Here is a 144,179-nt window from a genome sequence, read left to right as displayed (position 1 = left end):
AAAATACCATTTACAGCCAATACAGGCAATTACCATAGGAAATATATGGTTTTAAAGCTTTTTAACAGTTATAGCGCCAATCTCCATGAAACTTTGCATGCTTCTTCACCATGGTATGCCACATATGCTCATCAATTTTTGTGAAGTTCTGACTTTTTCTTCAGTATTTATAGGCTTTTGACTGCATTTTCCTAAGAACCATTTCCTAAATGACCCTGTTATAGCCAACCAAATGCACATTTTCAACTTTTTCTCGATGATTATTGATTCTCAGACTCCAGAGAACATTTCTGCACCAGTTTGGTTCCGATCAGGCAAAAAACCAGGGACTAGTTTGCAAAAGTAGGTTTTGGACAAAATTGGCCATAAAAATTTTCCAAAACAAATCGAGAATCCAATATATACTTCTTGTCCGTCTTAAGCCAAGGATCGCAGTGGTTTACAAAGCTTGATTCTAGGTCAAACGGTTGAGGAGTTATGGTCATTTTAGTACTTTTGGTTGCTGTAGGGCCACTTATGGGCCAATCGGGCTCATAAATTGATAACCTCTCCTCGATTTTTGTACTACCTTATGCCAAAGTTTCAAGACTCTAGCACTTACGGTTTGGTCTGCACGATGCGTTTTAGCGGAGAATAGTAATAATAATAAAAATCAGGACAATTACAATAGGTTTTCAGCACTTCGTGCTTGAACACCTAATAAAGACTTGTAGTGTAGATACAAAAGCAACCCCACGTCCACGTATACTTCTCCACTCAGGTCACATGACAGATTTGGCCAGATTAACCATCTCACCCACTAACTGCTGGTGACCGTTTAACCAGCTTTATTTCAAAGACTGCAATAACCTATCCATCTATCTATCTATCTATCTATCTATCTATCTATCTATCTATCTATCTATCTATCTGTCTGTCCATCTATCTGTCTGTCCATGCATTCATCTGTCTATTTATCTATGCATCCATCCATCCATCATCTATCCATATATCTATCCATCCATCTTTCTATCCGCCTGTCTATCTTTCTATCTATCCATCCATCTGTCTATCTATCTATCTATCCATCCATGCATCCATCTATCTATCTATCCATCTGTCCATGTGTCTCTTTCTATCCATCTGTCTATCTATCCATTCATCTATCCATCTATCTACCATATATATCTATGCACCTATCTATCTATCCATTCATCAATATATCTATATCTATGCACCTTTCAACAAATTGTAAAAAGAAGCTTTACATTGTCAAAACATTAGCAACCTCAGACATTTAGGTTACACAAACATGGACAAGCAAATATAAGCAGATATCTCTACTGGCATTGTAATAAAAAAGCTTTGCAATGCCAAAGCATTAGTCTATAAATCTATATTATAAGCATACATACAAACATATTTACACCCATATAAATATAAATACATATAAGTTATCAGTCTGTATACAAGTCTAATCATGATAATCCATATCTAAACAGTGCGTCGACTCAAGTCACTCCATAGGCTACGTTAATTAAGCCACATGTTCTGCTTTGTTTAACCGAGCCTGCCTCAAATAGAGGACTAAACAAAAAAAGACAAAGGAATTTGCGAATATATTATCCTCAAAAGGCTCTCACACCGTTAGCTACTCCACAAAGGTGATTATTAGCAGACTAGCATGTCAGCTAGCAGACAGTCACAGTGAACTTTACTTCACCTGAGTTGCCGTCCGACACCGGAGGAATCGTTCGCGGTTGTCTGAGCGGCTCTCCCGGGTTAAACAGCGAACTTCTGGCATCTCCAGCCTCGGATGAGGAGGAGGATGATGGTGTGCTGTTGTTGTTGTTGTACATGATCTTCTTCTCGCTGATCTTCTCTGTCCCGTCTGGCGTCAGACACGAATAGACACACGGATCAGATCTCAGGAGGCCGCTGAACACTACAAACACAGACAGCTTCAATCTACAGTCTGCTTCTCACTTTCATGTTTACTATTTCTGTTTCTGGCATCTGGCCCTAGCCTAGTCTATAAAGAACTAATCACTTCCTTAGTCATTCTCCAGGATACCTGCTCATCAGAGGAGCACTGCCATCTATTGGAAATTTAAAAAAACATCCTAATAAAGATGTTGCAGTAAATCATGTCTTTTCAAATGGATGTAGGGCATTTTAAGCATGATTACTACACTTTCCGACGAAAATACCACAATTATTATGTATTTATTATTGTTGCTATTATGTATTTTACATAAATAGGGTACAAATAGGTCCTACATTTCTTTTTAAAGAAAGCATTTTTCTTTAACAACACATGAACAGTGAAAAAAAGTTGCTCAACCTTAATTTTATGAGGTTTATAATTTTTAGTGCTACACTCGACATACATACAATTTAAAACAAAAGATTATAAAACTTTACATTAAACACGAGTAACCTAGACTTCCACTGAGCTACTTTGTCACCAAATATTTTGTAGCAGTGTTATTTTAGTATTATTTATATACTATTATTATATTTATTAATTAGTTTTTTTTGTTCTGTTTAGCTTTATTATTTTATTTCAGTGTTGGTTTTAATAATGGTTAAGGTTATTTCAGTTAGTTTACAAGGCAACATTTATCATTTTCTCTTTTACATTTTTATAAGTTTAATAAGTTTTTCATCCAATAAAAAAAAAAAAGAGATTGCTGGTATCTGATGCATGGCAAATTGATTCAGCACTACAATGCATGTCAAAAATTATTCCCATCATGCTTTAGAAAGGGTCCAAATAATGTCATCTCTTGGGTGTGACAATTTTAACTAAATTTGCACACAAAACATTGGATGCAGCTAAATATCAAATTGTTGGTCATTCAAATATTTTAATTATTGTTTTTAACAATTACTTTTTAAATAAGAATCTTTTTTACTACAATTAATTGAATCTCAATTTACAGTTGAGAGAAAAACAAATATTTGGTGGCATGGTCCAAATCGTACTTATCTGACCATTATCAGTTTGTAACCGTTCATTGTAGTAAATGAAGATATTACACCGATCACAAGTTCAGTATGAAGTACCTCAAGGCTCAGTACTAGGACCATTGCTTTTCACCCTGTACATGCTACCCTTGGGAGATATCATTACGAAGCATGGCGTTAGTTTTCACTGTTATACTTTTAATTGGAAAACAACCAAATTCATTTTCAATTACTGATGGATCCATCTTGCCATCTAATTATTCAGCCATTCTCCATTTATCCAACTATGCATCTATTTACACTATTTACATTACTGTACAGTAATTAACATTTATTTCATAGCTTTTACAGTGTAACTGAAACACAGCAAGTCATTTTCAATTATTGCCACACGCATATAGTAAAAACACTGAAACCACATATTAAGAATAAAATACCTTTTAGTATTCCACGTATTACTTTTACAAAAATTGTATCATGCAAGTAATCACACGCAGGCAAATAATACAGATATCTGAAACAAAAACAATTTGTCTCTTCACACTGGCTGATTTCTCTGAACAGAACTGCATAGGAAAAGCAGAAACCAGTCCTGTATTCATCACAGTTATATCACAGTATTGTCCAATTATTTCCCATCATCTCCCTGCTGCCCTCCTTTCTTTTTTTTATTCTTTTGTTGCGGCTGTGTTTTGGGTTTTTTAGTGGCCGGCTGATCTTGTGTCTCTTCTCCTCCTTGCTGTTTCCTTTTCTTGTTTTTCTTCTTGTTCTTCTTCTTCTTTCCCTCTCCTGACACTCCTTCAGGGGTTTCTGTGGAGGCTGGTGTTTCTTTCCCCTCCAGTACCACAGGCTTCTTGCGGTTCTTGCGTTTCTTCGTCTCAGGAAGGAAGCCCTTCTTCTTCTTTGTGTTCTCTTCTGTCTGCTTTGCCTCTACAACTTTCTTCACCTTTTCCATCTTTGGTTTTCTACATAAAGCGAAGGAGCGAATAGAGTACAGGTTCATTATCTGGTGGGACTAGAAATATACCTACATTTTCTAGAACTTCTTTACTTTAATTACTTATTTAAAAACATATTTGAAAGGTACACCACCCATTTGATTATTATTGCCATTTTTATTTGTAACATGGACACAACCCAATAGATGATTATTTATGGCAAACAAATGATGTATGATTATGTACACACACATACATACATGCATGCATGCTCAAAATTATAATCCAAATAAATGTTAGTAATGTGACTCACAGAATGCCAAATAATTTCATCACGCTCCAGTACGTGTCCTCCAGCTTCCCTGGTTTCTGCAGGATTCCTTCTGCGTTCATGGACTTGAGAGTATTCTGAAGGAGCTCCAGGTTAACTTGCATCTTCTGCTCAGAAAGAAACAAAATTCCCTTTTCACAACTCACAATTGAATTGACGTAAACAAGCACAAGGTTTAGTAAAAACAGTGATTCATTACCTGATTGTGAACGGTTTTGACAAGATGCTGACAGAGCTCCAGCACCTTCAACATCTTTTCATGAACCGTTTTGTTCTTACACTGTACATTTTCAAAACTCTGGAAGAAAAGGATTATTTATTAGTAATATGCACGTTCCCTCGTATCAAGAGCACTCAAGGAAAGCTTCTTGGTCAAAATGGTAAACATAGTGAATAAACAACTTTTCTATTTTGTAGATATATTTACTTTGTTGAAAAATAACTGACTGCTACAAGCCATTACCCTAATTTATTAATTATTTAAACAGTCATTTTAAATAATGCTTGTTATTCTGCAATAAAAAAAAATCCATAAAAAATAATTACACTACCTTTCAAAAGTTTAGTTATATATATATATATATATATATATATTTATATATATAGTAAGTTTATTTTTTTGTTTTGAAAAATTACTTTAATTTAGCAAAGAGTCATATTGATAAAAAAATGACAGTAAAAACGTTCACATTATTGATGATGATGATTAATAAAAAATTATTATTGAGAATTAAATCAGCATATTAGAATGATTTCTGAAGAATCATGCGACCCTGAAGACTGGAGTAATGATGCTGAAAATTCCACTTTGCATCAATAAATTAATTTTTTTAATATAATCAAATAGAAAAGTTATTTTAAATTGTAATAATATTCCACAACATTATAGATTTTACTGTATTTTTGATCAACTAAATGCAGCCTTGGTGAGCATAAAAGACTTCATTCAAAAAACAATAATTTTACTGACCCCATATTTTTGAATGGTAGTGTATTCAGTTCCTATTGGATTTCATTGGAATTGGTGCAAATAATTGATATTTTAGTACCATGACACACTTGTATGTTAAGGCTACCGATACTTTTGCATTTTGAGAAATTCAAGCTAAGAGCTGAAGGAAGCCTACATTTGCGAGCTGATCCGCAACTTTCTGATGCAGCTCAGTTGTCTGGACATCAGACATCAGGTTCATCACTTCTTTAGTCTGCAGGGCCTGCAGCACCATGACACATGCCTGACCCTGAAAAAAACATTCAACATATAACAATAAATTATCATTAAATTACCTAGTAAATGATCATACTTCAATATTCTTAGGTTTCTTTTTACCTGCTGATATTCCCTCAGTCCTCCTGTGATGTTCTCCACAGCTATGTCCAACAGGTTCACACACAACACCTTCAAACACATCACAAATGGATCACTTAAGAGATTTCACGAGATAGAGACTATATTTTAAAATCTTTTGAGTGGTGTTTTCCAGTGTAAGATGTTCAATCAACGTTTAATTCTTTGAACAATTCCCTTATCAAGTATGAGCAATAGCAATAGTGATGTTTGTTGGCCTTATCAAATCTCTGTCTACGTTTAAATAGAACAATTAAAGGTGCTCAAAGCGATGTCACGCCTTTTTTAGGCCAAAACATTTTTTGTCACATACAACAAACATCTCCTTAGTATCCGCTAGCTGCCTGTCCCCTGAACACACTGTAAAAAAACACGGTCTCTGCAGACCTCCCAGGCTCCACAAACGGCAACAAAAACAAACTGGGCTTACCCGCACCACGAAACATAACAAACTGTTCCAGCCAATAACCGATAAGAAGGGTTCGGGGTTGGGGTTTGGGGGGTTAGTGCGCGGATGAGGAGGAGGGAGGGTCTAGCTAGCCTTCGTTTTGTTTGACAATACTTTAAACGTCAACAAGAAGTGATGTCACCCGACATCGCTTAGAGCACCTTTAATCAGAATAAAATCAAAATATGGCTTATTGTGATTATCATATCATAAAAGCTTTTATTTTAGTAACTAAATACATTTAAATTTTACAGTGAAGCTTGGGTTGCTTATAATGTGCATCTGGGAACGTATTATGTGTCACAATTTCACCAGGTTGAAGCGCTTATCAAACTGCTGCCAACTAAGGAAAAGCTTTAAGGCCTCCATGTGGTTTTATTTGTTGCAGAAATAAGGATATTAATACATACATATTATTATTGTAATTTTTTTAGTCGTACTGTAAAATAAAATTGTTATTATTATTAAATGCCATTAAATTTTTTATTTTATAGTGGAAGTTTTTTTTTAAAGCAACTTTTTTGTTTAAAAATTTTATTTAAAGGTGCATTGTGTAATATTTGGAATGATCTGTTGACAGAAATACAATATCATATACATAACTATGTTTTCAGTGGCGTATAAAGACCTTACTTAATGAACCCTTATGTTTTTATTACCTTAGAATGAGCCATTTCTATCTACATACACCGCGGATCCCCTTACATTGAAATGTGCCGACATGTTTCTACAGTAGGGGTTGAACGACCTCAGATTTTTTGAAGTCGACTGTTATGACATCAAAGTCAAGTCGACGTCGACTAGTCGCTGACGTCATTCATAAAAACACAAGAGATGGGACTGCTTTGCAACATGCCACAATTTGCAATTTATTAGCAGACAATTATACAGATGCTGACAGACAGCTTATGGGGCTGTTTACACCTGGACACTTCGTGCGTTTTCTCAGATCGAATAGCTATCTGATTTATCAAAACGATTCCATTTAAACCTGGTCACATAAATGTGTTTTTGCAAAACGGATACAAATCCGATCTTCAGACAACGCGCTATATGCAGATTTAATGGAGTTCACGTCACCGAAAGCAACAGTAATGAGCTGCATTTTATTGATCATCAGCTAAAATCAAAATCAAAGACCACAATTACCCCTTTTCCACCAACAAGAACCGGGTGCTGGTTCAGAGCCAGAGCCAAAGCTGGTTCAGAGTGGGTTCGACTGACGAGCTTAATAAGAACCGATTTGCCTTTCCACTGGCTAGAGAGCCACAACAGAGCCAGATCTTACGTCACTGTATACGTCTCATGTTGCCCAGCAACGCTAGTGCGGTAGCGCCAAACAGTACGCCAGGTTTGTTCGAGAGGCATCGGCTTCTCGCAGATCGATCTCCGCATGACATCAAAGCACTGCGATAGCGATCTAAAAGCACAAGGAGTCGTATGTTCTCCAAACACTCCCGCAGCTCCGATCGGTCCGCGCCGCTCCGATGCATCTCGAACAAGCCATCAACAATAACGGACGTTGCAATACTATGGATGCTCATGGGTTTACAAAAAAATCGGAGTCCAACGCGTTTGTGCAGCTCGCCGTAACTTACATAGACGGATATTTATAATCGAGCTGCTATTAGCTCGACTAGCTGCTATTTAAAAATGGCGGTCACAAGTTTCTATTCGTCTTGTTGGTCACGGTAACCCCGCCCCCAGCCCCTGACGCAAGTGGTTCTTACTTGGCTCTGTTCTAGACCAGCAATGATTTGGTGCTACTTAAGAACCACTTTTCCTGGTTCGGAGCTGGTGCTTTGCGTGTGGAAAACCAAAGAACCGAATTGAAACTAGGCTCTGGCTCCGAACCAGCACCAGCTCTGCCTTGGTGGAAAAGGGGTAAATAAGAGAGAGCGCCAACAGCCCTGGTAAAATAATTTTTTTTTTTTTTTACTTTTAACGAAGCGTCTGCGACTTACTTTCACTTTGATTTGCTATGTACATTGGCTTGATGAATAGATGCTCATCTGCGGTTATGCGTGTTGCCATAGTTTCGTCATATAATGAATATAACATGACATATAGCCTATAACACGCTCTCACAAGTTTAGTTTTAGCATTGTTGGGCGGAGTCCAATTTATATATGTGGTTTCAACAACCAGATGCATTTACACTTGTCCAGTTTCGTCTATTCAGTTTTCGTCGGATTCAAATCTGTCTCGAATGCGTTTCGGAGGGCATTTACACCTGTTTTTTTCACGATCGGACAGCTATCGGACCACAGAAACACATAAAGTGGCTAGGTCTGTTTACATCGTCATTTAAGATGAAAAGAAAAGAAAAAAAAGCTACAAATTCACATCTGCGCGTTAGTGATGCGCAGATCCAAGTAATACAAAATAATATTCCAATTAATTGCGGATTAATTGGAGATAAATCATTAATATGTTTAAATAAATATATGAAAAAAATAATGTTTTAATGATTTTAATAAAGAGACTGAACTCTCATTTCCCGGTAAAACAATGAGCGTGCATCATGCTTTTACTTTCATTTTCAACGATATCTAGTGTTAAGTTAGTTAAGTATTTCCACACACTTGATGTACATGCTGCTTTCTTGCTGCAATGACTCTCCGGGCTCTTCATCTGCAACGCGGCCATGTTGTTAGTATCAAAATTAGCGCAATCATAGTGTCACATGATCAACGCGACTAGTCGACGTCAAGCTTAAAGCGTCATGGCATTGCATTAAGGTCGACTAGTGGGTTCAACCCCTATTCTACAGTGGCCCTAAACGGACAAACGCGTTTCGTCACTATGTTGTTCTTCGTGCAAAGAAGCTAGCTTAAGTCATCGAATAAAACAATGACTCGATGAACAAGCAACAATAATAGTCGCAATAACATATCATTTTACTGAATAATTAAGTAAACCTAAATTCTTAATTTATCTCGGTAAAGAAACCTAATTGCTTAACTGGCTACTCTCTGCGGTATTAAACGAAGACACATTTTCCTGTCGGCCACCATAACTTCTGCTAGTTACAATTTGCAAACTTACCACTAGATGCTGCTAAAAATGACACAGTGCACCTTTAATCACAATCATAGTAAAAATCAATCATAGTAAAATCATAGTAAAAAGGAATCATAGTAAATCATAGTAAAAAGGAATTTATCTGTTATGATAAAAGACACTCTTGCATTGCGAGTTTGTGCATTTTGGGGACGGAACGAGGAAGGGAGGGGTGTGTTTGTTTGAGTTGATTTGAGCACCTTTACCTAAACCATACAATTGATATTTAATATTAAAGCGGTTTAGACTCACAGGGAACCTGACGAAGAGGTCGCTGAACATGGCTCCAGTGAAAGGGCTTTTCCTTCTCGTCATGAAAGACGTCAACGCATTCCTGAAGCAAGTTGTGACCCTCTCCACATCCACTTTACCCATAAACTTTGCCTGCAATTAGCACAAAGTTATTTCATCAAGCTCAGTACTTGGAGATTAGCAACGCTGTATCAATTTGAGATTGTAGATTACCTCTGATGGTGTGTTTGTCGAGCCCTGTACACCTCTCAACACCTTCAGCAAGTAAAGACAAGCACTACAAAACAATAATGTAATTTGAACACAAATATATTCACAATGAACATAAATGAGAGTTTGTGTACTACAGATAGAAGTTTCCCCTGCAATATCTGAATAAGCATCAATATCCAGAAGTCATTACCTGAAGTAGTACAGACACACAGATGAGTCTGTCAGTTTCTGGGCTCGACCAATCAAACGCTCAAACATTTCATGAAGCTCCGACTCTCGCCCATCAACTTCCCTGCAGTAATACTTGCCACGACAGAGTCGGTTCCTGCCAATCAGAGACAGAGCGACAAACTAGTATAAGAACTGTATGTAAAATGAGGAAAATAAGCAGAATGTTTTCCATGAGCTTTCACTTAAGGAACCGAATCTCAAACCTATTAAGCAAACATAAAACTGAAATAAAATAAAATATAAATATTTTAGGTGTAAGTACTAAAACTCCTGAAACTCAATTAAAGTTATATACATTTATTAATTAATAAAAACAACAAAAGCACATTAAATTTCTAAAACTTAAAGGTAGGGTAGGAAATGTTTTTCATAAAAAACCTTTTGCTATACTGGCTGAAACTCTCTTCACATCTTAGAGCAATCTATTATAGAAGTGGTCTTAATATTGAAAACATTTACATGTATCTTCTGTGGAAGTCTCAGGACCAAAAAATGTTCGTCCAATCATTGCGTCGGTCCAATGCTATGCAGAGTTGTACACCCACAGTCATCGAGCGACAAAAACAAACAGCAATCGCCCATTACTGTTCATCCTGAACCAAAACAACGAGCTTATGCTGCGTTCATGACATCATAACCGTGATTACGAGATGGCAACCCATGACGTTCATATCCTCAGATATGGATTTATGCATTTCTGTGTCAACACTATCAACACAGAAATGAATCTGCAGCAGTTGCAGACTCCACTGTGTGTGTTAGTGTTTTGAAGGAGTTGTGGCTTCGGAGACGCTCTGAAGGGAGGGTGGGATCTCACGCTTTCAAAGCTTGCTTGCTATTGCTAGACTCTCAAAAATTGCTTACCCTACATTTAAAGTTTAAATAAAAACTGAAAATATAAAAATAAAAGCTAATTCAAAATACAAATAAATACTATAATAGTAAATAATACCAGGGTACCCCAGGATCCTCCAACTTAAATTCAAGGCTCTTTAAGACCTTTTTAATACCATTTCAAATGAAATTCAATGCCAACTTTGTACCCATTCCGACAGAAGTATGAGGGGAAAATGTCAAATCTGTATACATTTTAAACCCTAGAAAATAATTATGTACAAGTAGGCTACTTGAATTAAATAAAACATTTTACTTAAATTATCAGTCATATTTAATACATGCGCAACAGTGTGTAGGCCAGTGTTAATTTTGGCAGCCATTTTTGATTTAGTCAGTCTTCATCTTCAGATGAAAATGCTTATTGGTCTTAAGCACATTTGAGTCATTGTTTTTTTTAATAGATTTAGTTCACAGTTACTTATTTTTGGTAGTTATTTTATATGTAGTCTTTGGACAGAAAATGTAGTAATAAAATGTCATAATTATTCTCTCTAGGCCAATTCAATTAAGCTTATGAATAATGATTGACATTGCACTCTTGTGCAGTTCTACATATATATCGCTTTTCCTAAGTTCTGTGGTTCTCCCATTTTTTAGAGTGCCGTACCCCCTGAACCCTCTCTTCCACTTAGACTGCAGTCACACCTTTTCCATTAAGTGACAATATTTGCCCCCTTTAATCAATTTTTCCATTTCATTTTTTACCTTTATAATACCTTAAAAAAAAGAAATAATCCTTTAAATAAAACAATGTTCATTAAATATTCAATGCTAAAAAACATTAAAATCGCCAGTAGGTAGCGGTAACTTGCTATCTTTATGATTGAGTCTTTGAGTCATTCATTCATTGAATCTCACGATTCGTTCAAAGCCACATATTTCGTTGCAAAATAGAGCAATAAGCCTAACCATGCTGTTTTAAATGTAGTACATCACTTAATGTTACCAATTTTTTTTTACTGATGTATAAAATCAGTCACATTTGAAATCGTGTGGATATTCGGGAAACATTGCATTCTTGCTCGTATAATATATGATCAATATTAAAAACACTGCTGGATGTCAGCATGTATTTTGATCGCAGATTTAGTCGCACAAACAACGCAAGCGGCTCGTGACAGACCGACTGACACTTTAATTTAAGTAGAAAATCTCAAATGAAGATCGCTGAACTCCAGCTTGTCTGTGTTTTCAGATCATGCGCGCTTCTTCAGCAGTGTAGAGAGAGCGCGCGCATGGTTGCAAAATACTGTTGAAAAGACCGGGTAGAAAATATGTTCTTTTAACAGAAAACCTCTGATTTAGGGTTTAAATTATTGAATTCTGTCATTTGTGGCCACAGTTTCCCAGTTAAACCGACACTTTCCCATTTCAGACGACAAACTAGGCTAGGTTACTATCTTGTTCTGTAACTCACTTGCCTAGTAACCATAGTAACGAGTGCGCACGCTATCGCTTTTTATGCTATGACGTGGAGTGGGAGGTGCACTCAACGCTGCATGAATTTTGAATTAGCCTACATAAGTAATAGTTAATTTTGTTACGGTATGAACTTAATCCTAGGAAAGGGAATTTTTTTTTAAATGTATAAGTCCTTTGTAACGAAATCCAAGACTTTGTATACCAAATTCAAGGCTTTTAAGGCCTTAATTTGAGATTATCAATTTTAAGAGATTATCAATTTTTCAATGCTTTTAAGACCCGCAGGTACCCTGAATACTACAATAACACTGCTCACCTGAAGATGTCTGCAGCCTTGCGCAGGTAGTTCTGTTCCTGTTGGCTGGATTCAGAGCTCATCCCGTTCTCAATCACACTTAGCAGCGGTTCCACCATTCCAAGAACCAGAGCACTGCTTCCCTGTTTGTTCAAGAACATCTCCACCATGTCCAGTACCTGAAAAGAACACCCCAAATTATACAGAGACAAAACCCGCATATTTTTTCAAAATCGACAAGTCACTAATCAGGCTAATGATTGGGCTGGTTTCAGTTTCACCTGACCTGATCATTTTTACAGAATGATTTTTAAAAGTTGAACACAAAAAAACTGATAGATGCAATACAACAGCCATAAGATATCTGTGTGACTATATATGGCTGCAGCAGCGGAGGGTTTTATTGTGCAAACCTTTAAAAAGCACAACATGCAGTCAGATTAAATCATTAAAAAAATATGCAAAACATTATATATATATATATATATATATATATATATATATATATATATATATATATAAAATAATATATAAATAAAATCAAGAAAAATAAAGAAAAGGTCTAGTTCAAATAATAGTGTAGTTGACTAACTAGACTCAACCTTGCTAATTTATACAGCACTATAAAAAAATACATTACGATAAAAAAATGAATAATGTACAATATTATATATACACTATGTATACACATACATTCACGCATAATAATACATATATAAATACATAATTTTATTTTTTAAAGCATAAAACTAAGCAAATAAGAACTACTGCTAAAACAATACATAATCTTCAAGACGTATAGATAAAAATAGATTTTATTTTAATTTTTTTAATCCAGTACATATAAATAGATGAGATTATAGATGAGACAGAGCCCAACGGGCAAGACATACTTTAATCTTGAAGTCCCGCACAAGGACCTTTTCCTTGCTGATTCTGTCCTTCTCGTCTTTCTTGGCCTGGATCCTTTGCTTCTGCTCCAGAAAGAGAGAAGACAGGCTTCCGTCCAGCTTCATCATCGCCGCATCATCAAGATCCTCATCATCACTGCCATCTTCAGTGGCCTAAACGAGAACAGAACAACTGTTGCTCCACACATGTAATTATTTTTGTTTAAATTGTGAAGGAGTTATAAAACTTATAAAGTTATAATAAGAAAGTTATTAAAAAAAAAGTTAAAAAAGAAAGTGAGCAGAGAGCGCTTCTTTTATAATCACTGACTAAGCTCTGCACATATGCAGAACCTCGCTTTATGATCAATGACGTTGCCTACGCTGTGCAATGCGTTTTGAGCAATACTCAAAACGGATGCGCCACTGAATAACCTAAACACCTCTGATTGGTCATAGCGTTCCCTGCTCAACAGACATGTCTATGATTGGCTGCAATGTTTAAACTGTTGTAAATCGAAACCTTTGACGCTCTTCACAGAGGGCGCGCACACACACACACACACACTGGATTTCTGTCTTCCTAATCTAAACTTTAAATACACGATATTACAAAATTGTATTTCGTCAGAAAAGATATTGCAATAATATATGCCATATTCATTGTATCGCCCAGGCCTGCGTTTCAGTAGTGAAAATTCATTTATTTGTTCATACCAGAGCATTCTGACCCTGCAGAACCTTCATCAACTCCAAACGGAAGTTCTGATCAACCTCTGCTCCTTCCTCCATGGCTTCATCCTCATCATCATCATCATCATCAGAGGAGGAGGAGGAATCAGAACCCTCTTCATCCTGACGTAATTAAAAAAAGAGAGGCGAGAACATTTTTTAATTTGCCGATTTGTTTGGTTTGATGCGATAAATATTCATGATGATCAGTCTCACCTCCTCTTCCTCTCCCTCTTCCTCGTCATCTAGCTCTTCCTCATCTTTTTGTTTTCTCTTTTTGTCTTTCTCATCAGTGACCACAACACCGCTTTCATCCTCATCCTTGTTGGGGTCCAGAACCTAAAAATCAACAAGAAATCGAAACAGACCCCATTTACTTTCGTAATAAATACTCCGCATCTTATTCTGCACAGATAATCACATGTACGTGGATGAGGAAATGTAGAATTAACCAATAAGAAAATCAGTTTAACATCCACGATCCAATCAATTCATTTTAAAGTAAAGCCCCGCCCTATTATTTCCTGCAGAATATTCACTCAGAAATACATCACATTATGGAAGCTAAATGCAGTGTGGGTAAAATTAAAGGTGTAAAGTTATGAAATCTGTCAATGAAGAAGCTCTTTTAAAACTTTCTAAACTACAATTAAAACAAACTATTAAAATCGGGTCACACTTTTTTGCCTCAAACTTCTAATTACTGCTTATTAATAGTTAGCAAGGTAGTTGTTAAGTTTGGGTATTGGATGTGCTTAAAGGGTTAGTTCACCCAAAAATTTAAATTCTGTCATAATTTATTCACCCTCGTGTTGTTCCAGACCTGTATGAGTTTCTTTCTTCCGTTGAAAAAAAAAGAAGAATGTTTGAAGAATGTTGGCAACCAGACAGTTGACGGTAGCCCGTTTTTTGTGACTATAAATGTCAATGACTACCTTTAACCGTTTGATTACCAACATTCCTCAAAATATCTTCTTTCAACAGTGTTCAACAGAAGAAAGAAACTCATACAGGTTTGGAACAACATGAGAGTGAGTAAATGATTTTTTTGTGGTGAACTATCCCTTCTTGGGATGTAGAATATGGTCATGGAGAATAAGGCAGAATAATAATATGTGCTTTATAAGTACTAATAAAAAGCCAATATCCTAGTAATATACATGCTTATAAGCAACTACTTAATAGTGAGAATAAGACCCTAAACTAAAGTGTTACCAAAAAGTGTTTTTGCTAATTTAAATAAAGATTAAACAAAATATAAATATTAAATGAAAAACTATTTTTTTTAAAGATAAATGCTGCCTTTTACTTAAATAAAATAAAAAGTAAAAAATAAATAGAAATTTAAACTAAATAGAAATATATCAGAAAAAATGAATAAAATGTCAAAACCACATAAAAACTAAAATTAAAATAAAAAAGCTAGTTCAAAAATATGAATAAATGCTATAATAGTATATAAATCATACAACAGTAAAAAAGCACTGTTGATTAGTCAATAATAGTCTTACATTCAGGATGGAGCTGAGAGCTCCTTGGGTGAGGTGAGGGCAGATCCGGCTAAACACAGCTTTACACACACAGCGAATGAGTCGACTGGTCTGAGACAGGAGTGACAACAGGATCTCAACAACCACCTCCACCCAGTGCGGCTCCTCGTCTGAGCCCTTGCCATCTGTAACACACACACCATTAGTGCATACACACAACATGCACAATGAACAAACACATAACAGGAATTATGGATCACAAATCAAAAACAGAAGCCGAAACAATGGCCGTATTTCATTAAATTCATTTAACTGCATTGAACTGCTCCAACTTACTCGCTTTCTTCTTTTTGGATTTCTTAGCTTGAGCTTTCTCCATGCAAGTCCGCAAATCATTCAACAGTTCCAAACTTTCTACTGGAGCCTGGAGCGAGGAAAGAACATCAACAGTTCTGTAAAGATCACAAAATATAGGCAGTATAACAGTCTTCAGAACTTTCTGTAATCAGTCCACAATCGTTCTGTTTGGTTTATCTGGAACAGGAATGTAAAGCACCCGATCTTTTATTGTACTCAATATTAAAAAACAATTTTCAAGCAGCAAAATGAACATGTACTCAAAGAAAGAGCTTCCCATGCACAACAAGGACATAAAAAATAATTAACATATGAATAAATAATTAATACAGTGACCGCTTAAAAGTGTCAGTTGCGTAGCTTTTAAATTTTATTGCTTATAAAAATATTTTATTTGTTTACCAGCATGTCGCGTGACAATTAATCGGCATCAGAGAGACATGAACGTGAATGCGTTGTTAAAATGTTAAATATTAACCAAAAATCTCGGCGGAATTTCAAAAATATATTTTTCATCAAGGGGGATTGGGTGACAAAAAAGTTTGGGAACTCCTGATCTAATACACCAGGAATTTTGTTAAGCCAGAAAGATTCAAACCTTAAACATCTGAATCCCAATGAGAAGGAAGAGGTGCTGGAACGCTGTGTGTTCAGGTGAAGAAGACTTCTTTGCTTTTTTCCTCAAGGCTTCCACTGATTCCAGCATACTGAAAACACACACAGACATAACACAAAATCACTAAAAGCACCTCACTTTTGTTTGCATTTAATCGGCCATATTGTGGAAAACAGCTTTTTTCTTGCTGACATTATAAGTAGTGTTTTGTAGGATGCGTCACCTGTCCCAGCCCTGTCTCTGCTCTGATCTGAAGGTCTGAACGCTCTGAACGTATTTGCTCTGGTTGAGCAGCATGGCGGCGTACTGCACCAGACAGTAAATCCACATGGTACCGTCTGCTTTAACGCCCAGATTCCTCCTGGGGTTCAGTCCCTCCACCTCAGGCGAATCTCCTAACACAGGCATTGTGTTCAGGCCCTGCAGAAGACTGGAGGAGATGGAGTATATATACATTTATTTAATTTAAAGGTGCAGTATGTAATATTGACAGCTAGTGGTTGAACTGGGTACTGCAGTCGAAATTCTAAATATTGGAAAAAGTTGTTTCTCCCGCACATCCACATCAGAACAAGAATATTGAAGGAGACGATCAACATAAACTGATTTATCAGCATTTTAATATGCCTTTCATAATAGAGCTGTTTAGTTGATGGCGAGGATCTTTTTTTTTTTATTAAACATGCTATGGTATTTTTATGCTTTACTAGTTAAAAAAAAACATACAGCACCTTTAATTTGATTATACTTATTAATTTAACATTTAGAAAAAAAATTACAAATAAATCTCTGTAAAAAATGCTCTTTATAACGACTTATTTTTAATTTCCGAATTTGTATTTAATTCTAATATTGGCTTTTTATTGGTTATCATCAGCCATAATTACTGGCATCACCAAATCGCTAATTTGGAACAAGACTAACATAGTCAGTGATACATAACATGGGAATAGTTCTAGACGATTAAACATACTAATAAAACATGTATGATGTGGAGATGAAGAAGATAAATCAGACCCGTAGAAGGCTCCAGAGAGGGTGGCTCGTGTTTGTTGATCTATGGGCACTGAAAAAGCTTGCACTGTCTCAGGGACTTCTGGGGTGGGTTTTTTCACATCAAAGAAGCCGTGGAAGAAAATAAACCTACGGGAGAAAGATAAAACATCACAATACCATCCATTCATATCAGTATAAATGCCTGGTAGAGACCATTGGTAAAATATAAATATAAAATATAAATATACCTAGCCACTTTCATGACGAGATCCTCCTGCTTCTTAATTTGATGGTTTTCCACAATGAAAGTGAGGCGTGGAATTATCCATTTACGAAACCTGGCAACACAGCTGTCACTCCTACAGCATGAGGTAAAATAGAAGAAATATGAAACTGACATGAGGAAAAAACCTGAAAAGTGACAATACATAGATAAATTATTACTGTTATTAATAGTGGTCAACCGATATTTGGCATTTTTAAAATACCGGCATCGGCCGATAATTTTTTCTGATTGGCCGATGTGTTGGAACGGGACTTTTATTTTGACGGGCGGCGCTGAGAACACCAGCGCCTGAGAAGAGAACGGCAGTCGCCTGATTACACAGCGCTCACTCAAATTCTCCGTCTGCATTAGTTTATGATCTCTGTCAGTCATACCTAATACTTTGTTAGACAGAACTGGTAAACAAAGAAAGTAAATGGTATGCGAAAAAGTAAAGTGTTTGCTTTTATATTATTTGTAACAGAAAAGGCAAACAATCAGGCTAAAATACTTTCTCATTCACGGTCAACATTTAGCAAATGCGCATCTTCATAATTTAAACAAGTCTCTGAATATCTAATAAACATTTATATTAACAAACCTTGCAGATTTAATCGAATCCAGCTGTGATATCTTGTGAAGTGTGCATTTGTAGCCGGCATAAACGTGTTACTGCGAGTGACGATCGGTCCGTGTGAAGTGAGTGAATGTGAACAAAAGATCAGCTTCACAGAAGACACGATCAAAAAACTTTAAATCCTTCATTTTAAAATATGCTGTGCTATACCCAGTTGCCCACTGTGTCATATTCATATTATTTTCACTGTGTGCTGTATGTAAAATTAGCGTTAACTTCATTTGAAAAAATATGATTACCAGTGAACACGAAATTACCAGATTATTCAGTGCCGTTACAGTGTTTACTTCCTTTTTATTCACATATTCATATATTTTTAAACAATTACTTTATTTGTGAAAAATACTGTAATAGGATTGCAGATTCAAGAAGTTTCCATCTAAAGTATAAGCATGTTTATTTTAAAGATTTGTTATCTAATTTATTTATAATTTATTAAATATTGATTAAAATAAATATAATGTATATATATATATATATATATATATATATATATATATATAAAATATCGGCTTTATATCAGCCACCCAGCTCTCTAAGATAACAACATCGGCCATCAAAAAAACAGTATCGTTCGACCACTAGTTATTATATTTTTATTCGATAAAATAAAAAATACTATCATTACATTTAACTAAAAGTGAAACTATTAAAAATGGTTTCTGTTAATTGAAATAAAATACAAAATTAGATAAAAACATTATAACACGGCCACTGAAGTACTTAAACTGAAATGTAGAAGAAATATTAAATAAACTAATAAAAATATCAAAAGAAAACTAAAATGAAAGCTGAAAATATAAAAATAATAGCTAATTAAAAATATTAATAAAATTGTAATAGTATATAAATAATACTAAAATAAAACCGACTTCATGAAAAATCATAACATCACTTCTGCTTTGTAGAAGTTGATACTTTTCCTCCCAAAACCTTGGAAAACAGTGTAAACTCACTCTGGTCCAGACTCTTGGTTTCCTTTCTGTCTGCGGGTGCTGAAGTCCAGACACTTCTCCAGCTGTGGCTTGCAGAACGCCTCCATCAGCCACTCCACGTACTTCTCCAGCGCCGCTGGAACCATGTGCTCCAGAACCTTCCAGTAGGACGGGACCACTGGGTAGCCCTGGTTGGTGAGCTGGGTGAAGCTGAGCATCACTGCGAGCTGTTTGTCAGCGTCAGGGCAGCCCTGCATGAACTCGCTCACGTACTTCTCCATTTCCGGAGCAAACTTGAATCGGTCTGGCAACTGAGGGGAGAGACAAACAAGCAAAAAGTTTTCCGTTTTAGTACATTGTTGTCGTGTAAAAAAAATCATTTTTTATTATTATTTCCTCTTTAAAATAAAAAAAATGGATGCTATTATTGTCATCCATCACATGAAACATATACATAACCAAACATAAAGACAGACCTGTGCGGACAGTATGTGTTCACCGTAATGTCTCATCACATCACCGGACAACACAAACTCAAGCTGAGTGATTGACAGCAGCGGCAAGGATGCTGCCAGCAACCGGAAACTCAAATAACTGAGAGATAGAGAGACAAAGAGACTATTATTTAACTCAATTCAATTATTAAACTTAAAAAAAAAAATAAACTACATTTTAAATAAACAAAATGAATCAACAATTTAAAAAAACAAAAAAAATACAGTTAAACTACATTTTAAATAAAAATGTCAACCGACCAGGGCAAATACATTCCCGAACAATACAAAAATGTTCATTATTATTATGCAGTTGTTGATTTGAAGAACACAATCGACACCAACCCCGATGCACACTTTTAGGCTTACAATGCTTTTGGGAAACGCAGCCCTACACATTTACATTAAAAAAAAGATGCATTCGCATATCAATATGTGTCATAATTATGTGCAAAATAACATTTCATCACATGAAGTGAGGCGTGTCCATATCTGGCTGCATACTAAAACTAGCAGGTTACGGTTTGACTACACATGTAAAACTCACTGTGTGGGTCCAGGCGTCTCTGACATCATGCCTCTGATGATGGCATCAGTCCAGAACATGTCGAAGTTATCCTCTCGCAGAGACGCCTGCAGCAAATCCAAAGCGACCGGGGGCAGAATGTTCTCCTTCTTCACCGAGCGAGCGGCCATCTTTAAAACCTCCACTAACCTGGGAGTGCAGTCAGTGCACAAAACAATAAAGCACACAAAATATGAGCATGTTTATAACCTACCATGTGTAATAACATTTTAGCTCGTTCAAATAGAATCAACACAAAAAAACACAAATAAATAAATTTACATGACAAATATGAGAAGCCATATGACACGTTTCCACCCAAAGGAGGAAAAACACTCAGCTGTACCAGAGCCGTTTCTCTCTACGGCTCTGGGCTGTACCGGTGTTCAGACGATTTCTGCTGCCTTGTCGAAAAATGCTACCCTAGCACGAATCGATCACAGATAGCCTAATGTTGATTCATTCTCTATTGTTTCCATAATGGTGTAAATCTCACAATATTATGACATCGTTATTTCATTTTAATTAGGGCTGAACGATTATGGAAAATAATCTAATTGCGATTTTTTTAACCAATATTGCGATTGCGATTTAATATGCGATTACTTTAAGTTCTTTACCTTCTGTATTAGTCGACAAAGAAAAGCAATAAATCATTGTACAGTAGGGATGGGAATCTTGAGGCAGCTCATGATCCGATCTAATTTTTTTCTTATTAATCTTAATAACACTAAAAAAAAATGAAAGCAGCTTTCTCAGTGATTTTCATATTTTTAATATATAAGCCAACTGCATACCAAAAGACATAAATAATGCCTTTGTGGAGCATTTGTGAGGAAAATTCCGGCGACCAAGACCGCGGACTGCAAGAGTAACATCAAAAAGGGCAAAACCTGTGCAATGAAGCCCGCGACTGTCCTTGTAATTCGCTTAAACCCCGAACTTTAAGAAAGCTTATTTTTCGGAAGGTTCGAGCAGTGTCGCGCGCGCGTGCGTGTGTGTGTGTGTGTGAAAGAGAGAGAGAGAGAGAGAGAGAGAGAGAGAGAAACTAGAAGCAAGCAGAATACGGTTGTTTCTAAAGCACGCGCAGCGTCATCACGCATCTGTGTTTAAAAACTAAGCTCAGACTCGATTCTGAAATTCTCTGAATCGATCCAGAATTGTTGGAGAGAGAATAAATAACACAATATCACATACACAAAAAATAAACTGTTCTTTCCTGTATGCCAGACCTATGCGTAGCGTGCCAAGTTGATGCTTGATCTGCAGACTGCTTTTCTATCACGTGTCACGTGACCAGTGTAATCGCAGCTTTTGCGGTTACAAAATCGCATTTCATCATATCGCGATATTATCGCAAATGCAATTAAACGTTCAGCTCTAATTTTAATCAGGGTAAGTGTATGGGGAGCATATTTTGATATTTTAAATGAACTAGCAATTATCACATTTGATATAACAAGTAAAAATTACATTATTACATGAAATAAAATTATAATAAAATTCGAAGTTAAGAGTACAGTATAATGTACTGTTTTTATTTTTAAAACGGTGTGAAAAGTAAAAATTATCATCAAATATTCATCTTTGACCTGTCAAAGTTTCCTACAAGTCTCCACAGCAAGGATGCATAGATTTATGGGCGTCGTAAGCAGAAGAAAAATGAGTCTGCACATGCGCATAACCAGTAAGTAGCACATCTCGATGGGTAGCATGAATCGTCAGAACACCTGTTGTTGTTATATTATTAATTTACTACAAGTATGCTGCTAGTTCAGGCGCACATTTATTTTCCTGTTGGTTCTTTGCAATGTTAATAAAATATATTGTACGTTAATTCTTTATGGGTTATTACTTTGTACTTTTAAAGCAAAGTATTTATATTCACACACACACAGAAAAAGATTCAGATAATCGATAATCGCTTTAGCATCGAATCGCAGCCCCCTGAATCCTAATCGAATCGAATCGTGAGGTGCCTAGAGATTCCCACCCCTAGACCTAAATGTGTATTTCGGACTTTTTTCACCACAAGTCTGAAAGAAGACAAATATCCCAAAATCTCAAAATTGACCAGTGAAAAAAAACAAAAAATGATGTTTTTGCCTGCCGTGTCTCGCCTTAAACCACATCTTAAAGATCTTGTTTAATTAAATAAATTAAAAACATTTTTTTTTGCAGATTTAAAAATCTCTGAAAGCAAAGGCAAAACAACACATATAGAGAAAGAGAGCAGAAAAGGAGAGTTCGACGCACTCACTTGGGCATGTTCTCTTTAGTAATGACTGTTGTGGTTCCCAATATTTTCTTGAGTTTTTTGGGCTTGAGCACCGAGGGAAACTTCTGCAGGGCCACTAGGAGGAGCTCCAGCTGCTCGGGGGTTTGGAGGGCAGAGGTCAGGTCAGACTGCAGGGCGCTCAAGAGCACCTCTTCAAACACATCCTTCGATGTCTAAACACAACACAACATACATTAAACATTACATGTAATATATACATTTTATTATGAGTGTGTATAATGTATATAATACAAATTGATAGTATTAGTATTACATTTGTATAATAATAATACTTTTTATAATTATTGATTTTAATATAAATATTTAAAATAATATTATTATAAGTGTATTATTAATGCTATAGATATTTGTACTGCTATTGGGCACCTCTTCAAGCGCTATTATATTCAACTGCAATTTATTTCCTTTCCAGATATAATATTTACACTCAAATAAAAGCTGAAATGTTTGTATACAACTCAGTTGCAACACTTCTTCATGCCAAATTTATTCAAATATATATATATATATATATATATATATATATATATATATATATATATATATATATATAATTAACAGTAAATAAGCTCTTCTCTAGTGTTTTAATAGCTAAGGGAACTGTGGACACTGGATGCCTTTCCTAAGGTATATGCATTATGCAACATTAAGTGATATTGTGCACAAGCCGGTTTATAGACGCCTTTCCGCCGTTGAAACGCAGATAGAGTGATTACATGAGACATGATACAGATTTCGGTAAGTTGTACTGTATCTCGCAACTTACTTTCTGATATTCATGCATGTTTTACAAATATGACTTGTATTAAAGTGGGAAAAAAGACTAAACTGAGGCACTACAGCGATCTGTCACGTCACATTTAACTCTCTGATGGTCTTCAAAAAAAAAATCACACTCGTGGTCTTCGGGGTCTATTGGACCCCAGACAACAAATATAATTTTACTCGGTTCATTAATGTTTTTACTCAACATTTGTGCAGTTTTTGTAGAATTTATGATTTTTAAAAAATTTCTATAAATAAATAAATAAATATTTAATTAAATAGGATTTTTACAAAAAAACAGCATTTTATGTTAAATACACTTTATAAAAGACCCAGATTTCTAACTTTCATTCCTGGGGATACCATGGATAATTTTACAAGGTTTAATGTAAGATTTTTGCCCATTTTTTGGAAAATACAGATTAAAATTTGTAATAAATCACTTTAACCACTAGATGGCTATAGAGCTCCATTATATGCCATTTGCTATTTGAATTACTGAAAGATATAGTTTCTAAAGTTGGATTCAGTTGGATTCATATCTAAATATTAAAAAATCACAATTATAACAAAAATAAAATAATTTTTGTCAAAATTTTGCATTTTTTGTACTGAAAAAACACAGCACACACAAAAACAACCACAACAGTGAAGTGCCAAACCTGCAGACAGGGTTGGAGCAAACACAGGGTGTGTGTGTGTGTACATTTTATTTTTATGTGTACAGTGTCACCAATTTATTTTTGAGCTGGTTCTTCATTTTGTATGATTTTATTTGACAAATTATAAGACTTTTTATAGCCTTACAAATGTATTTCTGTGTGTGTGTGTTTGTGTGTCTGTGTGTGTGTGTCTGTGTGTGTGCGCGCGCACATTTTCAATGCGTCTAAGTGTTACCAATTTATTTTTCTGGTGGTTCTGCATTTTAGATTATTTTATTTTACAAATGATAAGAGAACAGTTTTTATAGTCTGTATGTATTCCTGTATAAATGTATTCCTCTTTATGTGTGTGTTTGTGTGTGTGTGTGCGCCTGTGGTGAGCATGATAATTTTGGATTGTGGATGTTTTTTGCATTGTTGGAAGTGTGCCACTTTATTTCTGTCATTTCTGTCTATGTGTTCTACGTTGTTTCTGATTTTGATGATGTTATTTTGTCTATTTTGATTGCGGGGTCCAATAGACCCCGAAGACCACGAGTGTGACTATTTTTGTCACGCCAACATAAAAACAGATATCATAAAAAAAAATATTTTTTTGTTGTAGATCTAGAAAGTGTTGAGAGCCGTAGAAAGTTTCAAACCATTTGAACAAAGAGAACAATTTTTTTTAATTTGAGCAAAAGTCATTTGGGGTCCAATAGACCCAGAAGACCATCATAGGGTTTTAAGAGCGTCAACTCGTTTGAATTTCATGATAAAATGGACAGAACTTGAAAGCTGAGACTGTGTTTCTTATCAGAAGTAACAGAGCACAAAGCTCTTTGCAATCACTGGATGAGAGATTTGCTACAAACAATGGGAGCTTTAATCGACCGATACCGCTTATTGGCCGATACATCGGTGCATTTCTAATTATGATTAGGATTACTTTAATGATGTCTTTACTACCTTTCTGGGGCTTAAAAGTGTCAGTTGCGTAGCTGTCAAAGAAGGGACATAAATCTCTCCGATTTCATTAAAAGGTCTTCATTTGTGTTCGGAAGATGAATGAAAGTCTTCCGGGTTTGGAACGACACGAGGGACAGTAAATGATGACAGAATGTCATTAATCACCTCTGACAGGATGTCGACCATGGTTTTTCTGGGCAGGTCTCTCAGGTGTTCTCTGTACTGGGACAGACTCTGGAGGAGCTGGACACACTCCAGCATGACCTGCGGCTCCTGAGAGAGATAGAAAGAGATCATGAACACAAATGAGTGTTTATATGCATCCTAAATAATACACAAATTAAGAATTAGCGATGTATGTAATGTAACACAATCCTCAGCGTCTCTTACCTTATGCAGCCGTGTGGACTGAGACAGAGCGAGCACCCCGAAGAAATTTCCAAACGCTGCATTTCTGATGAATTTCTGTTAGAAGAATCAAAGCACGACAAGATCGGTGAGCGTGAATATGACCGATTAATGATTAGGATAATAAAATATGGACTAATTAGGGATCCGCGTAAAAAAAAACTCACCTTTTTGGCTGTCTTGGGGTTGTGCTTTTCTTTGACGCAGTCTAGTGTGGATTTCAGCGAGATCTCCTCAAATACACTCAGCAGCTTCAGACAAGAAACAATAACAGTCAATTGCATAACTAATGACTGCTATATAAGGAAAACCATGAAGATAAAACTTGAATGGCTAAAAATACCTGAGCGAGAGCCACACTGTATCCTGATCGAGCATCTTCTCTTGTGTGAGAAAGACCGTCCACTAGTCTCTTCAGTGAATACTTCAACTCATCCGCCTAGAAGAGAGTACAGAACAGAAACACTGAGGAAACATCATCTAGAATCCACTGACTTTATCAGCAGGGTCAATTGATCCGTTTTGCATTCTTCAATTAAGAGCATTTTTGAAAACACAATTATGTGGATACCGGATAGATAACGGGAGGATGGATGGATGATTTTAAATTTATAAGATAGATAGAAAGATGGATAGATTTTAGATAGATGGATGGATGATACATAGACTGGATGGATGATAGATAGCCTAGATGGATTTTAGATCCGATAGTAAGAAGGATAGATGGACTGAATGATTTTAGACAGATAGATTGCATGACATAGAATGTCTTCATATTTGTTCTAGAGGGCCAAACTAAAAACATTTCAACACTCTAAATAATGGAATAATGTAATAAATGAAAACTGTGAAACTCGGTTTTCCCCCTCTTTCTCTTTAAATCATCTGGTGTGAACATTTAAGTTTTCATAAATAAAAATCCCCATATACAACAGCCCCATGAAACCCACGTGTTTACGTCAACGACCAAACCAGAACGGATCACAGTATTCAGGTAATGACAGCTTATTACATCGGGTGATAAAACAGCATTTACAACCAACTCTAGCTAAGAACAATATTGATCAACAGTGATCAGCCAATATTAATATATGATCACTTCATACCTTCTCGCTCTGCTTCAGGTGTTCAATCAGATCCTCTATCGCTTTGAGGCGGATGTCTCGCTCGGGTTTCGCGATGTCCCAGAAATAATCCAGAAACTGTCGGTTCTGATTGAGAATGCCTTTAGCATCGATAACTTTGGGTCGCACGGTGTTGTTCTCGATCTCTCCCATCTCTCCCTGCATCACTGCAACCATCATGAGAGTGTGGCGCACACGTGTGGGGAGGTCGCAAAACGTTTTTTTCCGGGGTTAACTTCCGCGCAGTGAATTCAAAATAAAAGTCTCAAACCATAAACTGAACAATAAAAGCTTTAATCTCCCAAACTAAATAATAAAGGTCAGCAATCGGAAAATGTTGTTATAAATAATTTGATACTTTATAACGTTATTCTTTAAAAAAAAAAAAAAGTTTTTTAATTTCAAAATAGTTTAAAACAGAGCTGTTATAAATAGTATGTTTTTCTGGTTTATGTAATATTACCAATATAAGTAAGTATTTTATTCTTTATATACAATATTATATTAAAATGTAAACAATTGTAATATCTATGACATAAATTATGCGTAATTCTATAGAATTTTATAAATAATTTTAATATCAGTATAATTGTATTTGTATTATACTATTACAGTATGAATTGTTTACGTTTTCTTTTTTATGTAATATAACCAATATAACTTAGTATTTTATTTTTGTTTCTGTTGTTATTTAATTTGTTTACAATAACGTGTTGTCAGTCTGTAATTAAATTATCATGGACAACTGCCTCATTTATGTATGTATGTATGTATGTATTTATGTATTTATTTTTTACAAAAGTTTGCATACAATAATATTATAAATAAAAATTTTGTGACCAATTGTAATATCTTTATATAGTATGATTTTATAAAAGATACATCTTACATAAATTCTACCTAATTACTGTATTTTAAAATAAATGTAGGCTATCTTTACATATAACAAATATATATTATACATAAATATATATTTCTTTTAAAACACAATAATACTAATATTATTATTATAACGTATATTATATATTTATATGTAGATTAAAAATATGTAATATAATATATAATAATAACATTTTATATATTTTAATCTATAAATATATAAAATATATCTATACATTTTAATACATCTAAAAATAAAATCTATGTCAAACTGTTAATCCACTTAAAAAGCATTATAGCCTATTGGGCCTTCTTTAAATTTCCATTAATGACTGCTGACAGATGATAACCTTTTATGTCAAGACAGATTTGTGTGTGTTGTCTGATGACAGCAGCAGTGATTCACAGACTCACCTCTCACACTCATAAGGAAGGGGTCGGGCCCCTATAAACCAGGCCTGACCCCCACAAGGCTTCAGTGGGCCTCCCCACCCGAGTCACTGGGAAGAAACCATTAACACCCTGTGTGTCAGAGCCGGCCGCTCAACATAAGCATTCATTAGAAGACTCGCCCCAAGGCTTTTTCCACTTGTTTCTTCAAGCTGGATCACATTATTTGAGTGAGCGCCTTTCGCACCCCCAATTATTTAAAACTATTTAGATAAAAGATAGCAGGATTTAGTTCCCGTTACTGGATGTTTTTTTGTCTGTGAAGGAAACGGAACAACTGATTTTGCAAGTGGATGCAATAGGTGTGAAACTAAACAAGTGATTTGATGGAGTCAAGGAGCGAGTGGAAAATTTAATCGTTATTGTGTTTAACTTTGTTTTGTATGTGTCAGATAAGCCAAACGTCTCTCTGGGCTGTTCTAAGTGTTGTTGTGACAAAACAGCATCCACAACGATAATGATTTCCAAGTGTTATTGCGGAAATTCAATCACCACTGCATATCTTTACCATTAATGGATACATTATTATAATGCAAAAATAAAAATAAAATCCCTCGCTCTCATTGCTGTATATGATTTAAATGTAAAATATTTATAGATTGCATTGATATTTTAGTATTATTTACATACTACTTCACTTTTATTTTTATATTCTCAGTTTTTTTATTGTAATTTTAGTACAATTGTAAAAAAAAATCATATACTTTTAATTTGTAAAAAATTGTCTCCATTTTTTAATCCATTTTTTTCTATTTTTCACTTTTATTATTATATTTTTTACTTTTATTTTAGTAATTTTTTTACTTTTATTTTAGTAATGTGCTTTTGTCATTTTTATTAATTTATGTCATTTATTAATTCATGTGATTTTTATTTATGTGATTTGTTTATGGTTTAATTAAAAAAAAAAAAATTTTTTTACGTGGAACCCTCATTAGTCCACATTTTATTATCCTAATCATCAAAGTTTTTATTTATTTCCATTTTATTTATTAATTTTAGATCATCAACTTATTTGCCAAGACAGCATTTCTCATTTTCATTTAGTTCAATGTTAATATTTATTACATATAATATTTATATTTCAGTGACTGAAGAAATTTTTAATAGTTTTAGTTAACATTAAAAACTCTAAGAATCTAAAGAGAATTACTAATATGAATAATATAATTTAAAAAAAATTATAAAATGTTAATGACACATGTGCTTAATTATCATGTACAGTGATTTGAATAAGTTAGGACACCCATGCTAAAGTTGCCTAAATAGAGGAATAAAAAATCATCTTTTGGAAATTGATCTTAATGCCTTAATTAGAAAAATGAGGAAAATTCTAACCTTTAAGGACACCAATTTTCTTTGTGTATGAATAATGTATCGTAAATAAATAAATTCATCACACACCCTTCACCATACCTAGAGATTGGCATAGGGCACTTTCCATAAGATCATCCTTCAATGCAAATCAAACCAGCTATTAGGCTAACTGAAATAAAACCACACCAATCTCTAGGTATGGTGAAGGGTGTGTGAAGATGTGAGGCTTTTTTAATTCAAAAGGCCAAGGGAACTTTATCAGGATGCATATTATCCTGGATCCATGAAATAACTGGCCTTTAAAAATAAAAATCTGCCTGACTCTATGGAAATTTAACATATGGGTGTCCTGACTTACGCACCCTGTATTTTAAGGAAGAACATTTATTTATTTACGATACATTATTCATTCACAAAGAAAATTGGTGCCCTTAAAGGTTAGATTTTTCCTCATTTTTCTAATTAAGGCATTAAGATCAATTTCCAAAAGATGATTTTTTATTCCTCTTTTTAGACAACTTTAGCATGGGTGTCCTAACTTATTCACATCACTGTAAATGAAAATGTAAATGTTTTATGAACTTTTCAAAAATGTCTTTTGATTTTGGGTTGACCTGAACATTTAGTGAGCTTCACACGCATGTCAGCTTCTTATTCCTCCAGTCTGGACCGTGAACATGAAACACGGCACAAGCTGCTCTGCAGGAGGATAACAAAATATATTTTATTTCACAGGAAGAGGTTATCCATTTGATATGCTTTTAATATGTTTTAGAGTATTTTATTTAAATACAATACAAATAAATAATATAGTTATTTCAAAGCAGTCCAAAACTGAAGATACAAATTCTCCATATACTGTACATCCCCACTATCTTTCCCAGTGCGACGCATTCAAGCCCTAGAGCCGCTCCTATACACCATCTTTATGTCCATTAGAAATAAATGATCTATTGAAGAGAGCTTGAAGGAAACTCTTGCACACATAATCCACAATAACAGATCACTGGAATAACGCACAATGGAAATGAAACATTCATGAACTTTGCTCTTATGAGAATGTTTACCACTTAATATCATCTGGCATGAGTATAAAGTTATAATGAAGGAGCAAGCAGAGAGAGGCGCGTGTGGACAAAGTCTCTCTCTCCATCCCGTCAGCATTGCAGAACAAAAGTCACAGCATTATGGGTAAAAAGTGTGTAGCTGTGTTCTTCCTGCGGGTTTTTCTCCCACGCAGAGACTTTCCATGAGCGCTCAGACCCACAAACATCTGTCGTTTCTTATTCCTCCACTCGGCGGATGCGTATGTGTTATACCCGTTCTCCTCGATGCGCTCCTTCAGACGGCAGTTTATTCCGTAGTTTCTCTGAAATGCAAGAAACAACGAGTTTATTAGATTTCCTGCCAGGACAACCAGGTCGTACAGAGGATAGCAGAAGTGAACACACCCATGCTAAAGTTAACTAAAAAGAGGAATAGAAAATCAACTTTTGGAAATTGATCTTAATGCCTTAATTAGAAAAATGAGGAGAAATCCAACCTTTAAAGGGTTAGTTCACCCAAAAATGAAAATTAAGTCATTAATTACTCACCCCCATGCTGTACCAACCCCGTAAGACCTTCGTTCATCTTCGGAACACAAATGAAGATATTTTTGATTAAATCTGAGAGGTGGATCACTGCTACATAGGATGCCAGAGGGAATGAAACTTGACGGCCCAGAAAGTCATTAAAGAAAATGTTTAAATAATCCATGTGCCTACAGTGGCTCAACTATAAGTCTATCAAGCGACGAGAATACTTTTTTCCCGAAAAAAAAAACATAATAACGACTTTATTCGACTATTCCTTTTCATTCCTTGTGGGCCTCCTATGTAGCAGTGATCCACCTCTCAGATTTAATCAAAAATATCTTCATTTGTGTTCCGAAGATGAACGAAGGTCTTACGGGGTTGGTACAGCATGGGGGTGAGTAATTAATGACTTAATTTTCATTTTTGGGTGAACTAACCCTTTAAGGACACCAATTTTCTTTGTGATTGAATAATGTAGCGTAAATAAATATTCCTTAAAATACAGGGTGCATAAGTCAGGACACCCATATGTTAAATTCCCAAAGAGGCAGGCTTTTTATTTTTAAAGGCCAGTTATTTCATGGATCCAGGATAATATGCATCCTGATAAAGTTCCCTGAAAAGCCTCACATCTTCACACACCCTTCACCATACCTAGAGATTGGTGTGGTTTTATTTCAGTTAGCCTAATAGCTGGTATGATTTACATTGAGGGATGATCTTATGGAAAGTGCCCTATGCCAATCTCTAGGTATGGTGAAAGGTGTGTGATTTGATCCATGAAATAACTGGCCTTTAAAAATAAAAATCTGCCTCCCTCTATGGGAATTTAACATAGGGGTGTCCTGACTTATGCACCCTGTATTTTAAGGAACCACATTTATTTATTTACGATACATTACTCATTCAGAAAGAAAATTGGTGTCCTTAAAGGTTGGATTTTTCCTCATTTTTTAAATTAAGGCATTAAGATTAATTTCCAAATGATGATTTTTTATTCCTCTTTTTAGTCAACTTTAGTATGGATGTGTTCACTTATGCTAGGCACTGTACCTAGTCTAGTCATACTGGTCCAAAATGGTCTGGTCTATCAGCTCTGACTGAATAACCATTTAAATCTCATTCTCAATCACTTATCGCTTTATCACATGTGGTTAAGTTTATCACATATGTTAAAGGTGATGTGTTTATTGTATTGAATACTAAAATAAGTGAGCTATTTTATTTGATTTTTTAATTTAATTTAATTTAATTATTTTATTTCAGCACCCCATTATGGCTCACTAAATATTCCCATAACCCCAGTTTAAAAAAAACTGGACTAAAATGCATGTGTATTTGTATGGAGATTAGTTGCAGGACGCTCACCGCTCCGTACAGTTCTCCTCTCTTACTGAGAGCCAGGTAAAGGTTACTGCCGAGACCTCTGATGGCAACGATCCCAACATCCACTGACGTGATCTCCAAAATACCTGAAATACACAACACATTAACAGTTAATGGAACAATACAGAGGCTCTCAGCGCAAACTATTTAGGTTACTATTTATAGGTTTAATTTGAACCATTTATAAAACCATGTTTAGTTTTAGTTCAGTTTTAACTTGCAACAAGGTGACTCTTGCATGAGCAAACACTCCTCTCTTTTTCTTCAGCAATTGTGAAAAGATTTAAATTTTTCCGTTTCTGCTTTAAAACCTCGATAAGGAATAACATTTTGTGGAACAAATCAAAGGCTGTGTGTAATGTATCTGTGTGTTTCTGTGAAGAGGTCAGAGGTGAAATTACAGTTTTGTTTGACCTTTGCTCACTGGCAGGTTTTAATTCAGTTGTCAACACACACACACACACACTGGAGCATGTGACGCTGGTTATCAGACTGTGATAACCCCAGTGGCAGCGAGTGTGAACCCTTGGGCTGCAGTTGCGGGGGGTTTTCTGCAGTTGCTCTTTGATCAGAGTAAAAGTGTGGAAAGATGCTTCTATCATGACAGCTAAAGTTGCAGTTGCTTCCTCAGTTCAGATAAACACACATCTAAAACATCCACTGATAAAGACTGTGTGGCATTGGGTTATGTTACTTTTTATTTTATATTTGATCAGTGAGCACATCACTATCAGTCAATAGTTGTGTTTTTCTTAATTGTCGATATCAGTTTGATTAGGGTGAAGCTGATGGATGCAGATCATCAGCGGAAAATCAACTTTGTCCTGCATTTTTGAAATGAGAAAGACATTTGATGAGAAATCTCAATTTCTCAATCTTGTTTAATGTTTTTTTTTGTTTATATACACATATTATTAAATTAATATTAAATTATTATTATTATTATTATTAAATAATACTGAATTAATTCATAATGATTATGAATTTATCACAGATAAAATGAACATTGAATATAATAAATACACTATATATATGTAATTTTTAATATTCAATATCCATTTCCTGTCATATATATTTAAAGGGTAAAATAATATATATTCTGTATTTATTTTCGGGGAAATCAGAGGTCTAACTAAAATAAATTATAAAAAAACTTTTTTTCTACATTTCAAATTTTTGTAAAGTTCTAATTTTCATTTAGTTTAACTTGATGTACTAAAATCTAAAACTAAATAAATACAATATTTTTTAAACCAAAACACAGAACTAAATCTTAGACTAAAATTAATGAAAATGAAATGAAAGATTTTTTTAAAAAATATTATGAAATTGTATAATGTCATAATGTCATATTGTCATAATCTAATGATAATTGTTTGGCCAAAATTTCTCTAATTATATGTCAGAATTTCTCCATTTGCTCTCCCTTTAATCCCCCTGATGTTTATGAGAAACAATTGAGATATTAAAGATAACTCGATTATTTTTCCCCAATTCAAATTTATTTTTTAATTTTAAGATTCAAATAAGCAGTTATCCATTTTCAATTGTATATCGTCTAATTTCACTTGTGTATTTCACTTGTTGTTTCATACATACAATTCTAGAACTGTACTGGGTTTAAGACTTTGTATCTTTTTTTTCTTTTTTGCAATCAATTGGTTTTCGGCCATAACATAAAAACAATTCAAACAACAATATCACACAACATTTATTTCATGCGAGCGAGCGAATATACGTCCACAGGTAGCGTTTGCGCTCATCTATCCGTGTACGTGTGCGTGTGTGTCTGTGTGTGTGTGTGTGTGAAGTGGCTCCATTGGGGTCTCGGGTTGCAGGTATCAAGTGAGACGGTAAAACTATCTGAGTGCTCTGTGTCCTCTCAGCGCTGGGATGAAAGCATGAAAGGAAGGAATGACACAGACAGGATGACAGTGAGACGGATTAGAGAAGCTTCAATGATCAGTGATCAAAGATGAGAGCGACACCAAGCTGAAGCCTACTGCAAAAAGCTGAATGAAGCTCTCCCACACACACACACACACACACACACACACACACACACACACACACACACACACACACACACACACACACACACACACACACACACACACACACAAACACACAGACTCCAACCACCAACAAGTTCATGTGAAATTAAACACGCATGTCAGCCTGCCATATGCTTGTACCACACACACACACACACACACACGTTTTATTAGCTAACTAAAGTGGGACATTCCATAGACGTAATGGTTTTTATACTGTACAAATTGTATATTCTCTCCCCTTACACTAACCCTACCCCTAAACCTACCCATCACACAAAACTTACTGCATTTTGACAATAAAACAAAACAAAACTTGAATTACTTTCTTTTTATACAAGATTTACAAATGAGGACGTCCCTTTTGGAGATTGTCGTCAGGTTTTGGTCACTTCTTTGTACAAATTTGTCCCCAAAATATAGAATCCCTACTAGTCAAAAAAGTTGACTAGTAAAAGTTTAAGTAGGCTGATGTATATGAAGAGCTTTACAAAACTACTTTTTATGGATGTTTTGACAGGAGAGCAAAAGAAAAGCAGCCAATAAATGTCCATCATACCAGGGTTATTAGTTAACTAAAATAAAAAGCATATGTAAACTAAAATAAAAAGAATAAAAATTTTAACTTAGCTAGTTGGCATGGAAACCTTTCTCAGTTTCATTTAGTTTTCGGTGATGTACTTAAATAACTAAAAATAAAAATGGAACAAAAACAAACAACCAAATTGAGAAACGTAAAAATAAAAACGAATGCAAACAATTAATAAAAACTATAATAGGCTATCTCAATAACACTGCATCATAATGTTTAAAAAGCATCCCAAGATGCACCTCATAAAGTTGAATGATGAATGGCAGGCACGTCCTGATTTTACTGAGGCGTTCCTGGGTTAACATATTTTGTTGATCCAGAAACAACATTATTGTCCGAAAATTACCCTATCCATAATGTATCCCTAAAATCAGAGGGAAAAGATAGGTGAATAACACTGATGTAGAAGCACCTAACCCTAATCGTAACCCTAAACTTGACATAAACTGTAAACTTTTCCCTCAAATCTGATCGGTTGATTGGATTCAACAGGATCAACAAAGATTTTGTCTTGGTGAAATCAGGTTCTGCAAATGTACAGTGTTGCAGAGCTAGAATCTAGTCAAATTAGCTCAAATATAACAATTTTTTGCATGTTTTGGTCCCTATTTACTTCCCATTCCTCAATTTGTGTAATTTCACAGTTTTGATGACTGCACTATTATACCAAAATGAACAAAAACAGCACTAATTTCTACACAGAGCTTCACTTTGAAGTTCCATGTCAGTGAGGCCACACTTAACTAACCACAAAAGAGAGATCGGAGAACAAGCCAAGCCATTACAGTAAATGTGTTTGTAATCCCACCTTCCGAGCCAAACACCTGCGAGAGCGACCGAGAAAGAGAGAAACCCCTCAGCAGAAAGAGCAGATGTGGAGCAGCGCACCGGGAGGTCAGGTTTAAACGGGGTCTTTCTGCCCGGTTTGTCTTTGCACGCTGTTGTTTTCCCTCGCGCGTCATGCTCTGCTGCACGTTACTAAACGCTGCGTCTTTGGCTTGCAGTTGTTCGCGCAGACGTGCATTTTCCACAGCGCTCTGCCAAATCTGGCCGTGTTTTTTTGCGCTGGGATGATGACGCCTGGTGCCTTAAAAAAAGCTAAACAAACAGTTGTATTTTCTGAGATTACAAAACAACATTGCAGCAGTCATTGCATCATGCCTATTTGTCAGTGATATGGAGGCGCTTGCGTTGGTTTTATTGTGTTGGTGGAGTTGTGAAGGCATCTGTGGCACACATGGCAGTGATCTCACACCGTACTGGTGGTCTCCTGTACGTCCGGCTAATGCCTGAAGCGTCCCGACTGCTTCCTGAGACAACTACACTGAGGATGTTTGAAGACATGATAGCAGACAAATAAACACTGTCATCGCTGATATTTAGTCTTTACACAAAAGGAATACACAAATGGGCTAAATAAGTCCTTCAAAGAAAGCTAGTATTCAATAAAACATGTACATGTTTAAAACATATATGATTTACCATAGTATATGTTGAAGAAAACAACAAAAAACATGCATGGTATTTCTATGCTACTCAAAAGGATTTCAAAAAATAGGCTACCATGCTAGAACACTGTAAAAATGATTTTTCAAAGTTGTAAATAAGACAACTGGAGTATGTTTTACATGACAAAACTAATTCAGTCTTTCTACTTCAAAATTTCATATTTAATTCAATTTGTTACTTAATAGAGTGGTGCAGGTATGAATGACGTCATATCCCGGAAAACTAATTCTCCGCTGGCTCCTTCAAGATTTTCAAGTTTTATAATGTTTTTTTATTTTTATTTGTAAAATAGTAAACATAACTTGACTATACACCTGGTGTTTTAATCCGTCTCTTTTGTCCACTTTCTACCACTTATGTACTGATTTATTATCAGGTAAATGTAGGGGATTTTTCAGATCTTTCAATCTAATGGACAAAATTAGCTTCATTTTACATATGAAGACGACCAGAGACGATAGAAAAACACACGGAGAGCAGTAGCTTTAGTTTCTGCTCTGACAGCCGCAAGACCAGACGAACACTGTGAGTGTGTGTTAGAAATCAGGAATGGTGAGAGAACATTGTGCTTGATACGTTTTTCCTCTTCCAACCAAACTTGGGTCTTAAACGGACAAAAGTTTAAATCCCGTCTGTCTAGAGCTCTTCCCATAATGGTACCCATTAGTTCAGTAGACGGAGAGTAGACGGTCTTTTGTGTCTGTTTGAACACACTCGACCACATGAGCGTTTACACTACGAAAGCAATCCGGTCGAATGTGTTTTCGACTTCCTCTGGAAGAGGGTAAAACTGGACAAGCTCAAAGCGTTTTAGACGTTATTTTTATTCACAGTTGTTCACTTGTGATCTGATCAACCCAAACGCTTCTTAATAAACAGGGCCTTAGTTGGATGTTAGTCTAATGTTTTGATAACGTTACTACTGCACTTACTAATACTTAAGATGGTTTAGAGAACATTCAAAAGTCACATTGGTAACACTTTATTTTGATGGTCCCCTGTTGCACCAACGCATGCCAACTGATTTCATTAAAGTATTAGTAGGCTGTCTACACCATCAAAAAAAGTGTAACCGTAACATTCCAATAATTTTCTCTAACGTTCACATAAACAAGAAAAAACGCACAAAGCACAAATATTCAGTAAACATCACAAACGTCTGTTTGTTTTGCTAATTGGACTTTTTAGCGTGTGGTTTAGTTAGCATGAGCCCTTATTAGCATCAAACCCTGTTCCAGTCAGACAGACAGCAGACTTCTGCTTTATCAAACAGGATCAGGATACACGTGGGACAGCTTTACACTGGAATCCACATAAAAGCTCATAAATCTGTTGGAGTCTCTCACAAGGACAGACCAGACGCTGAGTTAAACACCCCCACTGCGCTATAATCATCAGTCGGGTTCAATTCCCCAACACTTTTACATACAATTCAATTTGCCATACTCTATGTAGGGCACGTCCTGAGTTAATCTGATTGGTTGATTGGAATGTTGTTTCAGGATTTACAAAGATGTTGATCCAGGAACATGTTGCACTTGGTGAAATCAGGCTCTGGAAATGCAGGACAACAGCAAAGTTGTCGTTTTTAACGTCTGGATTTTTTCTTCTTTTTTAGAACAAATAATGCTAAAATCAATTGTGAGACATTCATATCTAACCTTTTTTAATCTAATAAAATGACAATTGGTGTTGTGCACGTATACATGCTTTTTTCTACAGACAAATTAATTTGTAAAAAACATTTTTTAAATGTCTTATTGCTACCTTAAAATCAACATGAAACTTTTTATTGTTATTTTACTGGTGTAATGTGACATTTTTTTAGGTGAAACAAGGACAACAACAGGTAAATAAATGACAGTAAAAGTAAATAAAACCGACTGAACCAAATTTTAATTGGATTATTATGCACTGGTGAATCATGAACAATAAGACCATACAGGAACATGATGTTGATTTAAGTTTGCTTTAAGGATGATTTTACTTGATGTGACTCTTAACAACTGCTTTTGATAACTTTAATATATTAAGTTTGTATATATTTTCAAATGTAATTTCTTCCTGTGATCAAAGCTGAATTTTCAGCATCATTACTCCAGTCTTCAGTGTCACATGATCCTTCAGAAATCATTCTAATATGATAATTTGCTGCTTAAGAAACATGAAAACTGCTTAATATTTTTGTGGAAACCGTGACACATTTTTTTATGGATTCTTTGATGAACACAAAGCTTAAAAGAACAGCATTTATTTGAAATATAAATATTTTGTAACATTATAAATGTCTTTACTGTCCCTATTGATACAACTTATTGTGTTCATGCTGAATAAAAGCATTAATTTCTTTAAAACATCTTACTGACCCCAAATTTTTGAACGCTATAGAGTACGTCAAGCATGTTCTTTTACACGTTTGTAGTGATATTTCTTTTAGCATTACATTACTCTAATGACTTGCATCCAACATTATCCGAAACATAGATAATACGTTTTTGACATGAGATGTTGAAGTTCTGCATCATGGTCATCAGAATGATGTCACACTCCTCACAGACCCTTTGTTTCTGTTTTTCCCAGCTAACGGCGTCTTTTCAAATGCATGATATCATTCAGAAGCACCTCAAAGGCCAGTGTTTCCCAAATCATGTCTTGCCTAAGGACAGCAAACTACTGCAGTATCCATTTCCACCAACACTGGATCTGTGCTAGAAAGACTAGTGTAATTTCACCCGCCGGAGGATTATTCTTTTGTCGGAGGCCATTGCTGAACGTGAAAGACGCTCACCTTTGATGTGTCGCTGGTGATATTCACATCACGCCATTCATGAAACTCCAACAGTAGCCGCTCTGTTTCTCGCTCGGACGTATCCGTAATGTTCAGGATGTCGTGCACTACATGTGTGTTGAGCAAATATGTTCAAAATATGTCAAAATGTAAAATCTTACCGCAGTGAAAGAAAAGTCCAAGCTTTTATCAACCATTAAAAAATCCAAAATATATATATTGGTTGAAAATGCTTAGGTCAAAAGTAGTTACAAAAGATTTACTTTGAAATTTCTATTCATTGAATAGAAGTTTATTCTATTCATTTTCTATTTGTTACGGTTTCTGCAGAAATATTAAGCAGTTTTCAACTGTTCAAACTGTTTTCAACATTGATAATAACAAGAAAGGTTTTGAAATTGAATGATTTCTGAAGGATCATGTGACACTGAAGACGAGTAATGATGCTGAAAATTCAGCTTTTCATCACAGGAATAAATTACATGTAGGCCTAAAACATATTCAAATAGAAAAATTATTTTAAATATTTCACAATATTACTGTTTTTACTGTATTTTTGGTCAAATTTTTGCAGCCTTGATGAGCAAAAGAGTCTTCTTTTAAAACATTAAAAATATTACACCCCCAACTTTTGAAAAGTATAGAGTACAATGATGTTTCCTGCTTCTCAAATAGTTCACCCTTGTGTTTCAACAGTAAATCAAACTGTTTTTCTGATCAGACTTGCTCAAGATACTAAAGCTGCGATCAAAAGTCAGAGATCTCAATATGAATTCAAACATTTCTCATCAAATTCAGCTGAGGGCAAAAGAGGGCACAACTCTGTACTCTTACTGTATGTCAACAATTGTTTCATTTGTTGCTATTTTTACTCCTAGGATAAGCATCTGAGATGAAGTCGATATCTTCGAGCAGTAACATTGTCCTCTGGGATTACAAGTTGATCATTGTCATTTTTGTTTTGCTTGTTCTCACCATCAAGAAACTTTAACCGAATGTGATGTTTCAGTCTCTCATGAGGCTCTTTAGGGCTAGTTAAAGTTGAGAGCAGTTAAGTGAGAACATGTGTATTACTGCTGCTGTTCCAGACACATATACACACACACACACACACACGCGCACGCACACACACACACACACACACACACACACACACACACACACACACACACACACACACACACACACACACACACACACACACACACACACATAGAGAGAGAGATTAACGTGCTCACCCCTATAGACATAAGAGCAAGCAGCTGTGCTGTACACCGCTTAAATTAGCTACTCTGTTATGAATAAATGAGTTGTGAAATTTAAAAGGACAGCACATAGCTTTTGAGAGATACATGTATGCTTTTAGTTAAACACTAAAATGCTTTTTCTAAGGGACACTTGCTAATAAAAACACATAAAACTGGAGCTTACTCATGCAAAACGCGCTGCCACAATCCTGAGGTGTTCCATGTGCTTGATAGTGCACTGCTGATGTACTGAGTGATTGCTAGGATGATCTCAGTGATTCTTAGTGGGTTGCTGTTCTGAGTGTTTGTTAGGGGGTTGCTAGGATGTTCTGAGTGGTTTCTATGTGGTTGCTATGTTCTGAATGATTGCTAGGGGGTTTCTATGATGTTCTGAGTGGTTGCTATGTGCTGAGTGATTGTTAGGGGGTTGCTAGGATGTTCTGAGTGATTGTTAGGGGGTTTCTATGATGTTCTGAGTGATTGCAAGGTGGTTGCTATGTTCTGAGTGATTGTTAGGGGGTTGCTATGATGTTCTGAGTGGTTGCTATGTTCTGAGTGATTGTTAGGGGGTTTCTATGATGTTCTGAGTGATTGTTAGGGGGTTGCTATGTTCTGAGTGATTGTTAGGGGGTTGCTATGCTGTTCTGAGTGGTTGCTATGTTCTGAGTGATTGTTAGGGGGTTTCTATGATGTTCTGAGTGATTGCTAGGTGGTTGCTATGTTCTGAGTGATTGTTAGGGGGTTTCTATGATGTTCTGAGTGATTGTTAGGGGGTTGCTATGTTCTGAGTGATTGTTAGGGGGTTGCTATGATGTTCTGAGTGGTTGCTATGTTCTGAGTGATTGTTAGGGGGTTTCTATGATGTTCTGAGTGATTGCTAGGTGGTTGCTATGTTCTGAGTGATTGTTAGGGGGTTTCTATGATGTTCTGAGTGATTGCAAGGTGGTTGCTATGTTCTGAGTGATTGTTAGGGGGTTGCTATGATGTTCTGAGTGGTTGCTATGTTCTGAGTGATTGCAAGGTGGTTGCTATGTTCTTGGTGATTGTTAGGGGGTTGCTATGATGTTCTAACCGGTTGCGAGGTAGTTGCTGTGTTCTAAGTGATTATTAGGTGATTGCTAGAATGTTCTGAGTGGTTGCTAGGTAGTTGCTATGTTCTGAGTGATTGTTAGGGGATTGCTAGAGTGTTCTGAGTGGTTGCTATGTTCTGAGTGATTGTTATGGGGTTACTAGGATGTTCTGAGTGATTGCTAGAGGGTTGGTATGTTCTGAGTGATTGTTACGTTGTTGCTAGGATGTTCTGAATGAGTGTTAGGAGGTTAAATGTTCTGAGTGATTGTTAGGGGGTTGCTAGGGTGTTCTAAGTGGTTGCTAGGATGTTCTGAGTAGTTGTTAGGAAGTTCTAAATGGGTAGACAAGTGGTTACAATAGCATTCTGAGCAGTTGGTGTTTAGTAGGATGTCGAGAGGGGTATCTAGGTAGTTGCAATTGTGTTCTGATTGGTTGCTAGGATGTTTTGGGTGGTTGTCAAATGATATGATTTGAGTCCTTCCTTCAGTGTAAGTCTGTTTTTTTCCCCATTTTGAATTTTATCATCCAGCAAGAGAAAATAGTCTGATCAACTGATGATTGCTGATGATGTTTCAATTCACAACTTGGTGTGGATTTGTGTATTCTGGTTGAGTGTTTTGTGTCTGGTGTTTTATCACAGATGAGGCTATCAGAAGGAAACTGACATGCACACAAACACACACACACACAGAGAGAGAGAGAGAGAGAGAGATCTGACAGACATTTCCTCTCAACGCCTGATCACCTCTGAGGGCTTGATTACATGTTTACACAGTGAGATGTCACTGTGATGTCTGATGCTACACAAACACACATTGCCCTCTAACAGGGACAACTCAAACACCCATTTCCATGCTGATCTCTAATGACCTAAATACATTACAATTAAAGAGTGCACTTTCTTAAATGTTTTCAAAGTATTTTTTTTACAGAAGAAGCTAAGGAGTTTCTGTCAAAATATGTTCTTCATATCAAACTTTTATTGCTCAGACGTTGCTCCTTTATAGCTCAAGAGACTTAATTTAAAGGGATAGTTCACCCAAAATTTTCAATTCTGTCATTAATTATCCACATGTTGTTCCAAACCTGTAAGACTTTTGTTAATCTTCGGAACACAAATGAAGATCTTTTTGATGAAATCTGAGAGCTTTCTGTCCCTCCATTGACAGCTACACAACTGACACTTTGACGCTTCAAACAGTTCATAAAGAGATTGTTAAACTAATCCATATGAATAGTCATAAAGTTAATCCATATGAATAGTCATAAAGTTAAAGAACTGTAAAATGAATGTGGAGCAGCTCATGGAAGAATTTGATGAGAAATATTTAAGATCTCAGACTTTTGATGGCAGTCTGTGGTCTCTTGTACACTTTGAGACATTGTTGAGATCTCTTCTGAAACTCAAGAGGAAACTCGCTGCATGCTTTACAGGAGAAACAAATGAGACCTTAAGAAGAAAGTTTGATAGAAGCACCAGACAAAAACAACCACACACTTCTGAATCGAGATGCTCAGCGTCTTTGAAAAGGAAGGGATGTCAGTGTGAGACACCACACACACACACACACACACACACACACACACACACACACACACACACACACACACACACACACACACACACACACACACACACACACAGAGGAAACAGGAAGACCCTTATCTGCACATGGGCTCCATATGAGCAATGTCTAATTAACTTGTTCTTTGTAAAACACCAAAAATATATTTTGCATTTCACTGATGGGCTCATAATACATGAAACGAACCAAAAACAATATCTAATAACAGACACTTGACTCTATTTTGGACATATAGCCATTGAAGGCACAAGCGTAACCCTTGATCACATTATAAGGGATGTGTTTCCTTTGCTGTGTCAGGGGAAACATTTACGGCAATATGTGGGTTAATTGCTCTCAGATTTCTGGGTGTCAGCAGGACACAATTACGCATTTAAAAGGTTATTACTGCCAATAGTACCATTCTTTAATGGCCCCTTAATTGTGTTTGTTTTATTAGAGCAGCTAATTTAATTTATGGGGTTTAAATATTAGTATTATTATTCTTGTGTGGTTCATTAAAATAGAACAGCCATTACCCTTGAATTCACATCAGGTGTTTTGCTTATGTCTACTAATTTGCTAACAATTTCATAAAAAAAAGTCATTAACAAATATTGCAGCATAATAATTCGACATTCAAATAGAAATGTCATAAAACTTTTGATTCATTTGTGAATGCACATGAGGTAATCTAAAAACGATCTAATTTATGATAAAAGTATTTATAACGTGTTATAATATTCTTATTCATAAACTGACTATAAATAAATCTGGATTTTAAAATTCATTTCATGTCACAATATTCAATATTTTTGCCCAATGACATAATCCAGAAACACTTCATAATAACTTCCATAAATAAAAAGAACTAACATTACTGAATACACACACACACACACACACACACACACACATTAAACTTTATTTATATTCATATTTTTTAAATAGCCTACATCAACTACCCTACTGATCTGAACTGTAGGTTGTATGTTAGGCAATTAATGAAGTTATTCTAACTGAGTTTAAAACTATAACAAATTAATTAAATTCTTCTTATTATTATAATTATTTACATTATAACAGAATTGTTTTTTGGACATAATTTAATTCTAAATAAAAATTCAGATAACTTCCATCAGATTAGTATAGCCTAGATCATGTAGCCTATTAATTTTAAAACATTTTAAAACTATAAACTATGCCTTTAAACCTGATGAATAGCTATATTCTCTTAACAGTAGTTGATGTACAAATTATAATGTTGACAGAGACGTTATTAAATTTCACATCACGATGTTTTTGTTCGGCCATTACCGACGTGATTCTGAGTAAACCGAACGTATTCTGAGGTAACTCACTGTAGGGATCGTCTTTTCTCTTGGTGCCGTTGACTCTCCCGTCTTTCCCGATCCTAAGGAAGAACTTCTGGAAGGAGAAGAGTTTCCTCTGGCGCACGTCTCCCTGGAGGTGCACGTAACTGCGCACATGTCGGCCTGAGGTGGAGATGGATGAGGATGAAGATGAAGAGTTGTCGACCCTGAGCGCCTTCTGCACGGGACATGCGCGGCCACAGCTGACGGAGACCGCGAGAAGATACACGACACACACCGACCAGCATGCAGACACACTCTTACTCACTGTCCATCTCCTCATGGTACTCCTCCTGGAACATGCTGCTCAGTGAATGTGCATGGATGCCTCTCGCTCCAGAGAACTCCACATAAGACCAGGGAAGAAACCATGAACGTGTGAAATTAGGCAAGTCGTGAAGCTTCTGATGGTGAGATAGTGCACTTTATTAATCCCATTTGGGAATCATAATCAGGGCAAAACTCATTCCTCCTGCGTTTCCAGGGAATGCACGTCAAAACGACCCTGTTCCTGGCATCCTTTCTACTGATGTGATCTTCTACCTCCAGGATGGTCATAGAAATGCTGCTGTCTCTCTCTCTCTCGGTTCCTCACCCCTCCCTACTCCTGTCTGTCATTTTATGTCCCTGCCTCCATTCTCACACTCTGCCCCTCCTCGCTGAATTCCCTAGGTGTGGGTTTGTCTGATAGGGCTTTTGTGAATGGCTGTTATCTGGAGCTCTTTGATAGTGGACTAGGAAAAGAGCACAGGCGCTTGAAAAGATGAACAAACCTAACCAGAGGCCACTCTTGATTGGTCCCATCTGACGATAAGAAGCTTTAAGTTTGATAAAGTTTGGGAATCATCATGTTTTGTTTTTTCCTTTCGTCGTGGATCATGTCCCTTTCACCTCGTATAATATCCTGAGGCATCTGAATAGTCAAGATATTGGTTTTGTCTGTTACACATTACATGTCATATATTATTCTGCGGAACAGGTTTGTGAATTCATTACTTTATCAGAGCCACAGGCATTTAATTAAGAATCAAAAGCAAGCGATCGAGTTCAAAAAGTCACAAAACCTTTCGAAAGTTCTAAATTGTCATAATAAAATATTCTAAAAGCTTCTTTTGCCGTTTAAAGAAATTGTCGTAAAAATAAGACACAATATACTGTGTTAATATGAAGGAATTTTCGGTGTTGATTTTTCACAGGTGTTTTACCTGTGTTTTACCCCTAAGTTATCAGATATTGAATAAGATATTGTTATAAGATAGTGAATAACACTGACGTAGAAGCACCTAACCCTGGTTGTAAGCCTACACTTGACGTAAACTGTAAACTTTTCCCTCAAATCTGATTGGTGGATTGGAATGTTGTTCCAGGATCAACAAAGATGTTGATCCGAACATGTACAGTTCATCCAAAAAGAAAAACTGTCATTATTTACTCACCCTCTTGCTGCTCCAAACCCCTTTCGTTCTTCAGTTCAACTTAAAATGAGATGTTTTGAAGAATAATTACGCTGCTCTTGTCCACAGTCAGAGCTTAAAAAGTAATCAAGTAACACAATTAGTTACTTTTTAAGGAGTAACACAATATTGGAACACACTTTTAAAAGTAACTTTCCCCAAAAATATATAATGTTCTGATTCAATCTGACCTATAATGCTTTCTGAATCATAATCATACACTGTTCGTTCATTGGCCAGAGGAGAACCGCACCCCCGACTGATTCTGGGTTCTCCCAAGGTTTTTTTCTCCATTCGGTCACTGGTGGAGTTTTGATTCCTCGCCACTGTCGCCTTTTTCCACCTTTCTTCGCCTTTGTCACCATTGGCTTTTGGCTTGCTTAGTTGGGGAAATTTAATTTTATATTTAACAATATTATTACAACATTATTTTCCTGTTATCTCTGTAAAGCTGCTTTGAAACAATCTGCATTGTAAAAAGCGCTATATAAATAAAGGTGACTTGACTTGTTTTTATAGTGTGTCTTGGACTTTTCTAAACATACAAATTGACAAAAAAGTAACTAAAATTAAATAATGACAATCGTTTCCAGGTAAATATTCTTCTACACTCTTTAATCTACTAGTTCTAGCTCACTCTAAGACTGTTCTATTGCCTTTCAATTTAGAAATATTTGTTGCTTTGCAAAATCTCTTCAAAATAAGAATTAAACTTCTCCATTCCAGCCCTCAGCTGAGTGGAAAAGCTGTGTGACTTCTACGGGGATTGCATTGATCCCACCCAACAGATTTTTATGGAGTATTGATGAACTGAAATGTGTTTCCAGTGGCCAGTGGTTTATGTGGTTTTGGTTTATCTGCTAAAACATCACTATCGTATCTGCATCTAAAAGCCTTTGCTGGATTCTTCACTGGAAATGAGGTTGACTTGTTCCCCGTCTTACGATCACACCAATAATGTGTTTATTTTTTCTTGAAATATGCAGTCTTAAAAAGTCATAGTGCCATAATCCTTATCCAGTCCTAGTCACACATTCCTGCATTCCAGTGTGAAACATGCTTCACTTTCTGTGAGGCTTTGTTTTCGTAACCCAAGGATAAAACTCAAATAAAGTCAAATGCTGCAGTAGCCAACAACCGCTCCGTATGCAATCTCACAGTCATGGATTTGATTTGAAAAACGTGCAATAGTCAATGCAATTGAAATGTGGCCTTTCCCATCTCCTTTTCGGGCCACATGTAATATAAGGAAGATTTAGAGGACTTGTGTGGAAGCTAGAGTTTGATCTTTCTCTGTGCTCTGTGTTTTAACGGTTAGTTTTATCTCAGTAGATCTATCTCACGGTAATGCCCCGCAAATCCAAGCGTAGAGTTAGAAACAGCAGTTATACTCGAGTTCCAGCTGGGACTTACATCAAATAAGAGCAAACTTACAAAGAACATTGAATGACAGCACAACATGTTTGTTTTATGACGTAACTAACAAATAAATACATAGAAGTGTCCAAAAAAGGGCTTGGAAAATTAACATCTTCATCCTTTATTTAAATCATATTAAAAGTAATCCTTTCCTCAACAAGACATGATTTAAATGGGACCTGTAATGCAAAATTCACGTTTAAATTGTTTTTGGATTTGAAAAATCCACTCTATTTGTTGACGCCACATCAACACAGGCCCCGCCCACGACTGGCGAAGGAATCTGCCGTATTAGCTTAGCTCCTCCCCTTGAGCTGCACACAGTCTGCCATGCTTGTTTATCTCCTCGCTAGAGCATTTAACAGTATTTCTCACTGCAAGGCTTAGTGCTCAATTTTTGCTCATATCCGATTTTTTTGTATTGCTGTTCACATTGTTGTTTTAAATGTAGCCAATATCAGATTCCAGTGTGAACAGATCATGGTCCTGGACTGAACCACATTTGCAAATTAACAATAAAAAGACGTCACGCAGCACATTGTCATACGAAAGTAAACACGGAGAACATTGAAGTAAGCATTTACAAGTTCATTTATAATTGACCAATGCCAAAGTCAGCAAATTTAAGCAATTAAACCTCATGTTTTGCTTGTATGTAGACCTGTCACTGTAATATGAGCTCTGACACATCACTGTCCTTCCACTGACTACCTTTCGCAACTTTCTTGATAACGTCTGGTATGTAAAATCTGACTCCCGAGTCCCATGTGTTCAGAATTGTGACAAATGTGGCTCTGGAGTGACTTAAATATCGCATGAATTGACTGAGGTCGCATTGATCTGTGGGGTATTTTGAGCTGAAACTTCACTGATACAAAAAGGGGCATAATAGGTCCTCTTTTAAGGTGTCATCCATGTTTGTAGCATAAACAGTCAAGTTATGCACAAAAGTTTAAAACTTAGAGATAGGGAATTTGAATCTGGCTCTGAAATCTCTTTGAGCGCTGTTCGTCTTCTGTCCATTCTGGCCCTGAGCAGTTTTGCCAGTCACTAAATGTAAATATTTGATGAGGCGAGTGTCCACTGAAGGTGTCGGGGTGTCGGTTTGCAGTGATGGTTTCTTGTTTTCCTGCTTCTGGACATGCTTGTCATGCAATCATTGATCAGTTGACCTCAACTTACATCATCTGTAAATCAACAGATATAAAATAAACTCAAATCAGCCTGTAAACTCTCTAATTTAACACTGAATTGAACCCGTTGACTACAAGCGCTGTGTGGTCATGATATTGCGTTGCGTGACGTGCCACCGTTCGGTCCAAGGTGTAAAGCTAGACAAGTTGTTCTAGTTAACTAATATTATGGAGTGATCTGCTTTTAGTTTAATCAGGACCATTGAATCAGGTCTCTCGCTCTGACTGGATGTCTGAATTATTTAGTGGTACACAGGAAAGGGAAGTCGCCACACTGCCATTCAAGAGCGTTTCTATTCGGACCTCTTTTTCTGGAAGCACATTACGGTAATGTGTGATTATATAACTGAGCTAAAATCAGGGTTAAGTAATGCGCTTTGTCATGAAGCGCATGAAATCTAGGGCACTTACATGGTGTGACAGTGCTGACAAATGTGATCGTTCTGTGACCTAGCTGACAGTGCTGTGGTGCCAAGTGGGTTTCAAGTTATAAGGGATAGAAGAACCTGCCAAATCTGGCCTAATTTAACCCGACCTATGTAATGGAGCCTGATTCGGCATGGTTTGGATTGCAGAGTCACCTCTTTCCATTTTACTGTGACCTGAAAAAGTGTTGGTAAAGAACAAACTCTGGGTGAGTGGCAGGCTACATTTATAGTGTACTAAGTTTCTTAAAACCACAATATTTCTGCATGTCCCGTCTAAACCTTATCAATACTTACATTTGGACCAAGGGCTGAAGCCACAGCAAATTTTTATTTAGGCCATGGACCGGTTGTTCAAAAGTAATTGGATTGGATCAAATCTTGAAAATGGGTCGTTCAAAAGAAGAAGAAGAAAGATTCTGATAACCGATTAGATTACAAAAACCAATCGTGTTTTTTTTTTCTGGATCAAACCTCCAGTGAGTTCTTCAAAACCTTTTAATAAGATTAGGATACCTTTGATCCAAATAACAAAACAAAACGGGATTATCCTGATCCCAGCACACAGGTAAAAGGTATCCCAATCTGAATTTATTTAATTAAAAATACAGCAAAAGCAGTAATATTGTGAAATATCATTACAATTTAAAATTACGGTTTTTAACCGTAAAGAATATATTTTAAAATGTAATGTATTCCTGTGATCAAACTGCATTTTCAGCATCATTACTCCAGTCTTCATTCAGCATTGAAGATAGCAAGTTTGCTCTCGTTCATTTGTTTTTAATTCATTTTGCACTTTTTGGACTGTGCAATCAAGAAAATATATATATTTTTTGATAGACTTCTCTATTCTGTACTGAATTCAGAATTCAGAAACCTTCTTGCTCGTTTTCCAGTCGTCAGTGTCAGACGATCCTTTCAGCAGTCATTCATTTCATTAAAAAAAAATCAAAAACATTATTTGAAATGGAAATAATAGAGATAATTCAATTTTATAATATAATATCCATAAAATTCATTTTATTTAGAAATTAAAAATTTTTGAAACTATTTTCAATACTGAATAGTAAAGGTACACTTACTTGTTTAAAATGAACAAAATTTAAATAATGGGTCAATACATCATCAATCCTTCTTCCTAAATTTGTTTTGGTCTTACCCTGATTTACTATGGTAAGCCTATTATAAGTGTTTATATTAGACCTGTCAGGATGTTTCTTGCCGGAAATTGCGAAAATCTCTCACCTGTTGACACGGAGCAGATAAACGGATCACCTGATTAAAAAAAAAAGCAGAACAGAGGAGAGTCTGCTGGCAAAAAGAGCTCGTAATTAAACAAGAATCAACATTGGCTTGGCTTTTCAGAGATGCCGAGAACTGAAGGATTTGAAATGTTGTAAAAGCTATGCGGAGATGATGGTGTTTTTATAACTCAACATGCGAGTATGGTATTTTATTGAACAGATAAATTGGCATATGTAGCTCTCTAACTATCTATTGTGAAGATCATTTCATTATGGTTGTTGTAGCTGTGCTGGAATTAATTTTCAAGGAAGTAACGTGTCAATCAACTTCTTCAGCTAGTCAGCTTGTGATCCTTTCCATCTCAACTGGTTCTATCTCTTAAGTCTAGTAGTGAATGTTTATGAGCAGTCGGATAACCATATTCATCCACACAGTCACGCAGAGCAGAAGCACAACCAAAACAATGTTCTTCAGCAAAATGCATGAAGTTTTATTTTTAACCGCTATAGGGCCAAAAGTTACATAGTGTACCTTTAAATATATTTTCAATCAACATTTATCTTTCCGTTTGCCATCCTTGGATAATTTTTTTAACGGAGCTGGTCACAATGCATCCTAGGATGTAGACTTTAAAAAGGTCTTAAATGTCATCATCACAATGTTATTGCCTACAGTACCTTTTACAGAACTGACACAGGGTCAAGCAAACGCCATTAAAATGAATGGAAATATTAAGGGTATTATACAGATCTTTAAAGGCAGCTCGCTAGGATTGGGAACAGAGCTTGGATCTCACACGTGGTCTCAGAATGATCTGAAAGCAATCAGGCAAATCATCAAACAACAGACAAAAGATCTTTTGACTGCATTTATTGATGATCATATCAGCAGTGCAGATGAGCAGTATAAAACGTTCAGGCCTGTTTTAAAGGCCAAAGAGGATTGACCTGCAACACCTCCATCCTCAGTGTAATGTGCATTTAACTAGTTAACAATGTCTTAAACGCTTGAATCTTCACAAGCACAGAGCACCAACAGTTTACAGCACCACGAGGCTCCCATGAGCCACATGAATTCAATATTCACGTTTGGTCCATATTTCCATATGACTAACTAAAATACATTAACTAGAAAAACGTACCACAAATACAGTGCAGATAACCCAAATCTATCTTAACACCTTATTAAAATAACAATAGTTGTATGGAAACTAAACTAGACCAAAATCTTTTAGAAACCCCAAATCTGACGATCCTTTGGATTTTTTGGGGGATTTTTTTGTACCTAAAATATTTTACTTGCATTTCGTCACAGTACTAAAAATGATTCACTGGATTACAAGAACTATTTTAAAAACATCCAGTATTAAGGGTTGAAGAATGAAGTTACAGATACATACTCCTTTAAGTACCATTTCTGTTCTTTTAAAACGGCATGTTACTACAAAGTCATTTACTTTTTGCATTTTTGTTACTTTACAGTCAATTATTTTTTTGTGTTTTTTGGTGCATTTAGAATTATGAATCTTTTGTAATAGCAGGAAAAATAAACTGCTTGAATGAAAAGCTTTTATATGACAGTATTCACTGAATGAAAACGAATAATCAACAAAAGTAGAAGAGAAAAAAAGTGTTCAAATTCTCCGTTTTTGTTGAGATGTTAATGATGTTATTTGCTTAGTGAGGCAATTTTTGCAACAAAACAAAACAAAACAAGAAACAAACCCCAATCTGAGATCATAACTCTCTGAAATCAAATGAATGTTCTCAATTTTTCATGCAGCCTAATATTATGCCATCTAATAATATTTGGGGTTAATCTGTTAAAAATTCTACATAAACTGATTCACACATTCACAAATTATTGTATTACAGTTTCTGTGGATCTTAAAAAGGTCTTTAAAAGTCTTAATTTGCGCTTACACAAATGAAGGCCTTAAAAGGCTCTTAAATCAGAGCAGAACGTCTTACTGGCTTTAAATGTAGCGTGCATTGCAAATAATAACTTCCTCAATATGTTTGTCCTGTTTTCCAACACAAATATCAAAACATTTTTAAATCACGATACATTTACTTGAGAGGCAAATGTAAAATGAAGTCTTGAAAAAAAAAACTGAGCAAAATTAAGTGAGTTTATGCATAAAACTAGGACTTATTTTGTCATTTTGCATCTCCAGTAAATGCATCTTGATTTAGGAATCTCAAAAAAGACACTGGAAAAAGACTAAAATATTGAAGAAGACATTTCTTTTTTGCAGTGCGAGTAAAATATATTGAGAGCACAGGTTTTCAAGCGACTTTTTGTAAAAATGAATTAAAAAGTAATGTCTGATATCAGTTGGAAGTTGTATTTTCAATCTCTGAAGCGTTGCATTGGCGTATTGTGTTCCTTTTAATTTATTTCTAGCATTTTCTTTACTCAGTCTTTAAAAGGTTTTTTAAAAAGTCTTAAATTTACATTCATTAAACCTGCAGAAACCCTATATTAACTTTAGGTTTGTGCAAAATAAGTTCGTAAAACAACACTCATTTAAGAACTGCACATTTAGGGCTGTTTCACACAAAACACGTTTTTGCGGTTAAACGCAGGTCAGTATAAAAACAACAAAACAAGTTTTTTAAAAGTTGAACTACTTTTAACTCGAGAGGTGCATTTTTACAATGGCGTGTCATGTGTGAGATGCGAACGCAAAGGTTTTAGCTCGTGTTTACATAGAAAAACAATGGAAAAGCACCGCATCGGAATGGAAAAACATGTTCCCCTTATACTGTGAAAACGTTAATGTTCATCAGACAGTGGTCACATGACACATCAGATAAAAACTACTGTTTTTAATGAATAACCTGAATATTAGTCTGTACGTGCAAAAGGTTTGCTCCCTTCATGGCAGTTTCAACTGATCCATGATTTTTAAATAATGGTTCTGTAAAAACAGGTGTCTTGATATGTGTCCAACCAGTTCTTGACTGGTAAACCTGTCAAAACACACCTTTTTGGGTTAAAAAGAATGACATAAAATTTTCCAAAACGAGTGCAAAAAATAGTATATAGGTTAACTGTCTATCTAATGATGAATCCTGTAACTAAAGCTGGATGTGTCCGGATGCATTTCATGATGCACTGTGAAACAAATGGAGGGAAACAGGATTCTAAGTTCAAGTAAAAACCTCATATTTTCATATATTTGAGAGGGACGTCTGCATTTCCAGAGCACCGTGAACCCTGCCTGCAGCAAGTCCAGTAGTTTCCGCTTTTGGTCGATGACCCAAGCCTGACCTCTGCAAGTGTTACATCATACAAGTGACACAACACTGCTTGCGGATGGAGCGCAGGGAGCAGCGACCCAGCAGCTTGAGTTTCTCACAGAAACGCGTCGACATGCTGTTTTTCTTGCAAACCAGGCCTGCAAAGAAGAGGGGGAAAAACAACAACAAAAACATTTAAGGGGCTTTAAAGATAAACTATAAAGACATGGAGCAGCACATTCAAATAAGTGATCTATGGTAGCACACTGTTTTCCACAATGTCTTGGGTAAAGAGATCAATCTTTGGTCTCTTACACAAAAAAAAGATTTCATACAATGGCACATGTAAGCCATGCACACACAAATGTATAAAATAGATTTGTCATTGCATTAGATAGCAAAACATTAAACCAAATAATACATTTTACAGCAAGAAAGCACACTTTTGAAGCAAACCATTTAACAAAAATAATTTTTCACTAAAATAACAATAAGTAAACTTTCTGAAGTGACAACCGCATTTAGGGTGTTCACACCCCGTACGGACCGAAAAACCCCCAAAAACATTTAGTCCTGGTTCGCTTAGCGTTCACTTTGACATTTTAACACTGAAACTGAAGGCACAAGGATAGGCTACGTTCATAACCTGATCAGTCGACTTTTATGACATGGAATTTACAGAACATACAAAACAATGCTGTTTGCTGCATAAATGTGCTTGTTGTAGCTACATATGATGGTATTTTGACCAGCTGAGAACTCGTGAAGAGCTTTTAAAATGTGTAAAGGAGTCAAAACAGCGGCAGGAATCCCTCCGTCACACAAATGAAGATCTGCTGTGAGGAGACGCGGTTCTGAACTGTGATGGGAAACATCCTGAATATGATGAGAAAAAACAGGTATACTTGAGCATTATGATCCTTTTTAGGGTCGCATCTTGTGACATCATGTTCCGTTTTTGGTTCGTTTATGTGTCTTTGCTCCGTGTTGCGTTCATATTTCATTCAAACCGCATCAGAGTTCGATTGGAAGCGGAGCGAGACCCATTTATTCAGCGTCTCGGTCCGCTTGTTTGGTACACCAGTGTTCTGATGTCAGCGTTCACACACTTATTCAAATGAACCGCACTAACAGAGCAATCACACCAGGGTTCGTTTTAATCGAACCAAACATGAGAGTGAATAGAGGAGTGAATCTCTTGCGTTCCATGTGTGTACGGCACACGACTCACTTCCAAAATGACAGATGATTGACAGTATGGTAACCATAACAATGTTCTGGAGTCTTGTGTGTTTGGTATCAGCTATTTTTGACTCAAAAGTAATATCACAGCAACTAAAAACTTGTGTTCTGTACTTTTAAATAAACCAGTCTACGGAGGCATCATGTTTTGTTTGTGTTTGCAAGGCTTGAAGTGTTGCCATGTACACTTATTATACACGTTTTGAGACTCGTTAACGCTTGGCTCGTAAAGCGATCCAGTTTATGGAGTTAATAAAGTAGGCAGATGCAGGTCGCAATATTTAGGTCTTGTTTTCAATAGAAAGCATTTAACTACAGTGTATAGTGGATCATGCTAATAGTTAATGTAATGAACTAAACCTGTGGTTCCTCTGTTTGGACACTTGTTTGAGAAAAACTGACTTCATACATCCACTAAAAATCAACAAAACACCAGCTGACTAAAAGACACTGAGCAAAAATGATAAAGAAAAAATAAGAGTGAAGAGAATATCTTGCAGTATTTGTTTGATATTTTGTTATCTAATGCAATGACATTTAGGCACTATTTAGAGTCCAAATACATTTAGGGGCCACTGTTTGTTATCATAAATTATGAAATAAACAGGATGGGATATTATATGAGTTTATAATATACTGAGTTTATTTACTGAGAGTATACTGAGTTTACCTAAATCAGTTTTACACTCCTCTGGGTTGCAGTTCTGCACACTGTCAGGTTTATTGTTATTTGCACACAGTGACGTCTTTTCTTCCTCGCCTGATTCCTGGTTCACGCACTTCACCGATCTCTTCTGAATCCCTCCACCACAACTTCTGGAGCACTGTCAATCAATAAAAACTGTCATGACATCATGGATGCACAGGGAGGGAAGTATACCAATATTTGTTCAATAAAACGCTCTCTGGAACAGGGACGTCCCGTCCACACGATCATAAATACCACATACTTCAGACTAGGAATAACAAGTCGCAAATCATGGATTGTAAATTAATCAACTAATGTTAACAAAAGGAACCTTATCGTAAAGTGTTACCGAAGTATCATGCTCACCAAGGCTACATTTATTTAATTAAAAAACAGTAAAAACAGTAATACTGTGAAATATTATTGCAACTTAAAATGGCCGTTTTCTATGTAGATATATTTTAAAATGTAATTTATTCCTGTTTTCAAATCTGAATTTTCAGCATCATTACTCCAGTCTTCAGTGTCACATGAGCCTTCAGAAATTATTATATAATGGTGAGTTGCTGCTCATGAAACATTTCTTATAATTATTATTGATGAAAAAGTTGTGCTTCATATTTTTAGACCAGAATTTATTTGAATTAGATTTTTTTTTGAAACATCATAAATGTCTTTAGTGTCTCTTTAGATCAGTTTAATCAGAATCAGCTTTATTCGCCAAGTGTGCGCAAACACAAAGAATTTGTTTAATGCATCCACGATGAATTAAAGCATTCATTAAAAAATAATAATACTACTAATTAATTATACATTTACTCTTTTCTATAAATGAAGAGTGAGTTTGTGCAGTGTTTTACCTGCCCCCAGGCTTCAGTCTCCCAGCCGGTGCAGGGCTGCAGACGACAGGGCTCAGCGCTGGGGGGTTTGAGCGTGACCTGGCAGCGCTGATACTCGGGGCAGTGCACAAGTCTTTCCTTCACTCCCTGCCCACAACTTTTAGAGCACTGCCAATCACAGATGAAGAACATTTATCTAACCTAGACATGTGTTGACATATGGTATAATATATCATAATAACAACATGCATGAACATGAATGGTATTGTTATTGTGGGCACTTCGAAATACAGTGAATAATTCTTAATGTAAAGGATAATCCATGGCTAGCTGTGCGTTTAACAATTTTGAATGCACAACGTGGAGGCCTAAGAACCACCCGATGCAAAGCTGTGAGTTTAATTCCAAAAACAGCGATGTTACCCCCTCGTTGCTGAGAAATGTACTGTAGCGATTCAGTAGCAAAGCTATTTTATTAATAGTAGCGTTGATAACAAGTTTCTGTGCTCCTGAATGTTTGTGTGTGTGAGAAGCGTGATCTCCGTTTTCTGTGTTGGAGTGATCTGTGTGCGCTTCAATGAAAGCAGTGCATTAATATAGAACAGTGATTAAACTGACTGGAACTACCTGTGTAATAAACGGTTTTAATGCACACCTTCCAGCCAATCAGAATCGAGTATTCAGACAGACCATGGTATAGTATGAATTATTTTCATTTTTTTCATCAGCTGACTCTCAGCTGATCCATGTCTACCAATAGGAATGCGATGCGGATGCCTATCACAGAGCATTCCTACATGTAAGGTCCATTCAGTATTATGAGCAGATTTATCACGTTGCTCAGTTGTGAATTACCCTCCTCCATCCCCAGCTCCTCCTCTCGTCCAGTCAGAACTCGGCCTTCTGATATTCCTCTTGGAATCAGACACATTTTTCTTGAATCATGTTGTACATTAAATCATTGAATATTAATAATATCTGCAATACATTTATGTTGGTTCTGTTCTGTTTATCACTACTCTCAATGCTCTTATCAATGCTAGGCTGCATGGATGCACAGGGAGTTCTTGCCCAGAACAGAACCATATTGTCAATCCAAACTGTATGCTAATTGTCAATCATCTTTGACGATAGTGGTCCTGACAGAAATACTTTTCCATCAAAAGGTTAAAATTTACAACTTTGTGTGTGTGCTGCTTCAGAGGCATGTATTCTCCAATGTAAACAACCTCAACACACATGAGAAGAATTGAGCGATTTAGTACATTTCTGAAGAGATTCAATCGCTTTATATGATAAACAGATTGAATTTAGGCTTTTATTCAAATATAAACATTGATCAGCAAACATAAACAGAACATCAACTGAACCTGCTTGATGCAAGAGAACAAATCCAATTGGTTCTTTCTAAAGCTCAAACATGATGCGTAACACGAGAATGAACCACATTGGTTGTCACACGTCAAACAAACATGCTTGAGCTTCCGTGTCCACAACTGTGTGTGAGTTGATGAATGTTTAAATGTGAATAAAAGCCTAAATTCAATCTGTTCATCATGTTAAGCGATCGAGTCTCTTCAGAAAATTTTGAACCCAACCGCTTAATTCATATGGATTAGTTTTACGATCTCTTTATGAACTTTTTGAAGCTTCAAAGTCTTACGGGTTTGGAACGTCATGAGAGTGTTAGTTTTTTAATGAAATATATTTATTTTCAAACTTAAAAATTTTTACATTTCAATCTGGACTAAAACATGCACTAGATAGGGACTATAATTTTTGAGTATTGTTTTATTGTATTTAAATGTAAAAAAAAATTGTTATAAGAAAAAAGTTATTTAACACTTACAGTTTGTAACTTAATTGAATAAAAGCTTCAGCAATAATCATGATATGAAATTTTGATACCATCACATGCCATTATCTAGACTAGACAATTTTCTGCAGTGTAACATTAGTGTGTGCATCCTCAGTTTAGTACCTCTCCCCAGGGCGAGTTTGTCCACTGCAGACAGGGCCGGCTGGAGCAGGGCAGACTGCTGGGTGGTTTATATGAAAGAGCCTGGCAGTGAAACGGCCTCAATGGACGTCCGCTCTGAGTGTCGATGCACTGCACTTCTCGATGCTTCATATCAGTCACACAGCCTTCAGGACACTAAAGAGAGGGAGATCTCACAGTTCAGAACAGCATACAGTTATTAAGGTTTCTTTTGAAAACCTGGCTTTACCTTGGTCCAGTTACCACTCTTCCAGATGGCGCAGGGTCGCAGGTTGCATCGTCGGGCAGGTTCTGGCTTCTTCACACTGGCACAATCTTCCTCACGCTCTGAGCTGCAGGTTACAGACCGCCACACCGCTCCAAGACCACACGAAGTGGAGCACTGAAGAAAAAAAACACATTAGAGACTAAAGTGAGTGCATTATTAGTATTGCATAACTGCATTTTATTACCTCAGATGGATGTGGGTTACTCTAATGATTCAAGCGTAAATAAACAGGTACACTAGTTTGGGGGTCAATGTTCAAAAGTTTGGGGTAAGTATAATTTTTCTTTTTTTTATATAAATGTAATACTTTTATTCTTAAAATGATCAAAAGTGACAGTGAAGACTTGATTTTTCTATTTATCAAAAAATCCTGAAAAAAAAGTCGTGTTTTCAAAATTGAGTTTGTGCTTAGAACAAGAAAAAATAAATTTCCAACAGGGTAAGAAAAGAAAAAATAATTACTAATGGGGTAAAAATCAAAAACTTTTTTAGCAGATATTTTTTTTCCCATTTTAGGTATAACTTAACTCACTTAATTTATATATATATATATAAAATCAAAAAAAGACTTAATATCATGTCATTTTGCTTCTCATGTAAATATATCTTGATTCAAGAATATTTGTACTGAAAAACAAGACAAAAATGCTGAGGAAGAACAGCATCGTGTTATTCAAAGTCTAAAACCCAAACTTCCCTAAACCTTTAACACAATTACTTTGCTGCAACACAAGCATTTCCATTTCTTTCTAGTTATAATTCTCTGCAGGTAATACAACGAGAGGCAGATGATCACCTTAGACATTGACTAATTTAGTTTTTATTCTTACATCACTCCAGTTGCCAACTTCCCAAAAATCACTCCTTCTGACGGGACCTCGTGCATTCAGGTTCCCATAGTCATCGGTGGTGTTCGCCGTTTCCGGCCTCTGCCTGAGTGCTTTAGGCGCCTTTCCTTTGTTGGGACCTTTCGGTGTTTGTGAGGCCTTCCTCAGGATTTTCAGTGTAGGAAAAGTTGCTTGGGGACTTTGAGTATTTAAATGTGGCACTTTGGGTTTTGGGGTGGTATTTAGTTCAAATGGGCTTGTTTTAGTGCATTGATGTGTTGTGAGATCAATGTATTGGGTTCTACTGGTTGAGGTTGGTTTTGTTGTGTCAATGATAGTATGCATTGGTGCTCGGGTTGTGGTTGGTCGGACAGTGGATGTGGTGAGTTCTTCAGGAGTGCTGGTAAACACATCATCATGACGTGCTCTTTCTTCTCCGGCTGGATCTTCTACTATGTAATCATAACCCGTTGTGTAGCTTTTATCCGGAGGCTGCAGGTCTGTGCTTCCCTCCTCATCCTCAGGAGCTCCCCGGTCTTTAGTATTTGTGGGAACCACTCCCTGACCATCATTGTCTTTGTGCCCATCCACCAAGATAAAGTCTCGGTCATCTTCATGGATGATGTCAGATTTTGTGGATGTTGGGGAAGTGTTGGTGTGTGTCGTAATGGGATTAGGGGTGTTTGGAGGCACGATAGTGGTGCTATATCCTGGTGTTTGGGTACCGGGGGCCTGCGTTGGGATTTTAGGAGGGAATCGTGGTCTGCAGCTCTGGAGGTTACAGAAGTTTGTGGAACGAGGTCGACTAGAAGGGTTGCACTGGCTGGGTTGTTTTGCAACGCACTTGACGGTTCTGGACTGTATTCCTCCGTTACAAGACAGAGAGCACTGCGGGATGACAATCATATAACCCAGTAACACAAAAATGAAATAATATGACAATGCAACAAATTACTATGCAAAAGTGACCTATAAATATGTGCATGCATGAATGATATTTGACAGGCAAAAGATTTTCATTGAAAAAAACAACAACTTGAATTCTTGTCCTCCTTCAAAGCTATTGCATGACTTCAGAAGACTTGGAATAATGCACATCCATCCATCTCTATCTATCTATCTATCTATCTATCTATCTATCTATCTATCTATCTATCTATCTATCTATCTATCTATCTATCAGCACATATACAGACACCAGTTTAATGATACTTTCTTTATGATTTTGACTTACTGTGATTTTTGGCCTTTTAAAAGTTAAAGTGAAATAAATTAAAGTCAAAATGAGGGTAAGTTTTGGGGTGAAGTTTTCCTTTAAATCCTGAACAATTTCAAACAATCACAAAACATGTAACTGATGCGGAGACCCTAAGGGACATGGTGATGGAAAAAAATATATGAGATGGCAGGAAAAATTATATTTCAGTGCTAAAATATTGCGAACCCAAAAGCATTGATATATAATTTTTCCTACCATTTAAATTTTTTTGCAATTCCCATGTCTCTTTAGGGGCTCTGTAAACTTATAAGAGCTCGTACATAAAGAGCATTAATCGGGTTCATTTGCAATAAAACAGCCCACCTCACTCCAGTTCCCCACAGTCCATTCTGTCCCACACAGTACATCTCGGTTGCAAGGTAAGACAGTTTTGGATTTGGGCAGCTGCTTACAGTCCGCAGGGTGCAGAACGCGCTCCTCTCCGGCCACCGTACGCACACACAGAATGGTGCGGTTTCTCACTCCGGTTGGACCGCATGTAGCCGAGCATGTCTGCCATCCTCCCAGCCACCACCTGAAGTCAGCAAGGGTTTAGGCCAGTGTATCTCAAGCTTTTTGACTTCAAGGCCCCCCATAGACCTTAGCCAGGTTAGATGCCATATTGAATTTAACACGGATAAAAATTAGGCTATGAGGGATAGACCTGAATCAACATGCACCAATGCTACAATTTTCTATATGTCAATCATTTGTTAACAAACATGTATTCACTACTTGAATGAGGTCATTGTTTCTGCCTTAAATTACTACATTGTTTAAATAAAGACATTTTTAGCGAACTATGATCTCTGAATTGAAATACATAAACTTAGACAGATACCTCAGATAACAGATCACTATAAATTGTAATGTGGACTCATGCATTTTCTGTAAAGCTGCTTTGAAGCGATGTGTATTGTGAAAAGCGCTATACAAATAAATGTGAATTGAATTGAAGTGAATTACATTCTATGAAGCCTTTAAAGGGACATGGTGAAGAAAAAAAAATGAGATGGGAGGAAAAATTATTTGGGAACGCTTTTGTGTTCTCTCGCAAATGTTTTGTGTTCTCTCGCAAATGTTTCCCCAGAGAACCTCTGCGTTTGCTTAGCGACTTAGCGAACGCAAAGTTTCTTGGGGGAACGCAAACATTTTGCAAGCGTTTTCAAAGTTTCTCTGGGGAACGTGAAAACATTGACTTATTATTTTTCGCTCCCATCTCATATTTTTCCACTCAGGGGCTCCATAACACCCTTTACAATTGCACACTCTGAATAAAGATCAGAGATCGTGTAATTTTTATAAATCAATTTTTACAAGCAAAGATTAACGCTATGTTGTTAAAGGTGCAGTGTGTGACTTTTAGCGACATCTAGCGGTTCGGTTGCGAGTTTACACTAAGGGCTCAGCCCACCGCTCACCCCTCCCTTTCGAAGAAGCTACCGTGGCGAAAACGGGACAAACATCGTTGTCTGAGACGGCAGAGAATAGCCAGAGTAAACCAAGTTTCTGTACCACAGTCCATTATAAACCACATCATGGATAAAGTTTACAAAGCCATAGTCAGGTGAGGATCAAGGGTCTTAATACGAAATATAATAATAGTAATTAGTTGATTGTCTCACGAAAGTAACCAGCACATTTCTCCCCACATAGAAAACCCATAATACAGCGAGGGAGAAGAACCACATGAAACTATGCAACTATATATTTTTTCTAACAGGGTAGTAAAAGTTTAGCTGGCTAATATGATCTGTTACTGTGGCTGAGCTGGTTAAAGCGTTAAGCCTTGTTTATACTGGACGCGTCCGCATGAGCCCAAAGGTGCGTGCGGCAAAAATAACGTGATTGTAACAGCGCGCGCGCCTCCGCATCCCCTAGACACCATTTACTACACACAATAGGCTTTTTTTCTCTGATTTTGGGAACTCGATCGACTTAAAATGCTTCCAAGATCGACGGGTTGGTGATTCCTGTAACTGTTTTACGGTCAATGACAGGAGTACTAATCAGCTGTCTCACGAACGTAACCAGCACATTTATTCCCACATAGCAAAGCCATAACACAGTGAGGGAGAAGAATTAAGTTACATGAAACAATCCAACTACATATTTTACACCACTGACAAGGGAAAAGTCATTACTCACGGTGTTTATGGCTAGCTTCTAGCTTTCTGCGGCTTCATATTGCATTTCTGTTAATAGATACTCAAAATTTTTACACATTGCACCTTTAATCAACAGTACAAGCCATTGAACGAAATGTATTCTATCCCTCACAGCCTTGTTTTCATTCCTGCCAAAAATGAAATATGGCGCCACCCTGATTAAGCTCTATTCTGTCCACAACAATATTTTGAAGACCCCCCACTCACAATTTCTCCTCAATAAAATATTTTAGTGCTTGGCATAACTAGATGTATATTGATGTATAAGATTCATTACAAAAATAACCAAATACTAATTCATATCTAGATTTTTATTTGTATTATCTTATTTTATTGAATGTTTTGTCTTATTTTATATCTTGAGGCCCCCTTTTCAATGGTGTATACTGTTTATGGCCTATATTATATTTTAAACAGTATGAAATACGCAAAGATAAAAATTTCCTATTTTAGGAAATAAATATATATATTTATGTGTAATGTCGTAGGTTCTCTGGTTATTCAATGTGTACAGAAAAGCTGCATACTATGCACAGTAAACATACCACACACTGCGGAAATAATAAATAAGACTATTATGATGGTGTGCTATTCTGAACATTATTTATACATTACCGTACCTTGCAGGGCAGTCCATGTTCTTGCACTTGCGATGCTTGTCATCAGGACGGGTACTGGGGTCACAAAGTGTTTCTTCAACCACGCCAACCTCTGCCTCGAAACAGCGCACAGGTTGATGCTGCTCACCTATACAGAGAGAAAAAGAAAAATCAGACCTATCAGCTTTCAAAGATATCTAAATGGTGGGAGAATATTTCAAACAACAACAAACCCAGTAACTACTGCGATTCAATTGTTTGGAACCAGAAAAAGATTATGATGAGTCAATTTAAGTATGGACTGTAATGAAAAGTCAAGAAAATCTCCGTACCAAGCCCACAGGAGGTGCTGCAGTCAGTCCAGGCTCCGTATTTCCAGATATATTCAGGTTCCAGAATATCGTTCCCCAGCGGGCGACTCCTCTTAATGGTGTACTCATACTTGACACCAGGATTCAGCTCTTGGAACAACAACTGAACATTTCAAATTAAAACAAAAACATCTATCATTTAATCGCAGAATTCAAGAAGTCATCTTGTTCTGCAGGTGCCGCCAGTCTAAGACGCACCGGCTTTATTTGTCATGCTATGTTTCATGCTTTCTCACATCATTTCAGAAGAAGAGAACAAATCAAAAACACTCTTTGTGCCTGCCCCGATAATGAAATAGTTTTTCAACAGAGAATTGAATGAATTGACTCAATGTGTTAATACAAACAGAAATTGCATTTCCAGTTGTGTTTTTAAATGAAAATCTATGTGGCAAAGCAAAGCTCAAGAATAAAAGCCAAAATACACACTGTTTTGAACGTATACAACAGGAATTTAATTATAAATGGCTTCACATTTTTATTTATCATGTATGAGAATGGTCCTATAAAATTACTTGCCAACCTTTTCTGTTCTCAACTGAAATATCTGTGCCAGAAAGGGATGTGATGCAACTGTCCATAAACACTATTTTAATTATTATTATTTAATTATTGTTTTTTAGCTTTACATTTCCTTACTACAACCCTCAGAATTTCTTGAACTTCTTTAAATGTAAGTGCGCATTTTTTCTTTGTTTTTATAAACCTAGAACCTAGAATATTCCTTTGGTATATGTGCATTTAGGCAGATCAAGTGTTTACATGCGTGAGGGTACCTGGATCCTGACGGGTTCAGTTGTTGGTCCTGCAGAGGTGAGATTCTCCATATTTCCGCTCCGCTCGTAGTAAAACTTTGTGCCACCTGCCTCATACTCTCCGTTCCACTGAATGATGTAATTCCCATTGAGGTAATACTCATCTGAATCAGCCGCTCGGATCGCAAGGAAATTCCCTGCCTCTTCTACTTCCTTTATAAAGATATCCCGAGCTCCCTTAGGGATCAAAACCAGGTCCATGTAACCTAAATCACATGATCTCACTTATAAACCATATAAGACATCATTCAAACATTGGATTTTCAACAAACAGTACATTCATCTGGACATATATAATTTAAAGGGGTGGTAAAATGTCCTTTTTTACAAGATTTAAAATAAGTCTCGGATGTCCCCAGAGTGTGTATGTGAAGTTTTAGCTCAAAATACCCCACAGATATTTTTATACATCATGTTAAAATTGTAACTTTTTGAGGGTGAGCAAAAAAGAACCGTTTTTGTGTCTGTCCCTTTAAATGCAAATTGGCTGCTGCTCCCAGCACAGGGGGCGGAGCTACAACATTTTAGGGTTAGTGATGTCACTAACCCAGGAGGAATGTCGTGTAGTCCCTACCAGCCGTTTGTTGTAGTCCTTAAAAAGCGATTTCTTTAAAAGAACATATCTCCCTTTGCTTTGAACTTTGAGCGTCGTAACTTTGCAGATGTTTATGCTCAAACAGCAACGTTACACACTAACTAAAGTTAGAAAAGTGAAATCATAATCAACCACCCCTTTAATTTATCATTTGTTAAATGTAATTTGATCTCTAAAATATATAAATATACAGGTCCTTCTCCAAAAATTAGCATATTGTGATCAAGTTCATTATTTTCCATAATGTAATGATAAAAATTAAACTTTCATATATTTTAGATTCATTGCACGCCAACTGAAATATTTCAGGTCTTTTATTGTTTTAATACTGATGATTTTGGCATACAGCTCATGAAAACCCAAAATTCCTATCTCAAAAAATTAGCATATCATGAAAAGGGTCTCTAAACGAGCTATTAACCTAATCTTCTGAATCAACTAATTAACTCTAAACACCTGCAAAAGATTCCTGAGGCTTTTAAAAACTCCCAGCTTGTTTCATTACTCAAAACCGCAATCATGGGTAAGACTGCCGACCTGACTGCTGTCCAGAAGGCCTTCATTGACACCCTCAAGTAAAGAGGGTAAGACACAGAAAGACATTTCTGAACAAATAGGCTGTTCCCAGAGTGCTGTATCAAGGCACCTCAGTGGGAAGTCTGTGGGAAGGAAAAAGTGTGGCAAAAATCGCAGCACAACGAGAAGAGGTGACCGGACCCTGAGGAAGATTGTGGAGACGGACCGATTCCAGACCTTGGGGGACCTGCGGAAGCAGTGGACTGAGTCTGGAGTAGAAAAATCCAGAGCCACCGTGCACAGGCGTGTGCAGGAAATGGGCTACAGGTGCCGCATTCCCCAGGTCAAGCCACTTTTGAACCAGAAACAGCGGCAGAAGCGCCTGACCTGGGCTACAGAGAAGCAGCACTGGACTGTTGCTCAGTGGTCCAAAGTACTTTTTTCGGATGAAAGCAAATTTTGCATGTCATTCGGAAATCAAGGTGCCAGAGTCTGGAGGAAGACTGGGGAGAAGGAAATGCCAAAATGCCTGAAGTCCAGTGTCAAGTACCCACAGTCAGTGATGGTCTGGGGTGCCATGTCAGCTGCTGGTGTTGGTCCACTGTGTTTTATCAAGGGCAGGGTCAATGCAGCTAGCTATCAGGAGATTTTGGAGCACTTCATGCTTCCATCTGCTGAAAAGCTTTATGGAGATGATTTCATTTTTCAGCACGACCTGGCACCTGCTCACAGTGCCAAAACCACTGGTAAATGGTTTACTGACCATGGTATTACTGTGCTCAATTGGCCTGCCAACTCTCCTGACCTGAACCCCATAGAGAATCTGTGGGATATTGTGAAGAGACAGTTGAGAGACGCAAGACCCAACACTCTGGATGAGCTTAAGGCCGCTATCGAAGCATCCTGGGCCTCCATAACACCTCAGCAGTGCCACAGGCTGATTGCCTCCATGCCACGCCGCATTGAAGCAGTCAATTCTGTAAAAGGATTCCCGACCAAGTATTGAGTGCATAACTGAACATAATTATTTGAAGGTTGACTTTTTTTGTATTAAAAACACTTCTTTTATTGGTCAGATGAAATATGCTAATTTTTTGAGACAGGAATTTTGGGTTTTCATGAGCTGTATGCCAAAATCATCAGTATTAAAACAATAAAAGACCTTAAATATTTCAGTTGGTGTGCAATGAATCTGAAATATATGAAAGTTTAATTTTTATCATTACATTATGGAAAATAATGAACTTTATCACAATATGCTAATTTTTTGAGAAGGACCTGTACATATAAATGTATAATTCATGTGTGCTACTCACCAACTCCATGTTGCTTCACAAAGTTCTCCTTCACCGTCTCACAAGTGGATCCATCACCGAGACAAACGCCACAGCTGTCCTCTTTAGCATTAGAATTAATGCCAAAATCACAACCCACCTCCTGGAGAAAGATTACATGCACACACACACACACACACACACACACACACACACACACACACACACACACACACACGCACACACGCACACATGCACGCACACACACACACACACACACACACACACACACACACACACACACACACACACACACACACACACACGCACACATGCACGCACACACACACACACACACACAATATAGTTGTTTAAAGTTAAAGGCACAATTCAATCAAAAATGAAAATAATGTCAACATTTTATGTCGTTCCAGACCTGTATGACTGGCTTTCCTAAGGCTGAACAGTGAGTATGATGACAGAATTTACATTTTTGGATGAAACATTCCTTTAAGGTTGATTTACCTGTAAATGGACCTGTAGGTGAGATATCTGGATAATATAAACTACTGTTCAAAAGTTTGGGGTCAGTAAGATTTTTTTCTTTCTTTTTTTAAAGAAATTATATACTTTTATTCAGCAAGGAGGCATTAATTTAATCAAAAGTGAAAATAAAAAACATATTGTTATAAATATTTCTAAAGGAAAATATATATTTCACAATATTACTGTTTTTACTGTGTTTTTGATCAAATAATTGCAGCCTTGGTGAGCATAATCGTTTTGAATTTGTTTGTTTTTTATCTTACCAACCCTAAACTTTTGAATGGTAGTGCATACAGTTCAAAATAGAGCTGAAAAGAACTTTGAACAAGAATAATGAAGAAAAAATGTTGTTAGTGAAGCTTGTGCTGCACAGATGCAGCTTTGATAATTTAATATGTAATGACATTCAGACATGTGAGAGTGTCACAAAATACTTTGTTATCCACTGTTATACACAGCTGCAGAACACAGACAAAACATCAATACACAAGCACAATTGGGTTGAGTAAGACATACCCAGCCACACTACCTTGCACACACCATTGACACAGACGTTCCTGCTGTTGTTGTTCATGAAGCAGGGCGTTCCATCTGTGACCGCATCCAACATCTTCTCAGAAAAGTCCTCATCCAAAGGCTTGCAGTGTAACTCGCATGGACGAGCTGTGTGAGAGAGACAGGCCTGCTATTTACTTTATGATACAGTGAAGAATTTTACTATAGTGTTTGCAAATCCTTTATACCAATACATTTAATATCATGGAAAGTACCACGATATAACCTAGAACTATGTACTGTTAAAAGTTTGAGGTCAGTGAGATTTTATTTAATGTTTTTTTAAGTAGTTTCTTATGCTCATCAAGGCTACATTTATTTGATTAAAAATGCAGTAAAAACTGTAATATTGTGAAATATTATTACAATTTTAAACAAGTGTTTTCTATGTTCATATATTTTAAAATGTAATTTATTCCTGTGATTCAAAGCTGAATTTTCAGCATCATTACTCCAGTCTTCAGTGTCACATGATCCTTCAGAAATGATTAATGAAATGATCTGATTTGATGATCAAGAAACAATTTTACTATTATAAATGTTGAAAACAGTTGTGCGGCTTTATATTTTTGTGGAAAACACGACACAGTTTTTTTCTGGATCCTTTATCCTGAATATAAAGGTCAAAGTAACCGCATTTATTTGAACTATAAATATTTTGTAACATTATAAATGTCTTTACTGTCACTTTGGATCAATTGAATGTGTCCATGCTGAATAAAAATATTTATCAAAAAAAATAAATCTTATTGACTCCAAACCTTTGAAAAGTAGTTTAGGCATAGATATTATTCTATACCATAGTACTGCCTGCCACAAAACGATTTTTTTTGTAAATGTAAGTTACCAAAAGACTCATAAAAATCATATAAAGTTTATAATTAATAGATATTGTTACCATGCAAACATCAAATAGTCTTTAGGCTATAATCTACAATCCAAAATTCCTGCTGTGCTCCAACTGCTTAAACAGAGCAAACAACAATGACTAAACATTTGTGTCAGGAACCCACACACCTCTAAAGCTGGCTAATAAAACTGGGGCATTCTTGAAAGTGAACCAACAAACTCTATAAAACTGTAAGCAGCCACGTGTAAGGAGTTTTATGTTAATGTCAACAGGCCTCGACCCGCCGCAGTGTGCATTGACTCAGTGTCTTGGCTCAGCTGTTCAGTTGTAGAGAGCACATGTTTTCATGGTAACAAACATTAATAGCGCTACAGTTCTGTTGATAGTTGTGTTTATTCAAACAGTTCTCGAGAAGAAATATGATCAAAGAAGCAGGGATTGTGGCTTACAGGCCTCAAAAAACTCAACTAGGTGTGGCTTAGTCCACATGCTATGGCTTACAAAAAAATATTTTGAATAAGCTGGAGAGGTTTACATAAAATTATTTCTGAAACAGATCCTCATGACCCATGAAATTCTTTTAATCTAAGTATATAAGCGTTGATGCCATCAATATGCTAATGTACTAATGAAAGTTAAGATAGATAAACAATAGTGAAAATTTGGGGTAAGATTTTATAATATTACAAAATATTTCTATTTCAAATAAATTGCTGTTCTTTTTAACTTTCTATTCATTTAAAGAATCCTGAAAAAATGCATCATGGTTTTCATCAAAATATTAAGCAGCACAACTGTGTCGAAGATGGATGATAATAAGAAATGTTTCTTGAGCACCAAATTAACATATTCAAATGATTTCTGAAGGATCATGTGACACTGAACACTGGAGTAATGATGCTGAAAATTCAGCTTTGATCACAGGAATAAATTACATTTGAAAATATATTCAAATAGAAAACAGTCATTTTAAATTCTAATAATATTTCACAATATAACAATTTTTTGTATTTTTGATCAAATAAATGCAGCAAATAAATGACCCCAAACTTTTGAACGGTAGTGCATTTTCTCTTGACCACAAATATTGATCTTGCACCGTGCATATACACATTTGAATGGAATATTTTAATGCATGTGATCTTACAGCTGGCCGCAACAGGAATCCACTCGTAGAGTTCATTGTGGTAAGGCACAGTGTTAAATTCACTGCACTGCATCTCTCTAAAAGAGGGCTGTTTTCTGGCACACGGCTTCGTGTTGCAAATCCTGTAGCGCTTCCGCTCACCCGTACAATATTTCCCTCCAAACTCCGGTCTGTACATAGAAACAAAAATCATGCTACAGATCATCATATGTTCAGCAAAATATACAAGGAAAGACTGAGAAGGGGGAGGAATTGAAATGGGGAGAAAAAAAGAGATAGTGGTTATTTAAAGACTCAAAATGGTGAAAATTTAAAATTTTAGATGCTAGTGAATTTATGACAGCACTAAAGGCAGCAGCAGTTCGTAAAATAGGTACAGGTGTGCCCTCTGGTGTTTTCTGCTGGAAGTACAGAAGAGAATATGCAGAAATACATGAACACGCTGTCAGGATAGCATACAACTACCACTGTACTTTTTAATGCAGTATGTTTATTGTAGCTAGTACTTATATTCTCTGTATGCATAGAATATCCACCCAAAATTAGCTCAATACATTTACAAAAATTGTGTAAAAGTGCAAGATATAACAAGCACACTGCACACAGAATACTGTATCCCAGAATACAATGCACCCGACTTGACCTGGCGTGACAAATAAATATTTGATTTTTAACTTTTTATTTTCACTTTAGTTACACACAAATACATTAATGATCAAAAGGTTGGGATCTTTAATATTTTTTTTAAAGAAGTCTCTTATGCTCACAAATGATGCATTTATTTGATCGGTAACACTTTACCATTTGATCGAACATACAGTAAAAACAGTAATAATGTAAAATATTTGCAATGCTATTTAAAATAGCTGTTTTCTTTTTTTTTTTTTATTTTTTTTTTTATTTAACAATCAGGCATACATACAAACAAACCAACATAGTGCAGTAGTGAGCAATCTTGTAAATCCATACTTCCAAAAAATAGCTGTTTTCTATTTTAATATATTTTAAAATGTAAATTATTCCTGTGATCAAAGCTGAATTTTCAGCATCATTACTCCAGTCTTCAGCGTCACATGATCCTTCAGAAATCATTTTAATATGCTGATCTGGACACTTTTGATCAACTTCCTATATCGTCACTTTTGATCAAGTTAACGCACCCTTTCTGAATAAAACAGATTTTTTCCTGAAAATCTTACTGACCACAAACCATCAATGAATAAAAGAAAAGCACTGATGAATAATGGTACTTAGGCTCGTTGCATTCCCTGTCTGCGGACTGGACGCCGGCTCCACAGGTCCGAGAGCAGAAGGACCAGGTGCTCCAGGGACCCCACCCTCCATGCACTGTTTCCGGTAACTTCCCTACGATGACACACTCACCAGAGATACACCACTGACACACACAGATACACGATTAAATATAGAGTGATTCAAAAAAACACTTCTCTCTACATGTAAATCTCTCCTACCTTCTCAGGTCCACACTTGGTCCCGTCGACTGGCGAGTCCAGTTTGGAGCGGCACGTTCCATTTACGGAGCACCACAGAATTTGACACACATTCTGGAACCCAAAGGGACAGAATTGTTTACTTGACAACCTGAAGATCCCCTTTCATAATTTGAGACAAGAAAATACATGATACTTTTGGGGGAATAAATCAAAGTAATATTGTAATGAATATAACTTCAACGTTAAACTGTATCTGTGTCCATTACAACACAAATATTTTCCCCTCAGCTTGTAAAAACAAGCAAAAGTTAAAACTTTTTGAAAGCATTAAACTCAGGTGTAAAAGCACCAAATCATGCAGCTTATTGAAGAGAGGCATGAAATGATTTAATTATTTAAGTGATTTTTCTGAAAATCAAACAATATTTTTTATTGAAAACTTTTGCCAATGGGGAAAATAAAATGGCCAAAAACATTCCACAATGTCCCAATCCAAATCTAGGGACCTAAATACCACAGAAACTTGGGCATAGACTCCTTTAAACAGAGGCAATAAACAACCACCGGGAACATCTTGGAAACTGCATAGCAATCCACTAAAATCCGCCTGGCAAACACAATTCAACACCCTGGAAAACATCCAGAACATGCTAGTATAACAGTGGTGACTTTTGCATGGTAAATACTCCTCTTTTTTATAAGGCTTTTCACAGTGGATATAGTTTCAAAGCAGCTATACAGAAAATTACAATGCTAATGTTTATAACATCTTAAGAATGTCATGCCTTATAGTTGCATAGCAGATTAGAGCTGAGCTTCAGACTAGAGTCTGAAATCGCACACTATATAGTTGTAGATGAGATACAACATTTGGTTTGAAACCGTTGACCGTTAAAAAGTATGTTCTATATAGTATGAATATGTGTTACAGTAGTAAGGATTAAATCTGGACGTACTGCATTCGCCATGTTGCATTGTCATATGACCATGTGACCTACGCCTTCGGTTGTGTGTGTGGCCTCATGGGTTAGTAAAGTGTCCATCGAATGCACATTCCACAATCTCACCAGTAGTAGTAGGTCATTCGGGTATTTTTCACCTACTGTTTTATGAATACTGTGAATTCGGACACATTACTCGGCTCACATCTGCTGGGTCTAAAAAAATGATAAATGCTGCCTTCGGCATGTTCGAATCCGATGTTAGCTTCACTTCCTGTCTCCTGAGATACCTTCATCTGATTGAGTTTTAAAGGCAGAATAGATGTATCCTTCCCTGCCTTTGATATCCCACAATCCTGTGCTTTCCATTCTGTGAAAGTTGAGCTAGAAAAAATAAAGATGGCGTCTAAAAGTTCGTTTGGTGGTCAGTTTGTGTGTAAATTACTATTGTAGTAATTAAATATTTGCTAAGCTTTCACTAAAGCTCGCTCCATTTTGCTGTAGATCATTAAATCGTCACGCTGCCTCAGTCAGAAGTCAGTCCAAAATCAGTTTCGTGAAGTACCTTTGTGCGCAAACGCTGCCTATAAAGTCATTGCCTGATAAGGCAGCGAGGTAACAAGTCAGCTGCCTAAGTTTTTGGATCCAGCCATACATTTTTTGCCTACTATAAAGTATCAAAGTTGCCATATTCGGACGCAGCGATCATTTACATTTAGCGACGATACAGGCAATCAAGCAATTCAGATTTGCTGGATAGTATATATTGCCCTTAGTGAGTAAACTGTATTTGTGTGGATAAAGTTGGACATACTTACATATACAACTTTGTATAAAGATCTGGATGATAATAATATGAATTAATTATTATATAATTAATATACATATATTTAGATATTTAACTTGATTTGAACCTGGTCCTTGCCCTTTCTATTTATCTTGTTTTGTGAACAATGCACTCCTTACATCCACTTCTGAGCAGAAGGTGGCGTTGGGCCCGTACTGCAGCTGGCACTGGTGCTGGGGTGTGTATCGCACTCCAGGTGCCGCCCCCGGGGTGCTGAGGCCCTTCTTAGATGGACGGTCATCCAGACAGAAACCCCAACCACGACTGAGCAGGTGAGAGGAAGATAACAGAGCTTTATGAATGAAGATCATAGGCTGGAATACTCAAACGTTAGTGGTAAGACGTAAGATATAAAGCATGCAATTACATGTTCCTGTACAAGAGAGCGTGTTCTCACTCGAGAAAGCGGGTTATGTACTCCTTGCTGCAGGAGGACCAGGTGAGAGGAGAGGAGTCGTAGTGGAGCTGACGGGACATGATAAAGGGATGTCTCCCCACTAACTCACAGTCATTCCCTTGACCGTCATGTTGGATTCCGAAACTACAACAAACAAGGTGAATCACTCAACACTCAAATCCCTTCAATTGTAAACTACTGTCTACGATTTTTTTTATGTTTTTAGAAGAAGCCTTTTATGCTCACCAAGGCTGCATTTATTTGATCAAAAACACAGTAAAGACAGTATTATCGTGAAATATTACAATTTAAAATAATTCTCTTTATGATTCTATTCTATTTAGATATGTTTAAAATGTAATTTATTCCTGTGATGTTGTAGCAATGTTCAGCGAAGAACGAGGCGGGAACCGGCGAACAATTAAATAAACTTTATTTAAAATAAAACAAACAAACAAAAATACCGCCAGCAGCCCCTCGCCGCCGACTGGTGGCTACCGAAAATAAACAGAACTGCCAGCAGCCCCTCGCGGACGACTGCTGGCTAAAATAAAATACAAATACAAAAACAAAACACAACTAAAACACAGGCCTGTTCCTCTCTCCAGCATCAACGTCGTCGCTCCTCCTTTATGCTTCCGCTCATCTGTGAGAGATGCGAGACCGGTGTTCTTCACAGTTGTTGCTCATTAGCAATCGCACCACCGGCCTTGCGCCGTTCTCTCACGTCCCTCGGCCGTCCTGTTCGCCACATACCCCCATCGCCCCTCACAGGCCGGGGGGTACCCACGAGCCTGTGCCTACTCCCCCCCCCCCCCCCCCCCCCCCCCGGTGGTGGCGATCCATGGGGGGTATGTACCGACAAGCCGAGGGAAACGGAGACGGAAGCATGAGGAGCGGCAGATCGAGAGAGGGGAGAGAGAAAAAAAAACAAAAAAACTTGGTCCGGTTCCCACAACGCGCTGCCATCATGGTCCTGCACCAGCTGGGCGATCTCCTCCGCGGTGCCTGGCGGTGACGCTGGGTAGCCCTCGGTGGACGGCTCGACACTCCTCCGCCACACGGTGGACGGCGACGGCTCCTTGGGCTCTTGGGCAGATGGCAGGAGTCCCCCGCTCCCTGCTCCTCCCCTTCACTGGTGGACGGCAGCAGGCTCCGGCCCACGGCGAGCGGCGGCGACTCCCCCGCTCCCTCCCGGACGGCAGCCGCCACTCCAACTCCCAGGCGGCCGGCAGCGAGCTCGGCCGCCCCCCCGGCAACTCACTCCAGCGCACCGCCTCGAGCGTCCATGGCCGCGAGTCCCCCGCTCCCTGCTCCTCCCCTGCCCGGCGGATGGCAGCAGGCTCCGGCCCATGGCGAGCGGCGGCGACTCGTGTACCATGCTCGATGGCACCGCGGATTCCCAACAGCGGCGAGGACTCTCTGACAGCGCGTTCCTCCCTCTTCCCGGGTTTTGGCACCAGAGTAGCAATGTTCAGGGAAGAAGGAGACGGGAACCGGCGAACAATTAAATAAACTTTATTTAAAATAAAACAAACAAACAAAAATACCGCCAGCAGCCCCTCGCGGACGACTGCTGGCTAAAATAAAATACAAATACAAATACAAAAACCAAATACAACTAAAACACAGGCCTGTTCCTCTCTCCTCCTTTATGCTTCCGCTCCTCCGTGAAGAGATGCAAGACCGGTGTGCTTCACAGTTGTTGCTCATTAGCAATCGCACCACCGGCCTCGCGCCGTTCTCTCACGTCCCTCGGCCGTCCTGTTCGCCACAGATGTAAATCAGAATTTTCAGCATCATTACTCCAGTTTTCAGTGTCACATGATCCTTCAGAAATCATTCTAATATGATGATTTGCTGCTCAAGAAACATTTCTTATTATTATCATTGATGATAAAAGTTGTGCAGTTTAACATTTTTGTGGGAACTATGATACATTTTTTTTCAGGATACTTGATGAATAGAAAGTTCAAAAGAACAGCATTTATTTGAAATAGAATTTTACAAAAGCACTTTTGATCAATTAATGTCGCGTATTTAGTTTGTTTGTTCATGTTTAGAGTTGGTTGTCCTGTTCCTGATTTTGTTCCTGTTCCTAAAATTCTGTTTTGTAAAGATTTGAGTTTATTTCTAAATAAAGACTGCTGCATTTAGATCCTGTGTCATCTCTCCTGCAGCCAACGTTGACAAATTAATGAATCCATTTTTTTTTATCTGACCCTAAGGGAATTGGGTCTTAGGGAAGGGAAAATTTAAACCTACAGTAACCTTTCCGAAGGATGGATGAAAAATGAATGCCATATTCAGGCACCAATGACACCATTTGAATACAAACGTACCTGTGTCCAAGCTCATGAGCGATGGTGAAAGCGACCGGTAGCCCTGAGTCCTCGTTAATATTGCAGGAGCGATGTGGCTGGCACATGCCTGACAGGTGAGACAAGCCTAGCGTCTCACACGGCTGATTCATGCCTGCGCAGATATCCTTCCTGAGAGCAGAGATCACATCGGGTCAGACACAAAAGAGCATGACAGCTGCTTTGATTCATTTTATAGGCTACTAAAGTTGTGCTGCAGGGGTAAAACTGCTGAAGAAGAGTTATGGTCTTGGGTTGAATTCTTTGCCAATAATGCAAAACTGTGTTAAGCATGCATGAGCTCTGGAGAATCTCAAAGCCTTGGACGCAGAACATGATGAGGTCATTCCATCTGTGGAGCTCTGGGTTGAAAAGAGAGCGTTTAGGGACTGTTAAAAGCTCAGAGACAGACGGCTCCATTACTGTAACCAAGAAACGGACATTTATGATAATAAATGAGAGTGAACGAGTTCATGTGTCTGTTTGACATCACTTTACCCCTTGATAATTGGATTATGTTTCTTACTAGGTAGCTGTATATGTGCAATTGTTTCAGTGGAGCAGTCCACTGTATTTAGGTCAGCAATATTAAATAATTTCATGGACTTGAATAAATCCAGTAAATTTAGATAAAGATATTTAGATATTATTTGGATTATTTAGATACTGACAACTGGCAATACATTTTATAGGCATAAGAATGAACATATGAATATGTACTGTTCATAATTATATACGTATTCATATATGCATCTTATGTATTTTAAATTTCATATACTGTACATAAAACAACATTGCACAGACATCAAAATATATATTGTTTTTGAAAGATGTCCCTTATCCTCACCAAGGCTGCATTTATTTGGGGAGGGGGGGGGGGGATATATATATAAATATATAGTAAAAATGATCATAACATTATTAATTATTAATATAATCATTGTTACCACAACTAATGTCTCTATTGTCATTATTATACTATTTTTTATACTATTGTCTTCATAATACTTTACTGTCTGAGATTTCAGGTACCATCCATCTGTAAAGAAATGTTGAAATTACTGCAATAAAAACCTAAATAAAAAAGATATTAAATACATAAAGTATGAAAAATATAAAAGATAATAAATTAATAAAATACATATAAATATAAAATATATTAACAGTGTTTTTACCGTGTGATGAGTATAGCAACATCATGGTGTGCAGGATGAGTGTCACTTTGAGGATTGAGGTTTTTCTGCCATGTACAGAAGCTGTTGAGAGTCGTATCAGCGTGGTGAACGATCTTCAGCCCTTTCTGAAAACACACAAAAGTCCTAACTAATTTGATTTCTATGGTGTTCAGTAACCCTGCTGAGAAAGCATATGTTATTCATTGATGTCTATGTTTAACCAGCCTCATCAGACCAGCACTAACCAGCATAAATCAGTTTGGCAAAATAAATATCAAAATAAATGTATATGTACTTCCTCTCTCTGTAGCAGAATGAGCCGGACCAATATGATATGGACTGCATTACCGATGCTGGCATCGTGAAAAATTCCAGCCACCTATAAGAAAGTAGTGCAAAATATTTACATATGAAAGTCAGACGTGCAATCAAAGTATCAGTTCACCTAGCAGCTTTTTTTTCTTAGTTAAACCTGAATCACTTACCATGTTCATGATGGTAAAGATGTAGGACTCAACGTTTCCACTTCCGTGGTACTCCACGAGTTTGGAGTCTCCCACCACCATGGTCTCCACCCAGCGCTCTTTGCTGATGGAGCGAGGGGTGATTCTCCGAGGCCGACTCCATTCGTCATTACGATCCCCAGCCTGCTGTTCCTGTTGTCCCTGCTGTTCCTGCTCCCAGCGCTCTCTCTCCTGCTCCACCTGTTGGGAATACTTGGAACCCTCTGCACAAACACAGACAAATTCTGCTCATGCAACACAGTTTACAATGATTCAAAAAATGTAGGCCTGGTTTCAGAGACAAGGCTTAGATTAAGCCAGGATTAGGCATTAGTTCAATTAGGACATTTAAATGATTAGTTCACCTCAAAATGAAAATTTTCCTAATAATTTACTCACCCCAATGCCATCCAAGATATCCATGTCTTTCTTTCCTCAGTGGAAGAGAAATTAAGTTTTTTGAGGAAAACATTTCTGGATTTTTCTTCGGATAATGGACTTCAATGACAACCAGCGTTTTGAAGTCCAAATCAATGCAGTTTCAAAGGTCTTTGAAGTGCTTCAACGAACTGTGCACAATCGCAGCTGAAGAGGAGGGTCTTGTCTCGCGAAACGATAGGTAATTTTCAAAAAAAAAAAAAAAAAAAAATACTTTTTAACTACAATTGTTCGGATTGAGCTGATCTGCAACGCGCTGGGAACTACGTCATCACGTTGAGGTCACGCTCGATGTCGCCGGCGTGAGCGGAAGTACCGACCCACTCGACCGTGCGAAGGAGGATAATTCAAATTGTATTGGTCGCTTTGTAAACAGTGGGGCGGTACTTCCGCCGACATCGAGTCTGACCTTTCAGCGTGAAATCCAGAAATGTTTTCCTCAAAAAACTTAATTTCTCTTCCACTGAGGAAAGAAAGACATGGATATCTTGTATGGCATTGGGATGAGTAAATTATTAGGATATTTTCATTTTGAGGTGAACTAATCCTTTAAGTAGCTTTTATAAACGTGCCTTAGAAAAAAAAAAAACATTACTGCTGTGCATCTTGAGACAAAACAATGGCAGTGACATATTTTATGATACGTCAGTGCAAGTTGCTTTCAGTTAAAACAGCTCAAACATGCATTTTAGTCTGGGACTAGACTTCAGCCTTGTCTGTGAAACTGGGCAGGAGTTTCCTAAAGTATTATTTGGTTAAATATCCTTTTAACATCATATAAAGATTATGCATCTAACATAATCAAATATATTTCTTGTGTCTCTGACCTTTGACACCACAGGGACTATAGTGAACACTGTGTGCATCTGTGCTCCGTCGCCGCCTGAGAGCGCTCCAGGTTAAACTCCGGTAGATCACATGTGTGTGTCGAGGATGAGTGACGTTTGGGGTGAGGCCACGGACCGGCTCGATCAATAACGGTCCCTCCGGTAAATTTAACAGACCTCTCTATAAGTAAAAAACAACGCACTTGGTCATAAACCATAACAGATGTCATTTATACTACCGTTTAAACCTAACCGTTTAACAAAAAATACTACTTTTATTCACCATGGATGCATTAAATTAATCAAAAGTGGCAGAAAAGACATTTATCATGTTGCAAAATATTTGTATTTCAAACAAATATTTATATTTCCACTTTCAGAAAATTAAGCAGTACAACGGTTTTCAACATTGAGAATAACTAGAAATGTTTTAATCAGCATATTAGAATGATGTCTAAAGGGTCGTGTGACTGATGAGGAAAATTCAGCTTTGCATGACAGGAATAAATTACATTTGATATATTATATATTTTATATAATATATTTAAAAAAAAAACAGTTATTTTAATTTGTAACAAATATTTCACAATATTACCTTTATTTTTGGTCAAATAAATGCAGCCTTCATGAGCGTAAAGGCCAGTTCCCACCAAGGGCTATAATAATAACGATAAATATAAAGCTATAAAAATCGCTATAAATAAAATAGAAAAGAAGAATCCACATCACAACTACTTATAATGATAACAGCACAGAGAAATTATCTTGTTGGAATCACTTTCAGAACAATATTTCCAGCTGATGAATGATAAAAACATTGACAGCCAATCAGAATCCATCCTGCTTTAAAGAGCTTGATCATTTAAAGTGAATAATGACAAAACTGCAGCACGCTTAGAATAAACAGTCCGCTAGTGTGAACGCTAATATAGTTATTATTATCTTTATAGTTATCGTTCTTGGGTTGAACAGGCTTTAAGAGGCGTCTTTCAAAAATATTAAAAAATATTACCAAATATTTAAACGGTCTTGTGTTTTGAGCCTCTTTAATTCTAAAGTTTAAAACTTGCCACCATGATGTAGGAGTAACAACATTGCATGTAACAGTTTATGATTGTCTTTATGACTTTGGGTCTGTGGTAACGGTTAAAATTTAGGGATTAGGGAAGGGTTTGTTCAAATGGTTTAAAGTAGTTTGTACTGTAATGACACTTCAGGTGTCAGGTCTCATTATTCAGATCTGTAGGAATCCCACTGAATGCAGGGAAGGTATTTTCCCTGTCACACTCCCTCTTATTTGTTAATTGTCCCTGCAAGTTCTTGCCAGTCCTGACATTTTCTCCACACTGCGGGGGCTTTAGTAGGATTATTACCCACCTGGTGTGCCAGAATGTGTCACGTGCACATGCTAAAACACAGCACCAACACATTATAAACGTTAAATGCCACACATCCGTGCAGTTTGACATGGAATTCAATCCTATTTGCACCTATAAGATATACATATATATATATATATATGCACTACCTTTCAAAACGATTTTTAATGTTATAATGCTCACCAAGGCTGCAGTTAATTGATCCAAAAATAGTCAAAACTGTACTATTGAGAAATATTGCAAATTATAATAACTGTTTTATAGTTGAATATATTGAAAAATGTAATTTATTCCTGTGATATAAATCAGAATTTTCAGCATCATTACTCCAGTCTTCAGACTCACATGATTCTTCAGAAATCATTCTAATATGCTGATTTGCAGCTCAAGAAACAATTTTATTATTATCAATGTTGAAAACAGCTGTGCTGCGTAATATTGTGGTGGAAACTGTGATAATGTTTTTTTCAGGATGCTTTAAAATTTTCAGAATTTATTTGGAATTTTTTTTTGAAGTTGTGTATGTTATAAAAGTCTTCACTTTTGTCAATTTAATTCAATCCTAAGAACCATTGACATTGCTTATACTTAAGGTTGTTTTGAACAAACTCATAACCCCAACTGTTAAACTCGCATGTTAAGGGTCAGATCAGGGCCCGTATTCATAAAGAATCTTAATGAAAAGAGTACCTCCTAGTGACAAAATTCTACGAAAATTCTTAGAAATGTGGGCGTTTACTCTTAAAATGAAAGAAAAAATCCTAGTAAAGAAAAAAGTAATTCAGAAAGCATCTTAACCCTTAAAAGAGGTCTTAAGGTCAAAATTGTTAGGAGTACGGATGAGGACTTTTAAGAGGCTTAAGAGTTTCTTTAGCTGAGGAGAAAATGGCAGAAAGACGAAGAGAGAGAAGAAATGTGTTGCCGACAATGGATGACAGTGAGTTAATAAGACGCTATAGATTGACACCCGGCCCGAATTTTCCTTTAAGGATGGCCTTGTGTTCATCCACTAAATGGGCTAACAGTAAACACTGCTCCTCTGTCCAGTTGGGCTTTCTCATCCTTCTTGGTTTTGATTCCATGTTTGTTACATTAAAACCAACATTCAAACCACCACTTAAATAGACATGCCAGCAATCAGTGTAATTGGAAAGAGTGGAACAATTTTTATCATTCTAAGCCAATCAAATACCTTATAGGAAATTAACAGCATGGTAAATTAAAAAAAGGATTTATATACACAATATATAATGTGTGTTAGTGTGTGTATGAGAACGGTCAAATAGGAAAAATTACGCATGTAATTTCAAAGTGAAGGCTTAGAATAGACCCTATTCTTAAAATCACTCTTTTTTCCCTTCTTGGACAACCAACCAATCACAGTCTTCAAAAGATTGTGTAATACATAGCAACGGGGTCAACCCCGCCTCCTCACTAAGATAAAAGTTTTTGTCTTTTCCAATCTTTATGAATACGGGCCCAGGTTGCATGTTAACTTTTCAGATTATTCTGTATGTCTTGGACTCTGAACAACAGATTTAATTTGGCAAACAACACATCTCTGAAACGTGCCATTTTTCTCTTATCGCTGCAGTGAAATCCCAGCTTCACTGCACTCATTCACCGCCCAGCTGAATGAATCAGTCCCACAGGCCAACAACAGGTGTGTATGCATCTGTGTGTGTGTGTTCAGAACAAACTAAATAAACTGTGACCAAATGAAAAACATTCCAAATGTTTCGAAACTGGGTTTGTAATGCAAAACAGATACTAGGATTTGTGAAAAGACAAACAGGGGGCTGGAGACACAGTCATAATATTGACTCGTCGATCATCTACAGCCATGTCGATCATCTACAGAGTCTAAACAATACTAGCCCCTGCCACACACACAACTGTGTTGTACAGGTATGGCGTGAGAAGCACTCTTACATATCTCTTCAAATGAAAGAAAAATCCCAAATGTGATTTAGTGTGTTAAGTGTCTCAATTGCTTCCTTTAGACAATATAAAAGTATAGGTTTGTTTACATCTCAGGTTTTTCTCCTGAGAAAAGAATCCAGTAATCTCACGTTTCTCCTATAGAGCTTCAGAAGAGATCTCAAACTGTGCTCAGATTTCCCAAGATACCAAAGTTTAGCATCAAAAACCAGACATCTCAATATGAACTCAAACATTTCTTATTGAATACTCTTACTGTTGGTCAACAAGTGCCTTAATTGTGTTCTATTTTCTATAATTCTATTTTTTTTTATTTCTGGGACACATGTAAAACATTATTTATCTAGAAAGTGAAATGGCAGGACAATGTAAGTTTCTTCTGGATCCTATAGCCAAAACAAATTATTAATTTAAATCCTCATGCTACAAAAAAGTGCCATGTTTTTGGGCATTTACCATGATAATACTAGTATTATCATATGATGATAGAGTATAATTGATACAGTAAATTATCATATAATGACACAATATTCTTTGAAGTATCCATGGTATATGAATATGAAATATATTTAAAGTACTGTGATACTGAACAGTACACATAATATAATACATTAATAATTAATAACAGTATAAATTATATATATATATATATATTAGGGCTGTGAAACGATAAAATCACATCCAAAATAAAAGTTTGTTTACATAATGTGTACTGTGTATAATTATTTTGTATACATAAATACACACACATGCATGTATACATTTAAGAAATATTTGCATGCATATACTCTCTCTCTCTCTCTATATATATATATATATATATATATATATATGTATATATAATTTATATTATATAGAAATATAAAAAAAAATTTATATAAACTAATTTTTCTTAAATATATACTGTACATGCATGTGTGTGTATTTATATATATATACAAAATAATTATACACACTACACACACATATATTATGTAAACAAACTTTTATTTTGGATGCGATTAATCACGATTAATCGTTTCACAGCCCTAAATATATACATATATATATATATATATATATATACACACACACAGTATATGCACACACATACAAAATATAATACAATCACCATTTCATTTTACTGCCAAAGTACTTTACACGAGCACATAAGACATTTTATTCCATCTCTGTTTTTTGTGGGCCAGTCCTCTCTTTCTCTCTCCTTCATCTGCTCCTCACAGCAGAAACGTGAGCTTTGGTGTCAGGGGGCATTATGAAAACAAAAACTGATCTGCTAAATACAGAATCCGTGTGTGTTGCTCGGCTTCCAGAGTTCCTGCAGGTTTTGGTAGGACTTCAAACGAGATATATAGGCCTATATATAGGCCTATGTAAAGGACTATAAACTATAGTCCTTCAAAAGCAGCCATACATCCTCTGGGGGGCAGGAGGAATGTATAGATCTAATGTCTAATGCAGAGCGGGTCAGTGACGAGTAGTTCTGTTTATCTGTAACTGCTCTGGTTTGAAATAAAAGTTGAACAAAAATGAAGTCAACAGAGTTCAGTGCTAATGGGTTTTTCACAAGGACCATAAAACAAACAGTAAACAGTCTTAAAGTTCAGTTTATCGTGCAAATGAAATACACCACATTACTAAAATACTTTGTCCAATCACATATTTATGTGTGAGACGACTATAAGTATAAACACTATGGCTCTGTACGGCTTTCAAGATACACTACCGTTCAAAAGTTTGGGATCGGTATATTTTTTTCTTTTTTTTCCCAGCAAGGACAAATTAAATAGTAAAGACATTTTTGATGTTACAAAATATTTCTATTTTAAATAAATACTGTTCTTTAGAACTTTATGCTCATCAAAGTATAATGAAAAAACATTATTCTGGTTTTCAAAAAAATATTAAGCAGCACTACATGTTTTCAACATTGATAATAATCAGAAATGTTTCTTGAGCAGCAATTCAGCATATGAGAATGATTTCTGAAGGATCATGTGACACTGAAGACTGGAGTAATGCTGCTGAAAATTCAGCTTTGAATCACAGGAATAAATTAAATTTGAAAATATAATAACAAAATTTTAAATGTTTAAATTGATTAAACTTTAAAATTTAAAATTAAAGTTTTGAACATTAGTGTATTGTTTGAGCGGTTCAAAATGTCGACTTCTGGCTGAACCAATGGCGTGAGTTTCTCCTTGTATGGAAAAAAAAAGTTACAAAAAACAAAACAAAAAATACAATGTTGAACGTGTCGTTTTTGGCCTCTGCTCCACCACCAAATGCATATCACAATACATTAGCACATTTTTTTTTTTTTTTTTTTGTGCCTAGCTGTAAAGCATAAATGCTCTGTACTGATCATTTGCACCTTATTATATTTTAGTTTGGTCCCAGGGGATCCAGACTTTGTCTGCTATGAAACCAAAAGCACCTGGCATTATCTCAGCAACCTGTACAGCAGTTTTATAGAGGTCTATCTGTCTTATTGTTTTTTTGCTTAAACACCTGAGTTTCTGAGGAGTGAATGCATAAAAGTGAATGGAATGCGAGTGTAATTGCACCCGAGACTGAGAGAGAATGTTTTTAGGGGAAGATAACATGAGAACGGAATGAAGCGCTGTTGATTGACCTTACAGGAGGAGCATGCATGCTCAGGCACTGACTGACACGACAGAGACAGCATTTACTGCAAGCACTGCATGCATACGTCTGCAAATTATGCATGCACCTAATAAATCAAAGCTCATTTTCAAGTTCTGAACTCTTTCCTGTGCTTTCACCAACAACTGATTCCCTCTGCCTCTCCTCTTTTCCCTGTTTGCAACTCGTTCAATTGCCAAGTCAGAATGAGTCATGTTATGTGCTGACACACTGACCTGGTTACAGTTCTTCTCAAGTTCCCTGCTTTTTATGAGCAATTCGAATAACAGACTACTATTGGATCTTATTACACGGGTCCCTGGAACAGCTAATTCTGATTGGCCAATCATGGCATTCTGCAGTGGAATATAGTTGTCAGACACAATCTACTTCTTAAGTAGTCGTGTAATAGTGGGATGATTTACAGTCCGACGGTCATTATTGGATTATATAAACTCTTTCATTTCTACTTTGCTGAATACACGCTGATTTTTCTTTGTAGAGTCACTCTGAGGGCTAAACACTGACTTATATTTGCAAAACAAAACCGGGGCAAGAGAGTTAAGAGTCTAACAGGCCAGTCGATGTCGCTCCAGGCATTTGTTCTGTCTGGGACCACCAGGTTTACGGGAGCTCTTCACTAGCTGTGCGGTTGAAAAATATGAATATTACAAAAATCAACTTTGTTTTGCTTAATTTAAATATAAACATAAATATTATATGAAAAGCTTAAACTTTAAAAAAAAAAACTAAAATTGAAATTTTAAATAATTGAAATTTTATAGTATGTTTAAGTTGAAGTACTAAAATTATTAAAAATAAACATATAATAGAATATTGCCCGGTTTCGCAGACAAGGCTTACATTAAGCCAGGATTAGAGTTTAGATAGGACATATAAGAAGCTTTTATAAACGACTGCTGTGTATATAGAGACAAAACAATGGCACTGACATATTTTAAGATACGTCGATGCAAATTGCTTTCAGTTAAAACAGCTCAAACATCCATTTTAGTCTGGACTAAACTTCAGCCTTGTCTGTGAAACCGGGGGCTTAAATAATACTAAAATAACATTGTTTACTAGTAACTACATGAGATTTCAGAGTGTTTCAGAGAATAAAAATGTAAGGGTGGACAATTATTTTTCAAAATGTTTACAATGATCATTTGGGAATAGGTGACTTAAGGGAGAGTTTGGGTTCCTTGCCATTGTCTCCTTTGGGTTGCTTAGGAGACACTTAATATTCAAAATGAAATATTATGATATGACAATATTGGATGAGAACTGAACTGAGCTGGACGATGACATCATTATTTTCTCCAGAGCTGCTTTAGATGAATTGAACTCATTCCATAATTTACTTCACACAGTTATTGAACAAAACTAAATCAACACTGAACTGATTTCAACTGCATAATGTGTGTTCACTGTTGTCTTTCTAGAGCTGCTTTACTGCAGAGTTTTAATCTGCTTGGATCATTGAATCATTACTTTCCCGTTTATCACCGTAAAGCTGCTTTAAAACCATATTGTATAAAGCGCTATATACTGAAAATAAAGGAGACTTCACTTGAGTTGTTCAGAGAAAATTTGCTTTCTTTAAAATCTGAATTGATTAATTGTTTAGAATTAGATCAGGGATATCCATTAAGATAGTAATAAGGTCAATTGAATTTTTATGTTGACTTTAACAGTTGATGACAATATCAGCACAACTACAAGTATGTGAATTTACACCAGAGGCCATTTGCATCAACTTAGACTGTTAAGACTGTCAGCTACGAAACAATTTGACCACTTAGAAATTAGTCAAGAGGTAATCAGTCAGAGAGATCTAACTTTTTATGTAACTGACTTTAAAAAGTTAGGACCAGGCTTGAAGATTTTTTTTATTACTTTTAAGACTAGTCTAAACAGTTTATGCAACCGGCCCAGAAATGAACTGCATGATATACATTAAACAATTGACAGATTAAGTCAGATATTTCTCACCAGTCCCTCACAGGTGCTGATAGCGGCGGTCCGGATAATACTTGGCATGTTATCAACCGTTACTGTGCCAAGAAGGTGACAGGCACCGTTCCCAGATGTTTGTGGCCACTTTTCCATTAAACTCCCGTTGTGTTTCTCCAACACATATTCATTAGAGAGTAGGTTGTCATTGGTGGTTAGATTGAGAGTGAACTCCCGACCTTTGTAGTTGAGTTTGTAATACACCCGCCTCTCCGCTGAATTTAGGTCCCTCTTATGTCGTATGTTAGTGAAGTGATGTGATAAAGCGTATGAGATGAATTTTCCATTCCCGTCCACTTTTTCAGGATGATCCACATAAAATTCAGAGTGTTGCTTGATGAAGAGGTCTACGAATTAATGAAAACCAGACAGTTCAATTTAAAAACTTTCTAAATACTTACAATTTTTCAGTTCAAGTACATATTACTGCAAACAATCATTTCTGGAGCTACCAGAGGATGAGTCTTACCCAAACCACAATGAATGATTACATTTGATCCTCCTTACCCATAATTCTATATCACTGTCCTCTTCATGTCAGACAACATAAAAAAGTTAAAATTACTGATGAAAGAGTTGATGCACCAACGTAGCCTACCTTTTACTGCAATGAACAGATATGCAAGTTTCTCCAAATACATAGCTATACAAGATTGAGAATGTTATATTGAAGTAAAAAAATAAATAAAAATCCTTTGTAACTTAATCATTCATATATCAAAGGGTTAAATGTGCTTATGAGATTGTGTAAAGTTCAGGACTCCATAAACAGAAATATGGACTTTGCAGCAGCTGACCACTCGCCTCAGTGAAACACTTGACATATCACAAGGACTTAGCAGCTGCTTCTTTATATAAAACAGCCTAAACGCTGTTGCCTAAGTAAAATATGCTTGAACACAACTGTATAATTCTTATGCATGAAAACACAAACCTTGTTCTGTGTCTGGAAAGAGGTAGTCCGGTCCAGAGCTCTTGACGTGGCTCGCAGCCAGAAAGAAAACACAATTAAACCGCAAAATCGCGACGCTGACCCGACTTGGCATGTTTCTGCAACGCAAAATGAAAAGGGTAAACGCTCAGCGGCGCATTGAAGCCGAAGAACTTTAAAGTCTGTCCTGAGGGGAGTTTCTGGTGAAAGCAGGAGACCTCTGGGGTCAGCGAGACGGAGAAGGAAAGTGAACAGAGAATGAAGGAATATGATGTGGAGTGGGAGGAGAGATTCCAGTGACTGACTTTCCAGTTTCCACGCGCATGAGGAGAGGAGAGGAGATCGCCACAGGACAATACAAACAACGAGCTGCAGGAGCGAAGGGAGCTGTAGCCTACATAGCCTTTTATTTTTCAAATGTTTTTTTGACTGTACAAGTTGCTTAAATCCATAAGAAAATCTTGGTGCAACCCAGAATTTGGTACTTGTCTTAAGGGATAATGTACACAGGGTCATTATTTCTCAGTGGTTTATTTTTGCGATAATGACCGCTGACTGTAGGCTATAATCCCGGTCTTACTCCACGGGCTGCTCAACAAATTTGATGATATAAATATTTTTTGGATTTTAAGTTTGTTCATACTTTTATAATAGTGTATTAAAGCTACCGCAGCTAACAATGCAGACAACCGCTGCGCTCACCGTCTCTTGCAAACGCTCAAATTAAAAATTCAGATTAAAGACCCACTGAAGAAACAGGACGAAAGGGCAGGACACATCGAATAGTTCCTCCCCTTTTTTAAATAGCTAATAGCATAGCATTTCGTTTATAGCACAGCTCGACCAGAGTCGTTGAGCTGGATAAAGCTGCAGTTTTCTCCAAATTTCTAAACGTTTCTCCTCCTTATCGCTAAAAAAATATAGCATTCTGTGTAGAATTCAAATGAGTCCAATATGTTTTGTAGTCTGCTCCAACTCGTGCATGATACTCTTGTGCTATCGCTGCAACGGTTTGCATAGCCCCTTAATCATGGTAAATTACCGTAAAATTGCCATAACTACTTTACCGTTAAATTCAAAACTAAGCTGTTCGCACAAGCAACAGCATTCTGGCTTTTTACCGGTAACAGATCATTCACACATCAGTTCCAAAATACCAGTAAACTCTGTGATGATGCCATTAACCGGAAGTGACCTCTAAAGTTGTTGACAAATCTCCTTGGCTGAGGAGAAGCGCTTTAGTTTCAGTATCACTCCAATTTGAAGACATTTGTAAACAGTGCTGAGTAAATGCATCATCTGGGTCATAATTTTATGAATGGCCCAGAGGCCAGAGCCGTTGCTCTTTCAACGGCTTCTGATTGGCCCAAATCACTTCTTACGTCAGCGCTTTCTGACCTTGTATATGTAAAATACCGTAAATCTTAATTCCGCGTTGACACAGTGCATTTACCAGTAATTTACTGATAATGTTACAACTTCCCTTACTGGTAAATTGCCAGAACCAATTTGCCAGTATATTTGAAAAGGTCCTGTTCACACATAACCTGTTAGCCTACTGGTAATTTACAGGTAATTTAATTTACAGGTTTTCAATAATGTGAAACGAGATTTCATTCGCGCCAATGGAAAGCATATTTACAGTCTGAATCGTTCCCTGTCCCCTATATAGTGCGTTATGTGCCATTCACCATGAAGAAAACAGTAAATGTGTGAACAGCGTGATGTCATCAAAAATATTGATCCATCCCAGACAGCAACATGTAGGCCCAGATCCGGGTCACATCTGGTACATGTGGATTCCGCACGTACCAGATGTGGCCCGGATCTTGGCCGATACTATGTTGCTGTCTGGGATATTGGTGGAGATGAGAGACTGTAAGTTTTGAATGCTTATATCTTCTAAATGTGATTTTTGGAGCACACTAGCTCATAGATAGCAGTAAGGAACATATTCATACTAAAAGCTAAAAAACTTGCATTTTGATTTCATGGGGACTTTAAAAACCCTATCCTGTGTGCAATTTCTGTGTGAACAACCATAAAAACGTAAGAATCGGGGCAGTGGGATGAAAAGAAACTTGAGCTCGACGCATTTATAGAATGCCGTTTTCATACGTGAGGCAAGAGATAAAAGAGTTTACATAAAAAAACAACAAAAAAACGAAGGGTTCTGTGTGAACGGCCGGTTATAGTGTAAAAAATTGCTAAAAATATTACGGTAATGTAACACTGAAGTCCTCGGAGTACTTTTTTCAGTCACTTTTTTATGTTATTTCAGCTACCCGTATGAGCGGTATACCGGGTTACCACGGACAGCAGCGAATATTAGGAAATATCTGACCGCTGGATGTCGCTATTGACCAGAATCAAGTATTCCAGAGTGAATCGTGACAGTTTAAAAACCTCTAGCAATGCTGTGCTGTTTGAGCTACGGGATAAGTCACATTTTGCTCATGTGGTAAATTTAAATTTGTAAATTTGGTACGTAACATTTTGACTTAAATTGAACTTATAATTAAAGGCAAATCTCCTTTCTCCTGTTTTAAAGCGTATTATTTTAGGGAAAGACAACTATTTTGGGCTAGTTGCTTTGTTTCCTTCTTGATATGGTTATTTAATTAAAGAGTGTCTAATTTTAGAGGAGATTACATATCCATATGGATCACACATGCTCTCACACCCCAGCCAAAATTGCTCTGTTGTTGCAGATTTGATTCCCCATCCCACTAAGATGTTTTTAACTTTATATACCCTATAATTTTTACATTATTTCTTATATTCTTCATTAATTTCGTGAATGCTGTGACAAACAAAGGAATTGATTCATTCGTTCGTTCATTTGTTTGTTCGTTCATTCATTCATTAAGGCAGTGAAAGACGTGTTATGCCAAACGTCATAAAAAACTGGTTTAAACATTTGTTTAACATGCATGCCGTTTCATGCATTTGTCACTGCAGTACTATTTTAATTAGAAAAAAATGTGATTTAAAATGGTGATTTAAGGTGACTATTCATCCTCTAAAATGTTGACGTTCCCTTACAATTTGGAAATCTGGGATTCAATTATTATTTAAACAATAAGTTTTGGGATACTGAAAAATGAAAAACAGAGACGCATTAATATTGCTTATATCGTTATTTATTAATTAATAATTATAATAATTTTTATTATTAAGATTGTAGACTATAAATATTGTTGGCTTAGTGACAAATGGCTTATATTCTTCTATTGCAAGTTGATTAAAAAAGTGTCTTAGTATCTGCTAAATGCATAAATGTAAATGCACATATTATATATTATATGTTAAAAATTATATATTTATATGTTCTAACCTGTTGATGTTGAGAAAAGGTCATGTCCCTGTCTACGACCTTTGTTTTTAACCCATCTCTGTGCATAAATGCACTACACATTATTTCCACAAGATGGCAGAATTTCAATTGTTGCTTTTGAACTTTGTTCTACATTTTACAGGTCTAGGATGTCTTCCAGCATTGCTATTTCCCAATCACTGAGTAAAAGCTGCAGAAGTTCCTTAAACGGACCTTTAAACACCTCAGGTTGGAGTCGCCATCATGCTAAGGGTCAGAGGAGTATGACAGCGAGAAACATTCACTGCTTTCAATCCTGTAGAGCTGCTGTCAATAGAAGAAACCTGGTGAGTTTGAGCTTAATTTTGACTGATTGCTTTGTGTTATATTTCTTTATGGCTTAAACTCCATGTTGACTTGGCTGATAGAAGCTTAAAAGTGAAATACAGATTTTTAAGACTTTCAGATCACATCCTCAAAAGTCTGTTCCAATCAAGTTCTATTACTATCATAAATGTTTATGCTTATTTTAAATAAACATTACTGTTATGTATCAGCAGTTTTCTAAATGCATTTAATTTGAGTTTCCTCCCAGTGTTGTAGTGTACAGTGAAATTGGTGTAGTCCGTGTGGTCATGGAGGGGTTTTGGGCTGTATTTTTCCCTGTGCTGAGGATCTGGTTCTCCTGTGTGGTGTTCCTGATAATGTTGCCTGCCATGTTTGGCATCTCTCTAGGCATCACAGAGACCTACATGAAGCTCCTTATCAAATCCTTAGAGGTGCGTAAGACCGGTGTTACTATTGTTAACTATCAGAAATCATTTTTGTTAAAGGGATAGTTCACACAAAAATGAAAGTTCTGTCATTGATTACTCACTCTCATGTTGTTCCAAACCTGTAAGAGTTTCGTTCATCTTCTGAACACAAATAAAGTTTTTTTTGATGAAATCTGAGAACTTTCTGTCCCTCCATTGACAGCTACGCAACTACCACTTTGATGCTTCAAAAAGTTCATTAAGTGATCGTAAAACTAATCCATTAGCGTTGAGTGATTTGATCCAAAATTTTCTGAAGTGACATGATCACTTTATATGATGAACAGATTGAATTTAGGCTTTTATTTAGTTTTTGGGTGAACTATCCCTTTAATTGTAATTAAAGCTGAAATAAAATAAAATATAAATATTAGACGAAAACTTAAATGAGGTGTTGCCTTGGCAAGTAAATGGAATACGTTTAAGTTGAAGTACTAAATTAACAGTAAAACTAAAACTACAATTTTTTTTTGGTAAAACGAAATAAAATGACAAAATCAGATAACAAAATGACTAAATATTAAACTAAAATGGAAAAAAAATTAACTACAATGAAAGCTAAAGATATAAAATTAAAGCTATTTTATATATATTTATAAAAGCTAACAATACTAAAATAACACTGTAAGACTTACATATTTACAGACATATTTAAATTAGTGGCATGACCTTAAGATTGTAATATATATATATGAATTTATAAAGAAAGTATATTTTAGGTGCTATATCTAGTCACATTTTCTTTTAATGACATAAAAACTGTAATTATTTAATTTCTTAAAACACAATATCTTCATGTGAACAATTGATTGTGCACATTACTCCAAAGGTAAAAAAAAAAATCCATGTAATCCTTGTTGTAATCAAAATATTGTAACTTCCTCCACCAACTGAGACGACTTTCCTTTTTCTCACTGATGTAAGTTAAGCTGTACCGATTCACATTCTGTCTGGCTCCATGCTAGTATGTAACACCCAATATTCCTCCTATCAGCTCCCAAAAGATAAAGTGTCATGCCCTACATTTGTTTTCTATAGTAGGGAAGTAAACGCTTTACAAAGCCATTCAATTCATGTTGACTATGTGCTTGTCCTCATTTTTAATCACTCTTTAGCTTTTCAAACGGTAGTCCTGAAATAGTCCTGCATTAAAAAAATGATAATTCTGCAGTGGCAAATTATTTTATAAAAGCACAAATTCTCTCTGTTGATTTGAGCTTTTAAAAACTGCATATATATTAATTATACACAACTTTAAGATGTACAGCATGACACACTCTAGAATAGTCCTTGACGTGTTACATCTACCCGGACGCTACACTATTGCACACAATGACCAAGGGGAAATGAAACGATTAAGTTGACCAATGAACACTGTGGCATAATCAGATGGGATTTCTTAAATGTGAAATGTGCTGTATCATCATAAGTGATAAGTGCCCTTTGGTCTTAATGAATTGTGATTCATTATGCAAGTTTAAAGCCTGGTGTCAGAAGCAAATGGAATCATACAATATATATTAAAGATGTACTCTGTTTTTACAGTGGGCAACACACAGAATACAAAGAGCGAGTAGAGCAGAGGAAATACTGAAACATTCCGCATCAAATGGTGAGTTTACACACACTGTGCTTAACCCCGCTCTAAAAATCGCTTTTAACCCTGGCTAAAGAAACGTTTCACATTTGTAATTTAGAAGCGGGGTTAGCACTGCTTTGCAATGTGTCCCAAACCTCCGTGAAGTTGGCATTGGGCGGACAGTGATGTCACAGTTCCCAAATTTTATTTGTTGTTTCAAAGCAGGGGAAATAAATTTCAACGGCATAAACGGGCACAAATCGAGCACAAACGAATGATACCGCTTTGAGCGATTTAGACGAAATGGGGTGGAGAGTGACATCACAGCTCCCGAATTATATTTGTTATATCTACGGAAGGAAAATAGTTACAGTGTTTGTTTTAACGGCACAAACCGAGCACAAAGGAATGGCACCGGTTTGGAGTGATTTGGACGTCATGGGGTGGAAAGCGACGTCACACAACATCCAAAAAAATAATGTTCAATATCTCAAACACCTAACCAGCACAAACCTTCATTTTAGAGAACATAGCACAAATTAATGGCATATTTTTGGGGATTATTTTGTTTTCGTTTATCACTTCACAGAGGTGTAAATGGTCCGTTTGGCTTGCGTACTATATTCCAATTCAAATTAAGTATATGATAACAACTTTGAATGATGAACAAGCTGAAATTTAAAAGTCATTGTTGACAGGACATCATTGAAGCACAATGCGAATGAATAATTACTTAAAAGTCAGTCATCTTGTCATTTTATTAGGATTATTCAGTATTTCTGCATTTCTTTCAATGGAAAAAGAGTTCCTGTCTTTTCTATATCATTCCTCGAAGGATTTCACATCCTTCGCGGACGTGAGAGGACGCTGGCGCTGTTTGTTCGCCGCTTCTCTGTCTGCTATTCCTTCTTGTGTTTATGTTTTGTTTATGTTCACTGTAACCCTTCCTCTGGACAGCCTCACAGCTGGTTCCCGAAGCCGCTTGGGCACCTCGACCGGACTGTCGCCTCGTCGGTTAGCCGCTTGCTGGCTGCCCGGCTTCATCAACGCGTGCCTGCTAATTCTAATTCTAGCTGCAATAGCGGCTAACCCGATTGCCTACCTCTTTCTCACAGGCAACCTCCACCAATTGCTTTCATCTCCTCCTGTCATGCCATGGATCATTTTGGCACTTACATCAGTCATCCATTTCTGTGTTCCTAGTCCATCACTAACTGCTATCACGGAGCTCTCAGTCCCTCCGCTCGGCATCATGTTCAAATATTCAACTCTGCAACTGGTCGAACTGATCAACTACTCAATTCCATCCTGCATCCCAGTCATCAAACAGCTCGGACTTCTACGCCGACCCCGTTACATCCACAGAAGTTTTCGCCGCAAGTTTGTTTACTTCCAACACGGACAATCCATTCCATCCATCTGGTCACCTGCACGCTCTGTCGCACCTCTGGCACGTCATCGGAACGCTTCCCCCGCTGGATCACATAGAGCTGAGCGCACCGACTGGCTGCACAGAAAACCCGAACTGGACTATAGTACTATTCATACTTCACATATACCTATTCTCCATTCACTTGTAAATCCACTCACTGTCCCTTATCAACTGCATTACCCCCTCACTCGCACTGCTAATCGGGACAACCTCAGATCTTTCCAGCCTGCCCCCATCTCACCACCCTCTCACCATGCCAACTTTGGCCTCCTCAACACCCGATCCCTTAACAATAAAGCCCCTGCCCTCCATGAATTAATCCTTGACAACACGCTGGATTTCCTTCTGCTCACCGAAACTTGGCAACAACCCAATGACTTCTTCTCCCTCAACCTTGCATCCCCCACTGGCTACAATTACATCTGCAAACCCCGCCCCTCCCGCCGTGGAGGTGGCCTCGCCGTTATTTATAATCAGAACTTCCGGATTACTGAACTCACCCTCCCTTCAGTATCATCATTTGAATATCTCGTCTTCAAAGCTCTTTCCTCCATGACAGTTATCCTCATTTACCGGCCACCTAAACCAAATCCCTCCTTCCTCTCTGATTTAACTGAACTCCTCACACTAGCTTCATCTCTCTCTCCACGTCTGCTACTACTCGGTGACCTAAACATCCACATAGACTCCTCCACCTGCAAGCTGTCATCAGAATTCACAATTTTATTGGACAACTTTACTCTCACCCAACATGTCACATTCCCCACCCATGAAAAAGGACACATCCTCGATCTGGTCTGCTCCACTAACCAACCAGTGCTCAACCTCCATCCATGCCTCTTTCCCCTCTCTGATCACAAACTGATACGGTTCACCATTCCGTCTCCAACCCCCCGCCCCCGCCTCCTCAGAGAAATCACCTTCCGCAACCTTAAATCAATTGATCCCCATCATCTCTCTGACCTGCTCTCCACCACTCTCCACGTGGATTCAACCCTCACCTCACCTGATGATCTCACAAACCACCTCAACTCCGTTTTGTGTACCTCCCTTAACACTCTGGCCCCCCTCAAAACAAAAACTGTCACTTTTAACAACTCGTCACCCTGGTACACACCTGCACTCCGGAAAATGAAACAAACTGGACGCCAACTTGAACGCCTGACAAAAAAATCATCTCTCACAGTCCACCATGAAGCCTATAAACTCCACCTCATTGCCTACAAAGATGCCCTCATTGCCGCCAAATCTGCCTACCTCTCCACCATCCTCACCAACCCATGTCTAAACCCCAGAACCCTCTTCTCCACATTGAACAACCTCATCAAGCCTCGGACCAACACCTTCCTTACCTCTACTCCGGATCTCTGCAACTCATTCCTTCACTTTTTCGCTGATAAAATCAATATCATTCATCAATCTCTATCCCCTGCATCCGACCTTCCAGTATCTACTCCAGCACCTATCACGGGCCCTTTTCCCCCCATCCCTCCTGACCTCTCTCCCCCTTCTCCACACTGCCTCCTCTCCCAGTTTAATTTGGTCACCACTCTTGAAATCTCTAAACTCATCAGCTCTTCCAAACCGACTACCTGCTCACTTGACTCCCTCCCTACTCCACTCCTGAAGTCCTGCCTCCCCGTCCTTTGCCCCTACCTCACTAACCTCTTCAATTCCTCATTGTCCCTTGGAACTGTTCCCTCTGCTTTCAAAACTGCCGCTGTCACCCCTATCCTCAAAAAACCTGGTCTGGATCCCTCTTCCCTCAACAACTACCGCCCAATTTCCACCCTCCCCTTTCTGTCTAAAACCCTGGAACGTATAGTCGCTTTACAATTACAAACCCATCTTCATGCCAATAACCAATTTGAACCTCTCCAATCTGGTTTTCGCCCCCTCCACAGCACAGAAACTGCTCTCCTCAAAGTCCTTAATGACCTCCTCACCTCCGCTGACACTGGTTCCCTCAACATCCTTATTCTTCTCGACCTGAGTGCAGCCTTCGATACCGTGAGCCATAACATCCTGCTCACCAGACTCAAAGACCTTGGTATCGAAGGTACTGCACTCAGCTGGCTCCGTTCCTACCTTTCCAACAGATCCCACTTCATCTCTCTTCATAATCACACCTCTGCAACAGCCACAGTCACCCAAGGCGTTCCCCAAGGATCCGTACTCGGCCCCCTCCTCTTCATCATTTACATCCTCCCCCTTGGTCAGATACTTCGTCACTTCAAACTGAATTTCCACTGTTATGCCGATGACACTCAGATCTACCTCAGCACCAAATCCCCCCACAATCCTCCCCTCTCCCATATCAACTCCTGTCTGTCAGCTATTAAAACCTGGATGCAACATAACTTCCTCAAACTCAATAGCAATAAAACAGAATTCCTCCTCATAGGCTCCAAATCCACTCTCAGCAAAACCAATAACATCACTCTCACCATTGACGACACCATTGTCTCCCCATCCCCACAGGCCCGCAACCTCGGCGTGGTTTTTGATTCAACCCTCTCCCTTGAACCTCACATCTGTCATGTCATTAAAACCTCCTTCTTTCACCTCCGCAACGTCGCCAAAATCAGATCCTCACTCACACCCTCTGCTGCTGAAAGACTCATTCACGCCTTCATCTCCTCACGACTGGACTATTGCAACTCACTACTCCTTGGTATTAGCTCAAACTACATAAAAAGACTCCAACTGGTCCAGAATGCAGCCGCCCGACTCATCACCCGCTCCAAATCCTGGCACCACATCACTCCAGTCCTAAAACAACTACACTGGCTCCCTATTTCCCACCGGATCACATATAAAATCCTGGTCCTTACCTACAAAGCCATCCACCACCTGGCCCCCTCATACCTCACTGACCTCCTCTCCCCCTATCAACCCTCACGGTCCCTCAGATCCACCTCAGCCGGTCTCCTCTGCATCCACAAGTCCAAGCTCCGCAGTTTTGGGGACAGAGCCTTTTCCAGGGCAGCTCCCAGGCTCTGGAACTCCCTCCCCCATGAGATCCGCACCTCTGAGTCCCTCACCATCTTCCAGTCCCGCCTCAAGACCCATCTCTTCACCTCTGCCTATCCGTAGCCCCACGCCCCTCCCATCCCTATATGTTTTTTTTTTTTTTTTTTTTTTTTTTTTCTCTTGCTGATTCACCTGCCCTGTAAAGCGACTTTGAGTTCGAGAAAAGCGCTATACAAATTCAATTTATTATTATTATTATTATTATTCCTCAGGTTCTTGTAAACGTGGACATCTTTTATGTCTTTTAGTTTAGCTGCACGGTGGCTGTTTTCCAAGACGCAAGCAGAGCTTTGAGATCTCTTGGGTTCTCAGCTTATCTGTCTACTCAAACAATCACATGTTACACAATGATTACAGTTGCTCTTGCTCTCTCACACATTCATGATGGACTTTAGTCCGTCTTTATCAGTTACACCTTCCATTAGATTTATAAATACTCTTTATCAATCCCTCACTGATCTTCACTGATTAATCAACATCCAAACTGATGATGATAGGGTTACTGATTATACCCAGTTATAAAGCTTTGTTTGAATGTCTTTCTTAAGATGGCACAGAATGGGCACTGTGTTCACTGTGCTTAGATCAGAGAGAAAAGTCAATCATCATTTACTCACCCTCATTTTGCTACAAACACGTGTGACTTTATTTCTTCCCTAGAATAGAAAAAAGAGAGATGTTCACATTGTTCTTTTCCATATATAAGGAAAGTGAATGGACACAAACAGTAAAGACATAATGTTACAAAAGATTTCTATTTCAAATAAATGCTGTACTTTTGGACTTTCTATGCATCTAAATAACAAAATCAATGTATCACGGTTTCCACAAAACAAATATTTAGCAGCACAACTGTTTTCAATATTGATACTAATAAGAAATGTTTCTTGTTCACCAAATTTATATTCCAATGATTTCTGAAGGATCATGTGTCAACTGGAGTAATGATTATTTAAAATTGTAATAATATTTCACAATATTACAGTTTGATCAAATAAATACAGTCATTGTTGAGGATTTTAATTTTTGTCTGTGTGACTCAGGTTTGATTCAGCGAGATAACTCCTCTTTGGAGCAGGAGATTGAGGAGTTACGTCGGAACAGGCCGAGGTCGGCCGAGCGCGGAGACTTCACTCTGAGCGACGTCCTGTACTTCACCAGGACCGGCATCGAGAGCATAGTGGAAGACGATGTCACGCAGAGATTCACCTCAGAGGAGCTGGTGTCCTGGAACCTCCTTACCAGAACCAACAACAACTTCCAGTACATCTCTCTCCGGCTCACTGTACTGTGGGGGTTCGGTGTAGTCGTGAGATACTGCATATTGCTTCCTCTACGGTAGCGTACCAATTCAGTAATACTTTATACCTAGTACATTAGTGTTCAAAAGTTTGGGGTTTAAAGAAATTAATACTTTTTTTTTCAGCAGGGAAAAAGCTTTCAAATAAATGCTGTTCTTTTGAACTCTCTATTCATCAAAGAATCCTGAAATAAAACATGTATATCACCGTTTCCACAAAAATATTAAGCAGCACAACTGCTTCCAGCATTGATAATAATCAGAAATGTTTCTTGAGCACCAAATAGCGTATGAGAAGGATTTCTGAAGGATCATGTGACACTGAAGACTGGAGTAATGATGCTGAAAATTCAGCTTTACCATCGCAGGAATAAATTACAATTTAAAACCTACTAAAATAGAAAACAGTTATATTAAATTGTAATAATATTTCTCAATCTTACTGTTTTTACTGTATTTTTTAATCAAATAAATTCAGCCTTGGTGAACAGATAATACTTCTTTTAAAAACAATTTAAAAAAAAAATCTTACAGACTCCAATGATTTAAATGGTAGTGTACATTAGTTAGATTCAGTGCTTTGTTCTTTTGTTGGCAGTATATTTGTTGCAAAAAGTCATTAGTTTATTTAATTTCAATTCAGTTTGATTCAATTGTCAGATTCAATTGTCATGTGTCATTATTCTTAATAGTATAAACATGTAAAGTATTTTTTTCCATGCATCTTTTTCATGCATCTGCTCTTCTGTTATCGTCTCAGGATCACACTGACTGCTATAGGGTTAAGCTGGTTGGTAATTGGCACAACAATGGTGGGTTTCCTCCCTAATTTCAGGTAATGCTTTGGTTATGTTATCAGTCTTTTAAATGTGTGAATTATTCATGATTGCACTTAATCAAGTTGATGTCAATTAATGCTGAAGAGATCAGCATTATATTATGTTCCCAGACTATATTACGTTTTGGACACTGGTGTCTCCAACATGAGATAATGGTGTGCTGGTCTCCACTAGGCTTCTTAAACACACAACTTATGATCAAATGTCTAAATTTGCTAGACTACTTAGCAAAAAAACAGTTAAAAAGATTATTTCTCCATTATTCAACTCAACCTGAGGCATCTACACCGCTTGGATGTTTATTTAGCAAATGTGTTTATTTCCATGTAAATGACAAATGTCTATGCAGAATGATGAAAAATGCACTTTAACCATTTTAACAATGGGCATCTCATAATAATACACCTGTTGAGCTCATTTATCCATAGTCTTTTTCTGTGTGTCCATTAAATTGTTATTTAATCCTAATTATATTCATTACAAACCTTTGTTGTTTCAGAGTGAAGGGTTGGTTGAGCGAACTAGTCCACGTGATGTGTTACAGGATCTGTGCAAGAGGTCTTTCAGCTACGATCAACTACCACAACAAGTGAGTTCAAGGCTCCATTTGAGGACAACCAGTCTAATCAAGTAACAATTATATGGTTTAGACTAGTACAGTGACACTGTTGCTCTGTTCTAAATACCTGTTGAGCTGTTTTGTCGTCTACTTTCTACATAGTCAGCTGCCTTCTAAAGTGGTGATCACACTACATTTTCATTCTATTCACTTCCATTCATACGCAAGCGAATACTGGAGACAGGAAACGCAAGCTCATGCGAAAATGTTTCTCATTTCGCTGCGTTCCAAAGTTCAATTTTGGTAAACTCTGACCTGCGAATTTGTATCACTTGAAGAGGTCTGATTAATGGAAGATTGATACGCCATGGCATGACTTCATCGCCGAAATGTAAAAATTCTAAATTTAAAGGGGCTATATTTAGAATTCAGAAACCATTTTTATAAGCGACACCGGTGGCCGTTGAGTGAACTGCAGCCAGCAACTTATTTCTGATGCTCACACTCATGCACACGTGACACACAAGAGACTGAACATGATTTAATTCCCCGATATACTCACGGCAAAGTTCTTTGCCTAGTGAGTTTGCTTCTTTCTTCTCTGAGAAAATCAATAATATCAGAAAGGTGATCAGCTCATCCTTGAGTTGCGCTGGGGTCAGACAGATCAGACCACAACCTAAGAAAGTAGTCACTATGTCTGATTTCGAAGAAATTGATGGCAAAATTTTGGAAGAAACGTACAGCACCTTAAAACATCAACCTGCGCCCTTGACGCCCTTCCCACATCGTTTTTTCAAAAATGTGTTACACAGTTTAGAAGCAGATCTTTTAGAAGTGGTAAATGCCTCACTTCTCTCTGGGAGTTCTCCAAACTCCCTGAAAACTGCTGTTGTCAAGCCCCTCCTGAAAAAGAGCAATCTGGATAAGACCATATTAAACAACTGTAGACCGATCTCAGATCTTCCTTTCATAGGCAAGATCATTGAAAAAGTTGTCTTCAATCAGCTGAACAAATTCTTAATCTCAAATGGATACTTTGATAATTTTAAATCTGGTTTCCGACCGCATCACAGCACAGAGACAGCGCTCATAAAGATAATAAACGATATTCGCTTAAATACTGATACAAGCAAATTATCAGTGCTGGTACTACTCGACCTCAGTGCTGCATTTGACACTGTTGATCATAACATACTTTTTGAAAGGCTGGAAAACTGGGTCGGGCTTTCTGGGATAGTCCTAAAATGGTTCAGGTCATACTTGGTAGGGAGAGGTTATTATGTGAGTATAAGAGACCATAACTCTCAGTGGAAATCCATGACATGTGGAGTCCCTCAAGGCTCAATTCTTGCGCCACTCCTATTCAACCTGTACATGCTCCCAATGAGCCAAATAATGAGAAAGAACCAAATCGATTACCACAGCTATGCAGACGACACACACCTCTACTTATCCCTATCGGCTAACGATTACAGCTCCATTAACTCCCTGTTCCAATGCATTGATGAAGTAAACAATTGGAAGTGTCAAAACTTTCTTCAGTTAAACAAAGACAAAACTGAAATCATTGCGTTTGGAAACAAAGATGAAGTTCTCAAGGTGAACGCATACCTTCAGTCTAGGGGTCAAACAACTAAAAATCAAGTCAGGAATCTGGGTGTGTCTCTAGAGTCAGACCTTAGTTTCAGTAGTCATGTCAAAGCAATAACTAAATCAGCATACTATCACCTGAAAAATATTGCAAGAATTAGATGCTTTGTTTCCAGTCAAGACTTAGAGAAACTTGTGCATGCTTTCATCACCAGTAGGGTGGATTATTGTAATGGACTTCTCACTGGCCTTCCCAAAAAGACCATAAGACAGTTGCAGCTCATACAGAACGCTGCTGCTAGGATTCTGAGCAGAACCAGAAAATATGAACACATCACACCAGTCCTCAGGTCTTTACACTGGCTGCCAGTTACATTTAGGATTGATTTTAAAGTATTATTACTGGTATATAAATCACTCAATGGCCTAGGACCTCAATACATTGCAGATATGCTCACTGAATATAAACCCAACAGATCACTCAGATCATTAGGATCACATCAGCTAGAAATACCAAGGGTTCACTCTAAGCATGGCGAGTCTGCTTTTAGCTATTATGCCAGCCGTAGCTGGAACCAGCTTCCAGAAGAGATCAGATGTGCTCCTACAGTAGTCACATTCAAATCCAGACTCAAAACACATCTGTTTAGCTGTGCATTTACTGAATGAGCACTGTGCCACTGTTCGTCCGACTGTTTGTACTATTTTATTTTATTTTTTATTTTAAACTGTTATAATTAATCTGATTTCTTTTCATTATTTTTTGAATTACCATTGTGACTGTTTGTACTGTATTTCATTTTTATTCTAAACTGTTTTAATTATTCTGATTTCTTTTGATTATTTTAATGTCTTCTATGTAAAGCACTTTCAATCACCATTGTGTATGAAATGTGCTATATAAATAAACTTGCCTTGCATTGCCTTTCCTAGACCATTAAATCTCCATGAGAGCACATGTACCCAAATTAGATGCTGCCATCTTTGTTTCATGTGCATTTCAAGAGACATTTTTTAGCTGGGCTGTAAATGCCATGTGCTGGTCACTCTCTTTAAACTCCTTACAGATGTCACTGAGTAAACATCTACTATAATATAATGTTTTTTTATGTTGCTTGCCTATTTATATTTTGTAAAAGTACAATGACTACTTTGGAATGGCTGTCAGTGGAGAAAATTGATTTTTTTATGTCCATAGTGGTGTAGTTGCAGCATCTACCACCAGGGCCTAGTTGACGAACATCTGTATCAAATGTGTGAATTGTGTAAATTAAATGAGTCTAACTGTGTAATGCTAATTGTTTTTTTCAGACAGAACAGACCTAAGAGAGGAGGCATTTGTGTAGCTAATCACACTTCACCAATTGATGTTGTTATTCTGGCTAATGACGGCTGTTACGCCATGGTGAGTGAGACAGAATTAACACTTTAGTGCAGTGGTTCTTAAACCTTGTTTCACTTTTTGTCAGCATTTACAATGGATGCAAGAACCAATCTTCTACTCTTTTTTTGGCATATAGTGCTCAGGCATGCAGTTATATCTGCATGGGCTATATGAATTGGGTAAAGTGTATTTGACTTATATGAATATGACTTTTAAGCAAACGGTACATTATGTGTTTTTTTTTTTTTTTGAGCTTGACATTCACAGTCACCAATTCCAAAACCAAGTTTGGAGGGGCACAAATACTTTTGGCAAAATTAGCCAGTATGAATTTATCATTTATTTTTGAGTCAAATGTTTTGTTCTGTATTTTATTTTCAACAAAAATTATTTATCCAGTAATTTTTTCCCCGTTATTCGTCATATGAATATTTGATGTAATTTGCATAATTATTCATTATTTTCCTGTTTATCGCTGTGAACCAATCTGTATTGGACTTGACTTGATTAAAAAAAAAAAATACAGAAGTTTTTCAATAATAACATAACTGTTAATATTGTTGGCTACTGTGTTTTTCATTAGTCAGTATCAGCTAAATTAATGAATGTAAATAATGTTTTTTTTTCATTAATCTATGTTTTTTGTGTGTGTTTGTCACCAAAATCATTTTAGAACCGCCGCTTTAGTCACATATGAATTAATTCTCTGCATGATTAGCACTTTGTTCCAAAAGTGAACTGTTGTGAACACTCTTTTCTTCTCTTTAACAGGTAGGACAGGTTCATGGTGGTTTAATGGGAGTTGTCCAGCGCGCTATGGAGCGATCTTGTCCTCATATCTGGTTTGAGAGAGCAGAGATGAGAGACCGCCACCTAGTGACACAAAGGTAAAACAACAATAGCAATGCTCCATTATTGTTAAATCAAGTTCAAACCACTACAAACTAATTTTTTTTCATGATTTTCAAACTTTCTACATCTCTTTCATTTCATCTTTCCTTTTCATAAAACTTCATATATGCATAAACAAATACATATATTTCTCTACATACTCTAGAGACAAAGTACCTCCCTGTTTCATGCTGGGTCATGTCTCTTTGAGTCAGCTGCTATGTGCCTCACAGCACAACAGAAACCAACACGTTTATTTAAAAACACTGTTCTGACATGCATTGACGATTCAAGCACTATTGAAGATTACAGGCACACAAATCTATTTTCATACATAATGGTATCTAATATAGGCAACAATTTAATATTATTTCATGCACATTGATCTCATTGGGGTTTGCAGTCAGTCTGGTCCCCCAAGGTCTGGAATCGGTCCTTCTCCACAATCTTCCTCAGGGTCCGGTCACCTCTTCTCGTTGTGCTGCGTTTTTTGCCACACTTTTTCCTTCCCACAGACTTCCCACTGAGGTGCCTTGATACAGCACTCTGGGAACAGCCTGTTTGTTCAGAAATTTCTTTCTGTGTCTTACGCTCTTGCTTGAGGGTGTCAATGATGGCCTTCTGGACCGCAGTCAGGTCGGCAGTCTTACCCATGATTGCGGTTTTGAGTAATGAAACAGGCTGGGAGTTTTTAAAAGGCTCAGGAATCTTTTGCAGGTGTTTAGAGTTAATTAGTTGATTCAGATGATTAGGTTAATAGCTCGTTTAGAGACCCTTTTCATGATATGCTAATTTTTTGAGATAGGAATTTGGGGTTTTCATGAGCTGTATGCCAAAATCATCAGTATTAAAACAATAAAAGACCTGAAATATTTCAGTTGGTGTGCAATGAATCTAAAATATATGAAAGTTTAATTTTTATCATTACATTATGGAAAATAATGAACTTTTTCACAATATGCTAATTTTTTGAGAAGGCCCGTGTATATATATATATATTCATATATTGCGCTGCTACAAACTGCTATGGCCCTCCGCCTTCCTCAATGAGAAATCGAAGCGCCACGCTGCAAGCATACCCCCTTCCCCACAACCTGGGTCAATTCTAGGAGTTCAGTATTAAGGGGGCTCAGCCCCAATGAGGGCATGATTTAAGAAAAAAAAATGTATATATTGTTTGGATACTAGGGTAGGCATGAACAATACAATAGGTTCTACACTACCTATTAAGTCAATCCCTGGATATTAAATTAATTTCTAATCATTTTACATACCCAGCTAATATTCATTAAGTATATAGACAAACTTTATATAACTGTAATTGTCTAGATTGGCAAGATGTGGGCAACAGTTTTAAACACTATTATTTTTTAACTCTACACTTAACTTTAACGAAGATAATTACATTTCTCATTTTCATTCATAGAGATGACATGGAAAATGTGCCATGCTTTAGTGCAGGATTTCTGAAACCTGGTTGAAAACACACTTTTAACTTGAAAATGATATGTTTATATTTATTACCAATATAACCAGTAGATGGCTGAGGAGGACCACTCATTAGCTCATATGCCATTTCCACTCCCTTTTATAGTTCTTTTTATGTGTTTTGCATTTGGATTAATTATAAAATGAATATTATAACAAATTTTGGCAATTGTGTAGACCTTATGCACCAGAGAAACGTGGGCGCCGTCATCTTAGGAATATTGTCTTTGAACTTCCGTTTTTGCGGTCGCTCTGTATATTTCTATGGCATCGCTGTCCAGGAGTAATTAGCTGGTGAAGTGGATTTACTTATTGTAAAGTTAACAAAAGTTATCATGAGCATTGTAATGTTTATCATAAGCATTGTAAAGCAGATGTCTTAACAAATGTCGACCGGGAATTTTTTTTACGAGCAGTTCATTCATACCTATGCAAGATCGCTGTGAAAATACAGACCGGAAGTAAAAATACAACGAGCGCAGCGCTGAAAAGGGGCGGGGCTACATAAGGTCTACATTAAAGGGGCTACATTAAAGTATGAAGTACAGCAAGAGTAGGAAAAGTCACAAAGTCTCATGCATTTATGACAAAGAACTACACAGATGCAGATATCATAACAATCTATCACTAAATTCACACGTTGTCCTGTTTAGGCGGGGCTGGGTGGAATTTTATTGGGGCTACAGCCCTCCTAAAATGGGCCTGGTGACGCCCCTGCCCACAACCCCACCCCGCACCCGCTGATCAACCTCTAAACGCTGGGGGGCCTTGAGACATGTCCGTGCCAAAGTCATAAACCGTCTCTGGGTATAGCTATTGCACGTGTCAGTCTCAGGAAACTGTGCCATTTGTGCACCATTTGCATCTCACTGCTGATTAAATTTACAGGAAACTGAACTTAGTCACTTTACATGAAAGATTTATCTCTATTTAGCACAAGGCAACATTTTAACCTAGAATAAAAAAGAAAATACATTTTCACAAATACGTTTTTTTGTTGTTGAGAAAATACAGACTTCTTCCCTCACTGTCTATTAATATCAGTGATATTTTGCTTGTAAATGTAATCTATATCAAATGTAATTTAAAGATTAATATAATAATATTATATTTGAGATTAGATACTAATTAAATGAAATTCTATTAGGGATAATAATGAAATATGATTTAATATTTATAGATAATTTATGTATGTGTCTATTAAAAATAAAAGTTTGGCTCCAGTAATTCAAAGACATGACTTCATTTCTTACATCCGCCATGTTATGTTTTCTTTCATTTATCAATTTTTCATGCATATTTCCTTGAGTTTCCTGTCTCCTCCTCGTATTGTCTCTGTTAACATAATGGTCTGCTCATCTTTCTTGTTTTCTCATCCTTCACAGGTTAAGAGATCACGTAAATGACAAAACAAAGCTGCCAATACTCATCTTCCCTGAGGGTAAGTGCATAATAATAGTGAGGAACTCACTGAGATACAGTTTCAGTCGTATTTCAGGTCCTGCCAAGCAACATTGGTCCTAAAGCTTCTTAAGGTTGAAGTCTAATGCTTGCACCTGGTTGCCCCTGCAGGAACTTGCATCAATAATACATCAGTAATGATGTTTAAAAAGGGAAGTTTTGAAATTGGAGGAACTATTTACCCCGTGGCTATAAAGGTAATATATCAGTACTTGTCTTTTATGCACTTTACCCATTATAAAGTGAATTATAATGTCATGAGGTCATATAATGTTATTTTAGTATCATTGAGATGTGTTTTTTATTAATATTTTTAATTATTTTTAATATTTTCCAGTATCATTTTAATTTTCATTAAAGTTTTAGTCATTTTGTTGGATGTTTTTTTATTAATGTCTATTTTTTTAATGTCTATATTTTTTATTTATTTTTACTACATCAAGTTAGAAAATTTGAAAACTTGCCATAATATATAGTTACGCACACACACACATACACACACGCACACACACATTTGTGTGTGTGTAAATATATATAATTTATATATAATTTTTTATCTGTATCATTTCATGTATTTAAAATATAAAATAATTCATGTAGCATAATAAAAATCATAATTAAAAATTATAATTTATCATTAGATAACACCTACTGTTTAACACACAATTTAAAATAAATTGGTAGCATACAGTTTTAATTCCAACAGAGCAAATTATTCACATGTTGCAATAATCTTCATAGTGTGTTTGTGTATTGGCCTACTGTGACCCTAATGCAATGTCTGTGTGTGTGTTATATATAGTACGACCCTCAGTTTGGAGATGCATTTTGGAACAGCAGCAAATATAGCATGGTGAGCTATTTGCTGCGGATGATGACGAGCTGGGCGATAGTGTGTAGCGTCTGGTATCTGCCTCCAATGACACAGCAGGTGAGAGATCAAGCAGAAAATTGTACAGTAGCTGTCATCAGCTCCACAACTAGTGAGCTGTTGCATTTTTGTGCAACAATGTTGATGTGATTGATTACACCCTCACTGACTCATTTCCTGTGTGCACAGGAAGGGGAGGATGCTGTGCAGTTTGCCAACAGGGTGAAATCAACCATTGCACAACAAGGAGGTTTAGTGGACTTGGCCTGGTATGTAAATTAGTTTTCCTTAAACTTGAAGAAACTATATTATGTCTTAATTAAGCCTTGATTTTGTGGTCTTCTAGAATAGGTTTTCATACTTGAATGTTAAAAAAACATTATTTTTTACATTTTTGCAGCACCTCTCTTTCCACTCTGTCAGTAACACTCTGTTTAGTTCCTGTCTCTATGAAGCCTCTCCTTCCTAAAAACACAATGTGCTCTGATTGGTCGGCTGATCGGTGAATCCACCTGTCACTCAATAGGACACCTCCTGAATTATGCAGAACTCTAAGGCCTTGTCCACACGTACACGGGTATTTTTTATAACTGTAACTTTTTTTAAACGCGGTTCGGCAGTTCGTCTACACGGAAACACAGTATAAGGTTACTGAAAACGAACATTTTTGAAAACCCCTGCCAGGGTGAGGATTTTCAGAAACGGCGGTTGCAGTGTTGTGTAGACAGTAAAACCGGAGTTTTTGCCTTGCAACGTCAGAGTGTCCGCCGTTATCCGCTGTGTTTGACGTCAGATTGTGCGCAGCTGACGGCTTCTGATTGGCCAACATAGCTTTACGGTTAGGGTTATATTGGCGCTTGCTGGTGTGGCATGCTCTTGACAGCGCTTGATAGCGTGTTTTTGCATTTTCATGTAGACTGAGATTTTTTTTTTATATTAAAAATACCCGTGTCCGTGTAGACTATGCCTTAAGGCTGATTTGTACTTCTGCGTCGGACATACGCCAGAGCCTCTACGCCTTAGACTACGCATTGTTTTAATTTATACTTCTGCGTCGTTGTCCGCGTTGACGCACGCTGAGGTAGCATGTGAAACCCGAGGGAGCAGTTTGAGCAGACCAATCACAGCGCTTGCGTCCGCGTAGAATTGACACGTTGTTACATTTTTGGAGAGGTGCACGTCAGGGTACGCCGAAGGGTACGCACGCTACGCACAGCCTACGGCTTAGCTACGGCGTAAGTTCGACGCAGAAGTATAAATTGGGCTTTAGGCTTAATAAAATTTAAACGGATGAGTTATAAAAAAATTCACCCCCCTCACAGTTGTTAAAATAGACCAAAAAAAAAAAAAACTAAAAAAGCTATATCAACCAAAACCACTTTTTGTACCAGCCTGTAAACACATTTTTTTCCGCTGTAAAGTTGGGCATTTTAACATGGGGGTCTATGGGATTGACTCTCTTTTGGAGAATGTCTCTAGTGGCCAGTCGATGAATTGCAGTTTAAGTCACTTTCGTGTTGGTTTCAAGCGACACTACGTCCATATTTTTTTTACAGTCTATGGTTTCAAGAGAGAGACAGGAAGGTTGCCGCTTGGTTTCAACACACTACTAGCAACTCAACCAGGGCTCGTCCCTTTTGACGCACGCTGAGGTAGCATGTGAAACCCGAGGGAGCGGTTTGAGCAGACCAATCACAGCGCTTGCGTCCGCGTAGAATTGACGCGTTGTTACATTTTTGGAGAGGTGCACGTCAGGGTACGCCGAAGGGTACGCACGCTATGCACAGCCTACGGCTTAGCTACGGCGTAAGTTCGACGCAGAAGTATAAATTGGGCTTTAGGCTTAATAAAATTTAAACGGATGAGTTATAAAAAAATTCACCCCCCTCACAGTTGTTAAAATAGACCAAAAAAAAAAAAACTAAAAAAGGTATATCAACCAAAACCACTTTTTGTACCAGCCTGTAAACACATTTTTTTCTGCTGTAAAGTTGGGCATTTTAACATGGGGGTCTATGGGATTGACTCTCTTTTGGAGAATGTCTCTAGTGGCCAGTCGATGAATTGCAGTTTAAGTCACTTTCGTGTTGGTTTCAAGCGACACTACGTCCATATTTTTTTTACAGTCTATGGTTTCAAGAGAGAGACAGGAAGGTTGCCGCTTGGTTTCAACACACTACTAGCAACTCAACCAGGGCTCGTCCCTTTTAATTATTTTAGTTTCTGGAAGTAAACTCAAGACTACAATCGAGGCGTTTCAGAGAGCTCAGAAACAGTTTTACTGATATTGAGAATAACCTTTGGAGTGACTTTGTGCTTTGTAACTTTTGCAGACCTTTTTCATGCTCAAACTGCAACATTACACACTAAAGAAAGTAAAAAATGTAAAACAAAATAAAGGTCATAGGTCCTCTTTAAAGGTTTATGACTTTGTGTGTTTGTGTGTGTGTGATTCACAGGGATGGGGGTTTGAAGAGGGCAAAGGTGAAGGATTCGCTCAAGGAACAACAGCAGAAGAAGTACAGCCACATGGTGGTGGGCGATGACAGCAGTGACTGAACACACACACCAATGAACAAAGGGCTTGATATTCTCAGTCACCAATCACTGGAAATATGTAAACTTGTTGATAAACGTACAGGAGGGACTTTTTATACTACTGCTGCTATAATACAGTTTAAATATGTTAATAAATTAAGTTAAAATAAATGGAAATAAAAAAATTGTATTGCAAATGCTATAGATCCCAGTGTTACATGGGCTACACTGCTTTTCTGTGAAGAGTTTTATTTGTCGGTTTTATTTGGGTGAAAAAGCTTTTGTGTTTTATTGATACCTTTTTTTGAGAGTTCATTTTTTAAATTCAGAATATGTAATAAGGACAAAATTGTAAATGCATGATTATTTGTTGGGGGACTCAGGGTCTCCACAGTCATGCTGGAAATATCAGGGATAAAGGTAAAATTCGTGGGAATTTGTGAAATATATTTTTGTTATATCATTTAAAAAAATTCTAGTTATGCTCAGCTGTAAATTAGTTTTTAATTTGCTAGATTGTTCTTTGTGAGAGCAATCTTTGTAAAAAGGTTCTTTTTAAATACCCAATGATCACAAATTACTAGAAAATTCATGCAATTGCTTTCTCAAAAAACAAAACATGATTTTTGTGATCAGGTATATCACATCTATGTATACTTGAGAAAATAGTACTCATAATTATAGGTTTTATTAATTGATTTGGCGTAATTGGTAAATTTCAAAACACAGCAGATCATCAAATGCACTTTTTCAAACATTTCAGCATATTTTCAATTATGTTGATACAATTACACAAAATCACAAAGTATCCTTTTCACTACACAAAATAAGTGTTTCATCTATATACAATGAACAAAATTATGAACGCAAAACTTTTGTTTTTGCACGTTTATTTTGAATTGCCGTAAAGCAGTTTGTGTTTCTCGCACGTTCTCGCTTCTCACGATTTCCAACTTACCGGGAGCGCTAGGGGGAGCGGGGAAAGTCACCATTTTCACCGGAACAGGTTAACCATCCAAATGATTTCTAAACGGTTTTATTAAGTAAAAAAAGTTTCCAAGTTCCCCATAGCAGCAGCCAAAGGAAGTAACTCATTTTAAAACTAGGAACATCTTCCAAACACTGAAGCCACTCAATAGTAAACCATTCATTTTTCTCATATTTACCACCGAGCTACTTTCTAATTTCACAAGCTTTTGGTTGGCTGGTAGCTGGTGCTAATTCCCATCTGTGCCTTGCTGTGACATTAGGTGCTTTAGCTTATTCCACCTGTAGTATCTCGTTGATTCCTGGAACATGTCCGTAATTTTGGAGCATTTCGCTGCCTCCTCTTTCATAATTTTTTCCCTTTTGAGTCTGACCTTCTCAGCGCCATCTTTCCCTTTTCTTTTTTGCCTTTTCATCATTTAGACTCACTCACACACTGTCTGTTAACGTTAGACTTCCAAAACGTGACGAGAAACAAAAAAGAGATGTTCGATGGCTTCACGTCACTGATCCCCCTATATTTTTGAAAATGGCACATGTGACATGTCCGGTGAGTATGCTGGCCATGCAAGAACTGGGATGTTTTCAGCTTCCAGGAATTGTGTACAGATCCTTGCAACATGGGGCCGTGCATTATCATGCTGCAACATGAGGTGATGGTCGTGAATGAATGGCACAACAATGGGCCTCAGGATCTCGTCACGGTATCTCTGTGCATTCAAAATGCCATCAATAAAATGCACCTGTGTTCGTTGTCCATAACATCGGCATGCCTATTGCACGCTCCCTCAAACTGTGACATCTGTGGCATTGTGCTGTGTGATAAAACTGCACATTTTAGAGTGGCCTTTTATTGTGGCTAGCCTAAGGCACACCTGTGCTATAATCATTCTGTCTAATCAGCATCTTGATAAGCCACACCTGTGAGGTGGATGGATTATCTCGGCAAAGGAGAAGTGCTCACTAACACAGATTTAGACAGATTTGTGAACATATTTTGAGAGAAATAGGCCTTTTGTGTACATAGAAAAAGTCTTAGATCTTTGAGTTAAGCTCATGAAAAATAGGGGCCAAAACAAAAGTGTTGCGTTTTTAATTTTGTTCAGTATACATTTTTCACTCACATTATACCTTTCATAAAGTTCTCCTCTTACTATCAAACTTTTGATTTGCATCTCTTCTCGTCCGGGTTAATCCAACGGAACTTAATAGTTAATCAATTAATAATTGAGTAGATTTCTATCTTGAGTCTATAAAGACATAGTTTCTATAAAAATTGTTTGCAATTTCCGATATGGATAACCAAATGTAATATTTATATGTATATAAGTGTATATAAATATAATATACATGTATTTTTACATAAGTGATTTATTTTGTTAGCCAAAGTCACATTGATCTGGACGCCTCTCAGATGCATGCGATCCTGAATTCAGTTCTTTTTCACAGCTTATAGCGCTAACATGGTTAAATACACACACAGTTTTCGAGGTGTTGGGGTCTGCCTGTGTTTTATGACACTGATTTGCTCCATTTGCTCTTATTTGTCACACTTTCTCTGTGTGAACATTCAAATACAATGAAAACAAGCACCATATTTCTGTATAGACTGTGGTTGCATTGAATCTGCTAGTGCTGATTACAAACCCACTGTTGCACACAGAATGTAACTTGCGAATTGAATGAAGTCTTGATTTGTTGATCACTCATTTAGTCCTGATTTGTGATGAAATATAAATTTAGACAGAATTTTTCAAGCATAATAATTATTTTCAAACCATGAGCTTTTGATGAAATGATGATGAACAGTGTTGGTTAATGCAATAGAAAATGTCATAATCATCATAATCAGTTATCACAAAAAATCTTATTAAATAGAGGAAAATATTCAGGAAAAAAATAAACAATATTTAAGAAATAAAAATAAAACTGCTAATACAACATATGGCATGCACATTTGCATTTTCCAGCAAGTTTAATACACAGAAATGATTGTGACTGGCAAAAGATTACCAGTGATGTTATAACAAAATGCATGTTGAGGATTTATTGGACGAAGGCTCTTCTGTAGCATCTGCCCCATTCTTGTGTTTAATTGCCCCTTTTTGTGGATCAGGAACAACACAAACAGAAACATACATCAACATTACAAACATCTGATCAGTTTAGGATTATTATTTTTATTTTGCTGAATCTCAATATGTTTTTGACATCTTACCTTGTGTGGAACCACCCACATGCCCATTCGATAGTGCTTGGTCATTAACTGCATTCTGGGTGAAGAAGACATGGTCATTATAATTGCACAATACACTCACACACACACACACGCACACACACTCACACACTGTCGAGCTCCAAAAATGAAAAAACTTTAATAAAAGTAGCTCAAACGACTCATATTGGAACATGACAGATTCAGTCCTCATCATTCAATTCACATGATAACAGAATTATATCTTTTGTCTGAACTATTTCTTTAATGTTTGCAAAGTACCATCAAAGACTTCTCCAGCATCAATCTTTTTTCTTCAGGAAGGCTCCTGTAATACCTGTGAATGGGCAGACTCTCATTTACAGAACCAGTCTGCCAAATTTGATTATAATGACAAAAATGGTTAATGCATTAAAAAAGTGTGCATAAGCTTAACTCACTCCTTCAAATAGGAATCTCGCTTCCCATCATCCGCATCTGTAGCACGAGGTGAATTGGGCATCTCTCCAGCTACATACAACACAATACACTAACTCACAATGTTACTAACTTATACTCACAATGTGTATATACTTTTACACCCAAGACCGGCCAACCCACAGCACACAAGCTGGCCCTAAACTAATATATGAATTGTTCAATTGTAATATATATAAATATATAAATTGTTAAAACAACCTGCTGGTCCTTGTTTTAGTGCAACAGAAGGTTTTTGTTGTTGTCTCCATAGTAACAGGGCCCCATAAAACAGAACCATTTGAATGTCCGCAAAGTGTTACTAGAGGCAGAGGAGCAGATCATCTCACACTGAGACAAAACTTTGAGTGAAACATTGTTTTTATTTTCCACAAACATTAGTCAGACACCTGGTTTAAAGGAATAGATAGATAGATAGATAGATAGATAGATAGATAGATAGATAGATAGATAGATAGATAGATAGATAGATAGATAGATAGATAGATAGATAGATAGATAGATAGATAGATGGATGGATGGATGGATGGATAGATATATAGGGATGGATGGATAGATAGATGGATAAACTGATAGATGGATGGATAGATAGTTGGATAAACTGAAAACTGATAGATAGTTGGATAAACTGATAGATGGATGGATAGATGTATAGGGATGGATGGATAGATAGATAGATGGATAAACTGATAGATGGATGGATAGATAGATAGTTGGATAAACTGAAAACTGATAGATAGATAGATAGATAGATAGATAGATAGATAGATAGATAGATAGATAGATAGATATGGATGGATAGATAGATGGATAAACTGATAGATATATAGATAGATAGATAGATAGATAGATAGATAGATAGATAGATAGATAGATAGATGGATAGATAGATGGATAGATGGATAGATAGATAGATATGACCGTGACGTTATAATTAATTTTACTGTGTAGTAAAAGTAATTAAGGCATTTAACAGCAGCGCATCAGAAGTGCAGTCTCCAACCGGAAGCCTTCTCGCACTGAGCGGAAGCCCAGCGGTTCCAGCTGTTATTGTTGACAGACGGAGCTTCGGGGGGAAAATGGCGGTGTCCCGTCGATCCTCGCAGCACCAACAAAGCAGCCTGCAGCCGTCTCCGCGGAACGTCTTGATCGCGTCCCCCCCTCCCGAATCGCCGTCCGCGATTATTCCGGAATCGACGAGTTTGTTGAGCCCCTCGTCTACTGGCGCAGCGGAATGCGGCGGAGCGTTGATGGAGTCCGCAGCGGCCTCCTCCTCCTCCGCCTCTTCCCCGGACCGGCCCGCCCCAGTAACAGCACTGGCCGCCGCCGCGTCGACAGCACCCGGGAGCTCCAGCTGCAGCAGCATTAGTTCAAGCGCGACCGCAGGCAGCCAGAGCCCCGGCTCAGGAGCGACCAGTCCCGGGGAAGCAGTGTGCGGGACCGGCGGGGCGTTCAGAGAGCTATTTGAGGCCTGTCGGAACGGAGATGTCTCGCGGGTGAAAAGGCTGGTGGACTCGGTGAATGTGAACGCCAAAGACATGGCTGGACGAAAATCAACCCCTCTGCATTTCGCTGCAGGTCTATATTTATGTATTTGTCACATACAATGTGTTTTTAAGCATCCTGCTTTGTTTCCTGACCTTATAAAACAACCTCAAACGTCATCTTTGTGGTCTTTAGTTCCACAATAATCTGTTTTATAGAAGCATGAGATTTCAACAAGTATTTATGTTTCTGATAAAATTATGTAACTTACTGTAAATTCACTCACAATAACTGTGTCGTGGCTCGTGGTATAATCTTACATAATGTATCATTTTAAGCAAATCTGCTTGTGTAAAAGAGTTTTTTTTGGTTAATTGGACATGTAATTGTGCAGTCCTGAAAGGAAAAGGACATGGTCTATGAAATAAAATATCGATTCAATGAGTTATAATTTCCAGTATAAATTAAAAAGAAGAAGAAGAAGAAAAAAAGGCTTGCTTTTTAAAATGAACCTTGTAGACAGACAGACATAATAATTAGCTAAATTTATTGGTAATATCTAATTGGGGTGTGTTTTTAATAAAGGACTGGTCATGATTTTGCCTTAAAAGTACAAGTTTTGTGAGTCATACTTCTAATCTGACTAAATTAATTTCTAATGAAGGATACCTGAAAATATTCTAATGACAAGTCCAAAAAGTAAACAAGACCTTTACAAGCTTAAAAAGTTAAGCTGTTACTTTTAGCTCCTACTTCATTCCACATAAACATTACCCATGTTGACACCTCCATATAATGAGATATTTCCAGCATTAGTAAGCATAAGCATGCAGTTTTTCGTGACCTCATATTAATCGAGAGACTATATGGATTATTTGCACTTATACAAAGGTATGTCACTCTGCAGGACAATTTAATTTGTCTAACAAATGACAGCTAGTTATTTAAGTTGATTTGAAAAAATAAATAAGTAATTCACTCAGAATTAGGCTTTTTGTCAGTATCATTAAAGTTCTATCTGGTTTTGTTTAACGAAGAAAATAAAAAGGGTTTTGAAATGTTATGAACATTGTAGTTCACTCTTTTTTGGGTTAACTATAATTTAAAAGATATGCATCTTAACAACATGCACATTCACTGTCTGAAATGTATAATTTTTAACCTAAAATCTTTTCAATAGGCTCGTTAGGTGTAATAAGAGCTGATATGTGAAGAAAAAAAAGAGTTTTTTATTTCATCATATTAGATTCAATGCATTTTAAACTGATTTCCATGTGTGATGTTTGACAGGCTTCGGGAGAAAGGACGTGGTCGAGCATCTGCTGCAGACCGGAGCGAATGTCCACTCCCGCGACGACGGTGGTCTGATCCCGCTCCACAACGCCTGCTCGTTCGGGCACGCTGAGGTGGTCAGCCTCCTGCTGTGTAGCGGCGCGGACCCCAACGCTCGAGACAACTGGAACTACACACCTCTGCACGAGGCCGCCATCAAGGGCAAAATAGACGTGTGCATTGGTACGGATTAATATGAGAAATACTGTGTGTTCATCTGTTTTCAATTATAGTCTAATCAGACCAATACTGATCATTAAAAAAGCTTGAATAATAACAAATTCTTATGGTCACCAATATATGGTACATCCCTTGCTGAAAGGCAATGAATGAGTTGTCTAGTAATGAGTCCCAGTCAACATTGTTTGGAGTTGAGCAGTTGTCTATAGAGCTGTTCCAGCATGCTGCAGAATTGCTGTGTTGTGATAGTAATGTTGTTGTCCTGCGGCCTAAAGTCATCGTGTCCGGCTGAGTACCTCTGTGCTGAGACAGCACTTCAGTGAGAAAAACTGACAGGATCTCTGGTGTTTGCATTATTTGCACAATGAATGGGTTTGTCTGAGTACAGTGTGTACTATTTCTTCGAAGTTATTTGGCAAAGTGTGGAGAGTGACCGTTAGGGATGTGCAATATATTGGTGAAAATATCAGTTTTGGTCAATATTATATATTTTTCTGGTTTGTCTTATCAGGTTTGATATTATGCTGATATTAGAAACGGATAATATCAGGATTTTAAAAAAATATTAGTTATTGTACTGTAAACTGTGCACACTGTCTTTTTATTAAAAAAGATACTGCACATTGTTAGTTCATATTAGCTAATCCCTTAACTAATGTTAATGGATTGGAATGTTTCCTTATTGGAAAGTGTTAGCAAGAATATTTATAGTATGTAGATGGATAACTGTGTGTGTGTATGTGTGTATATATATATATATATATATATATACACACACACACACACACACATACAGGGCCTAAAACTAACTTTTTGCCACACCTGCCAATGGCCGGTGACTTAAGAAAATGTACCGGCCATTGTGGTTGTTGCAAAAACAGGCAGTTATGATTTTAAATACCAGTGAAAATTCATAATTCTCTATTGCAATTTCAATACCACAGCTTAAAACTACTAGCCTAACTAATGTAAATTTAAAACATTATTAAAGACAATAAACAATCAGTAATAAAATAAGAACAAATAATCAAATTACAAGCAAAAGCACAAATAAATACAATATAACAAAGACACAAATGAAATGAGCAAATGTAAAATAACACTGCATAGTCTTCAAGTGGCGAGTGTTCATATACTCACCAACGCATGTTAATTTTAGGCCATGTATATGTGTATGTATATGTGTTTCAATGAGTGACTGTACTAACATTTTAAATTGCAGATCTAGTATGAACATTTTAAGTGACAAAACAGTATAGATATTTATAGTTATTGGCCAAAGTTTAAAATATTATCTGCTTTTTACAGTGTTGCTACAGCATGGGGCTGATCCAAACATCAGAAACACTGACGGCAAGTCAGCTCTGGACCTGGCAGACCCTTCTGCTAAGACCGTCCTCACTGGTGAGACATGCAGTACATACGTACATACAGTACATCTGCTTTACAGTCATTAACAAACACACTCAATCTGATGAGCAGACATGCAAATGCACATTGGGTATGTTTTGCCATGACATAGTTGTCATTTTTGTAGTATGCTGCATGTATATTATTCACAGTAAATAGATTTCCCTAGATTTCTGTCTGCACGGAATGCCTGAATGACTCTCTGCAAAATGTGCAACATAAAACAAAAGTGCCACAATGTTCTGCACTCCAGTCTGAAAAGTGAAGGCCATTATCCATTATTTGATTGGGTGGCCGTATGTCAAAGCATTTGTACACAAAATTGGATTAAAATGCCATCATGATACCACTCGCCCAATTAAACTGTGAAGTTGCAGCAGAACACTTTAATCAATCCATACCGCATACCGTTTCACATGTTAATAAAAAAACTGCGAAATACTGCATAATATAAAGAGTATGCTAGTTTTCCAGTCTGAACATAGCTTCATTACACTGAACACTAAGCATATTCACACACACACACACACACACACACACACACACACACACACACACACACACACACACACACACACACACACACACACACACACACACACACACACACACAAACACACACACACACACACACACACACACACACACACACACACACACACACACACACACACAACTGACACCTCCTGTCTGTTTTTTAGGTGAATATAAGAAGGATGAACTGTTGGAGGCAGCAAGGTGAGCTTATGGCATGATAACTATAATAATTTAATATCAATGTGTTGCTGGAATAAACACTTCTATAATTGGTTTCAAGAGGTTTTTGGATGGCTGTTCACACAACTTGGTTCGATTGTTTGAGTACTTTGGGAAGAATGTGTAGAGCTGTAGGTGCTATATTGGTCATTTGTTGATGTTTAGTAAACTTCAAGAATAGAGCGTTTTTTTCCATTTGGTTTTCAATAGGTTTTTTGGACAATTTGAGTAAAATTGTCCCCTAAGATTACAGAATCCTAAAATTACAGAATATTTCCTTAGTAGTGATAGTACAATGAATTCTTAAATTATATTATATTGTTAAAATATATATCAGACTTTTAAAGTTTTCTTGCTCCCAAAATCAAATTTTTTCTCTCTGATCTTTTAGAATTAAATGGAATTTTTTTGTAACTGTGCCTTGAAAAGACTCGTGACTATGTAAATTGGCTGTGTTTGCATGCGAAATGAGTAACTAAGTCCAATATAGCTGCAGTGGCACCATCCTACAGTAGGTACAGCTCTCAAAACAATCCTAAAGCAAGCCGTTTTTGCAGCTAGGTTTCAATAATTAGTTCAATTTTAAAACTTTCAGTAAGTTTACATTGTGCATTTCAAAAGATGACGTGGTCTCTTTAAGTATATTGGAATCTTCTCTGACTGTCACTGATCCAGAAATGTCTTTTCTCTAAGTTGTCATTCCTAACAGTGTTTCTCCCTCTGTTCGAAAAACATCTTTCTTAGGAGTGGGAATGAGGAAAAGCTTATGGCACTTTTGACCCCACTAAACGTCAACTGTCATGCCAGCGATGGACGCAAGGTAAAAGATCGGAGTTATTTTATTTAATCTGCATACATTTTTCCCGTAATGTTGCTTTTAATATTTGATATACCTTATAAGATGTAAATTCCAAGCATGACTATTTTAGAAAAATGATGTCCGACTTTGTTTCTATACTCTAGTTCTGTTCAAACTCAAATACAGGATGTGATTTCATGCATTTCATTGGTCATGTAAATGATATAGATGTAGGTCAAGGCAATCCTAAATCCGCTTGTTTGAGTTTTTTTCTTTCCGTAATGCTGTGTTTAGAGTAAACAGCTCTGACCTAGTTTTACCCATAATGAGTTTAAGTCTGGATGTATGGTTGATGTCATTTAATAATGTTTGTTTCGAGTCTTAACTGCCCCTTTGTTCACTCTGGACTGCTTTTTAATGTCAGTTATTTTTATAAGGGATTTCAGTTGATCTTTGGTGCTTATTGGATGCACGTCTGACCTTTTATGAAGTTGTAGGTAGAAGCTTGTGATCCATTTCTTTCTTTAATCTCAAAATGATAACAGGACCGTTGATTTCCCCTCAAATCCTCTGTCATCCCTGATCATTTCAGGTCACTTCATTCATCAGATCTCCCTCCAGACCTCAGTGTCTTTATATCAGAAGGGCTTTTTAGGAATGAGTTCACTTTAGTGTTTTTCTTAAATATTTGCTCTTGCTGCTGTTTTTCTTGTAGTGGATGTTGAGTTACTTACTGTAACTCATGCTGTAGTATAGTGATATTATGTATTATTACTATATAATTTTTTAGAGGCTAATACTTCATTTTGGTACCTGTGTGTAAATTGTATAGTGATATAATTTGAGAGTAGTGTGTTTATCATTTTTTTGAACTATTAACCACAATTCACATCAAATACAGTACACTATAGTTGATCTCCAAGCATAAATCGTGCTTGAATGAACTCTTCATAGACATGAATATTGGGAGTGATATCATGCCTTATACGTTGTAAACCTAGAAATAATCTTTGATCCGCTGACATTTTGTTTTACAGTCTGAGATTCTTTGTGTGGCAACATTTATGCAACAAACATAGTATATATGTGGAATGGTATCGTTTTTGATATCTGAGCATGAGCAAAGAAAAGGTTTATAGACCTATGGGATACAAAGAAATATTGTATAAAGTAATTAACTAATTTTGTTTCTCATTTTCTGTCATTAAATTGCCTGTATGTACCGTTCAAAAGTTTGGGGGTTTTAAATAAATTAATACTTTTATTCAGTAAGGACACATTGTAAAGTGTCTTAGGATCTCAGTAAATACATGTACAGAATGTAGGTTGAAATATTTCTATTCATTTCTAAGAATCAGGAAAAAAAGGCAGTTTCTTGAGTAGCAAATCAACATATTACAATGATTTCTGAAGGATCATGTGACACTGAAGACTGGAGTAATGATGCTGAAAATTCAGCTTTGATCTCAGGAATAAATTACACATTATCATAAATGAAAATAGAAAAGCCTTGGTGAGCAGAAAAGATTTCTCTACAACATTAAGAAATCTCACCGACCCCAAACTTTTGAACTGTAGTGTGTATATACAGTATATGTAAGTATTATATCAGCCAATTGAAAATTTCAAATCGATTTTAGCATTATCTTCTTGTGTGAACTGATCAATAAAAATTGAAATATACCTTTTAAAGAAATAATGTTTCTAAAAAAAGTAGCAAAATATTTAAGATATTGTGCTTCATATAGGATGCTTTAGCTGTTATTTTAGGTTTCAAGCATCACAGTTAGCTCTGATGGATAATATGTTAGTTTATAGCTAATTTTTTGTTTTGTTTTTTTTTGTTTTTTGTTCTGGCGACATTCAGTCAACATCACAAAAAATGCTGGTAAGTTTATTTTGTGAAACAGAAATTAGTTTTATTTGGTCTTCTGTGATTTTTTTTTTTCTTTCTTACAATTTGTTTTTGTTAATTTTTGCCCCTAAAAATCCATCCATACGCTGGTTCACACTTAAAATGCACAGAAACCTGCCTTATTTTTCTGCTGGTCACAATCCATCAATCAACCAATAGCTCTGCTAATGTTTTGATGACTCCTGCAGGTTCTGAAAACAAGGCTTTCATTTACCTCTTTTTTCACTCTTTTACAAAACTTCTCTAAACTGTCTTCCTTTGCAAGAACTCCGCCATGTTTTTACCCCTAAACTCCACATCCACGCATCATTTGCTCACGTTTTTGAATCCGTTTGTTTGATTTGTTGTGATCAGCACGCATGCTCCCCACAAAAGTGGTGTTTAACTCCTGATTTCTGATTGACATCCTGTCCTGTTTAGATCCATTGTGTGTTTGTTAGAAACGTTGCACTGTTGCACATTGCTTGTTCTGTACCTTATTTCAGTCCTCATTAATAATGATATGAACATGAATATTGACTCTCCATCCTGCACTGAATAATATAATTCTCTCAGAGAATGCATCATACATTTGAGGCATTTCTTCATTACTAAATGGCTGCGTTGTTGAGATTGGTTGTCATGCTGATTGTTTTGCTGTGGTTGTGTTCAGGCTGTCATAAGGGCATGTCACCATTATTTCTTCATTATTCACTGCATGAACTGAGAATGAATTTGTAACTTTTTTTGTGTGTTTAGACTTTTTAAGTTACTAGTGGTTTGAGTCACTTACAATTCTCTCTTTTTAAAGGGAAAGTTCACCCAAAAATGAAAATTCTTTCATAATTCATAACTCACCCTCATGTCGTTCCAAACCCGCAAGACTTTCGTTCATCTTCGAAACACACAGTAAATGAAGATATTTTTATGAAATCTGAGAGATTTCTGTCTCTCCATTGACAGCTACGCAACTACCACTTTGACGCTTCAAAAAGTTCATAATGAGATTGTAAAATGAATCCATATGAATTGAGCGGTTTAGTCCAAATTTTCTGAAGAGACTTGATCGCTTTATATGAACAGATTTAATTTAGGCTTTTATTCACATATAAACATTGATCAGGAGTAAGCTACGTACTATAGGAGATCGGGCTTTCTGTGCAGCCGCTCCCAGTCCCACTGTGGTTGCTTTTAAATGCGGTCTTAAAACTCACCTTTTAGAAGAGTTTTTTATTTTATTTTATTTTATTCGTTTCTAAATTGTAATACTTTGGGATATTGCTTAAATATAAAATGCGTTACAAATAAAATGTATTATTATTATGATCAGTGAACATAAACAGAAGCTCAACCGAACCTGCTTGACCCGTGAGAACAAACCTCATTGGTTTTTGCGGAAGCTCAAACGTGCTGCGTAACATGAGAATGAACCTGATTGGTTCTTGCGGAAGCTCAAACGTGCTGCGTAACATGAGAATGAACCTCATTGGTTCTTGCGGAAGCTCAAAAGTGCTGCGTAACATGAGAATGAACCTGATTGGTTCTTGCGGAAGCTCAAAAGTGCTGCGTAACATGAGAATGAACCTGATTGGTTCTTGCGGAAGCTCAAAAGTGCTGCGTAACATGAGAATGAACCTCATTGGTTCTTGCGGAAGCTCAAACGTGCTGCGTAACATGAGAATGAACCTGATTGGTTCTTGCGGAAGCTCAAAAGTGCTGCGTAACATGAGAATGAACATCATTGGTTCTTGCAGAAGCTCAAATGTGCTTCGTAACACGCGAATGAACCTCATTGGTTCTCGCATGTCAAGCGAACATGCTTGAGCTTCCGTTTACCACAACTGATGTGTGACTTGAATGTTTACATGTGAATAAAAGCCCAAATTCAATCTGTTCATCTTATAAAGCAATCAAGTCTCTTCAGAAAATTTGGAATAAACCACTCAATTCATATGGATTGGTTTTACAATCTCTTTATGAACTTTTTGAACTGTCAAAGTGTCAGTTGTGTAGCTAATACAGGGACAGAAAGCTCTCAGATTTCATCAAAAATATCTTCATTTGTGTTCAGAAGATGAATGAAAGTCATACAGGTTTGGAACAACGTGAGGGCATTTTTGAGTGAACTATCCCTTTAAGCGATTGAGCTCAAGACAGATTGCAGCTGTAAAGTCCTATTTGCACCAAGAGGCAATAGTGCACAACAGTGACTGCTCACTTTTTAGTGGTGCCACAAAGTATTCCTATTTTTCCCCATTAAAAAAAAAAAAAAAAATCAATAATCTTTCAATAAAGATATCTAAGACATGAACCAATCCAACCGTCTCTGACTGACACTTGAGTTGACATTACAAACTTGCTGGTCTGATTACTTAAGGCAGTGCAATGCAAATTATGTGATTTAATTAAAACACGGTGGTAAAATATAAAACTATTATTGGCTTAGAGTCATCAATTATAAGTATAAAACCAATTAATTTTTAATTTTAATGCAAAATAATGTTGGATAATGACTCCGTTACATCATTTTCAGTGCTTCATGGGAGTTTGTTGTTGGTGCTGAGCTCTTTTGCTTCTTTTTGTTTCTGTTTCTATGGTAACTGGTTATTTTCTCTTATAGTTGGAATCTTCTAGGTTTATGGTAGGGACACTGAATTTTGGCTTCTAGAGAAGCATATATAATGACTTAGAAAGTATAATAGGCATCAGGCTAAGGCATGTGAATTTGACCCAAGTGTTTCACTTTTGGTGTGACCTTTCGTCTGTGATTTGTTCCACTTTTTTGTTTTGTTCTTGGTGCGAGTAGGCTTTTACCTGTTCTTTAAGATCTTTAATCGCATCCGTATATTTACAATTCTATGTGGACTGTAGAAACAGATTTTAGAGGTAATAAAGGCTGTTCACACCAAGGACGATAAATATAATGATAATGATAAAGATATAGTTCTATAAACCGCTCTAAATATAAAAGAATAGCAGATTTCACACCACAACTATAATGATAACGGCACAGAGAAATCATATTGTTGGAATCACTTTCAGAATGTTCTTTTCCAGCTGATGAATGATAAAAACTTGGACAGCCAATCAGAATCCATCCTGCTTTTTAGAGCGCGAGCATTTATAGGGGCCGATTACAAAACTGCAGCACGCTTAGAATAAACCGAATGATATTGTGCGTTTGTGTGGAAACTAATATAGTTATCTTAGTAGTTATCGTTCTTGGTGTGAACGATAGTAACGTTAAAGTTATCGTTCTTCGCCGCTTCTCCATTTGCATCACAAAAACATCAAGAACAAGTTAGCTGTCTAATGTTGGGATGAGTTACAAGCAGGTTTATATAATTGTGTTTGAGTTTGGGTTATGTGAGATGAGCGCTTGTATTGTTGATGATCATTAATTTAGCTCCATTAAGTGAACTGAAAATATTTAGACAGGTTATTCATTTTTCTCTCTTCTTTTCCAGTCCACCCCTCTTCACCTGGCCGCTGGGTATAATCGTGTGCGTATAGTGCAGCTTCTGCTGCAATACGGTGCTGATGTCCATGCCAAAGACAAAGGGTGAGCGACTACTTCTTCCTGACACTGAAGACTGGAGTAATGATGCTGACAATTCAGCTTTGATCACAGGAATAAATTACACGTTAAAATATTAGGGGTGTGAACCTACACTGGTCTCACGGTTCGGTTCGATTACGATTATCATGTCATCGATTCACACTGGCAGTTGAAATCAGCTGCGTAAAACGCAATACGCCCCCAGCAGACGTCGTTCTACACCGTTGAAAAGCGTCGGAAGCAAGTAAGTTAGTACAAAAATGGCGGAGATTTTTTTAACAGATGTTACTGTTCTTGTTAATGAACATAAATTTAACATAGTAAATCTGCATCTAACTCAAGATAATACTATATTGTCAACTCACTGTCATATATGCGTTTCGAGACAAAACATATAATATTAATATTGCAGCCTGCGCTGCAAACTGTGCTGAAGATACATTCCATCAAAGTTAGGCAACACAAACCTGTTTCAAGACTTGAAACATGCAGAAACTAAGAAATTAATTCAGGTTTGTTTATCAGTTCCATAGCTACGCTAACTTCCGCTGGAATTGTCGGATGGGAACCGTCCGTAGCCTTTCATAAATAAGAGTTAAATTTTTTGAACGCATCCGGATGACCAACGGACACGATTTTCTTCGCACCGCACTCGTTCGGACCCGTTTCGGACCCATTCGCATGCGGTCTGCGAATCTCCATAGGAAATGACTTCCGGCCGTATCAGAGCCATATCGGAGCTGATTTCAACTGCCAGTGTGAAGGCGGCGTAACGATCATCCATTTATAATCACGCGTAACAACACAGAATAATTGTAATTTGACCATCGGGTTCGGATACTTAAATCAGCTCTATGTGTGCGTGATGTCTTCTCCAGGTCTTGCTTACCAGGTTGTTCATTAGAGCCGAAATGTGCCCAGAATAGATGTAGGCTTTTAAAGTATTCGGAGCATTTTTAATTACTCGCACTCGCGTCTCGCCTCCCTTTGCTATTGTATGCTACCGCGACAAAGCACACACGCGACAAATGACGTCAGAAAAGCGTCAGTATAATCGGTTATGGTCTATTACTGAACCGATACCGAATCGTCCTCGTCTGCATCGTGATGCATCGTAGAAACGATTAATTTCGACACCCCTATAAAATATATTTTAAGTTCTTTAATAAGTTTATTTAATAAGTTCTTTTAAATCTTAATGTTTAAAAATATTACATGATCATGTAAATGCAGCCTTGGTGAGTGCACACCTGCCTTGTTTGGTTCGATTGAATCGAACTCTAGTTCGTTTACCCCCTTGGTGCGGACATTTTGGGCAGGTGTGAATACAGCAATCGAACTCGGGTGCGGACCAAACAACAGAACCGAGACCCAGCTGAAGAGGTGGTCTCGGTACGGTTCCAAACGAACTCTGGTACGGATCGTTTACAGTGTGAACATGAACCGACCCAATTGCAAGAAAGCACTGCGCCTTTGAGTTAACGGGCTTCCGTAGTCGGAGTTGCATTATGGGAAAGTGATCTGTTGTAGCCTACTACATTCCATTCCGGCGCGCTGTCTGGCCACATGATACTGTTGCGCGTCTTTCTGCGCGTCGTGTGTGCATCATTGGAATGGAATGAATGAATGAATGACTTACAGGGCTGTCAAGTGTCACGCATTGAGCGTGACAGTCACTCATTTCGGTCTTTTGTCACGCTCTCCCGCCACACATTGTATTTCTCACGCTGAAAAACTATTTGTAATATATTTAATATGCAGCAGCGCCCAAAACTCTGGCCGCGCCGCTCTCACTGTGGAACCGGTAGGAATCAAGCGCGTCTCCTCTGGTGTTGTTAGCCAATCAGAAAATAGCACTATTGTGCAAGATTTAACGCAACAACCAATGACACCGCGTCGGCACGACACACGTGTGGTTTTGTTTACAAATTTTGGTTCACTTGCAAAAAGAGCAGTGTGAAAGCGAACCGTACCAAAAAAAAAAAATTTTTTATTTGGTCCGGACCAAAGCAAGTGAACTATCGGACTTTCCTGGTGTGAATACACCCTAAAGAGACTCTTTCAAAAACATAAAACAACAACCCCAAACTTTTGAATAATATTACTATTGTATATGTGTATATATAATACATAATATTTGATTGCATATATTATTTATTTAAAAAAATCTGCTCTGAACAATTAGACCAGGGACGTGTATTAACACAAGGTATACGAGGTCATCAATGTTTTATCATGATCTTTTGATAAATTCTGAAATAATCTTTTTTTCCTGTATCCCTCTCTCTCTCTCTCTCTCTCTCTCTATCAGTGGTCTGGTTCCTTTGCACAATGCCTGCTCTTATGGTCACTACGAGGTCACAGAGCTCCTGTTAAAGGTAAATGGAATAATCCAGCCAATACTTACTGATTGAAATATATATGCTCCTCCAGCACAGATGCTTGATTGTTTTGATTCTGAGTTTCTGTTTATTGTGATTGACGGTTTCCTGTATGTCTCTCTCTCCCAGCACGGGGCGTGCGTCAACGCCATGGACTTATGGCAGTTCACCCCGCTGCACGAGGCGGCCAGTAAGAATCGAGTGGAGGTGTGTTCACTGCTGCTGAGTCACGGCGCCGATCCCACACTGCTCAACTGCCACGGCAAGAGCGCGGTGGATGTGGCGCCCACACCTGAGCTTAAAGAGAGACTCACCTGTAAGTGCAATTCACCCTGCATCCACTTATTTCAATATTAGTTGCAATCATTTGACCTTTTGCGATTTTTCCTTCGTCCAGATGAGTTCAAAGGACACACGCTTTTGCAAGCGGCCCGTGAGGCAGACATGGCAAAGGTCAAGAAAACGGCTCAAGAGATCATCAGCTTCAAACACCCTCACTCACACGACTCCGCTCTGGTCAGCGCAGGACATGATCTCTGAAATGCTGAGGGTTTTAATGATGTGTTTATTAAGATCTCTAACCGTTTTTGTTCGCAGCACTGCGCCGTAGCGTCTCCTCATCCCAAACGGAAACAGGTCACAGAGCTGCTCCTGCGGAAAGGTGCCAACATTCACGAGAAGAACAAGGAGTGAGTGTTCCACTTTGTTAGATACATTTGAATCTCTTGGTTTCTGTTTGTCACATTCACTTATTCTTTCTTCCTCTAGTTTTATGACTCCGTTCCACGTAGCGGCTGAGCGGGGTCATAATGATGCGCTTGAAGTCCTGCAGAAACATGGAGCGAAGGTACCAGCATGGGATATGTTCCAGGATCTAGTGAGCTGCTTTGCTATATGCCGTCTACTTTGGCAGCTGCTTTCATCTTCAACTATATAAATATATCTGTTATCTCATACCCTACACTGAATATTTTCAATGGGATAATTTGGGACTTCTTTTTTTAATAAATCAAATTGTAAATGTTAAAACAATGATGCATACAAATTTTGGTAACACTTTGCAATAAGGTCTCATTTGTTAACATTAGTTAATGTATTAACCAACATGAACTTATTATGAGCAATACATTTGTTATTGTGTTTGTTAATCTTTAACGTTAGTTCAAATACAGCTGTTCATTGTTTGTTCGTGTTTGGTCACAGTGCATTAACTAATGTTAACAAATACGACTTTAGATTTTAATAATGTATTAGTAAATGTTGAAATTAACAGAGATAAATAAATGCTGTTAAAGTGCAGTTCATTCTTAATTTCAAGGTAACTAATGTAGGTAACTAATGTTGACTAATGAAATCTTATTGTAAAGTGTTACCAAAATTTTATATACTGTACTATAATTATGATATATACTATATAACAATGGCTTTTCACTATATAAATTCCCTCAAAATGCAGAATATTTGCACACAAATATTGAGTGAAATTTTGCCATTTTTAAATAGGAGCTATTTTCTAAGTTTGGGGTCGGTATGATTCTCTTCTGCTCATCAAGGCTGCATTTGTTCAAAAATAGTAAAAACTGTAAAATTGTATTACTATTTAAAATAACTGTTTTCTATTTGAATATATTGTAAAATGTAATCTATTAATGTTTTCAGCATCATTACTGCAGTCTTCAGTGTCACATGATCCTTCACAAATCATTCTGATATGTTTCTAAACAGTTGTGCTGATTAATATTTTTGTGGAAATGTAATACTACTACAAGCTGACCACACACTTTTGAACTACTTTATCTTTATAATAAACCTTTTTCACTGAGCTTTGTGAGTGTGTGTGTTCAGGTGAATGCTGTGGACACACTGGGACAGACAGCTCTGCACAGGGCGGCCCTTGCTGGCCACATCCAGACTTGCAGACTATTGCTGAGTTATGGAGCCGACCCGTCAATCATTTCATTGCAGGGCTTCACAGCTTCACAAATGGGCAATGAAGCCATTCAGCAAATACTTAATGGTAGTATTACTTCCGTTACTCTGAGCTTTATTTCCAGTATGATTCATGAATTTTCTGTGACTGAACGCTAAAGATGTCCTTAATCTGTAATGATTTTCCTGCATTTATTTCTCCAGAGAACATTCCTCCCCGTAATTCGGATGTGGATTATCGTTTTCTCGAGGCTGCTAAAGCTGGAGACCTTGACACAGTGAAGGTAAATAACAGTTAGCAACTTTAAAGTTAACATGTTCAAAATCCATTTCACTTCAGCAATGTGACGTTAAAAGGACTTTTTTTTTGCGATTTTATCCATCAGGAAATCAATAGCTATGTTTACTTGAACTCAAATAAACTTCTTATCGTATTGATGGCTTAATCGGACTGAAAAGCCTTCATGTAAACACCTCGACCAATCTGATTGAGCTCAATTTGAATGAAATTTTGATCGTATTGAAAGAGATGCTGTGGACCTAAATTAATAATCTGATCAAGAGTGGTGCAAGTATGACGTCAGAGCCAAGATGATGTTTTCTTTTATTTACTATAGTAAAATAAGGTCTTTGGTAAACATAACTCGATGATACTTGTTCTACAAACTAAATTACACACACACTTTTTTTTTCTAATAAATAACTAGATTAGAACTTTTGGGGTGTGAGTGTGTCCAGTTTATGTTTATGCAAAACATATTGTCGAGTTAGTTAACCGCAGACCTTATTTAAAAAATAAAATAAAACATTTTAAAAACCCCATAGGAAAATCTCAAAGGAACCAGCAGCGAATTAGACTTCTGGGGAAAATTGTTTCATGTAAACATACCTAATAAATTATTATTATTCATTTGATGGTGGTTTGTGAAGGAAAATGTTTCTGTGTGTCTTCCATAGCAACTGTGCTCCCCTCAAAACGTGAACTGTCGTGATCTGGAGGGCCGTCACTCCACTCCGCTGCATTTTGCTGCAGGCTACAACCGTGTGGCTGTGGTGGAATACCTGCTGCATCATGGGGCCGACGTGCACGCTAAAGATAAAGGGTACGATCATCTTCCTCTGAGTCATCATTAGCTTGATTGTTGGCATTATCTGACCGTCACTGACTCTCTATCATTCTCTTGATCAGTGGTCTGGTTCCTTTACACAACGCATGTTCGTATGGTCACTATGAGGTGGCAGAGCTGCTGGTGAGACATGGAGCGTCTGTAAACGTGGCGGACCTTTGGAAGTTCACACCACTACATGAAGCTGCAGCCAAGGGCAAATATGAGATCTGCAAACTACTGCTCAAGGTTTGATATCTCAGATGGAGAAATTCATGCACATGTTAGCCTCATAATGAATATCATGATTGTGTGGGAATTTGCATATCGTTGAGACGCTCACTTCTTATTTTGCCACACTCTACATTTCACTTTCGGCTCACAAATACTATTGAATAAACAATCCCATGTTTCGTAGCTTATGGGTGAATAGAATATAGTAGAAGAGAATTAATATAGTGTTATCTAATGTCCTGTATTTATTTGGGATTGTGTGTGTGTGTTTTTCATATTTAAATTAGTCAAATTCTAGATAAAAATGTGACTTTTTGGAATATATAAATTGTATAAAAATTTTGTAATAGTATTTTAATATGGATAATGATATTTTAATATTTATAAATACATAAATATATGTAAATATATTATAGTTTTTATTAATTTAAAATAAAAAAACAGTGTCCTATAAATATCTTTTAAAAAACAAATTAAGATTTGAACATATTTGTTGGGTAAGAATTTTCTTGTTGAGAATCTCATTAAACATTTTAGCTGCCATTTAGATTAAATCCAATTAAACCATTCACCAGTCATTTTACGTGCATGCTACTTTTTCCTCACTTAAAGGTGAAATCAACTTTAAAATGTTTTGCCCTTTTTTTGCGATCTTAAATCATATCTACTCTCTCTTTAGCATGGCGCTGACCCATCTAAGAAGAACCGCGATGGCAACATGGCTCTGGACATGGTGAAGGACGGAGACACGGACATCCAGGACCTTCTGCGTGGAGACGCTGCTCTGCTGGATGCCGCTAAGAAGGGCTGTTTAGCTCGCGTACAGAAACTCTGCAGCCCTGAGAACATCAACTGCAGAGACACACAGGGCAGGAACTCCACACCACTGCACCTGGCAGGTAACGTGTTTTCTCTCATTGAACACGCGTTCATCTCGTCTGTCTGCTGTTTTAATGATGAATTAATTCATTTTTGATCAGCTGGTTACAATAACCTGGAGGTGGCCGAGTATCTCCTGGAGCACGGAGCGGATGTGAACGCTCAGGATAAAGGAGGACTGATCCCTCTGCATAACGCTGCTTCATATGGGGTGAGAGAACGGGGTGTGGGAACGTCAAAGTCTGCATAAATAACTTTTTCTTTAAAGGATTGGTTTCGTAGAATACTTACACCAGTCTTCAATGTCACATGATCCTTCAGAAATCATTCTAATATGCTGATATCTGATTTGCTGCTCAAGAAACATTTATTATTATGATCATTGTTGGGAACAGTTTAATGTTTTTGTGGAAACGGTGATACATTTTTGTGTTCCAAGATTCATTAAGAACTAAAGTTATTTAAAATAGGAACCATTTGTAACATTATAAGTGTTTTTACTGTCACTTTTGTTTAATGCATCATTACTGAATACAAGTAATCATTTCTTTAAAAAAAAAAAAAAAAAGCATGTGATACCTGTATATATTACAATTTAATTTAATAATAAGATATGAGATTGCTTAGAATTGCACAAAAAAATTACAATTTTATACAATATTCTCACATTTTTATTAAGGATTTAACTATATTATCTATTTACTCATATTATTTGTGAAAACCGAAAACTTCAGCACTCTGAAGTTTCTGTAAATGTGGACATAATTATTAGCAAATGCACATATTTGCAAAATGGCTAAATATCAGGTGATTGGTCTGTCTAGCAGTAGATCATATACAGGGCTTGACATTAGCTTTTTTGCTCACCAGCCACTCATAAATTGGCAGCAGGCTGCTGTCACTTTAAGACCTGACACACAGATCCATTATACTGTTACACATGCGTTTTCTTTCTCGACTGTTTACATTCACTTAAAATTAAACTGTGTTTACGTGAATGCTCGCCAAGACATTCGCATGTTGACATAATTGTGTGTGTATTTGACTGTTTAAGCGCAAGAAGCAGCGAAAAAGAACTAAATTTAATACTGAGCGACGGCTTTATGTGCTGCGCTTTGAGTGTGAGCACAAAATCTGCAGGATGAGTAAAATAATGCGCAATACGTTCAATCCCACACCAAAATTCAAGCACTGTAACACCAACAGTATTCATCCGGAGCAAATGAAGTGAGTGAGAGAGGAGAGGCGAGTTTGTGTGTAACTCGCTGTTGGAGAGATGAGACGGCAAGAGAAAGCGCAGCTGATATTGTGTGTAATTGTGATAATAGTATAGTAACACTACATTGCACTTAATTTATTATTTCAGATGCCTTTTTAAAAAACTACAATTAAAAAATGTATATAATATACATGAAATTCAACCCGCTAAAGTGGCTAATAGGAGTGACTGCGTTACTCGCCACTGATGAAATACACTCACATTTAGCAGATTGGCGGGTGTTAATGTCAAGCCCTGCCCATATGAATTTGTATCCAGTGCTGAACAGCAATATTGAATCATGACATTAATACTGCTTCTATAATTGCCTTCTCTCCTGTTCTGTCCAGCATGTGGATATTGCTGCCCTCCTGATCAAGTTTAACACGTGCGTGAATGCGACAGATAAGTGGGCGTTCACTCCGCTGCACGAGGCTGCACAGAAGGGCCGTACACAGCTGTGTGCACTGCTACTGGCACACGGTGCTGACCCCACCATGAAGAACCAGGAGGGACAGACCGCTCTGGACCTGGCCACGGTAAACAACCCTACCAGAACTGTTAGATAATACTCTACTTAAGAAAATATCAGTGTTGACTTGACTTTAAGATGAGGGATTGATCCTGGAAGATAAACTTCCAAACTAAAATTGCAATTTGCAATGAAAATGTTAAAGGAAAGTGAAAATGTATGCATTTACATGTATTCATTTAGACTTTCAAGAGGAATTTAACTAGCAATTGTGCGAATGCTTTGTAAAACATTTACTTCTTAAATATGCTTCTACTTATGGCATGTTTCTGAAATAACAGAACTTGTGAATAACAGATTTGATTGAATTGTGGAAAATTAGGCTGCAATATTATTGGTCAATGTTTTTTCACCACTTATGTGAACAGAAAAAAAAAAAGTTGTTTCAGTGGTGGAGAATTTTTTTACTTTTAACATTCATATTTAACATTTCTGCATTTAGTAGACTTTTTTTATCCAGCAGACACAACTTGCAAAAAAGGAACAAAGCAATTAGTCAAAAAGCCAAAAAATAATCGTAATGAAGATTTTAAAAACATAACACAGTAAAGTCCAATTCATTAACATTAGTAAATGCATTAGCTAACAAGAAATGACAATGAGTAAATAATTTTTTACAGCATTTTTTCATTTGTTAATGTTAGTTAAAAAATATAATTCTTAAAATATAATTCTTAAAATATATTTCTTCATTGTTTGTTCATGTTAGTTCACAGTGCATTCACAATTGTTAACAGACACGACTTTAAAATGTATTAGTAAGTGTTGATATCAACATTATCTAAGATTAACAAATAGCCTGGCATGCCAGACCTACATCAAGATGTTAGGTCTGGGAACTCTCCATTGACATGCCTCAATCCGAGGGGCGGGATAAACGGTTACCTTTCAAAATCCCTCTGCACGCAATAGGATAGCACTACAACCAACCAGAGCAACGAACGGTTGTGGATGAGTGAGTCCCATGAGTTTTTCCACCAGCGGAGCTAATTGATATATTAAGAGTGACGTTCTCTTAACTCCAAGTCCTCCAGAGTCGCGGCCAAAGCCGATTCGAAAGACCGCTGCATCTTCATTGTTTTCAAGTAGCAGGGAAATCACCTATGGAAATCACGCGGAACGTCATGAACTGTGCCGTCATTGTGTTAAGCCCGCCCGCCGACTCTATACACGATGTGATTGGCCCGACCAGTTTTTGGTTTTTCCAGCTCAAAAGCCTATGGAGAGTTGCTAGACCACACTGGCTGCGAAATAATTTTCGCTGCCGCTAGGGTGCGTCGAGATTTCTAGGCTAATTAACAAATGCTGTAGATCTATTTTTCATTATTAATTAATGTTTGCTATAGTAAACTACTGTTACCAAATATAACCTTATAGTAAAGTGTTACCAACATTACACAGATGAATAATGCACAATATGACCAGAAACATGTTGTAATAAATTTAAAAAAAGGTTGATTTAGATTTTTGGATTTCGTGTTCACTAGTAAGGTGCTGATACATCTGTGTTTATCAGGCCGATGACATCCGTGCGTTGCTGATGGACGCGATGCCTCCTGATGCTCTTCCCAGCTGTTTCAAACCACAGGCCACCGTCCTCAGCGCCGCTCTGTCACCCGCGTCCACGCCCTCCTGCCTCTCTGCTGCCTCCAGCATCGATAACCTGGCCGGGCCGCTCTGCGACGGGGCCAGTGGAGGGGCTACAGGACCTGCGGATGGAGCCTCCGGAACTGATCGGAAGGAAGGAGATGGTGAGAAAGATGAAGATGTTGTGAAAAGAAGTTAGTGAAAAGAAACAATGACTCTGCCTCATAAGAGTCATTCATTCAGGAATCACACCGTATTGCTTTGATTCTCTAAAAAGAACCACTTCATAGCTTGTTCCTGAACCAGATTACACTGATCACCGGTGTTGGGGTTTATGCATCACAAGTAACGAGATTACTTATATATATATATATATATATATATATATATATATATATGTGTGTATATATATTATCAAAATTTTCTTCTTTAAGTGAACTATTAAAGTGACGCATTACTTTTAAATTTATAGTAGTTAATGTCTTTGAATAAGTTACTTTGTTTTTCCATTTATTGACTGACAGCTCTCCTTTTCCCATGTTGAGAGAAATGGGGAGTAAGTGTAGAGGCGTCGTGTGCGCTGTGTAAACATGATGGTTATTGTAGTTCTAGACTAAGTGTGAGCACATCTCACTTGCACAAAAACAGATTCAGTATTCCTCAAAATGAATAAAAACAGGCAAATGCAAACTTAGAATATTATGCAAACCTGCAATAATTAAATGTTAAATAATCTCACTTTATCAACCAATTAATAAGGAAAACTGACTCTATTTAATCATCATATTTGTTTCTTTTTATTATTTTTAATGCTAAAGTAAGAATCTTAACTTCATTTGTTTCGCTTATTCACTTCACTTTTAGTGGGAAATGGCTTTTACATTTGGCAAAAATAAAAGTTTTATTTTTAAACAAACAAGCCCAGCCCAGCTGAGAAAAAGTTGCAAAAAAAGTAACGTAGCAAATTACTTTCCATAAAAAGTAACTAACACAAGTTAGTTACTATTTAGGGAGGAAAGCAATATTGTAATGCATTACTTTTAAAGTAACTTTCCCCAACACTGCTAATCATGCTGTATGACTATGATTCACTAAAAAGTACTGCCTTTTTAAAAACATTTGGTCTGCAGTCAAACTACACTGATCGCATTGATTTATTCAAAAGAGTTCGGGTATTAGACTTACTTCTGCTGCTGCTGAATAGTATTTCAGTGAACACTGTTAGACTATTTCAGATCATCAATTTGCTCACATTGGTAGAGGAATGAAAGTCTGAGTAAAATTCAAAAATTATTTTTGTACCGTAGCTGTCCTAGATATGAACATCTCACAATTCCTGAAGAGTCTGGGGCTTGAACACTTGAGGGACATCTTCGAGAGGGAACAGGTGAGAAAGACAGAACTCTTTTTTTTATTTCTTATAGTGCAATGTTTTTTCGTGTTTGTAACGGTGTTTCCTTTTTCCATTAGATCACTCTGGACGTGTTGGCTGACATGGGTCACGAGGAGCTCAAGGAGATCGGCATCAATGCTTACGGACACCGTCATAAACTCATCAAAGGCATTGAGAGGCTTCTGGGAGGACAGCAGGGTCAGAGTCTATCTCATAAAACATCAGTTCTGCTGCTCCTGCTTGCATCGGTATATTTTTTTTAGATTTGAATCTTGTTATCTATAATGCCACAGGTGCAAACCCATACCTGACCTTCCACTGCACCAATCAGGGCACAGTTTTGATTGACCTGGCTGTGGATGATAAAGAGTTTCAGTCCGTTGAAGAAGAGGTAAAACATGAACACTTTTGGGCTGTTTCAAATATCCGTCAGCTTGGGCTCTGTGTGATGGGTGTTTGTTTTTTTGGTCACAGATGCAAAGCACAATTCGGGAGCACAGGGATGGAGGAAACGCGGGTGGCGTTTTCAGTCGATATAATGTCCTCAAGGTAAACTAGACGTCATATTAGTCATATTTAACTGATCTGAAATAGGTATTGCTGTCCAAAAGAGTATTACATAAGCATATTGTATGATCTTTTTTTTTAATATAGAAACATATCTTAAAGACTTAGTTGACCCAAAATTGAAAATTCTGTCATCCTCATGTCGTTCCAGACCCATAAGACTTGTTGTTCTCTGGAACACAAATTAAGATATTTTTTATGAAATCTGAGAGATTTCTTTCCTTCCATTGAAATTCTATTCACCCAAAGCTCTGACGGTTATGAAGAGATCGTAAAAAAAAAATTATGTGAATTTTGTGGTTTAATCCAAGTCTTCTGAAGAGACATGATCGCTTTATATCATTTAATTTAGGCTTTTATTCACATACTGTATAAACATTGATCAGCAAACATAAAATCAAGCTCAACTATATTTGCTTGATGCACGCGAGTAAACCTCATTGGTTCTTGCAGAAGCTCAAACTTGCTGCGTAACACGAGAATGAACCTGATTGGTTCTCAAGCTTGAGGTTCCTTGACCAAATTTGAATGCTGTAAACATAGTTTGAAACAAAATAATGTTGAAGACGAAAGTCTTATGGGTTTGGAGCGATATGAGGGTGAATAAATGACAGAATTTTAATTTTTGGTCTGTTTTACTCTTGAGCAAAATCTAACTGAAATTGTCACGTAGATCCAGAAGGTGGTGAATAAGAAACTGAGAGAGCGATACACACACAGGCAGAAAGAGATTGCAGACGAGAATCACAACCACCACAATGAGCGAATGCTGTTTCACGGTAAGTGCAGAACTCACTTGTCCTATGAATTGAAAACATGTTTAGACAAATGAAATGTAAAGAATAAAAGTAATTTTATTCATAAATTTATAACTTCAGTTTCATTTCAGTTTTTATATTTAGTGCATAAATTGTAGGGCTCATTGATATAAACAATATATTACCTTGTAAGGACACAAAGAAAATGGTCTATTCTAAGATTTACCTTTTTGCCCCAATGTAATTATCCTCATACTGTGATTTTTTTTAAATGCTTTATGTATATATATGTGTGCGTGTGCGTGTGTGTGTATGTGTGAATTGAATTCTTTTGAATTTTCTATTCATCAAAAAATCCTAAAAAAAAAAGAAAAAAGAAGCCATGCAGCAATAACTGTTTTCTACATTGATATAATGACACTGAAGACTGACTGCTGCTGAAAATTCAACTTAGCATCTCAGGGATAAATTATATTTTAAAATATATTGAAATGCAATCCATTTTAATTGTAAAAAATATTTCAAAATATTACTGTTTTTACTGTATTTTTGATCCAATAAATTCAGCTTTGATTAGCGTAAGAGACTTCTTACAAAAAACATTTGTTTGAGCTGCTTATTGTTAATTTATTTAGTTTTGGTAGGCCATTATTTTTATCCCTTATAAGACCACAAATCTTACCATCTGCCTATACAAATTAAATTATTAATACCAAATGACCTTCAAAGTTCAAGTTAAAAGTAGTTTCTGTCATTGAAATGTGCTGGAAATGCATCACTGCCATATGTTGCCATGAATTGCATTTTGCTTTGAGTTGATATGAATTTAGTTGTTTTCTTTATCATAATCCTAAGCATGTTTTGTTTTTTCAGGATCTCCGTTCATAAATGCCATCATCCATAAAGGATTCGATGAGCGTCATGCATATATCGGTGGCATGTTTGGAGCTGGCATATATTTTGCAGAGAACTCCTCTAAGAGTAACCAGTATGTCTATGGCATCGGGGGCGGCACTGGCTGCCCCACTCACAAAGACCGTTCCTGTTACGTGTGCCACAGGTACATGAACACACCTGATACAATAAGAGATGCAACATAAACATGCACAAGTGGATGTTTTTCATGTTCATGTGTTGATTTCCCACAGGCAAATGTTGTTCTGTCGTGTGACATTGGGAAAGTCCTTTCTGCAGTTCAGCGCCATGAAGATGGCCCACGCTCCCCCTGGACATCACTCTGTGATCGGCCGTCCCAGTGTCAACGGCCTGGCCTACGCTGAGTACGTCATTTACCGTGGAGAACAGGTACGCCAAAGACCAATGATAATTCCAAGTTGTTTAACAGCCTAGGCAAACTTTTCTGGAAAGCTTGCTTTGATAAGTTGCTTCATTTTTGCTAGATTTTGGTAGTATATCAAGCCTTTAGTGTAACCGTAGTGTGTTAGGGCCGGTTCACACAGAATGCATTTTTGCTGTTAAAAACACCAAGCGCAGGCTAGGTCTAGAGATGCATTTTTAAAAAGCTGAACTTATTTTAACTTGAGCTCTGTTTTTAGAGTGGCATGAGATGCAAACGCAATGGTTAAACACGTCCACCTAGTACGTTTACACTGAAAAACAATGGAAAAGTAACGCAGTGGAATGAAAAAAAACATATTCTGTGTAAATGGCCCTTTAAAGGTGCAATGTGTAATATTTCTGAGGATCTATTGACAGAAATGCAATATAAGATCCATAACTATGTTTTCAGTGGTGTATAAAGACCTTGCATAATGAACCGTTATGTTTTTATTACCTTAGAATGAGACATTTAATTATATCTCCATAACCGCGGGCGCCCCCTTCTATGGAGGTCGACATATTGTGTCATGTTTCTACAGTGGTCCTAAACGGACAAACGCGTTTGGTTACTATTTTGCTCTTTGTGCAAGGAAGCAAGCTTAGTTCAGCGAATTAAAAACTGACACAATGATGAACAAGTAACAATAATATTCGCAATAACATATAGTTTTACTGAATAATTAAGTAAACATAATTTATTAATTTATCCTTGTAAAGAAACCTCACTGCTGAACTGGCTACTCTCTGCTGTCTCAGACGATGACATATTTTCCTGTCGGCCACCGTAACTTTTGTTGGTTGCAATTCGTAACCTCGCCACTAGATGCCGCTAAAAATCACACACTGCACCTTTAATGTGTTTTGTTGTTGTTTGTTTTCCAGGCCTATCCAGAGTATCTCATCACTTATCAGATAATAAAGCCGGACAGCACGCCTCAGTCCTCCACAGGAGCGGAGCAGAAGTCATAGTCAGAACACTGCGTTTCTACACACACTCACTCACTCACTCACTCATTCTTTCTCACTCTCGTTGCACAAAGGAAATGTGAACTTTCCCATGTACCCACGTCTTACCCATGGAATTCCCATGTATGAATTATGAATTTGCACTTTTAAAAACAAGTTACTTAAGTTATTTGAAAATAGTTGCAATTGTGAAGTCTAATGTACAGGTAGTATAAAGAAAACATGTAAAACTGACTGTTTAACAATGCTATTTGAGTTGTATTTTAATGGAACTTTTTTTTGAGTCTGTTCATTTCTTTTAAATAAATCTCATCAACAGGACTCATTCATATGACTGGCTTTTGATTGTTTATTCATATGAAATGGTGTTGCCTTCATTATATTTAGTCTCAGCATTACTAGCTGAAATTGCAAAGGGGAGTAAAAATAATGAACCATGAAAAACCGTAAAAAAAAACAGTAATATTGTGAGATATTAATATAAATTATAATAATGGTTTTCTATTTTAATACATGTAAAAATGTAATTTATTCCTGTGATGGCAAAGCTTCATTACTCCAGTCTTCAGTGTCACATGATCCTTCAGAAATCTTTCTAATATGCTGATTTGCTGTACAAAAAACATGTTGGCTGTGCTGCTTAATATTTTTGTATAAACTGATGCATTTAGATGTCTAAAATATTAAATTTAAAATCTTAGTGACTACTAGTTAAACACCACCTCAAGTCATTGGAAATCTCCATGAAAATAAAAAAGACTCAAGTTTTTATTTTTACATTTAGGTGTTTTCCATTTTACACATCAATGTAAATGCAATAGATTTTAATACGTTACTAAACCTTACTTAACACTAGCAATTACGTTATGTGAAAAATGAATATTTCAGTACAAATCTAAATGCACTTCAACACATTGAACTATATTTTGAGCCAAATGATTAGACATACAAATGCTACATTCATTGTAAATCAGAAATTACAGTAGAAAATGGAAATATAAAAAAATGTGCATTACTAAAAAAACATTATTTTTTATATTTATTTAAAATATCCAGGTTTATGTGACAAAGCACTTTGCTCAAAACCACCATCTGAGAATTAACAAAAAGAAAAGATTATCAGTTAAAAGTATCAAGTCATTCTCCTGTTTTATGTTGTAGCTGATTATTTTTGGCTCGTTCTAGGTTGTCCTCACTGTCCTTCGGGAACGGCTGTGACGGAAGGTCTGGCTGTAGAGGTCGCAGTGGCGGGAAACCTCTCTATCACAATGATGGGCGGCTGTACAACCACTGTAGGCCTGAAATCCAATAAGTGTGGATGTGATTATGGATATGGGTAGAAACCAGGTGTATAGGGGCGTGCGATACTTGGAAACCTGTATGGTGTTGTAAGGCCGTCTAACTTGATCCAATGGCGGTATTCGAATTAGCGGTGAAGGTCTTTGCGTGTTACTGTCTTTTCTCGCGGCAAAGTATTTTTGGTTAAATGCAATACATTTTCTCATGTATTTTCTCGTTATTTCATCTGACTCCATAAATGAAAAGGCTTTAATGATATCTGTGCATCATTAAATGTGAGCGAATGTTTTACTATTCTTTGAAACTCTTGAATGAAAATAATGTCAAAGTCAATTAGAATAATCAAATGTCACAATTTAATATGTCAGGTAAATGTATCATTATAATAATCAATTCAAGGATAATCAATGCAAAACATCAAATGCTCTAGAACAAAGAGGAAAAAGTTTACCCGACAAGAAATGCGTGAGGCTGAGAGTCTCACAACTCTCAGCCTCACGGGCCGATCTCAAATACAGAAAAGCCCCGAGCTCTCGCTGCGTTTCATTATATACCCAGACCTCATTTCAAATCTAAACATCATCCACAGTGGAAATTTACCTGTAAGTCACCATTTGCTAGCAGTGGAAAATTAGCATTCAGTCAAATGGTCGAAGGTGTTAACTCAAAGACACACCCTTCAGTATTGGAAGAATGGGGGAGAGAAATGTAGATTAGGAGGAGGGAGGTGAGACCTTCGTCTCAATAGTGCATGAGGGTGAGTTCAAATGTTAATTTCCTTTGTTTTCTCAGAGAGTGGCCCTCTCTTCACTTGCCCGTATACGGGCAACCGAAATTTACTTCAAAATATTACTATTAAATCCTAATTTAATCATGACAAACTATATATCGTTGGAATGGTCTAAGACTCCTGAATAGATATTTTAGCGCTGTTTTTTTCTTACAAATTTTGTATGAACAGTAATATATGAATTTATGACAAGAGTGCACCTCAAAAAATCGACTTCATTACAGGAGTTTCTGACCTTTGTCACAAAAAGTCGACGTACACACTTTTAATAACTGAAACTTTGTTTTTTTAATGCTAAAAGTTCATAATAAAACATAATCTAGTATTTGTCAATAAAAAAAGATAAAATTATATTTTAAAAAGTAAAGTAAAAAGTCCTCTAAAAAGTATATTATATATTATATATATCTATATAGAATTTTTTATTATTATTATATCACATATTTCAGTAGTTATCATAAATTAGGTATCATTTGAAAGCTTACGAACTCAGAATTCATCCTGTAAATACCGTTTTGAAATTGGACGTTGCGTTACCATAGAAACGGTATTTTTTTATTAGGCCCCTCCCCTTTTGGGCATCATCTTTCATAATTTATTATCAAAAATGTTCTAATCTTGACAAAACACATATTGTCAGAAAGGTCTGAGTCTCAAGGTTCCATATTTAGTGACAGAAGTGATATTTGGATAGAAATGTATTAATTTGTTATGGCAGAATGCATACAATTAAATTCAATGGAATGCAATGGCACCCGGTGGCTATTTTTGGTATAACGCCTAAACAAAATCTCATGGGAACTTCAATTTTTGTGATATCAACTTTAAATTTGGAACACAACTTGGTTAGATATATAGCTTTCATTTTATAGTAATTTTATAGTAAAAAATATTTTGTAAAATATTTATTTTATATTAAAAAAATATATATTAATAAAATATATTTGATTTACTGTAAATTTTAACTTCCATAACTTTTTCATACTTTAATTTTTTGAAGTGCTTTCACTTCAGTAATAATCTGCCGATTGTTTTCTTTAAAACAAGACCAAACTTATGTCTATATTCCAAAGCATTCTTGAATTACAACCATTTAGGTTTGTATACTGCATTTTAATGTCAATTATCAAAAGGGGGATGACAGCTAAGGGGTTAAAGTCCTTCAAGTTTTTCCAGTCTTACATGTAGGTTG

At 37.0% G+C, this 144,179-nt stretch overlaps 6 protein-coding genes and 1 long non-coding RNA gene across 14 annotated transcripts in view; 2 read left to right on the top strand and 5 right to left on the bottom strand.

Moving 5' to 3' along the window:
* The window catches only part of paip1 (poly(A) binding protein interacting protein 1), a 15,343-nt gene extending 13,244 nt beyond the window's left edge, over positions 1-2,099 (bottom strand). The window contains exon 1 of the mRNA XM_077241739.1: positions 1,703-2,099. Coding sequence (XP_077097854.1) covers positions 1,703-1,838 — 136 coding nt within the window. The 5' untranslated portion in view covers positions 1,839-2,099. The remainder of the gene's footprint in view (positions 1-1,702) is intronic.
* Positions 2,100-3,373: 1,274 nt separating this feature from the next.
* mybbp1a (MYB binding protein (P160) 1a) lies at positions 3,374-26,817 on the bottom strand. Its single transcript, XM_077241738.1, has 27 exons — positions 26,553-26,817; positions 25,790-25,885; positions 25,614-25,697; positions 25,429-25,503; positions 25,204-25,311; positions 22,625-22,815; positions 20,347-20,514; positions 19,782-19,899; positions 19,327-19,616; positions 17,717-17,827; positions 17,490-17,615; positions 16,696-16,902; positions 16,455-16,563; positions 15,836-15,923; positions 15,521-15,684; positions 14,226-14,348; positions 13,995-14,132; positions 13,281-13,451; positions 12,409-12,566; positions 9,733-9,867; positions 9,543-9,606; positions 9,330-9,461; positions 5,549-5,617; positions 5,346-5,459; positions 4,418-4,516; positions 4,201-4,325; positions 3,374-3,914 (listed from the first exon to the last, which is right to left on the bottom strand). Exons 1-27 carry the CDS (start codon positions 26,748-26,750, stop codon positions 3,578-3,580), a joined length of 3,798 nt encoding a protein of 1,265 aa, XP_077097853.1. The 5' UTR covers positions 26,751-26,817; the 3' UTR covers positions 3,374-3,577.
* Positions 26,818-29,961: 3,144 nt separating this feature from the next.
* fgf10b (fibroblast growth factor 10b) lies at positions 29,962-45,007 on the bottom strand. Its single transcript, XM_077241737.1, has 3 exons — positions 44,367-45,007; positions 32,162-32,265; positions 29,962-30,585 (listed from the first exon to the last, which is right to left on the bottom strand). Exons 1-3 carry the CDS (start codon positions 44,659-44,661, stop codon positions 30,394-30,396), a joined length of 591 nt encoding a protein of 196 aa, XP_077097852.1. The 5' UTR covers positions 44,662-45,007; the 3' UTR covers positions 29,962-30,393.
* A 6,381-nt stretch (positions 45,008-51,388) lies between these two features.
* Positions 51,389-88,282, bottom strand: LOC143749218 (A disintegrin and metalloproteinase with thrombospondin motifs 12-like). The gene is made up of 24 exons (XM_077241736.1): positions 87,778-88,282; positions 86,823-87,190; positions 78,862-79,042; positions 77,579-77,820; positions 77,389-77,472; positions 77,094-77,218; positions 75,901-76,050; positions 73,559-73,702; positions 73,281-73,425; positions 71,392-71,484; positions 71,170-71,315; positions 69,920-70,089; positions 67,897-68,030; positions 66,864-66,984; positions 64,398-64,642; positions 63,583-63,724; positions 63,272-63,398; positions 60,808-61,018; positions 59,229-60,113; positions 58,360-58,512; positions 58,113-58,286; positions 56,153-56,299; positions 55,275-55,428; positions 51,389-53,520 (listed from the first exon to the last, which is right to left on the bottom strand). The coding sequence occupies exons 1-24, from the start codon at positions 87,887-87,889 to the stop codon at positions 53,405-53,407; spliced, it is 4,569 nt and encodes a 1,522-aa protein (XP_077097851.1). The 5' UTR covers positions 87,890-88,282; the 3' UTR covers positions 51,389-53,404.
* Positions 88,283-91,242: 2,960 nt separating this feature from the next.
* agpat9l (1-acylglycerol-3-phosphate O-acyltransferase 9, like) lies at positions 91,243-111,070 on the top strand. The gene is made up of 13 exons (XM_077241735.1): positions 91,243-91,437; positions 91,686-91,869; positions 93,451-93,517; positions 98,993-99,287; positions 100,010-100,084; positions 100,588-100,677; positions 103,552-103,645; positions 104,396-104,511; positions 107,389-107,444; positions 107,576-107,661; positions 108,267-108,395; positions 108,525-108,604; positions 110,795-111,070. Exons 2-13 carry the CDS (start codon positions 91,726-91,728, stop codon positions 110,892-110,894), a joined length of 1,332 nt encoding a protein of 443 aa, XP_077097850.1. The 5' UTR covers positions 91,243-91,437; positions 91,686-91,725; the 3' UTR covers positions 110,895-111,070.
* Positions 111,071-113,827: 2,757 nt separating this feature from the next.
* Positions 113,828-114,783, bottom strand: LOC143748549 (uncharacterized). The gene is made up of 5 exons (XR_013206820.1): positions 114,754-114,783; positions 114,516-114,585; positions 114,358-114,412; positions 114,079-114,133; positions 113,828-113,961 (listed from the first exon to the last, which is right to left on the bottom strand). It is a non-coding gene; the product is annotated as an uncharacterized LOC143748549 (long non-coding RNA).
* A 788-nt stretch (positions 114,784-115,571) lies between these two features.
* Positions 115,572-141,227, top strand: tnksb (tankyrase, TRF1-interacting ankyrin-related ADP-ribose polymerase b). Of its 8 annotated transcripts, none has more exons than XM_077241732.1 (28): positions 115,575-116,130; positions 117,328-117,552; positions 118,858-118,953; positions 119,661-119,697; positions 120,460-120,535; positions 122,382-122,402; positions 125,876-125,970; positions 128,279-128,345; positions 128,478-128,664; positions 128,746-128,864; positions 128,946-129,037; positions 129,117-129,195; positions 130,194-130,365; positions 130,482-130,561; positions 131,235-131,380; positions 131,467-131,632; positions 132,297-132,516; positions 132,598-132,707; positions 134,105-134,293; positions 135,803-136,037; positions 137,181-137,260; positions 137,344-137,464; positions 137,560-137,657; positions 137,741-137,815; positions 138,507-138,612; positions 139,465-139,651; positions 139,740-139,896; positions 140,815-141,227. In XM_077241732.1, exons 1-28 carry the CDS (start codon positions 115,632-115,634, stop codon positions 140,899-140,901), a joined length of 3,822 nt encoding a protein of 1,273 aa, XP_077097847.1. In that variant the 5' UTR covers positions 115,575-115,631; the 3' UTR covers positions 140,902-141,227. The 8 variants fall into 8 exon arrangements, with proteins under 8 accessions (XP_077097846.1, XP_077097847.1, XP_077097849.1 ...); XM_077241730.1 differs by having other exon boundaries at positions 115,589-116,130; positions 137,344-137,514; positions 137,598-137,657; XM_077241728.1 differs by having other exon boundaries at positions 115,589-116,130; positions 129,117-129,225.
* Positions 141,228-144,179: the final 2,952 nt, after the last annotated feature.

The sequence above is a fragment of the Siphateles boraxobius genome, unplaced genomic scaffold, assembly GCF_051911475.1.
Source record: "Siphateles boraxobius isolate OS27281-9 unplaced genomic scaffold, OSU_SipBor_1 24, whole genome shotgun sequence".
Taxonomy (NCBI): domain Eukaryota; kingdom Metazoa; phylum Chordata; class Actinopteri; order Cypriniformes; family Leuciscidae; genus Siphateles; species Siphateles boraxobius.
Note: the sequence above shows the minus strand (reverse complement) of the source record. Positions and strands in the feature narration are given on the sequence as shown.

Bases quoted from the DNA above. Each gene is read 5' to 3' on its own strand.
- mybbp1a (XM_077241738.1), bottom strand. From the start codon at position 26,750: ATGATGGTTGCAGTGATGCAGGGAGAGATGGGAGAGATCGAGAACAAC. The intron at 25,886-26,552 runs GTATGAAGTGAT...ACTCTCTTCTAG, and splicing joins ACCTGAAGCAGAGCGAGAAG to GCGGATGAGTTGAAGTATTC. The intron at 17,828-19,326 runs GTGAGTTTACAC...CTCATGCTGTAG, and splicing joins AACCAAGAGTCTGGACCAGA to GAGTGACAGCTGTGTTGCCA.
- fgf10b (XM_077241737.1), bottom strand. From the start codon at position 44,661: ATGAGGAGATGGACAGTGAGTAAGAGTGTGTCTGCATGCTGGTCGGTG. The intron at 32,266-44,366 runs GTGAGTTACCTC...TGTGTATTTCAG, and splicing joins GAGAAAAGACGATCCCTACA to GTATTTTGGAGATCACGTCA. The intron at 30,586-32,161 runs GTGAGCGTCCTG...CTTGCATTTCAG, and splicing joins GAGGAGAACTGTACGGAGCG to AGAAACTACGGAATAAACTG.
- LOC143749218 (XM_077241736.1), bottom strand. From the start codon at position 87,889: ATGCCAAGTCGGGTCAGCGTCGCGATTTTGCGGTTTAATTGTGTTTTC. The intron at 60,114-60,807 runs GTGGGCTGTTTT...GTCATCCCGCAG, and splicing joins CTGTGGGGAACTGGAGTGAG to TGCTCTCTGTCTTGTAACGG. The intron at 56,300-58,112 runs GTACTAAACTGA...TGTGATTGGCAG, and splicing joins CAAACTCGCCCTGGGGAGAG to TGCTCTAAAAGTTGTGGGCA.
- agpat9l (XM_077241735.1), top strand. From the start codon at position 91,726: ATGGAGGGGTTTTGGGCTGTATTTTTCCCTGTGCTGAGGATCTGGTTC. The intron at 100,678-103,551 runs GTGAGTTCAAGG...TGTTTTTTTCAG, and splicing joins ACGATCAACTACCACAACAA to ACAGAACAGACCTAAGAGAG. The intron at 108,396-108,524 runs GTGAGAGATCAA...CTGTGTGCACAG, and splicing joins TGCCTCCAATGACACAGCAG to GAAGGGGAGGATGCTGTGCA.
- tnksb (XM_077241727.1), top strand. From the start codon at position 115,632: ATGGCGGTGTCCCGTCGATCCTCGCAGCACCAACAAAGCAGCCTGCAG. The intron at 137,261-137,343 runs GTGAGAAAGACA...TTTTTCCATTAG, and splicing joins ACATCTTCGAGAGGGAACAG to ATCACTCTGGACGTGTTGGC. The intron at 139,897-140,814 runs GTACGCCAAAGA...TTTGTTTTCCAG, and splicing joins TCATTTACCGTGGAGAACAG to GCCTATCCAGAGTATCTCAT.